This window comes from Dermacentor variabilis, chromosome 1 (assembly GCF_050947875.1).
Source record: "Dermacentor variabilis isolate Ectoservices chromosome 1, ASM5094787v1, whole genome shotgun sequence".
In the NCBI taxonomy this organism is placed as follows: domain Eukaryota; kingdom Metazoa; phylum Arthropoda; class Arachnida; order Ixodida; family Ixodidae; genus Dermacentor; species Dermacentor variabilis.
Genome location: NC_134568.1, coordinates 39,694,919 through 39,836,247, shown reverse-complemented (window position 1 = coordinate 39,836,247; position 141,329 = coordinate 39,694,919). Strand labels below are relative to the sequence as shown.

Below are 141,329 nucleotides of genomic sequence, written 5' to 3'. Positions count from 1 at the left end.
AACGGCCTTTACCTGCCCGCGACCGTTCTCCCCATTAACCAATTCGGCAATAGCGGACCCGCGCTATGTACGCGCAAACTCGCCCTCGTGTAGCGTGCGGGTTTTGAGTGTCTTTGGTACTCCTGCCTTCGCGCTGCTGTCGTTTCGGTCTTTATTTTGTCGTCTTTTTCTTTTATCTCCTCCGAAACCACTCGGGCGCTCCGCCTTGCTCACCCAGCATTCGTGAGGCAAGCTTGCCTATAAGTATGGCGTGAAACTGACTTAAGCTGAAAAAGCTATCGGGAAATTTTACGCTGACAGTCGGCATAGGTTTAGCACACTTATGTCTACTACAAAATGGTATTCTATCCAAGATTTTTTATATAAACGAAGCTAAATTTTGTGTTGATAATGCCCACTACAGAGAAGTAAGTGCACATAAGTGTATGACGATCACCGTGCTACGGATTCCATGCCTCAGTATCGTTCCGAACGCTCAGATGCAACAACAACATCAGTGCAACAGCGCATACGACACGTGCAATGTGTTTGTAAGGGCATTGCGTATACGTTTGCACCGAGCAAAGAACCAAGCTTCACATGTCGTTTACTCATTGTTCTTAATTATGTAACGGCTTTTAGACTAGACAGCCCAGACAACGCCTATAGACTACTGATGCCCACTGAGTGCAAGCGAACGTGAGACCAAACGCGTACAAGTCAAAAGAATGAAGAAAAAAAAAATTCAACGTCGTTGGGAACACAACCGTATGTAGTACTTCCAGCCAGCCAGCTAGCCAGCCAATCCAGCCAGCCAGCCAGTCTATGCGCTTCCTCTTAACAGGCCGCATGAAATGGCTTCGGCGGCCTCAACTATGCTGCGCCATGGCCTCCTAAAAAGCCAGCTGCTGTAAACGTGGCCCTTGCTCGTGTCCACTCATCGGGCCTATTAAGCGTAGTCGTGCGTGACTCACGATCAGAGGAAGCGAGAGCCCGGCGCTGCTGCCGTGGTGTAATTCGATAGGAACGTTTCAATTATTCCATTAACAGAGTCGTTCTTCATGGGCTAGATGCGCTCTCGTAAGGTCGCATACGAGCTTCTACCGACTCTGCGCTGGTGTAAAGGTGCGTGTCGTTGTGAAAGTATCGTAACACGTTCTTCGACTTCTACGAAGGTGCCGCAGACAGTACGTTTCGTGCAGTTCACAGTTGATCTGTGGAGGCTTTTTGTATTCTTGTATCTAACGATGTAATCAGTACGCTTTTCCAGGCAACGGCTCACTTCTGCAGAACCTCTCTTGACGTAGGAGTTGTTCGAGTAAAACGCACAATATTTCGTGTGTAAAAAGAACACCTGTTTCAAAAAGGTCTCCGTAAGTATGACTTATACACTAGAAATAAGTCTGTATTTAAAATATGCGGGAAGTGAAACAAAATAAGGAAACCTAGGGTCCAAAGAAAGAAAGCTACCAAAAATAGCGAATAAAACATACACGCACAAACAACAGTGAAAAAAAAAATAAACAGGTGTGCCAAAGGGCAGCATGCAGCCAACAACTCGTAATCATGCATACATTCCGCACGCAAAACGTGCACGCCATCACGCTTGCAATCAAAAACCGCTGGTGGCGAACAGAAGAAAGAAAAGAAAAACCGAAGAAACGATAGAGAACGATCGCGAAAGCGGCACCCACGCGCGTGACACGTAAAACAAAGCCCGACGCCCAGAGCGCGTTCGGACCCTGGTCCACGGAGCGTTGCGCGCGAGCCGCCCACTTTCAGTGCCGCTCGAGGGACCGCCAAGAGAGCGGCGGGCAGACCCCCCCTCCCACCCCTCGTCCGCGGCCCTCGAAATCACTGAGCGGCGGCCGTAAGTCATGTGGCACGTGGGCACGTTTACCAGCTGACTCCGTGGCGTTGGTGCACGCGCGGCGCGCACGCACGGACACGGTCGTGCACGCACCTGAAGTGGCCCCTCGACCGACCCCCCGTGCGACCCCCGCAGCGGGCAAGGGCCGCGCACGCGCTGACTGACGGAAACGAGAAAACAAATAAAACGCAACGAGCAACGGGGGAAGCCACCGGGCTTTGTTTCGTCCTTCTGCTTTCACTCTTGCACCGTTATCTTCCTGTTGTTGCTTTTTGTCTGGTGTCTGCCTCAGTACGGTGCACAGAAAAAGAAAAAAAGGGGGGGGGGCGGTGGTGGCAGGCGCGCTGCTGCCGTGAACGTTGTCCTTTTTTGGGCAGAACGTACGTAGCACGTTCCGAATGGCCGCCGGTTCCACTTGAGTAGTTCGCAAGCCGAACCGGTGGTAGCACCGGTGGCTGCAGAAACACTGCAACCCCCCCCCCCCCCCCCCCGACAACACCCCCCTCTACACGGCCGCGTGCTCGAGTGAGTCTCGGCAGGCCGCCGCCACCGCCCTGCTCTCCGTCTGTCGCGCGCGCCGATCGAGTTGGTTTTTCCCGTTGTTTGGCTCTTGACCTGCAGCGACTGCCGCCCTTCCGGTACGGATTGTGGCGGGGGCTCGTTTCGCCGCCTCCCTCCCGTGGCTCATCTTCATCTCGCACATCACCGCAGCGGAGGGTCGGTAGCGTCCGCGCTGCCTTTTCCTGGTGGCTGGCGCGGTACCATCGCACGCATTCTGGTTCGGCCCTCGAGCTCCCGGAGCTGGTAACGACCATAGACCGAGACACGGCTGAGGTCACTGCACGCTTCCTGGTGCGCTGCCCTTTACTCCTTGACCGCACTGGGAAGATGTGGCACTTCTGCTGTTTCTCTGCAGCGCGGCTCATTTTTCGGACAGCTGCTTCTTTGCTCCTGCCCCCCTCCCCCTTTTTTTGGCTCATGTTTTTCAGGATACTTGATCGCGCTTGCATAAAATGGCGCAAATGGAGACGTCCTCAACGCCACAGCTTCTCCTTTGATGTCTGTTGAAACATAACTCGGATTTGTGCGTGCGTGCGTGTGTGTGTGTTTGTGTGCGCAACCCGCTGTGGTGGCGTAATGGTTTGACGTTGCACTACTAAGCCCGAAGGTGTGGGATCCAATACCGGCCGCGGCGGCTGCAGTTCGATGTGGGCGAAATGCAAAAAACGCCCGTGTGCCGAGCATTTGGGGAACGTTAAAGAATTCCTGGGGGGGGGGGGGGGGGGATTCATTAAAGTGCCCCACGGCGTGCCTCATAATCATATCATGGTTTTGGCACGTAACACAGCACAATTTTTAATGCATTGGTGGGTGCGTGCGTATGTGTGCGTGTACGTGCATGCGCGAGTACAACGAGTGATTAGATAATTAGATTAGATAATCGAACACATTCTCTGTCGCTATGGGGTTACTTCTTATCTCTGACACCGTTCTTGCGAATTCCCCAGCGATCCATGTTAGAAGGAGGTACGTTTCGTGGAGCTCACTTTGACAATCGCTGCTGGCACAATTGTTTCTTTGCGGCCAGGCCTGGTAGTGGCCCGCATTGCTTTTGTTCCAGAAACAACAATAACAACAGTAGCAGTAGCGATCTGCAATACCGGGTTTCGTGAAGCCGCGGTGAACTTGACGCGCACCATGCCAGTTTCTTTCTTTCGTATAACGTGTGAGCATTAGCAGCTCATAGTTTCAGCTCTGCTGCTGCAGCCGTCATCTCGGCAAAATCTGAAGAAACCAAATTACAAACTTCATGTGTGACCACATCGACGGGTGCAGAACTTGTGGCACTCCGTGCTGCACTTGATTTCATTAATCAGGAATCACCGCAACAATGGAAGGTCCGTAGTGATTCCAAGGCAGCCCTTCAGTGCATACAAAGCCCAACGCACCACGGCCCCAATGAACAACTGGCGTCAGAAATTCGACACATATATCATCGCAGCCATGACAAGGGACACAACATAATCTTTTAATGGGTTCCAGGACATTGTAACATCAGCGGCAATGACCATGCCGACGAAACCAGCCGATCTGCACATGAAAGTGATCAACGTGTCTTGATTCCGCTTTCGCGAACAGACGCTGCGGCTGGGCTACGATTGACGTCCCGTGAATGTACTTTGCCGCTGTGGGACTCGAACGTTTTCACCATGTGTCGTTTGCGTTTGTTGTCTACGGACATACGGATACACCTACCGCATGGATTACCACGACCTGAACAGACCATGCTGTACCGTCTGTGGCTAGGCGTTGCATTTACGAACGCATATATTTCCTTATTGGAAGGGCCAACAGCCCCACGTGCGGCACATGCAACAGCGACGAGACGCTCGTACATATTATCTGTGTCTGCCCGCGATATAGAGCCCAGAGACAAGTGATGTGCAGAGTACTGGACCAGTTGGACATTCGTCCACTATCAGAACTCAAAGCTTCAGGTCAGTGCTCCCAAAGAACATCCGCGCTGAAAGCCTTACTCGCGTTATTAAGGTTCCTGCGGTCTACGGGGCTTCACGACAGACTTTAAGAACGGCGCCCCCTACCGCTCTATAGCGTAGGCGGTTTGCTCGTGCTCGTCTCTCTTTCTCTCTTTCTCCCCTTTCCACAATGTTTGTCTTTTTATCCCCCTTAACCCTTCCCGCTGTGCAGGGTAGCTAAATGGAACTACCTCTGGTTAACTTCCCTGCCTTTCTATGCATCCTTTTCTCTCTCTCTCTCTCTCTCTCTCTCTCTCTCTCAGATGTGATTGGAAGCAATATGACTGGCAGCAATCTGAATGGTTGAAATGAACTTAGGTTGTTAGCAGTGCATGTGAAACGAAGAAGCGCCCGGTATTTCTTGTGTCACATCAACTTAGACCAAATTACATAGACGAGCGTCGCCTGTGCCCACCCCTTTCAACGTTCCGACTAGGCACTGACCTCAACGAGCAGTGGTGCCTTCTGCGTGTGTCAGTTTTGCCTGTCACTGCACTCATCTGGAGTAGGCCGCTAGATGTATACCGATAGCCCTATTGCCCCAGTTTTCATAGAACAACTCCTTTCTCCATTTCTTAAAACGTGCGCTGTTCTCAAAATTTCCACTTAGTGGATATTCCTCGAGCACACGTCGCCTTCAATTCTGTAATTGATATAAGTGCAATAAATGTTTAATTATTAGTGTATTTATGGTAATATTTTTAGTAGATGGCGCAGCGATACGCTTCTTGTGAGCTCTATCGCGCGTCGGCACTACCACGCTGTGGGGCATTGGATAAAGGAAGAGACGACAGGAAGAGACGACAGGACCAAACTAAAACCAGATCTATTCGGGCTACGTCAGGAGGTGCCAGAAGTGCCGGCTATCACCAGCGCGAGCGCACGCAGGTCGAGCCTGCGCGTCTCTGCCGCTACTACAATGGCGATGCTTTGACCATGGTGCAGCGGCTACAATGTAGAAATTTTGATGCCCGCCATCGCTGAGGATTTTGATCAGCAGAAAATATGTGTGTCTTTAACCTCCTGTTATAAATGAAAAGAAACTTCTCTTCCCCCCTTCCCCCCCCCCCCCCCTCACAATCGTTTCTGAAGCGCGCCGCACATAGTGTGGTATCGGAGATGTTGCGGCCTCTCGTCGTCTTTGCCGGGCCAGCTGACACCTCGTCTCCGATATAAACAATGGACCTGCTCTTCCTGCTATTTGCTGAAAAGGCGGAGGCAACGGCAGGTGGCATGCACCGCCAAACACCTGATCCCGGGAAGAGGCGTGGAACACCTGATTCCGATTAGCTCGCGAGTCCTCCTGGCACAACACACGGCGCACAATGAAACACAAGTCGAGAGGCAAAGCAAACTTCCCTGAGAAGTCTGAGCGAGATAACATTCTCAGCACTCGTAGGAAAACCACAGCATGAGCATTTTGTTATCAAAGCCATCAGCCGTCATCCCCTCTCATCGATAGAGGCGACGAAAAAGACATGAAAGGAGCCCAGGCACTTCAAAGGAAAAGGTGTTCAAACAAACCAATGACAGATGAATCCTTCGAACATAGACGCGCTGAGGGGTCAGGAAGGTTGGCTTCGACGATATATTGTGCACATACCCCCGTCAGTGGAAGATGGGTTTGAGCACTCAACCTTTGTTTACTACAATGCTGTCGTAAAAGTGGCTGCTGCTGCGCCATTGCTACTACGACGATTATGCTGCGTCGTCGCTAGTTCGAAAATACATATATGTCGGCACGGCGGTAATGCTCCACTCAGCTCATTCGCATATCTGAATTCGAAAAGGGCAACTGTCCCTGACTGTTCTCGTATACGGCGTTGCTGTTATCTTTATGCGATCATTAAACCAGAAGAAATGTTATTAGATGTTTCGCGCTGACTGTGGCTATTCCTAGTACCGGTCAGTTGCGTTTGTTTAAGTAACTGTCCTCGAATGCCGCTTTGCACGGGATAATGATTCTTCTCTTTTTCGCTCCGTCATAAAATTGAAGAAAGAAATCAAATTTACAGAGAGCCACCGCCACAACTATACGCTATGTCTCATGAGATTTGCGTCAGTAGTGTATAAAGGGAAAATTTACTGTCAAATAGGACCCAGTGACATGCCATGATCTCGCTTCCCCTGTTGTCGTGAACATCAATTTTGATCTCTTTGATGTGTTCGAACAGCTATCCTTGTCGTTAGCGGCACTGAAATTGCCGTTTTGGCAAAATCATAGAAGCCTCGTCGCAGTGCCAATTCAGGCTGCTTGTGCAATCGCGCTGCATCCCTAGTGCTAACTCACTTCGAGGTCCCCCCCCCCCCCCCCGTACGGTGTCTTGTAGCCATATAATTGAGGACGTAATATCACACAATATTAGTGAAATTTTATAATTTCAAAGCTCGTTATACAGAAACTCTGCTCGATGATATTCCTAATTTCGCATAATTTGCATTCGCCGATGTCTGTCTTATTTTGTCTTTGTTTTTCGGCACTTATACGCAAGTGTCTCCATATAGGTAAGCACTATAAAAGAAGAACACAGACATTTTACAACCTTCTCATATTATGCAATAACTTTATATAGCTTTATGTATACGGTGCCCTCCTGATAGGTTGGCCCAAATGGCACGTGTTTCCTTTTGTCTGTTCTCTCTACTTTAGGTTCCTAGTGAACAATGTATACAGTCAATCAGCCCAACTTATGTGTTTACGCTGTGTGCAGCACGTGTGGTAGCAGCCATCTGTCGCTCCTTCCAAATAATATTTTCCACGGGAACTTACGTGACAAAATTAAAAGCTGGGACAGTCAACCAGAGCAAACAGACGGATACGTCGATTGCGATGCTCCTGTCCACAGAAGACGCATCAAAGAAGCCCTTTGTGCTGAAAGGTGCACTTCTAAACTGGAAAGAGGCGGGAAACCTGTGTGATATCTAACCAAATACTGGTTACAAAAATTGAAGGACCCATAGGAGCTTGTTTTTATGTACGCATGGAGCCCATAAAAAGGGCCTACAGCGAACACTGCCCCCTTGGACTTCTCAACAAAATCTCTGGAGCGTTGTCAGGTGCGCGGCTTCTCACGTGAGCTTACATTCACTGCTTGCACGTGTCCGCGTCCGGCTCAAGATAGCAGTTACCATCCGTCCTCAAGCCGTCGGACGCCGAATGTGCAATCACTTTCTTGGACGCAACTCGGCTGCTATGCAACAACAACGGGACCTCGATATCTCAGCGCTGACGGCTGTACTTGTAACAGTAGGCAGAGCAGCGTACAAGCTTTCCATACCTTGTGAAAAGTATGCTGACATAAACACGGGATGTCAATGTTCCAAGCCCCATGCGTTGCCGCAGTATCCGTATTTTTGCGGGGAACTGTTATTGTATATATATGCGGTCGCAGAGGCCCGCTTGATACGCCTGCGCGAAACTATTGACCGAAATTCGGCGACAAAGCTGTTGTAGTCAGCGCAATTAAATTTAATGTTGTACTTTGCGCGAGCCACGGGTGACTTGTGGGAATAGGTGGAGGCATATGCGTGTCCTAAGAATTATCAAATTTGCGTCATGAGATCTTCGGAGCCCTACGGAAACTTCGACATTTAACCATCTCAGAACTGTCGGACGCATTCGGGCTCAAGTTGGTAAAAATAAAGGGTCTTATAGAAATAAGATATTGTTCTGTACGTCGTGTCTACATATTTCGTGTATCTTTCTTACTTTCGTTAAAAGGAAAGAAAAAACAGTATTGAACATACTGGAGAAGTTGCGATTGCGCAGGCACTTTGAGAATTTAATAGAATATTAATTAAATTTGCACTATTTTGGTGTCTAAATACTTGCCGGCTGACTAAAGCGTTTGCAGCGTAAACTACGAGGAGCACCAAAATAAAATCACGCACGAACAAAATTGGCACTGCTGAAATTTAAAAAAAATATATTATATTGCTGTACAGTGAAGGCGTTGTATAAATAAGTACGCTGTTGCAGCCTCTAATAATATGCTTCAAGAAGCAGCTGAATTTTAGAATTGTTGATGTAAGCGAACGGCTAAACATAGTTGCATGGAGCTTTTCACTTGAAGGCCCTCTTTCTTTAGACAACAACACCGTAGAATTGAGCGAAAACGTTAGCGGATAAACTAGTGAGAGTGGACCAGCGCTGGGCTATTGGCAAAAGACTTGAACCATACATAAGTGGTACTATACAGCGATGTACACAGCAGTGCTTCTTTAGTTCTGTACAGTGGACCGAGCTCTAGTGGAGCTTTCTATTTGGACCTTCAATCCGTATTAGTACAAGAAAGATTCCTTAGCTAAACTTGAAAACCTGTGCTGTGTATACCGTATTTGTTCTAAATATATTTATGCTCTTTAGGCATTTATTGAACCCTACGTCACTACAGCTTCATCTTTTTTTTTTTTACTTTAGGACGTTATTTATTTAGTTTCGCTTTAAGACAGAGACAAATACAGCGGCCGATTTACTTTCTGCCTCGATTTATCCACAGCAGCCAATTTATTGCTGAAGAGAACAAAAGCGATTAGCGTACATCTCTATAGTGTGCGAAGCAAGAATTACCAGCTCGCCTATGCAGCATCTCTTTACGTTCAGAAGTGTTTGTTACAGAGCGTTACTTGAAAACGATCGTGCTTTCAAGGCCGTGGGCGCCAGTGCTACAACTGTGCCTCCGTGCACTCCGCAGAAGCGATGAGGAGATTGGTCGATGAAAAACACGTTTTCTTGCCACTTTTTGTTGCTGCGGTGGCTCTAAGTTTGGGAAAAGGGAAAAGGGTGGTTAACAGTTGTTTTCCCCCGATATATCGACGACCCTTAGTGGGTAACACTGAGAGGCGTTGGTGGTGTCTCTGAACATGGAGGCGTACTCGTAGCCCTGAATCCGGGCGCCGACTGCAGTAGAGATGCTGGGTTTAGGAGCGCAAGCCAATGAGCGATTGCCCGAGTTCAATGGCAGCTGCTGGAGGGGGGGGGGTCGCATTGGACAGGCCCACTTGTGCAGCGAGGTAGGCCTGATGCGTCGCTCAAGTCTGGTGAGTGCGTGAGGTCTGGAGAAAAAAATTTTCCACAGAAACCGGAAACGCGTCTTTGGCTGGATAACGCGAAGGAGCACTGACATTCTTTTTGAAGTTCCAGAAGCACTACTAAATGCTTCTCGCACGTAAGAGGATGTCACTCTGCAAGAAGTTCTGCGAACACTTAGGAGATATTTCAGAAACATATGGGATATATGGGAAACTTAGTCTTGCAAGAGCGCGAGAAAGGGGCTGACATTAGGGGAACACACAAGATGGGCGCTGTGTCGTGTGTTTCCTTAGTGTTGGTCCCTTTTCGCGCTGTTTGCAATAGTATGTAGTCATACCAACAAGCCGGACTAACCACAATTTTCAAGCGAAGGTTAGCGTCCGCCTGAAAGAAGAGACACGCAAAGAAAAAAAAAAAACCCATACGGCTTACCCGAGAAAAAAAGATCTTCCCAGTTGAAGAAAAATTCGTCCCTTTCGGGGATTGTACCTGTCACCACCGCCTTTCCAGGCCAGTCACTCCATTAAGTGAACAGACCGCGAGGCTAGGGATGATTACGTGCCAGTAACTCTCCCTTTCGTCAAACTACTTCCGCCTTGCGGCTATTCGTCGCAGTTGCTATACATGGCGATGCGTTGCTGAACACTAGGTTTCAGGCTCAATTACCCACCGATGGGGGCGAAATGAAATAAAAAAGAAAACAATTCTTATGTACCTTGCTTAAGGTGCACATCAAAGAACGCCAGATAGTTAATATTAATTCGGACCCATTCACTACGGCGTCCGTCAAACACTACCCATTTTTTCTTTTTTCTTTTTCTTTTTGCCGCTATTCGGAAAACTTATAAACTGTGTTCTGCATCTCCGAGTTCCCGAGTAATTTGTCCTCACCTTGGAATGTGCTACCCTGCTTGCTAGCTCACTCCGTAACTGACCTTCGCGGCTTTGTAGTCATGGCTACGACCGAATTCCCTTTACTTTATCTTAACGACTGCGATTGATCGACTGCTTGACAACTGCAGTACTAATCGACTTCACTTAAAGTAGCAGAACCTCCTTAAACTCCGCCTTCATCGGAATGAGGTCGCCGTTGCCAGGATCAGATCTCTCATGAATTTCGCCTCTCGTTACAGTCAGGATTCTCTCAGCGTGGATAAATAAATCAAGGAACGTTTTCTCAGGTATACGAATGACGAAGTCGTCGTACACGACAATGATGAACGTGAGGCGAATGTAACGGGGGAAAGCTTAAAATAGAAAGAGGCACGTCTTAGTATAAAGTTGTCGGTTCTTGTATGAAAGACCGGGGTACCTCAACCGTGATTTCGCTGGTTGCAGCCACTCAGGAGGTGACGACGAGCTTCAAGAACAAATCAGGGTGTATTGTGCGCGCGAAATAGTTACGGGTCGCCGTTACAGGAACGCACAAACTAAACAGAACCAACTAAACTGAAGTGAGCAGAACAAACTGCTACATGGTATAAAAAGTTTGGCGTGCAGGCACGCACACCAGAAAACGAAATGGACAACACAAACGCCGCTTCCTCTTATCGGCACGCCTCACTTTTACTGACATGAATCCCTACCAACTAGCTGAACTTTTTGCCTTTCCAAACAAACTGCTAATTTTAGAAGTCAACTTCACGATGACCTCTCTCTGCTAGCATGCTATTTCTTCGAAGTCTGAAGTGTTGTGGAATGCATAGCAAGTGTTTAATCGTGCATCAAATTTTGGGTTGAGTCATTAGTGGAAACGGCGAATAATAGAAGTACAAGTTCTGTATTTTCGTTGGCGCACCTTTGCTTGAACGTATATATATATATATATATATGCAATCAAATGTGTACTTCCTAGGCACGTGAAAAAATATATCGGCATCGTTAGATGGTGTTTAGACAGAGACACTTGGCGGCGACCGCATCTCTTATAGCTGCCTCACGCGTAAAGGACTTGCGAAGTCCATTTCAACTAACGCTCTTTGCCAAATTGACTTAACATAACCCACCCCTGGCTAAGGTCCCTGCTTAAAAAAAAAGAAAAGAAAACTGAAAGTTGCTCAGCTGAAAGTTACCCACCACACTGAAAGTTAACCCACCTCATATTTTCACTGGGTTGTTTTTCTCAATAGAGGAAGCATGTCAAAATTCTCTCGCTTACTAGAATTATATCTTCAGTTTCGTCATCGGTAGGGCAGAATTGACCACCTCATGTCTAAATTAAAACATTTGTTCTTGGCAATGCCTCTGGGTAGAACCTTATAGGACCCCTATTATTCTGCCTACAGAATAATAATTTACTTCACATTCCCCTATCCCCCATCCCCAGTGCAGGGTAGCAAACCGGAGACTCCTATCTGGTTAACCTCCCTGCCTTTCCTCTTCATTCTTTCTCTCTCTCTACTTCACATTCATAGTTGCGTAAGATACATAATTGCATACAGATGGCACGACAATGTTTTTTGCAGAACAAGATCTGCATGACCTATTTAACGCCGATGAAGTACTTGATAAATTGTTAACGCGACTTCACGGTAACGCGATCGTGATAAATTGATCTAACACAAATGCTATTATCTCGAGGCTAAAAAAAAAAGAAGGAAAAATAATCTCGACACTTGGAAACTCACGTGTGCGGACAGTACCGTCAATCAAATATCTTGGTGCTTGTGTTTAGGAACAGATGTCACGGAATGCGCATATGCATATTCTTCGTGAAATATCCTCGGTTTCAGGCGTAGTACGTAAATTACGATTTGACTGACCCAAGGCTCTTTTCAGCTTCTCATATATAGTAGCTTGCTTCTGTCTGACATAAATTACTGTCATTTAGCTTTCGGCGCGACGACAATTTCTAATGTCTGCAAGCCTCGCCCAATCCATAGAGCTCAATCCTATTCGTCATGTTGCGGATGTTTCACATGACCAGTCAAACAAGGCCGCTATTTGAAGAAATGGATCGGCTTGCGCTTCCAGACTCTCAAAAACCAATATTATATTAGGCGTTAGAAATCTATATGCGTACCAATAACTTATTAGGTAAAAACTTGTATGCCAATTTAGGGCGAAAGTTCGTCATACGCGTCTCTGCCAACTGTGGAACGTTCCGCGTAGACGATCAAATTATAGTGATCACCTATTGTTTTACCTACCACACCATCGCTTAAATCAGGATCTGTTGTTGTAAACTCTATTGTCCTTGCCTTCATTTATACTAATTCCAATAAGCACCCATTTATGTCTCGTGAACACTGACATCTGTTTACCGCTAATTTTACCGGTAACGATAATTAGAAACTTCATTAGTGAATTTTGTTAATTACTCGATTAGGCATTTAAAATTTTTTTTGCAAGTAACATTCGCCTCCTTGAGTTGGCCAGCTCATGTACTAGACTGGTGCTGCCACAGACAAGTCTGAAGAAATTGTTTAAAAGTTCGCTGAAACACCGTTATGTATAGCAGAGTACATGGATGCTTTCATATCTGGTTCGCAATACATTGATTACGATATTTCCTCCTCTAATGTCTACCATTTTATTTTACGGAACACCCATCCCTAAGCACCATTATCTAATCTTTATTGTGCATTGTCGACATGCACAAGTATTACTATGTGCTCTTGCAGTTACTGTGCACGTTGCCATGCAGTTGCCATGTAGCCTCGTGGACCCTGTCAAGCCGTTAGGTGGCTTTTTGTTGGCGACCTTGTTACCAATGTATTTTTTGGTGTTGAGACAAACTCTGAAGGCTAGTCAAACTATTCATCTTGTCGCATTTCTCAGTGGCAAGCCCTGGTACGTCTCAGGGGAATGGATGTTACACGTGCATCGTGCGCTGTTGTCCTCCTGAGGCATGGTACACCTGCGCTGGGAAACACTTGCATGACAAACATTCATACAATTCAGGGCGCCCAAACTCAAGCACTCCGGACTTGCCATGGACTCCCGATGCGTGCGTCCGCAGCGGTAACCGCCGACTGGCTGATCAAAACGTGCACTTCAACACGTCAGACGCCTGGCTGGGCTGCAGTCGCACTATCTGGCTAGCCTGCCTACAGTGAGGCCATGCACTAGGTACGTAAAGCTCATTGCACAGCACCGTGCCTACTTGCCATTATGTTTTAGCCTGCTAGAAGACCGCCTTTGCTTTAGTTGTATGTGCACCAACCTAAGGTACACCTCACTCTCCTGGCATCAGAAGAAAGTTGTAGTGCCTTTAGCATTGTTGAAGCAATTTCAATATGTGATCCACAACGCCCCACTTCGTGTTTATACTGACGGTGCTCTTAAGTCTATATATCGATTCGGCAGGCGCAGTTCTCATTACAGCGAAGTCAATTGAAATCAGGGTCAAGTCTTCCTGTTTGATGAGTTCTACAATGGCGGCACTTTCTGCACATGAAGTGGCACATGAAGTTTTGTTGGACGAAAGGAGGCAAGATTTTCGCGAAGAAGAATGAAACATAGTCTCTTGTTCGAATTAGTAAACAATCAGACCTTGAAAACATTGCTTAGCCAACATGCGTTTTCCTTTCAGTGAACTACCAGACTGCAGTGCAATTAAAACAGAATTTCTATGCAGTTCTGATAATGCTTTCCCCGTTGTGAGCGTTAATATTTGAAGTCTGCGTAAATACTGGGACGAATTTAAATTTCTGGCTGAATCGGCAGCTGCCTTTGCAGACGTTTTTGTAATAACAGAAATCAATGTTTCCGAGGCTTGCCTTGATACGTTTACCTTGTAGGGCTTTTCCGCACATTTTGTTACACGAAGCGGGCCTCGCGGCGGAGGTATTACTCTCTTTTTAAACAACTGTGAAGTTTCTTCTGCTGATGCATCTTTTGTTCATGCCGAATTGATGATGGTCAAAGTTTGTAAGAGGCCATTTTCTGTGCATATATTATCGATTTATCGACCACGATTATGCAGCCTTTCACGGTTTCTTGTAGACATTGATGAAACTCTGCGTCAGCGGAGCTCAGTCGACCAACTCTACTTGATCAGAGACTTGAATATCAACATTTTATGCCCTGAAACAGTGACCGTTTGTGATTATTTATCTACGTTGTCCGCTTATGGTCTGGAATGTACAATTGGAGCTCCTACTAGAGCGGAATGAGTTAATAATAACCTAGTGCAATCTTGTTTTGATCACATCGCTGTTAGAGCTCCCAGCTGTTCATTTAGGTCATGTACCATTCTTCAAAGGTTGGCTGACCACTACTTTGTAACATGCCGTCTTTTATTACCGGACGCGTCTGAAACGCCATCAGTCGAAACTGCATCTGGGCAGCGAAGATGCCTTGTCCCTATTGTCAATCAATCCAATCTTGATAAGCTTATCCTTTCGTTTGACTGGGCATCCTTAACCAAAGAATATTCGTCGGGCAAAGTGTGTGAAAGGTTCTGTACGCAATTGAAAAAAAAATGAATTACATTGCACACGGCTGATAGCTAAGCTGATAAGAAAGGGTCACTGCTGGATGAACATGGAAATTCTTGCTTCCATTTCGTATCGAGACAGCTTGTGCAAACGCTGCAGAAGAAAACCCAGAAACCAAGCACTGCGATTAGAATACAAGTCGGCAAGAAATAGAGTTGTTGCTCTTCTGCGTGGCGCCAAACGCTGTCACTTTTCTCATTCAAAATTCCAACAATCTTCAAATAATGTAAGCAAAACTTGGTCTTTGGTAAATCATCCCAGGGGAGCGAGTTCCAGTAAGTGGTTGCTTTTCCGCAACCTCCCGCAGGAGTTGCTGATGCTTTCAACAGGCACTTTGTTAAAGCGTCCCAAAGAGCTGTCTCTCCATTCACAAACACTCGATCGTTAGGACAATCAGTATCTGCGTCAGCTTTTCTTCCGAGAATTTAGAGGGGTGATCTGGAAGAAATTATTTTCAGTTTCCGTCCTAACAAGCCCACTGGATATGATGGAATATATTTACACATCATCAGAAATAATTTCAATGCACTGTCAGATATTATACTGAGGGTATGATAATAAATAAATAAGTAAATAAATAAATAAATAAATAAATAAATAAATAAATAATTAAATAAATAAATACTGAATCGTTTTTTGGAAGGTGACGAAATTCCAGAATGCCTAAAAACTGAAGTTGTGTTACCACTACACAAATCAGGGAAGAAAGACAGTATTGAAAACTACCGGCCAATTTATACATGGCCGGTTATTGCTCAGGTCTTATAAAAATGTCTTTTCCACACTATGCTTTTTTTTTCTTAACAAATTTTCTATCCTGACTGATCGACAGTTTGGCTTTATTTGAGGGCATGGTAGTGTGGCACTGCTTGAGGAATTTTCAGATGAACTGTTCTCGGCATTCGATCCGAATCTTTTCACGTGTGCGATGTTCTTAGATGTAGCGAAAGCGTTTGACACCCTGAATCATCAAATCTTGTTAAGTAAACTGTATTTTGGGGGATTTCGTGTGCCTTCTTACAAGATTCTCGAAAATTACTTGAGGAACCGATTTCAGGTGGTCGCTACCGATGATAAGGGCGTTTTTAGGTCTAAGCTGTCACTGGGGGGGGGGGGGGGGGAAGCTGCAGTTCCGCAGGGATCCATTTCATAGCCATTGTTGTTTAATATCTTCGTCAACAACTTTCCTTTGGCAATTTCCAAATGTTCCGTGTTCCAGTATGCTGACGACACTGTGTTACTGGCGAAACATCTTTCTTACAAAATGTCCACTGAAATATTGCAAAATGACGTGTACAAGACAATGCTTTGGTTCACTAATAATGGAATTGTTGTTAATACCCAAAAGACACAACTTGTTTGTTTTCACTCTCTACTCAAGACTACTGTAATTAACATGCCTCTCTACTTGCATAAGTCGGACTGTGTTTCTTGTAAATGTGCACCTATTCCATACGTGGACTGTGTGAAATATCTCGGAGTCCCTTTCGGTAGTAACTTTTCGTGGCAACATTACTTATCACTTATTTGTTCTTAACTGAGGTCCGTAGCTTGGCTGTTGTTTAATATCAAAAGTATTGCACCTTTGTCTGTAAAAAAAAAACCATGATAGTACAAACACTGGGTTACAGTGTGTTGAGATACGGCATTACAGTTTGCTTATAGAAACAGTTGTCGTTGAACATTTTTGGAATTCCACTTTCAAACAAGAAAGTGCCGCCACAAGAGAACTTACAAAACTTAGTTCCTCGTTCAGCCACAAGGTATGGTGCGGCCAGACGCTATGCATATGTGCCGGACATCTTTAACAAATTGCCTGACAAAACTTTTTAACGCGACATCGAAAAGCACGCTGAAAGAATTATTAAAGCAGATGTGTTGAAGTTGACCTCCAGAAAATTTTTGCATCACATTATTTACTTCTTCAACCTTTGTTTCAAGTAGATGAACCAAATGTTATCTTGTTCTATTCAATTTCTTTGTCATTTGTATTATTTCTTTATTCTACATGTCTCATTAATTTATGCATTATTTTCTTGCCATGTCTATCATATTCCTAGGCACGGTCCTACAAGCCAACTGAGGCTTAGACCGGCCTGTTTTTATTGTCTTGTATTTTTTGTGATGATAAACATTATTATTATTATTATTATTATTATTATTATTATTATTATTATTATTATTATTATTATTATTATTATTATTATTATTATTATTATTATTATTATTATTATTATTATTATTATTATTCAGATCCAGGTCCAATGTGAAGATGATACATTGCTTATTTCTAAGCACATGCAATCAGAAGCAGCTGTCGCTTTAATTCAAAGCGAAATAAAAAGTGTGATGAACTGGTTTCGAAAAAACCGTATAAAAGTCAGTGCTCGGAAAACTCCATTAGTATTTTTCAGAAATCCGTCTAAGGCTTTTGTGTTTGTGCCCCAGTACGATATTCGGATAGTGTCAACTACTTTGGAGTATACTTTGGGACTGACTTATCTTGGAATATTCAAATGGCTCGAATTTGTGCGCGATCACGTAATGTTGCATGTCTTTTACCGTATAAGGAGCTATGCCACCTATCAACATCAAAAAAGTGATAGTGCATGCTTTATGTTACTCGCATATAAGGTACGGCATTTGCTGTTTTTTTTTATTGCAGAGGATCTTGGAAACATAAAATTGACAGGCTATTAAAAAGCATACTAAAAAATGTTGCATGTAGCCAAAACACGCATAACTTATTTCGAGACTTAGAAATGCCCGATTTTGAGTCTTTGTTTCGTTCGACAATTGTGATGCGTTATTTCTGGAGCAATGCTTCCCGAGAAGCTGTCCATAAAAGTTATGCTTTGCGTAGACATCCCAGATATGTAGTTCCTCGGACAAGAACTCGTTATGGAAAAGGACAAAGAAGGTACTACATCCCCCACCTGTTTAATAACCTTCCCAGTGCTGTACTGGATCAGACAAATTTGTCGGGATTAAAAAAGGCCCTTAAGGCAATGACAGAAAAGTTTTCACATGCATAAAGTCTATTTTGTTGTAGTGTGATCGTTGCCAAGATGAATGTAAGACTGTTATTTGCGCTGTTTTCATTATTTTTTTTCTCGATAGGTTTAACTTTGTTTACACATTGTGCCATGTTTACTCAGTTTTAATGGTTGTTGTGTGCTACGTGTTTTCATTTGAACATTAAGTGTTGTTTACTGGGTATGTTTACCTGAGGAACCTGTGACACGTTTTTTATTTAATTTTGTTAGTTTGACATTTGGTTTGTCTGTAATAAGGTTAAATAATGCATTGCCCTGACTGCCAGGTTTCTGCCATACAAGCGCACAGAAGGCTTCGGCAGACCTAGCAAAATTATATGTAGAAATTTATTATTATTATTATTATTATTATTATTATTATTATTATTATTATTATTATTATTATTATTATTATTATTATTATTATTATTATTATAAAACATTCTTAAAAACGTTGCGTACAATTCCCCAATAGGAACATCTGCAAACATCTTCCGTGAACTTGGGCTACCAAACTTCCATTCATTACTTATAGAAACAGTTGTAGTTAAACATTTCTGGAATTCCGCTTTCAAACAAAAACGTGCCGCCGCAAGGGAGCTTAGAAAACATGTCCGTTACGTAGTTCCGCATTCAGCCACAAGGTATGGCACGGCCAGACGCTGTGCTTATGTGCCTGACATATTTAACAAATTACCAGAAGAGATATTTAACGCGACATCAAAAAGAACGCTCAAACACATCTTAAAGCAGCTAGAGTAAAATTACCCGCTTGTACATTGTTTTTTTTTTTGCATCGCAATATTTACCTCTTCAATTTTGTTATATGTAGATAACTAAATGTTATCTTGTTCTTCTTAATGTTTTGCCTTTCATTTTTTTTTTCATGCATCTCATCAATTCTTGTACATCTTTTTGCCTTGTCTGTCATATTCATTGGCACGGTCCTACAAGCCAACTAAGGCTTAGACCGGCCTGCTTGTGTTGTTTTGTATATTGTGTGGCAATAAACATTATTATTATTATTATTATTATTATTATTATTATTATTATTATTATTATTATTATTATTATTATTATTATTATTATTATTATTATTATTATTATTATTATTATTATGTGAATGTGTCCTGTGGCGACTTAATTGTGCCCTTCATAAGCCCGATGAATATCATCCCCCGCTTCATATTTCATTACAATTCGTGATACCTAGTACCAAGAGATTAAAGAATACAGCACCACCTCGGTCTCTTAATTTCTCAACCAGACATTACGTGGGTCTTAACCAGTGCCTTAATAATGTGGATTGGTCTTCAGTAGTCGAACTAAGAGATGTTAATGACCAGTCACGGCATTCACGAATATTATTCACGATCGAATGAAGAAGTTTTACCACTAAAAGATACTAAAGGCTCTAAATTTCCCCACTGGTTTTCTGTTGAACTGAAAACAACTTTGAAGCTAAAAAGACCGTGCTCACCGGAAGGCACAGCGTACAAATCAGGAACACCGGCATATAGATTTTAAAAGGTGCAGGGTACTATCTAAACGTCTTCACAAGCGTGATCATTCTCTCTGCAGAGCACATCTGGAAGCTAGCACTTCTAAAAATTCAAAGTCCTTTGGGAGACACGTTAGTGAACAGTCATCCAACCATACGAAACAAGATATCTCCTTGCTTAGTGGTGACGGCCAACCTGTCCCAGATGTCGCGGGCACGTCCGCCCTACACTTCGGGTCTGTGTACGGCGAAGGGCACGGTGACGAAGTGAGTGAGCGTTCCAATCGCCCTTCCCTGGAATCAAGTCTATTCGTCTCAGAGGAACTTGTCTTTAAGAGCATCAAACGTTTCAAGCCGTCTTTTTCGTGTAGTCCTGATGACATTCCACCTGCTTTCATTAAGACGTACGGCTTCGTGCTTGTTCCAATGCTTACTTGTATTTCTAATTCTGCTTTAAAGACGAACACATTCCCAAAGGCTTGGAAAACAGCTCGGGTTGTTAATTCCCGTCTTTAAGTCATGGGTAAAAACTGCTCGAAGTAACTACAGCCCTATTTGTCTCCTATGCGCAGCATCTAAATTATTCGAGTCAACTGTGCACTCAGTAATTTTATCTTCTATTGAAAATAATATCATTCCTCAGCAGCATGGATTCATACCTGGACGCTCCACGACTACCAACCTCGTTAGCTTCAATCATTGATGCATGCTTCTCAGGCAGTCTATAATTAAGGAAAGTTTGCTTGATGTCATTTATTTTGACCTCAGTAAGGCGGTTGACGTCGTAGGCTACAAAATACTCCTTCAAAAATTGACACAACTTGATCTGCACCACTCTGTCACAGCGCTGATAAGACGCTGTGACAGAGTGGTGCCTACGTTACCTACTCTCACTTGCTACGCGACCGCTACTGCTACGTTAGCGTAAATGGTCAGTCGTCAGAACTTTATGCGGTTACAAGTGGAGTTCCTCAACGTTCGGTCCTGGGCCCTCTTCTTTTCTCGTTGTTCATTAACGACGTTTCGGCAGTCATTCAAAACTCTTCAATTTTGTTACAAGCTGATGGCGCGAAACTTTTCAAAGTGGTAAAAAATTTTAGTGATTCCGCCGCTCTTCCGAAGGACATCGCAAATTTTGCGTCATGGTGCGCTGAAAACATGTTGGTCATAAACGCATCAAAAGCGAAACTTGTAAGCTTCACGCGGAAGACTAACAGGACTTTTTCCCCATAGCGTTAAAGACGTCCTCCTGCCCTGCGGACCCTGCGCGCCTTTTAGCCTTCATATTGTTGTGACCCTCTATCTACAGTACAGGCGACTTATAACGCGAATTCAGAGTGCTTGGATATCTGCATGCCTAATTTTAATATTTTCCTGAAAGGAGTTGCAGAGGAATTTGAATAACTGAACGAAGAATCTCACCTATTGTGTGTTCCGTCAATCTGTAATCCTTTTTTATGTTTCGCCACTATTGCTTTGTATTCTCTTCGTGTACACATTTCATACTCTGTTAAAACCTGTTCTCGCGAAATTATTGTTCTTTTTTTATGTATGCGCGCGTGTGCGTGTGTGTTTGCATTGTTCTTCCCGTGCATTGTTTTGCCCAGTGCGCCAGCACCAAGACCCTCGGGGTTGTTCCTGGACACTTTATTACACATCTTTTATTATTATTATTATTATTATTATTATTATTATTATTATAAGACAACTCGCCGTATTAGTTATTCTACATAAATTTTGGTAATTGCGCATTGTGGTGACGAAGCGCGATGAGCCACTGTGTTTAATAAATGTCGCTCACCACCGGCCTATCTTGCTTCCACTCCTTCTAGTGGCACGCGCCGTCCGCGCAGGCCCGATGCCTGCGAAGCGCCAGCCATAAATCTTCGCGCACACAGAGCGGCCTTCCGTGTGCCAAGATTTCGCGCACTCTTTCGGGAAACGAAAGCCCGCTCGACGACCTATACCGGACGGGGTCGGGAGAGCTTAGCGTTTAGCGAACGCCACGAGGACCCCATGCCCCCGCGTTCGACTACGGGCCCGATAATGGCACTGCCGAGCGTGGGGAGCGAGGCTGGGCAAACACGGCCGTGAGGCCTCGCGCACGCGTTCGGCGGCTTTAGCGCGCTCTTTTCGGGCAACCCGGCTTTTTCAGGCTATCGCCGCGCTGACGCGTCGCCGAACCGCACGCTGTCTGTATAGCGGTCGCCGGGAGAAGCCAGCGGTGGAGCCGCGGTCTCGCGCACCAGATATTTGCGCTCGTATATTAAGCACCGCGGCGCTGCTGACGCTGCAGGCGCGCCCCGCGCAGTCGTGAGAAGGCACGATCGCTATGTCACCGCCTTGATGAGCGAGCGCCGTGATTAATAATGCGCCCAGCCCCAGTGGCGAGTGAAGCGAAACCGGCGAAGGTTGGCGCTGCGTGGCTGTGCCGGTTATGGAACCTTTGAACCTGTACGGGATCGGGGAGAGGGCGAGCACGAGTGAGCGGGGTACAGTGATGGCTGTGTACGAGGCAACCTCGATGCGCGCGGCTGTGCGCTTTATAATGACTTGGCGCCTTGCTTTTCTTGTGAGCTCTAAAGTAGGTTCGCGTGGTATAAAATGAGTGAACATACAAGCTGTACGGCCTGCTCCTTGCGGAGGATGTTCGAGGTTGCGTACTTGCGATGGGACGTTTCTTTCTGAATGCCCCCCTCCCCTCAAATTTCTTTGTTTCTTGTGTCTTTTATTTTGCCTGTCTGTGGGATTTCAACTGATAGGCTAAAAAAATTAAATCACCAATGATCTGTTTCAAATTTCCAGCTTGCACCTACGTTAACGAAGCAGAAATTTCACTTACAAAAGTTGACGCAGTCGTGGGTTGAATAAAAACTATCCGTATTATCTATACACTAGACTAATTCGCAAATCTTCGGCAGCGTTTCGGGTAACTGCAAATAGTACAGCGCGTAACTATAGCGGTATGCAACTGTATTCTGCATTCTATCAACTTATTGGTGTATTTTACGAAGACATAAATACTGCGAGCGGAAGGCGGCGGCTTGAAGAAATGAAAGCTCGCGAATTTCCACTCTCGCGTGGTAGCGGCCGGTCTGTATACAGCGAGCGTCTGCCGCGACATCGGGTGCAGCGGTAGATGGAGACGACGGCCGGGAGACCACCGGCCAAACAATTTTGTACTTCGTTCCTTCCGAGCATTGAACGTGACCGCTCTTGGGCGACGACTCCTGTTCTCCCGGCACAGCGTGCGGGCGATCACGAGCGCAATAAGCAGGCCTCGGTGCGCAGCACCCGAACATCTCAAATCTCCCTGCGTGAGTCAATACGCCCTGCTTGCCGTCAGCGCGAATGCGTTCGGACGCGGGAGGATCAATGACGCTAATGAAAGGAGCTGGCCCGCGCTCTCGGGGGCAGCAACCCGGGCCGTAAAAGGGGCGCCGCTCCTCCCGTCCTAATGGGGACAGTGGTGCAGCGCGCCCTGATTAGGGGCTCTATTAATAAATACCAGGCGTGGTCCCCTCCCCCCCCCCTCCCCTCCTCGAGCGGCGCATGCGTGGCAACGGTCCGCCGGTCAGCCTCGGGATAGCTCCCTAATAGGCTGTAATCGGCCCACTGTTTTCCTAATGTGGCAGATGGCACGGCCACCCATGCCACATCCGCTCCGTGGCCAGTGGACCTTCCCGTCGCGCGCGCGCCGTCGCCCCGGTCGAGCGGCCGGTGGCCGCGTGTGACACGCGCTCGTGTCTTTGGGCAGCGAACGCATGCTTTCTCCCATAGGATGCCACGTTATACGCTGCCACTGCGCCTCACTCGCGTGCGGAATTTCTGCACCAACAACGTCCGTCGATTGCGGTGTGCACCGCCCCCCCCCCTCCCCGCTACTGCACCTCGATGGCTGAGGTCATATTGAATAGGCCAGCAAATTCATTTCCATGCCGGTAAAGAAATGGTGCACTGGCTTGCTAATGCGTATAGCTACATAGACCAAAAGAACCACTTCTTGCTCGGTGCTGTGTATGTCGCTGGTTTCATCGACGTGCCAAATGAGTGTCTTCCCGCAGCGATGCCTCTCCCTAACAATTCATTTACGTGATTTATTTTTACTATTATTATTATTATTATTATTATTATTATTATTATTATTATTATTATTATTAGTAGTAGTAGTAGTAGTAGTAGTAGTAGTAGTAGTAGTAGTAGTAGTAGTAGTAGTAGTAGTAGTAGTAGGATGAGGAGGAGGAGGAGGACTTTTATTTTTTTGCAAAAGCGCAGGCTAGGTTCGTCCCTTCGTCCCATTGTCACGTGTTTTCTGCGAATACGAAAACGCCCGCCCGAAACAAGCAGAACATAATTTCTTGCCGGCCATGCTATAGACTACATCTGCGTGCCAATGTTATAATGCCACTTCAGTTTTAAAAAGTTGTGGCTTTTTTTTACACCTGACTAAGAAGTGTGGGTGACGTGGCTCAATTTATAATTGTTTTACTTATTTAATGCGTTTGTTTGCGCACGTGTCCGTGTCGCATAGGAGCAATGCTTGCCGTGGCTGCTATCAAAGACACACACGCTCAGACACAAACACAAAAAAGAAAGACAAGCAAAAAGAAACGCTACATATTAATTCTGTTACCGCTAGGGCAAAAAGTTACCTGCAGTGCTAATGCGAATACGCGTAAATTGCCTCGAGCGGCCATTCGCGCGGCAATATTGCGTGCATTTGCGGGCTTCTTTCACGCTCGGAAAAACACTCTTATGTAGCACTTATTGAGCAACAGAAAGCTGTATCGGGAGTTTTTGATGTCGCTCTAGAATTTTCTCATTGACACTTTTCATCTAATTATTATACTTGAGAATTTTTTTAATTAATTCAGACCAATTATCCAATTAGGCAGAATGCAATAAATAATTTGAGTATCTCCAAGCGACGGCAAACAACGTTACGTTGGTTCTGTCCTACGTGGCGTTCGCATATTTTTAAACACTGGCTAAAGTTACCTGGCACACCCTGTATATAAAACGCCCACGTATATTCCCCGTGGGAGTGACTAAAGGTGTCATGGGTCTAGTTCGTGGTTTAAAAGATAGCCAGTCGGTGTTTCTGTCGCGAATTTCTTGGCAATGTTAGAGTACTACTTGTCTTGCACGGTGGTATTATTTGAAGACCAGCTGTTTGTTCAGAAAAAAAGAATTTGCATTGGTTCCTGCGTGGCTCCTGTGCTATGTAATATCTTTCTTGCGCAGATGGACAGGTCACTGGCGGATACTTTTGACGAAGCCAAAGTGCTGAAATCTTTTAGATATGTTGACGATTTTTTAATTATTTTAAAGAAAAAGGTTTCCTCATCTTACCCACAAATAGTGGAAGAAGCTTTATCTGGTTTTAAACTACTTGGAAAAGTGTTTAAGGCTAGTAGCGCCGCTCAGGACGAGCAAAAAAGGAAAGAGATAGGGGTAATCAAAGGGAGCGGAAAACAGGGTTAATCAAAGGGAGCAATACCTTACTACAATACAATACCCTACCTCTTTCCTTTTTTGCTCGTCCTGAGCGGCGCTACTAGCCTTAAACAGTTATGACATACCAACTCGCCCAAACTGCCACGCTTTTGACCTTCATTACTTGGAAAAGGTTTGAACTTCACCCATGAGCTTGCCCAAGGCAACAGATTGCAGTTTTTAGACATTGACATCACCCTTAAAGACCAAAGCTTTTGCTAGATGTGTCGCCCTCGCGCACAAAAAGAACTAATGCCCTATGGTTCCTCCCATTAAAAGACAGTAAAACGCGCCATTGCTCAGATGTGCCTGGAAGCGTCGCTGAAGAAATCTTGTTGCCATAAGGCAGAGGAAAGCTTTCAGACCCAGATTCGGAAGTTCGAAAAAGCAGGCGTTCCAACCTCGGTCTTAACCGGAGTAGCTGAAGCCTTGCTGCGAAAATTGAAGAAAGAAAGTAGAAAAAAGGGCGACCAAGATTAGGTCACCAAAAGCAAAAGCAGACCGGTTGTCATCCTGTACACCATTATGGTAGCGCACAATTTGAAGCATGTGGCGACAAAATATAAGGTTCCCGTGTTTTTTTTCCGCCCCAAAGAAACTGGCTGGCTTGTGCGTTAAAACTGATCCAAACAAGGTAAACAAAACTGAATGTAAAAAGAGACATGCAGCTCCGCTTGTTAAATGCGCCGTGGGAGTCGTATATCAAATACCCCTCACATGCGGAAAGAAGTACATAGGACAAACCGGCCGCTGTATTAACGACCGATTAGCGGAACATAATCGGGATTTACAAAATGGCACTGGTTCTCATCTGCCGCATCATTGTAAAGCTTGCGCAGAAGAAAGGAAGATTAAGTGTGTGGCAAGGCTGAAAGAAGCAATGGTTTTAAACAGAAGTAAGGACCAGACAGCCCGTGAACTGTTGGAGGCCTTCTATATTAAAAGAAACTGTAGCGATTGTGTTAGCGCCCCATCTATCTCCATTTATAAGAAGGAAACTGCCTTTTTAGATACACGGGCATGAGATACGTGTGCGCCTCACCTATCTTTTATCTTCTTTTTTGTAAAAACCCTCGCGCCCATGTGTGGTTCTTGCTACCCATCTTCATTTGTCCTTATATTCATTCGCATACGCGGTGAATAAACAGTTGGAAGTTGCGCCTGTCCCGTCTCGCTTGCTATGTGTTGTCTTTTTCGGCTCTACAACACTCGTCTGGAAACATGCACCAACTAGCCCCCCAACAAGTATTACGTAGTCAGACAAAATTGGAATGTGCCTGCTCCTAAAAGAAACACAGGAACATTTCGCAATATCAAACACATTTCCAAAATCGCAAACAAAACAATGATAAGGTGCACCGCGATGCTGACGCGAACAGTGCACATTCCGAGTACAGTGGGCGTTCCTCCATCGGCGATGCGTAGGGTTCGTGATGCGGCAGGTGTGAGGACTTTGGTTAGGCGACGGCGCAATCGGGCACTCGTCACAGATAGCTGCGCAACAGCGTCGAGCAACGCCGGAATGTTTACGCCGTCGGCTATAACGTCGATCAAGGTCTGTCTGGTCGCTAAAGTCAGCAGAAGAGTTTTTAGATCGAGTCGTCAGTGCAGCATCACCATCGGGAGCTGCAGCAGTTAGTGTTCCGGGAAAGAGCTCGGAGGTTCGTTGGAGGCAGCGAGTGACGAGCTGGTGGTGAACAGGACTGGCAATGGCGGAATGACGGTGAGGGACTGTTCCATGTAGCAGTAGTGTCGGCGTTAGGCGGTTGCTGGTCAAATGGAGGCTGGAAACGGCGTGGGCTCAGTCCGGAGCGGTAGTAACCATGGGTCAGTCGTAATCCGGAACGGCAGTAACCAAAATTTCACGGGGCAGAATTGGTGAAGCGTAGGTGTATTTACAAGATAGCTACAAACTGTAGCAACGCTGCATACACAAGGGCTGTCTGAACCAGCCGACGCTCTCCTCGCCAAATCGTCCTTTTTGTTCATAGTCACATCATGCCCGACTGCTCCGTAACAATATATTTTCTACGCCATGTCAGACCGGCAACGCATTAAGAAATGATTGCCAAAATCATAACCTTTTAGGAGTCTTGGCTGTTAACATTATAGTTTTCTGCTACGAATACTAGTGGGAAATGTAGTGCTGTATTCGTTCGACAACCGTTAAGAGTTTTGGGTAATACAAGGATTTTGCTACGATTTGGCATGGATCATTTAGCCTCTGCATTGCAGATCAGTTTGTTGTCCTTTCTGGTTTAATTTTATTGCGTGTTAACCCGACAACGCTTCTTCGGAGCAGTTAATGGTTTTACGTTCCAGACTAATTAATTTTATTACGGTATATCAAGTGCATATATAAATCATGACACTTTAGAATATCCGTGTCGCTATGTCAAGATGGTGTCTGGTAAGTAATACTCACCGTGTGTATCATTTTTAGTTTTAGTATTCTATACTGTTATCTTGGTCTCAACGATCTGAAAACTGTCAAATTCTAGAAATCGGAGGCTAAGTGAGAGTGATTATTGTCATAAAACATACTTTCGATGATAACTGAGCTTCGTGAGTATCAGCAAAAGTATGCAAAAGGTAATTAAAGAGCCAGAAGGACGAAGTTTAGACAAGTCGGTATATTGAGCTCTTTTTGCACAGGCTGGCTGATCAGCTTAACACGGTAGCGCATGCAGACACTAGCGCCTAATTTCTCTCTTGTGGTTCGAGAATGAAACCTTGACTTATAGCAAATTCCAACGGCAGATTCGGAGCAATTCCGGAGCAACATTTCCTGCTCTTTTAGGAGCGAGATTGTTCCATCGGTGGATCGGGAACACCAAATGAGTGGTTCATTGGCAGATTGAGAGCATTCGCGGAGGCAAGATCACTCCGCGGAGCAATCAATACTGCTCTGCCTAAATAGGCGGAGTAGACCAGAAGTCTCTACCGAAGTGTTTCCTGTTTCTTCCAAGCATGTATGTCTCTAGGCCTCTGTTTACGCCAACAAACAGATACAATGGCCGCCGCTATATCGAGCCGTGCACTTTTGCTTGCACTGCTTGAGAGCGACAGCTCTCAATGTGTCTGTTCAAGTTGGAACAGTGTAGGGATGAATCTGATCGCGACGCTGAAGCCACCGCTTAAGAGCAAGCCTCCGAAATCATGTGTTGCCTTCCTGCCAAGAGACCAAAAGTAATCGGCTACGTCGAGAACGTCGTTCGCTGCTACTCGCTGGGCAGCTGTACGCGATTTGTAAGGATATGGTGGTTTAAGGAAAGTGGACTGTAAGTACTAGCATGACATATGATACAAGTCACCCGCCATAATGTCAGGATAGCACGACAAACGAGAACCAAACATTACTCACCGCGACTGGCGTGACTGGCCCTGCTCACCATTGACGATATCAGACGACTAACTTGCGGTGTCGGTTGTGTTATATCCATCTCCAGGAGGGTCGTAGAAACGAAGATTGTTGCGATGCAGACTTGTAGGTCACAACTATTACAACCATAGCGTAACTGCAGCGGCTGAAGCGTAACCTTGGTGACAAGCGACCAGGAAAAATAGCTCCGACTATGGTACACTCTAAGAAGAAAAGGAGGAAATGGGGTATTGAGGTTACTCCTTTTGGGGAGCAACTGATCTGCCACAACCATTCCTCCCTTTAGGGGGTAAGTGCGAGGGGATGAACTGTTACTCCCCATGCCGTTACTCCTCTGAGGACTAACAGTTGCTCTTTTCCGATGCTCCTCAAGGGAGTAACGGCCATTATTTCCGATGCTCCGGAAAGGTGGAATTAATGAAATTAGGCATTTATACGCTAATAAAAAAGATCACTGAGCTGAAAAAAAGCAAAAAAAAACGTGCCCGAAAGTAGGATTCGAACTCACGTCCTCGGGCTCACAAGTCAGCTACTCTAACCACTGCACCACGGCAGATTCGTTGACCGGGGTAGGAAATTGAGACAGGTTAAGCATCGGCACGCAGGTGCGGCAATGTACAAGCGATTCGGCATTTTGTGTGTATCCTGTGTGGGGAGAGTGTAACGTTGGGTGTACTTGCAACAATAAGCGAGTGCGAAAAGAAATCTACCCGAGTATTCTTAGGGGGCCTAAAACTGAGGCACTACGCGATGTAAACGTGTAGCGAGCTCAAAAAGGGCACATAAGACGACAGAGACGGACAATTGCTTTGTCGCTTAGTGTGTCCCGTTTGAGCTACACATCGCTTCAGTTGAGTTCGTAATCTCCTTGGAACGGAATGAACTTAGGTACTATTGACCAGCAAAATCTAGCAGTGTATCAATGACTTGCGCGTTTAATGTGTATCGCTCACTCATGGTGCGCGCATTAAGGGCATGGCTCTTCACATTCCAACTTTATATTTCACGCAATTTTCTCACGAAGAGGCAAAGTGCTGCTTTGTATGTCGTTCAATAAACAGTGCACGAACTTCGAACTATTCACGATTTATAGACAATACAGTTTTTGCCGCATCACTCCACGACGCGGACGGAAACAGCGGAGCACATGGGGAGTAACTGTTGCCGTTCGTCCTCCCGTTGCTCTCTTTCCGACCAGAGACTAAACACTTACTCTCCAAAATTTGCACACGGCACGCACATCCATGCAGTTACTCCCTTGAGGGACGAAAGCGCCCTTTTTAGGACTAACTGCCCAGTTACTCCCGTTTTCCCCGGAATACTTCTTAGAGTGTAGCTCCACCATAGCTCCACCGGCACGTAAAAAAAGCATCATTATCATCATCATCAATCACCATCTCGAAGTCAGACGCCCTCTTGACAAAAACTGGACCCGCGCATGCCTTAGAGGCCCGATTGCGGCAGTAGAGCTCTGAGGGACTATATGCTACAATGTTTGGGTCTATTAAGCGGTGACAATGAAAAGATTAATGTTGGCATGGATTTCCAGGTTTACTTAGGTGCTTGCACGGAGTATTAAGATCAACCTGACTTTGCAGTGTTACTTTCGGCTATTAACGGTAGGTGGTGCTGAAAACTTTCTGAGGCTTAGAATGCTAAATATAATAGGATTCTTTTTACCGTGTTTCCTGTCACAGCGTACGCAGTGACAGAAAACATTTCTTTGTACATTGACGGGAAGCATTTTTTTTTTTTTTTTTGCTGACCGTTGATTCAGCCCCGTCGGAAACGGGACATTATTAGATCAGTAGACACGGCACTTCTGTGACGTGGGCATCAGCGGGGCTCAGTCGCTATGGTATTCTGCTGCTGAGCACGAGGTCGCGGGTTTGATTCTCGGCTTCGGCGGCAGCGTTGCGATGCGCGCGGTATGCGAAAAATTTCGTGTAATTACGGTTAGGTGCACTTTAAAGAACCCTAGCTTGTCGAAATCAATGCGCAACCCTGCACTACGGCTCTCTCATAGCCCGTGTAGTGCTTTGCACCGTCAAACCTCGTAATTGTGCCACGGTCCTTGATTTCATTTACGAAGACGCTCTATCCCAAATACATGCCGACGACCCCCCGCCCCCCTTTTCCTCTCTCCCCGGTGCAAGTGCTATTAGAAAATCGTCCCATCCTCATCACTAGTCGGCACACACTGTAATGAAGGTACTTTTGCGTTTCTTGAGGACGACTTGCCACAGCGAACGCCTTTGTTTTGGCTGCGTGACGCCGTCCGCACATATTTACCGCGTTTTCCTGTCCTTTCTCTAAGCTTTCTTTCCTTGTTCCCCTCCCCCAGCGCAGGATAGCCAACCAGACCCTTTTCTCGTTAGCTGTTCTCTCTTGCTGTTCTCTCTCTAGATCTCATATTATGATTTAATGTGACTATTCGGATGTTGCCCGACTTTTAATATATTTCTGTGTTTCACATGCGAAACGGAGTAGCGGCCAACAAATCAACATTCAGTCACGTGAATACATATATATATATATATATATATATATATATATATATATATAAAGCATGGTATATGCACTTTTATTTATGACCCATGACACGAGTTTGGTTGCATATTTCTCGAAGAAAGCAGAACGTTCACCCTGCGTATTCAAAAACTTCCCACTGAAAAGCTTCAAGCAGAAGGTGGACAGGAAAAAGACGCACCCTGCGCTGTCTTCCTACATCGCTGACCTGTTATATAGAAACTAAACATCCGTATAGCTGGACTCCAACAGCGTTTCGCGTCGCCACCCGCAGAGGTTGCATACGCGGCTGCGCACCAGCGAAGCGAAGTCCCGGGGCAGATGAAACACGGGTCCCATCGCATTTTCTGTATCTGTCTCGCGGCAAGCGAACAGCAGTTTGCGGGATGCGCGAAGTATAAGCCGCATCTGAGGGGGTTAAGGGAGGGTGATTTCCACGAGGGTAGGGAGGCTGCCACAGGAAAGCCCGCAAAGGAGGAGGAGGAGGAGGACGTCAAGAGCGACGGCGACGATGGTCCGCGCGTGCAAGCGTTTCGACAGCGGCGTCGCTTCTCCCCCAGCTGTGTGCTGTGGTGCGTTCCGCGGCAGCCACTAGATAGGAGGCGGCGAGGGGGAGGGGGAAGGGGACGACGCCCAGGGCGGGCTGAGAGCGCTCGGGCGGCGGGCGTTCCCGGAGGAGCAGGCCCGCGCGCGCGCGCGCGACCGCGTGGCCAGCGGCAGTGTAGCCGTGATTAGGCAGCGGCTAGGATGCCCCGGTCCTTTCTGGTGCGCCGCTGCGGCAGCTACGCGCGCTGGCGGGCTGCCGTCCGGGCGCTCGCGTCCTCCGACGAGACGCTCAGCCAGCTGCGGCCGCCCAGCCAGCACGGTGAGTCGGCGGGTCCTGCGTCAGCACGCTTCTCCGCGACGGTGGCACGTGCACTAGCGCGTTGCATGCACGCGCCGGACGCTTGTTCCCGCCTCTTCTTTTGCCAGATGCGCGGAGCAGGAGGCTGCGACGGGTTTCTCATCGACGGCGGTGTCTAGACGCTCGTCGCCGAGAAATCTCAGTCGCCGAACTGTGTCGGTCGCTCCCCGAGATGGTGTTCAGTATTGACCAGGTTGGCACGCGCCAGTCAGTATCGCCCGACCTGTGCAGGATGACTCTAACGACACTCTAGACGACGGGCGTTTCGCCCGACTGCCCGTGGAGTCATCTATTTCTCTATGGGATGTGAACATTGGGCTACACGGCTGGTATATTGCGAAGACCGCTTGTTCACTGATTACACGAATTTTTATTCACGACATTGATGTGCAGCCGTGGTCAGTACCTCGCATGTAGCGACGTAAGCGAATCGTGGTTCCGATTATTACCCCTACATTGCTGGGAGGTAGCAATATTGTGAATATATATCCGGTGCGACGTATACAGGAAATATGCTGCTATATGGGAAGCTAGTACTCCCATCGTTAAAGGTTTGGAATTCTTACATTTTTGCTTCCAGTTATTATTTCTTCCCACACCACAGCACGATTTTCTTGTAATTCTGGTAAATTACTCTAAGAAGACTCTTTTCGATTATTGCTTGCCGTGCTTTTTTAACGAAAGAGAGAACTGGAACGTAAATATATGTTTAAGCTTTGGCCTTACTGTATATGTAGCAGTGGTTACAAGTTACTGCCTCAGACCTGCGACAATCGCGTGGTGAGAGAGTAACAAAGGTTAGTATCAATGGCGTGAATTCGATGTTACCAACTGCACACAGCTATTAATAATACGTTTTTGATAATTACGTGTGTCGTTTCTTATTATTCAGTGTCATCGAAGAGAGGAAGACCTGCCCTAAAATTGAGGACGGTGGGAGGTGCTGTGGCAGCAATCAACAATGGTGGGGTTCTTTTAATGGTCAACCAGTGCGATGACAAAATTTGAATACATCGATGATTATCCAAGTTCGGCAAGCAAGCAGGAAAGAGCAGTCTTTCGATGCAATTGGTGTCATCCTCGAGGCGACTGAATATGATAGGCTGCTGTAAAAATGATATCAATAATAATTGAAAAATGTATGTCGAAACGGCTATTTTGTTAACGCCTACTAGCACCTTAATCTGACGATGATTTTGTGCTGCCTGTGGACACGGTGGCTTTTGCGAGCAGTTAGTAGGTTGATCTATTGTGGCCATCAACAACCTCGGTCACGCAGCGGGTGTACCACCCTCTAAAATGTTTATCCAAAGACGCTTGCTGATTTATATACAACAGTGTGCTTTGAGCACACCACTCTCGATACTTGCCCAACAGCCCTACCTGTCGACTAGAACTGTCGCTTTTTTCCGTCTTGTTTACTAGAGCGCGAATCAGAAAGTCTTTGCCCACCCCTTTCTATTTTTAGCCAAATTACGGCTGTAAATTAGAAGTCGACATATCCATTCCTAGTGGTCTTCCTTTCTTGGACCAGCCACCTGGCCTTATCTGCCAGTAGCTCCGCGGCACGGCGCTGCTGTCAGGTGTTGAAGATGGTGGTTGAGATTCACTCGTCCACGGCGTACGAGCAACGAAATGTGATTCGTTTACAGTGGACCAAGGGATGAACTCCCATTTAAATCTACAGGGAAATGCAGCCCATGTATGGGGGAAGGTGTCTCGCTTTGATAAGTGTTGGGCGGTGGTGTTGTGAGTTCACAAAAGGCTGTGCAGCCAAGAAATGATTCCGACGGTGGTTCCACAGTCAGCCGGACGAATTCTGCCACAGGGGCATCTCAAATTTAGTGCTGCGATGGGACAAATGGGGGCTGAACCGGTGAGGGGGACTCTGTGGTAGAAAAGTGAAAGGTAGGCAGAATAGTACGTAGATTTGTAACCACCTGTATGTTCCTTATTTCGGCTATTAAAAATAGGAGCAAATACTTTCTGATTCGCCCTCGTACATGCTTCAACTAACAAACTGTATATGAACATGGTTTAGCGTTCGTTCCAGATAGCACCTGCAACGCACTGCAGTTTGCGCGCTTGCATATTGATTCAAACTGTGTGCAAATACATTGCAAATATTTGTTTTATTTCTATTTGCCTTTAGTTGTGCAATTTCTTGCATATAGCTAAGAGAGAACAAATAGCAGGCATTACTCACGTCGCCAATGTTTGTCACACGCAGATTTAATTATGAAATACAGTTAAACACCACAAATAAGGAGCGGGCAGTATTCTTGGGCTGGAAATTAGCGCAGCCGACGCGGAGTCCGATTTGACGCTGAAGACGATACGGATATACGAACAGCTTGCGAAACATCGTTCAGCTTAATTGCATCGAACACTCCTTCCTAGACAACTTTTCGTGGGGAGGATTTTAGCTGAATCTGTTCTTGTATAGAACCTTGACTTCATCACGCCGAATGGCTATAAAAATTTTCAGAAGAAACTCTGAGAACCAGACCGCATTTTTGCACTTTTTACCGGCGACCAATGGCTTCTGCCTCCTGTCCGCGATTCAGAACTTCGTCAGAACGAATGACGTTATCGAATGCACCAAGCTAATACATCAGCATAAGATGCAGACCTAACAGCGGAGCGCTCATCGCAACTGTACACAGGCTGGGTTTACACTCTTAAGAATCGCAAATAGTCTATAAGGTGTAACTTTCTCCCGTGACAATGATCGTCATTAATCTCGTTCGCTTTCCCTTTGTCACTGAGCGCTGCCTGACCCCTGCCAGGAGTCATGTACGTTAAAGCACATCATATTGGCGGAAAATTAGCCCACGGACAGAATTCACAGGAGATGAGACAAAATGACTCCCTAAAGAGTGCGCAGGTTTCAAAACGATACTCGCGCATGCTAGATTCGGAAGCGTCCGCGGCGAGGTGAGAGCGCTGGATTTCTCGTCCTGCAAGGCGTTACTCGGGCGCAGAACATTTCACACCGGTGCTCCTCTATTCTGCCGCCGCCGCGAAACTGTCAATGTGGGAGAGAGTGCGCGAAAGCCTTGGGAACAGAAAGGACCTTCGCGCTTTGATCCGTTATCCGTTCCCGTGCGAACATCGCTCACTGTGCTATAAACGCCACCAAAAATATCAGTGTAACACATGCAGCATTTTGCATGACGGTGGCGAACATGTTCTATGAAGAGCGACTGTCGTCGCTGACGGCGAACGGCAGCGGTAGCGCAAAAAAGAATAAATTTGGAGCGTTGTGTGTTGAGCCTTAGAGTGACGTGGTAAGCTCAATTACGCGTTTACCATTGGTTTCTAGGATGCAGCACAGATTCGAGATAGCAGTGATAAGTTCCGTAACAGGTTCGATCGGTAACTAAAGTATTTAGTTAATCTTTTAATTGGCACACCGCTCTTTAGATGTACAAATATAATAAAACGAAAACATGTCATTCTCAATGAGAAGCAATCGCTACGTCTGCTTGTCTGATATTCAATAATATTGCAACATAATCCCTGACCGGCGCTAGGACCTGTCGCTTACATTTTTTTAACATTAGGTTTTTTGCACGTTCCGATTTTATTGAAAGCATGTACGCAAAGAAACGAGTGCCAAAATAAAATGCTCAGAACTCTGCTGGGCTGGAGCGGCGACAAATTTTGAGCTGGCGCCTTCAGATGGAGCTGCATAGAAGTGACACCAGTACGTGCGCCGGCGGAACTTGTACAAAACGCTTATTGCGCGCGCGACGGCATTCTTGCAGCGACGTGAAGTATAGTGTGAACACAAAGGTAAAGACGTGAACTCTCGCATCCTTAGCACAACTAACAAACTCAGTGGCACGTAGCTCAGCCTGCATTGGTAAATACGCAAATTGCGGCGCTCTTGTTTCTGATTTCGCCAACAGTAGTCGTCGGGCACGTTGAAAAGGTAGAGAGCCACTAGTAGTTTTAAATATTGACGTGATAGGAGATGTGGGCGCGCAAATATGGTATGTATATCTTCTTCGCCATGAACTCCCTATACAGAGGGCGTTCAGCTATCATGCGCAATGCTATAAAAGAAAACACGGATCATTCCATGGGCAAATAAGACCATGTACAGCATGCTCGCAGTCCTGCTCTAACAACTCCATTAAAATTTGAGCCGCTGACAATCATTTAGTTATTAAAAGTAATTAGCCAACCTATTAACTCTTCTTCTTACTATCGAAATGTCAATTTGGGGGTTGTAGAGCATGGCACGGGGGTAAAATGAGATGTATGAAGCGACGTACCCACGTCGCGTGTTTATCTTTCCGGCAAAGAGACAAAGCCCATGATATATGAAAAATGCCTTCATGGGATATGCACCCGCGCGCCCGGGATAGCAGCGCTGTCAAACATTCTCAGTGAGGAAGCAAGTTCATCATCGGTAAGTGGGTCGAGCTTGGACGACAAGAGTAGGCGTGTTCTTTCCGCGATGCGCCAATAGCAGCCGACATTTAGTGCATATCAACATCAAGAAAACGCGCTGAGCTGAGTGGCGAGGTGCTATATAGGCGCCCCCACTAGGCCCCCACTACAGGCCTTAACTGTTTCAAATAAAGGAAAATGCGAAGCAAGCATTGGTGAAACCGTCGTGGTAAATCATCCACAAGTAATAATCACAACCATGGTGAATCGTCCTCGTAAGGATTGGAACACGCGGTCGGATATCTTTGTTTTATGCGCGGCTTTCACAGTGTCGAGATAAACCTTGTTTGGCATTGTGCAGACGAGAGAACCACTGATCCCATACTGCAGTGGACAAGTGCAGCCGCAAAACAGGCTCTCGAGTGAAATCATTTTCCGGGCGCGCTTTCCTGAAGGGGCGGACGTAATGCTAAAATCGCTTTCTGATTCGTGGACAACTTTATTTGCTGTAAATCTTCCAAGCGACCAGAACCGCCGGCCAGCGCATTACCCGACGCACTAAAACTCGCACCATCCGTGTGGAGAGAACTGTGTACCGTTTGCGAGGCGCCATTACACGCTGATGCTCTGAACATCGCTTGCTTCGTGAGGAGCAACCGCGTACATTCCGCGCTAAGAGTAACGCTTCGAGTCATATATTCCAAGTAGACTGCCTGTAAGCAAGCCACTGTGCAAGAGGTCACCGAGAGGGAAAATTATTGTAACAGAAACGGCGCGGCACAGCACCAAGTTCTCGCTCTATATAGAACTTCCTGGGGAACAAACGTTCTTTAGAATTGCACGCTCTTTTTTCTAGAATGTTCTTTTAAGTCCTGCGCTCACTATACGCCGAATAAATGCAGAAAGGGGGGTAAACAAGGAGGTTTGTCCAGAAATGACCCTGAAAAAAAAAAAAGAAGAGATAAGTGGGGTATAAACAGGGGCTCCCTAATAAAGGAGTAAAAGCATTCCCTCTGATCGTTGAGTGCGATGAAACCTGCACTATGTCGCGTGCATTAGTGACAAAGGGTAGGACGAAACACAGCCCACCATCCACAGTATACTTTTTTGATTTGATTTGGGACTTGTGTGCTGCATAGTAAAGCTCCCTTCCGGATTACAAAAAAAAAAAAAAAGTCTGCAGGGAATTTTTGATATCAATTCAACCGGACGTGCTGCGTGCAGCTGATGTATTGCTGTCTCCACCACTTCAAGAATATTATAGGCTTATATGCTCAAAATTAAAACGAAAAAGTGGAGCATATATATGACAAAGACAAGAACAAAATTATTCTTGCGCTAGCTGTTTTGCGAGGACACGTGAAATGTTCGTTTCAGGCTATTCTTTTGGAAGAGAGAAAGTTCGTCCACTTTTTGACGCTCGTCCCGAAAATTAGCGTGGCACGCACATAAATATATTCATCTGCTTCGTAATTCAGCTGCACAGCGGCGCAGTAAAGGTTGCGCTGCGTGCAGGGAAGACAACGTTGTATGCACGTTTATGGCTGCGAGTTCTAAAACTACACATACACGCAATGATGTTGAAAAAGTAAAGACACAGATGGGAACACAGACGAACCATCTTTTTTTATGTGCATTTTTTTCGTTCATTTGCTTCATGTTTCTCGTTTTCCCGATACGCTACGCATGCGCGTGTGGCGCCACCGCTCTGGGAATCTCTGTTCGCGGGAGCTTAACGTTTGCGCAAATCAGCGCTTGGTAAAGAATGAGAAGCGCTGGGCTCGCTTGGAACGGAGAGCCAAGCGGTGTGACCCCCACCACGGCCTGTCGGGCATGCTGCAGTCTCTGCTACAGCGCGTGTTGCAAGACCAGCGCCCGAGACCACCTGTTCCGTGTCGGCAGATGTCATTACATACGCTGGTGCCGAGTTACAGCTGGAAAGAGGCACCGTAAGAACGAGCTCTCCGATGCGCTACGCGTGAGTTTGCACAGAGCGCCTGTGCACGCAAACTTCTTTTTAAGCTTCATCACTGCAGCACCGTGCCAGTAAAATGGCTGAGACGCGTGAAGCGACGCAGAGGCGTGGAACCGTGTGAGGCATAGCGCGAGGTCTATTTGTACATTAGGGTGAGAGAGAGAGAGAGAGAGAGATACAAAAGGGTAGGAAAGACAGGGAGGTTAGCCAGTGTAAGTACCGGCTGGCTACCCTGTGCTGGGGAAAGGGATAAAGGGAACAAAAGGAGAAGTAAGAAGAAAAAGAAACTGAAAAAAATTCACGCAGTAACGCGGTGATATGCACTTCAAAGACGCTCGCACAATTCACAAGCCCTTAAAAGCTTCAGCAAAGCCCTTAAGGCCTTGAGTGCAGAAACCCGTCTGGACCAGTGTCCTAGAACTTTTTCTTCTGTGAAGGGGCGATTGTCCAGTTTTTTTCGAGCGTGGTCACGAGCATTTTTCTTGGCCCATTCTAACAGGGACAGTCACAGCGGAGGTGCGCGATCGTCTCCTCGCAGCCCCAGGTGTCGCAAGCAGGGCTGACGGCCATTCCAATGCGGAAGGAATAGGCGTTCTTGAATGCCTCGCCGAGCCACAGGCGGCACAGAAGTGTTGCTTCCGCTCGTGGCAACCCTGGTGGAAGGCGGTGTTGCAAATGTGGATCCAATCTGTGGAGACGTGCGTTGGTGAATTCACTGGTGTTCCACAGAGTCTGCGTGAGCTCGCGCGCGAGGGTGCGAAGACTTGTGGCTGCATCTGTTCTTGACCGTGGTATTCGTATAATATGGGCACCATCGTAGGCCGATCGGGAAGCGTCATCCGCACTGTGATTTCCCGAAATTCCGCAGTGACCCGGTATCCACTGGTATATGATGTTGTGCCCCATGTCGATTGCGCGATGCTGGAGTAGTCAGATGTCTGCGACTAACTGCACATTAGGTCTGTGGTTGAAAGGGGACATTGTGCATTAGACTTTATGCTTGAGAAGGAGCAATGCTGCTGCTTAGTTGGCGCCGTCTTTCACGAACCCGACTGTGAGGGCAGGCTGTGATAATGTAAAACACGATAAAGCAAATAGAAAAGAGAGAGAAAAAAAGAAGTGTGTAAGCTATCAGCATAACTTAAAACGCGAGAAAGTCGTACACGACTATTGATTGTTCTGTTGCGTTTCCAGGTTCGACCACGTTTGCAATCATGGCTTAATTAGGACTCTAAAAGGCATGTCTAGGAATAGGCCATGCATGCTCAGAAACCGCCTATACGGAGTGATTACACGATTACGCGCGTAAAGATGGCAAGGAGTTCTCCCACGTGCGCGCAAGAGTGCAGACCATGCATCAAAACCCTTACAAAGGCCGCTAACTGATGATTAGATCGCGGCCAGTTTTTCACAATGCTTCACGAGAAAATGTTAAAACAGGAAGTTTGAGGGGAGAACGAATGCTGCGTTGTCCTAAGATGCGCGCACAGCAACGAAGAACATGATAGAAAAAGAAAGTATGCCGATAAAACGCACATGCTGGAGTCTATGTGAAGCGAAGCTTTGGTCAAGGCGGTGTGTGCAAAATGATGTACAACTAACGGCGATGGCTGCAATTGTGTTTACCTTCCAACCAACACAGCGCGCAACCTCCCGCAACGTTTAATTTTATGCCCTACAGTGCTGCGAAGTTATTCCGAAATGAAAACACCGAATGAGGCAGATGCAAAGCGTGGGACGTCTATATAACGATGTCACGAGGACGAATGCAAATGTATGATACTTGTCAAGGAAAGACTGGGGATAACACGTGTGCACAAGGAATTGCAACATGTCCCTTGCTCCATTATTGTATTCGGTACCTCTTGTGTGGCGGTGGCACAAATCCATTCTGAAGGATTGGCCAAAAATAAGAACGCACCTAGTCGCACATGCATACCGAATGGCTAAATAAAAGAAAACCGAGTAAATAAAAATATCCGTAGAATATAATGCGCTATATTCCTGAAAGGTGTGGGTATATTTGAGAGATACCTGTGAGCCGACATTCTATGTTCTTGTATATGCATTACCGTATTTACTCGGCTGTAACGCGAGTTTTTTTCATAACTTTCGTTGCTTGGACTCGACGCTCGCGTTACATTTGCATAACGGCAAAATTGATCATTTTAAAGCAAATAAATCTCGCGGCTTTTATCGTTATGTTGGCAGCCTGTATGTCCCGATCCAATGTTTAAACAAGTCTATCGAAGTCAAAACTTGGTTTTTGTTCGAATCGACGCCATTTTTGCTGTGCTTGGGTCTGGTGTTACGGTTACAGTGCTGCAGCAACCTTTGGCCTTTCGGGCTTCGACTCCGTTTATTCGTGACATTATGGCAACGTAGGGCATCCGGTGTGACGCCCTCTTCGAGAGACGAGCAATTTTGGCGGCCGAGAGGGCGGGAAACGCCGCTGTGACTCGGCGGCTCGACGTCAACGATTCAACGATTCGCGGATGGCAAGACCGACTGAAGGCCCTCTTTAAACCCGAGGCCGGCCGGAAGGGCCCTGTGGTCCTCGTAGTGACCTGGTAGTGTCTCCGAATCAAATGGTTTCGCGGCCTCTTATATAGTACTTAATATCAAACAAGCTCGGAGATGATGTGATTCTCGGGCGATCACTTTCAGCGATAGTTTCGCTTTCGTGAGGCTTGGCTCGTCCCGGCGCCGATACCCTCAAAGTTTATGGCTGACAGCACTCTTGGCACTCATAGCGAGCTTGCACAGCGCCGGAAACTCTTTTCGGGGACGCTTTCGGTGACGAGTCACGTGAAATTTCGCGAAAGCGATCCTATCTCTGGAAAGGATCACCCAAGAGAACTTGTTTGCTAATTGTGATTTCTTGAATAAAGGTTTCATTTCTTCTTACTTTCATGTCGCGTTACATTCGCGGTTTTACTTTTTCTATTTCGCTTGATTGGAAAGTTGATCCTCCCATTACAATCGTGGTCGCGTTACATTCGAGTAAATGCCATAATTTATTTTATTACTGTAGAATATAGGATTGCCTACTCGTACCATTTTGTCGGGCAGCCGGCACTTGCTTTCGGCGCCCTTATATTAACCTTCATAGATATAGTCACACATATTTCCGCCGAGATTTCCGCAGGGGTATGCTAGAATCAGCAAGATACATACGAAGCTCGGCGCCATTGAGGTGCCAGCCTACATTTCTGCCCCTGATGACACGTGCAAAGATGTAATAAGAAACATCGACCCTACATTTGACGAAGGAGCCCTTAGGAGGATGATTCTGAACCCAAGAAACCCTACGGCATTGGAAGTCAGAAGAATTAAGAACACACAAGTAGTTGTTACACTGTTCGACGGCATGCGAGTGCCCAACACGGTCATGTGTGGAGCCGCCCTCGTTCCATGCTTTCTGTACAACCGCAGATGGATGTATGCTACGCGTGTGGCCACGTGGATCACCGAGCCGACGTGTGCCCCAGTAGCGAAGAGGAAAAGCAGAAGTGCCACGGCTGTGGGAAAATGAAGTAATCAGAGTCACAAGAGGAGGAACACCAATGCACACCCAAATGTGAAGCATGCGGCGGCCCCCATATCACCGGGGATAGGGCATGCAGACAACGCTACCAGATCCTATATATCGTTAGGCGTCGGCGTCGAAGGCGACGACAAATGTTGCGAAAAGCACAGATGGCCAGCGGCGATGACATCAGCATCTCCTACGCACAGAGCTCGGCGACACCTGCGGCAGCATATGATGACTGCTCCCTGCAAGCCCGCTCACAATCGAGGGGGCGCTGTCGCTCCAGGAGGCGAACCGGCTCAGGGAAAGGCTAGAAATCCAGCGCATCCAGATCGAGATCCCGGTCCCGGTCTCGCTCCCAGCCCGCGAAACGGGCCACGTGGGCCGACAAAGTTAAGGGCTCCGGCACAACACCGTCGATGAGAAGGAAGACTACGACGGCCAAAAGAACAAGTGGTGAGGCACAGTCAGAGCAAATGAATGATCCCGGAATCCAATCACTTGAGGCGGAAAATCAACACCTTAGGCGCGAACTTGCAGAGCTTAAAGAAGCCTTAAATAGCATTAGAGGGCAAGTCTCGAACCGCGATGAGGATAAAATTAAAGATCTGGGCCCACTTGCTGGCAAATTCAAGCGTAAAGCTCCCAACCCAGAACCGGTGAGCAAGACAGAAGAGGAGGATGAGATGGCTGAGCTGAGCGAAGCCATAGCTACCGCCGCCGATCCTCCTGCCAAAATAAACAGCAGAGGCAAGCTAGCTGCCATAGAAAAAGCCCTAGGACGCATGATGGAAATGCTCTCCGGGATCGATACGAGATTAACTCAACTAGAGACCCAAGGTCGAAGCCAAAGGCAGGCATACGGTGTCGACAGTGCAGAATAAGGCAAACCCGAATCCCGAAAGTGGGGCTAAAGGGCTAATTCATCATACTCGGTAGGCAAAATGGCGAACGCAAATAGCAACAATCTGAAAATCTGGCAGTGGAACTGCGCAAGTTTCCAGAGGCGCAATGCCCCATTGGGACAGTTTAGCAGGTCTATTGCGGACAAGCCGCAAGTTATATTGTTACAGGAAACGCTATGTACAGCTGAAATTTCCCTCTCGGGGTACCGCATGGTAGCATACAGGAGAGAAAAGGGCAGAGGTATCGCTACCCTAATCAGAAAGAACATCTCGTTCGTTGAGCACGAGGTCCGCGCGTACAAAGCGGGCCTCGAGGCCCAGTTAATAGAGATCGTACCCAACAGAACAATCAATTCTAAAATTTTCATTCTAAACGTGTACAGCGCACCATCGGTCAGGAAAAGAGACTTTAAAACATTACTAGGCACCACGTCTAGGGCGGCGAGAAGCGGGCCTCTCGTTGTTGCGGGTGACTTTAACGCACCCAATACGCAATGGGGGTACAGTTACAAAAGTGCAAAAGGGACGAACTTGGCCTTCAACGCTGCAGAGCTCGGCTTAATACTCGTCACAGACCCAAGGCTCCCCACCAGATCTGGTAATTCGGTCAGTCGAGATACGACTCCCGATCTCACCTTCCTCCGAGGTATCGAGGGCACGTGAGACAACCTCCAGAAGGGGCTAGGCAGTGATCATTACATACCGGAAATTCTGTTACGTGTCAAACCCAGACCGCCCGCGAGATATGAGTATGTGGAATGGGACCTTTTTCGAAAAATAAAAATGAAGCAGTCCCGCCAGACGAAACGTATGCAGATCTACTAGATAATCTGAACATGGCGGTTAAAGGAGCAACCAAAGAAATCATTACGGATGTTGAAGTTGCTAAAATGGACTCGAGACTTGCTCACCTTCTGGAGGTCAAACACGCCCTCTCAGCCACGTGGAAGACCCAATAGCTTAATCGTAGACTCAGATCGAAAATCGCGCTTCTTAACAAGGAGGTTGAAACCTATTCGGCCCAGCTCGCCCGGCAGCAATGGGATGAGACGTGTACAGAAACGGACGGGCGTATGCGAAGAGGTAGCAAATGAAGCTTACTGAAAAGTCTCCTCAACGATAAACAGTCTAAGGACACCCTTAGCCTTGCAACGGAGAGGCTCATTAAGAAGCAAACCGCAATCGGTCTCACCGACAGGGAATTAGCCAACAACTTAGCACGTAGTTATCTCCCCCTCGCCAAAGACGCGGATCGCCCCGTAGAGCGTGTGAACTACATGGGATACTCGGCACCTGATCTAGACGAACCTTTCCCTGTGTCAGAGATCAGACACGTTCTCTTCAATCTAAATGGCAGATCAGCCCCGGGACCTGATGGAATCACGAACAAACTCCTCAGGAACCTAGACGATAGGGCACTCGAGATAGTCACGGCCAAAATAAATGAAGTTTGGAAAAGTGGACAGGTCCCGATAGACTGGCGTACCGCAAAAGTGGTACTCATACCCAAACCAGGAAAACCTCCACATAAAAATAATCTGCGGCCTATTTCCCTTACATCATGCATCGCCAAGGTTGCGGAGCACGCGATAGATAATAGGATCACTGAACATATTGAAAACAAGGAACTCTTTAGACACAACCTAATCGGCTTTAGACAGGCGTTGTCCACACAGGACGCTATGCTTTTGCTTAAGAATGCAATCTTTGATAACCCTACTCGAGACGTGAGAGGGATCCTCGCACTGGACCTCTCCAAGGCCTTCGACAGGGTCGCGCATAAACACATCCTGACAGAGATTTCGTCTCTCAACCTGGGCCAGCGGTTTCATGATTACACCAGATCTTTCCTCGCGGATCGCAAGGCACACCTCCGACTAGGCATGGTCACGGGAGGACCCTAAGAACTAGGCACCTGCGGCACCCCGCAGGGCTCGGTCCTCTCCCCACTCGTATTTAATATAGCCATGAACAAACTCTCCACTCGCCTCGCTGCAATACCGAACGTGGGTCACGCCATTTATGCGGACGATATTACGATCTGGGCGCCGGGCGGATCGCTAGCCATGCTCGAAAACTCGTTACAAAGTGCGTTGGAGGCTACCGAAGATTTTCTTTCAAACACGGGCCTTGTACTCTCCCTCGCTTAATCAGAGCTACTGTTATACCGCCAGTCCAGACAGGGGGTCAGAAATCTTGCGCCTCTGGAAACTCTGCTGATAGGAATTTGAGCTAAAGATGGGCATCCCATACCGAGGAAAGACTCGGTCAAGATACTAGGTCTCCTCATTGATGCCAAGGGCTGTAACTCGACGGCCCTCAACAGGCTCACTGGACAGGCTAGTAATGTCCTAAGACTTGTAGCCCGCGTCTCAAAATCGAAGAGGCGGTCTTAAAGAGGATAATTTGCTCAGAGCTTATCAGGCATTTTTCCTGAGTCATGCCATCTACATCGCGCTGTACCTTAATTGGGGTAAAGCGGAAAAGGCCAAGCTCGACTCCCTAATCAGAACCGGCCTCAAGCGCGTGCTCGGCCTTCCGCAGTCCACAAGCACTGAGAAGCTGCTGGCGCTAGAACTCCATAACACCATCGATGAGCTAATAGAAGCTCACACAGCGGCTCAGATAATGCGACTTTCATCCACTAAGCCAGGGATTAAGATTTTAGAAGAAGCAGGAATCCAATCCAGACATGAACCTGCGACCAAAGTTAGCTTGACCCGGGAAACCAGACCTCGCATCATGGTTGACCCCGTCTCGTGAAACATCCACTCCGTGCATAACCAGGGTAGAAGATTCGCGAGAGCCAAGTCAGTCCTTAAAAAGATCAATCAGCAGAAACTAGATGTCCTCTTTGTCGATGCTGCCAGATATGACAGTGGGGATAAGTTCGCTGTCTCGGTGGTAGACGCGGGGGGCAACCTGGTCAATGCAGCCTCTGTTTATACTAAGTTTACCCATGTGACGGAGGAAGCGGCGATCGCTCTGGCTTTTCACAGCTCAAAAGTTCCCGCTATCGTCTTCTCGGACTCGCGCACAGCGGTCAGATCCTTCTCGTCCGCCCTCGTATCTGAACAGGCGTACAGTATTCTGATTAAAGCACTTCAAAGGACTAGGGAGAGTACCGAAGGAGGATACCGAATCTCGTGGTTCCCAGCCCATCTAGATAGCTCAATTAACCCGCTTGGATGTAATCCTAACGAGCAGGCCCACCGGAGAGCGCGCGATTTCACGCACCGCGCTGTCGCCGGTAGCCAGGCTTGGAACGAGGTCAACATCCACAAAGATCCATTATGTACATTTCACGAAATTGTTTCCCATTATCGACTAGGCAGGAGGACATTTCCACCCCCTCACCCCAAATTGAACGAACCTCAGGCTACCACACTAAGACTCCTGCAGACCCGTTCGTATCCCACTCCTCGGTCCCTTAACAAGATAAATCCTGAACACTCACAGTCGTGCCCCAAATGTGGTCATGACTCATGCTCCTTTGACCACATGCTCTGGCTGTGCCCAGCCCTTAACGCCTCTACACTCATCACGAAAGAACAATGGCAGGGATCTCTCAAGAGCAGCAATCTCCACTTTCAACTCCAGGCTGTCCAGAGGGCCCACGACATTGCGGCGGGACTTCATCTCCCGGTTCTATCGTGGGCGGAGCCACCGACTTGATCTTCGGGAGCCTTCGGTTTTGGCTCCCCGAGGTCTCAGTCCCTCAGGACTCAAATAAATTTCTTGTCATGTCATGTCATGCCGACCGACCAAGCAGCAGACAGCCGCAGCGACAGTAGCCACACCAAACCCATGAAAGCAGGCAAAGAAAGGGTGTCTTCAAAAGAAAGTCTCACATTCGTAGATTTAGAGTTACAGTCAAGGACGAATTCTGGCGATGTGACTAGTGTGGTTCACTGTTAAAGCCTGCAACAGTGACGAAAACGCCGCAATAAAAAATAATTGGAATAGTGACACGTGCGCTTGTTTGTCTTTATCGGGCGACATGTTTCACCGCCGAACAAATGTTATCGCACAGCGCAGGACACGCCTGCATGTGTTGGAAGTTTCTGGAACGTTATCGATGCTTCCATCCGCTGTCTGTGACCGAACCTTGTGTGATCTGATTGCATGTGTGCGCGACGCGAATAATGTAGAACTTTGTGGAAAGCACGCGGGTCCCAGCGATTACTCTGGAACATTCGACGACTGATGCATAAAAGCCGACGCGCTTGACCCGCTGATCAGATTTTCGACGATCGCCGAGTGTATTCGCCGTTACCGTTGTTCTTTGAGTGTAGCCTGCTTTTGAGGGCACAAGTTCGCCCAATAAAACGCTAGTTTCATTATTCACAGTTCTGCTGCCTTCTTCACTGTCACTACCACGTGACAATATAATTGTTTCATCACACTGGCCAAGTGTACTACTGTGTGAGCGTAAAGTATACCCTTTTTTATTTCTTTTTATTGCCCGCTCTGAGAACTCTGCAAGTGCCAGGCTTTTCAAGATTATACTTATTGACAACGCTCGCTCCTTCCTACGCACCTGTGCAGTGTAATGAAATATCTTTAGTGATCACTTCCAGCTGCAGAGCTAGCAAAGTGAAAAACGCAATTTGGCGTGTTACCTTTAACAGTGGACCTCACTGTAAGTGTTTGGCGCCTGGTGAGACGCCTAACTTGCCTTGTCGATACTCTACCTAGCGGTATCTTACAGTAGACACATCGAAATAGGCTTAGACTACAATACCGATGCAGCGTAGCCTTGAGTGTTGTTGAAGAAAATGAAAATACTGAGCGTTGAATCAATAATAGCGGTCAAGTGTACATGACCCTTCCTGCTAAACTTGTGGCTGAGATCAGGTGAAATTTCGCACACAGGTATAACGTTTTAGTTAGCTTTAGTTTAATAGCACGCATTCGAACATCACTGAACCCCTACCCCCTTCTTCAGTTTTGTCCGAATTAAATCCGAAGTGAGTGTCCTCTGCGGCGACGCCATTAAGGACATGTCGATTCCTCTGCAACGGAACGATGGCGCCATTTCGCCACGGCTGCAATAAACACCGGGTTTTCACTGTATAGGGACAGATGCCGCTACCGTTATGCTGTAGCAGAATCAAAAATATTCTATTGGCGACCACACCCTGGTATTTTAGGCATTGCTCCTGCGGTCATCCGTCGAACTGCGCCGCAATGCACCGGCGTAGGTCAGTGGGCAGCGTTTTTAAAAATGGTATTTCAAAAGACCACCCCAATTTCAAGAACTTTCAATTCGCAATGTCAAGAGGGTACGCCCTTCTAATGAAAGGCGTGCTTACAACACTTAATACTAACTTTCCCGGTGCGTTATAGCAGTGTTTTGTTGCTGACCGAAACACTGTTATAACACAGCAAGGGCGTTACAACTAAGTGTCATAAAGGCGCATGTTAATAAAAGGATTACCCTGTCGACGTTCCAAACTGAAAGTTATTGAAATTCGGGATCCCTTCTGAAATATAATCTCTTTAAAAATGCTGCAATTGTTTTATGTTGGTGCACTGCGATGACCTTCGACATAGCCGAAGGGGCAATGTCCGAAATTTCTGACCGTGTGCCGCTGACGACACGCACTTCGGATTTACTGTAGACGAAACTGCTCAGTAATGGTCGGAAACGCCGTATTGAAGAAAATTTGCGTTGTCAGCCATTCCAATACGGAAGGTTACTCCTAGCCGTAGCCGACAAAGCGAGCCATGTAGCCTTGCATTGGCGGAATCATGGTGGGATGCGAAAGTGGAGCGAGGAGTCCAAGGGGTGCAGTTGGTTGTTTTGAAAACTTCGCGTGTTCCGCTCGGAGAGCGTGAAGTCTCGTGCCAGTAGGCAAAGTACTCTAGCTGCATCTGACCGTAACAGCGGTATCGATTTCTGGGTGCTTAGCTTCAAAAGCTGACCGAGCAGTGCTATCAGCGTGCTCGTTAGGCATGATGCCGCAGTGACTTCGAAAGCGCTGAAATGTAATGGGGCGCCGTTTCTCGCTAAACTTATCACTTAGGGCTCCTGATTTCAAACGTAGTTGTTCATGTGGTCTGCGCCGCAGGGCTGACAGCAAAGACTGTATCGGTGCCTTCAAATCGCTGAATACGGATTATCTTCATAGTTCCTCTTGGCTGACGAGACCAACTGTAGCGGCTAGTGAGTGAGCCTACTGGTGCAGCAGGTAATCTGCTTGCCCATTTTTTTGTCTGATGTTTTGTGGTGAGGAAACGTGAGTAACATTAACAGTTACCAACGAATTCTATAAATTTGGATCGCTAACGCTTGCCAATCATTGCTCATTTGAGAACGGTATGAGACGAAATATCTTACTCTAACAGGCAGAAATGTAGCGACTTATATGTTATGACGCACGAGAGACAATACGCTCGCACAGCGTGAGCATCTGTACACGCGACGATAATCGCTTGGGAACGTCGCCAGCAATTTATGTGTGACAGCTCTTTTCCCCGATCTCTACCCACAAGGTGTTTTGCTCTCCCGGCTCTATATCTATAGGTGAAACGCGTGTTGAGAAGCGCCTATACGCAATATGCCAGCTGTGCTCTCTCGTGCTCTCCATTACTCTTTTCGTCGTGCTCTCGTTCGAGTTTTCTTTTTTTTTCTCCATCTAACCTCGCTACACAGCGAGCTTGTGTCGTGTCATAAACGCAAAGCGCTACATCACACACTGCGCCTCACTAACACTGTAAAGATGGTCGCGTATTGAAAATCAGCGCGTTCCCGAAACGCACTCACTTGTTCGAACAACTCAATTGTGATGGAAGAAAACGTTAAGTTCATCATCAACGTGACCGTGAAACAAACCGTATGCTACTGTCTGAAGCAAGTTAAATCAGAATAATTTCAAATTTCTGACTTCTTATTTTTTTTTTGCTTCTCTCTCTTTTCGCAGTGATTACGCCAGGACACAGGTTCCCGGACTTCAAGTGGTCGACTCCTCAGAGTGAGGAAGGTCAGTGCGTCAAAGTAATAAAATATGTAGCGACAACGCTCTGCAAGATGGCTCTTTATAGTTACGTTTACAAATCAATGACGTTATCAAATTTTCGCTAAAGCTTTAGGCAAATGAACTGGAAACAGGGAGACTTTTGACATGAACAGTGCAAATACCTGCCGCAGTACATCCGTGGATACGGTATCCCTTGCAGAGAAAAAGGTTCGATTCCTGGTAACGGCGCACATGGTATCTTTCTAGGAAGGAAATGAAAAAATAAACTAAGCAAAAGACAACAGTGTGCTTGGATTTTGTTGTAACTGAACATATCCCAAGGTAGTTGCAATTACTCCGGAACTCTTGATCCTTTATATTACATCTCTCATAGGCCACGTAAGGCCTTTTTCTGTTTCTTTCGGGCCTTTCTCACCTTTTGGAAGGACGACGACGAAGTTTTTGTGCTCGGTTGCTGGTTTTTTTTTGGTGCTGCAGTTTCTTTCTATTTATATGCTTTTCGTGCATCAGTAACAGGCAACGACGTTTGCGCTGAACCCTCAAGACTCCTACCCTGCTGGGAGTAGGAGTCTCCCCGCAGAGCTTGCCATGGAAAATGTGGTCTTAGACTCGTCTGGCGGTCAGCATAGACCGCCCGTGGCTCGAAAGCGGCTCAGTTCGGCAGTAGAATCTGACGCTGCTGATTCTGAGCCTTCTGACTAAAGATAAGAAGATTCGGATGCTTTCATACCTGTCAAGCATCGCCGTCCAAGACAGACGTTTCCGGCATCGTCCTCAAGTGAAGCGACTATCATACACAGCAGCATCTAGACTACGGCAGTAGCTTTCATGCCCGTCAACGCGATGGCAAACCTGAGTGCTATCTCCCGACAGAAACTTAATGGTTTCTTCTTCAAACTTACCCCTGTACTAATCCAAGAGGTTCGCATGAACCCCTGGAAAAATGTCAATGCCGTTGACACAACTGATGATAAGATGGTGCAAACTGGTTTGTCTGAAATCTGTGGGGTCCACGCGCGACCCTACATACCACAGGGTACAAATATAGCAGCTGGTGTCGTATCTGATGTCGACTTGGACCTCAAAGACGATGTTTTTAAGAGCATGATCGTTTGCACGCCACCATGCAAAATAATTAACGTTCGAAGCCTGGGCTCGTCAAAGTGTATGAAGATACTTTTTGCCTCTGGAAAGCTGCCTAGTCATGTAAAGGCTGGACTTATGCGCTATCCTTTACGACCTTTCGTACCATGGCCTTTGCAATGTCATAAGTGTTTTAAGATTGGTGATGTTCAGGGCTTTTGCACTAGAGATCTGGTCTATGCCAAATGCGGTGGGAATCACCATGTAGATTCCCGTGAAAGTCAGGCATATCGGTGCCTTAACTGCAATGGTTAACATTTGGCAACGGATAAAGGATGTCCCTCATTTAAGAATGAACTAAAGGCACTAAAAGAGACAGCCAAAAAGAAGGCAGCAGGAGATGAAAGCTTCCGTCGACGTAGTGCTGCTCCAGCGACTGGAAAAGCAGCGCGTTCAAAGAATGACAAAGACAACGCGTCTGAAAGTAGGGGGGGGGGGGTGGACCTTCTGCCTCTCAGACTCATCATGGCAAGCGCTGCCATCGAAATCGTCAGAACAAGTCTCTACAAAGACTTCGACCACAGTGGAAAGCACTCTAAACACAGTATCTAAACCGGTCTCAGCCAACGATGATGTGCAACTTGTCAATCTTCTGAAGATGCTTGTCAACGTCATCAGATCTCTAATCGCCGGTCGTCAGACACCAGCAGCGTCAGCTGCAGAGCAAATTTTGGAGGCCCTCGTTCCAGTCCTCGACGGCCTTCACTGGACGTTTTACCGGAAACAATTTTAACAGTTGTCAGCAGCCTCGCGCCTTTGTGCTGCAATTGAATGTCAGGTCGATGCGATCGCGGCACGCTGATCTAGTTCTTCGACTCATCGCTATGAAGACTCCATCAGACGTTATAGCGCCTCAGGAAACTAACGTACGGAAATACGAATATCGATTGCCAGGCTTCGCGGGTGCCCACAGTAACACTCGATGCGCGGAACCAGCTTGTGGCTCTTTCCAGTGTGTGGACGCGGCGCATACGCTCAATGCTTCAAAAGCATCGGTGTACGTGCGTGATGACTTGGATTTCGCGGTTCTTGACACAGACGGCATCGGTGACGATGAGTTTGAGTGTGCAGATGTTACTGTGAGCCTCAGAGGTGTGCCTACAGCGGTGTCAAGCATATACAACAGGCCTACACGTTCTTCGGATACCTCACTGCTTAGTGTCTCGGTGTGGTGCATCGTTTGTGTTATGCGGAGATTTTAATGCCCACCATCCACGATGGTGTAGCCGTCCCCAAGACAATTGTGGGGCTGAGATCACCTACCCATTTGGTTAACACCAACACACTGCGGGCCGCCAGACTGCTGTGCATACAGTGACAAACTCGGACAAGTTCCTGTCAGCTGATCTCAGAGGCACCATCTCAAGACAGCCTGTTCAAACTGATGAGTGAGTGTTTATGAGAAGCTACAGTACAACGACGATAGATCCGATACTCCGTCGTCGACTGGCTAGTCCCCAAAAGTTATAGCGGAGGCATTTGCAGACATTTTTGTCTCTCCTGCATCCAGTGACACAACAAATGGCGACCTTCCTTCTTTGACAAGTCACAGTACCATAACCCCTTCCTGCGGTCCTGCCTACTAGATGGATGAGGCAGATTTCACTCTTGAGGAGCTGCGACACACGCTGAGCCTCTCCAAACGCCGCAAAGCTCCAGGTGAAGATGGTGGGACGTATCAAGCATTGCGGAACTTTGGTAAGAGTTTTCATGACCGTATATTGGACGAGTATAATGAAGTATGGATAACCAGTGTAATCCTTGCTGAATGGAAATCGTCCATGGTGATACCAGTTTCAAAGCCCGGGCGCCCTGAAAGACACCTCGCCCTACCGGCCAATATCCCTAACTTCAAATGTCATCAAGGTAATGGAGCGAATGGTCTTGTTTCGCTTAGATGTCAGGCTAGAGGAGCTGCATTTTTTCCCTGATGTCATGAGTGTCTTTCGTCTGGACAGCGTATCCAGACGGACAGCGTATCCAGACGTATGATACGCTGTCCAGAGCCGTTCGGCTCTGGACAGCGTATCAGACCTGGTTTCAGCACTCCAATTTGCTAAAGGAAACAAGCATTCCGCCTACATAATCTTCCTAGACATACAGCAAGCTTTTGATTCAGTTCCGCATAAGGCGATTATTTTCGCTTTTGCAACCGGGGGAATATCGGGTCGTCTGCTCCAATTTGTGCATAATTTTCTATCGGACCGCCGGATGAAAGTGCGCATCAGAGGAATAACTAGTGAATACCGAAATGTGAAGTGCGGTGTCCCACAGGGCAGCGTTTTAACGCCGCTTTTGTTTAACACCGTACTCGCCGCGCTTCCATGTCGTTTCCCTCGGGACAGTGACTTCCCTTTGAGCATAGCTGTCTACGCAAATTACATTGCTCTGTGGATAAGCGGCCCTTCGCACCTTGGTCCGCGGCTTCGTGCAAGCTTGCAAAGAGCTCTAAACGCTTCTTCGGAGTACTTGGGTGAAGTTGGCCTGCTCATATCACCTGTTAAGTCGGCTGCAGTAGCATATCACCCTAAACAACGCGCTCGTCGAACAATGAGCTGACTGTACCTTGACGAAATGCCTATATACTGGGTGCGACAACACCGTTATTTGGGGTTAATTGTGGATGCTCGCACCTGTTGGCGTCCTGCCGTTAAATTTGTATGACGCAAATAGCATTCCCTCTTAAGTATGTGGCCGCCTCGACTGCTAGAGGTGCTGGCTGCGACCAAACAACGGCTCTCCAGGTGTACCAGTCATCTGTACTCTCAGGCATGATGTATGCCTTACCAGTCCTGAATATACCACCTAGTTTGATGGCCCAAGTGGAACGAGATCATCGCGTTTCCTTTCGCCTAATGCTTGGATTACCTCATGAGGCGCAATCTGTTGCATTACTGACTGAAGCGCATCAGTTACCACTGAGGCTTCAAGCAGAGGAGAGAGCTCTGTATCATATTGAGCCTCTGCATCGCACATCGAATGGTCAATCGCTCCTTGATCGTCTCATTGACCGCCCGTTAACTCGCATGGGAAAAATGACGGCATTATTTATGAATACCACTGACATTTCTGAACATGCTGGTTAAGTTACGCCTCCACTTCCAAAAGATATTACGAAACACATATTCCCCATTCACCTCACAATCCCTGATATACACAAAAAGTCTGATATGCCTGTTTCGGCAACACTCTAATTGGCTCAGTCTCACTTGTTCGAGAAGTTTCCAGATTATCTTCAAGTTTTCACAGATGCATCTGTACACAACGACGGTCAAGGCGCCTCTGCAGCTTTTTTCTGCCCTTCGACTCAAGTACGGCGTATCTTTCAAATACCTCATCCAACTTCGTCAACAACCGCGGATCTAGCAGCAATTAATGTTACACTGAAATGCGTGCAAGAGGAGTTAACTACATCGAAGATTGCCATCTTTACGGACTCCCGCGCTGCCCTTAACAGGTTACAACGCAGTAAGATTGATTGCCCAGTTGTGCGCAGCATTACTCTGCAAGCAAAATTTCATCGCGTGGGGTATCGCTCGTTGCTCAATGGATACCTTCACGCGTAGGAATCGCCGGAAATGAAGAAGCTGATCGGCTCGCTTCAAGTTGCGCTCATAATAACTGTGACTGCCCAGAAATATTGTGCAAGCTTGATGACGCTCGTCTGCTGATTCGTCGCCACCTACTTAAGCAGCATCCAGACCAGCGCGTGGCAAATGGAACGTTCCCGGCCCGTGTTCGCGGTCGAGGCTTGCCTCGCCGTGCTAGAGCTCTAATACTCAAGCTGAGGGTTGGCTGCGTGAACGTGCACGAACGTTATACAGACAAGGACTTTTGGCCAGTCCATCGTGTAAGTCTCGTGGCTGCTGCGAGACTCTTCAGCACCTTATACTTGAGTGTCCCGCTTTCAGTGCGCATGTCGTGCGCATGTCGTGCGCATGTTTCAGTGCGGATGTCGCTAGTGAGAGACTATCATCTCCTTGGCCTGCGCTGTACGGCACTCGACGAATGTTTGTGCCCCAGTGATTGTGCGTCTAAACGTGAACAGGCTCATCGCGCTATACTTACTTTTCTAGAGTTAACTAACTTAGGTTCACGTTTGTAGCGTCGAAACTATTCTATTCAACATTCTGTAGTAGCGTGACCTTCAGTGGCCGGCCCTACTGTGTGTGATCTGTACTGTACGTTCTACTTTATTCTTTAAATTTGTACTGTTGCTCTTCCTTTCCTCTTTCCTCCCCTCCTTCCTATCTTCCATTTCTGTGTTGCTGTCACCTCCCTTCTGAAGACTAGGCAGGCGTTGTGCCCCTTCCGGTGGCAGTTGCCAACCTGCTCCTCGCTTTCCCTTTCCTGTTAATTGTATATAAGTGCTCAAAACAAATAATAATAATAATAATAATAATAATAATAATAATAATAATAATAATAATAATAATAATAATAATAATAATAATAAAATAAGCCAAAATCAATTTTTGCTAACTAAGAATGGTGTAATACATTCAGTGTATTTTAGGTCTAACTAAAAACTTCAAACATCCACATAGTCATACTTGAAGGGTAACACGTGGGACGCATCCCCAAACATAGAACGCGTGTCTCTGGATCCCGAACAACCAACACGGACATGGACAAATTATGTTTGGTGGCGGATTGTCAGTGGTGTCAAGAATGTGCCTGGCACCAACTACCAAAGAGACTGCTCTAACATTATGGGAGCGAGTAGCCAATCGTTGAAAACATATCGACGCTGGTAAGAAAGCACGCATACCAATTAATTCTTTGTCGCTCTTACAGGGCACGTCTTGCATGCATACTTGGACCGACATAGTGACACGATCACGGTCATGAAGCAAGGATTAAACACAGGCAAAGGCCCATTGAAGCCAGTAATTCTAACAGAAGGTCTTGTCAAGAAACCAATAGGACTAGAAGAGGCCGTCGTAGCCAAAAGGGGTAGTCGCACATTCGTGTATGCGTGTGAAGACCAAAGGACTGTATGTATAGGCAGAGGGTATCAGACAGAGGGCAATAAGTAAGCTCCAAGTAGAATTAGCGGCGCTCTATGGAACTTTTTGTCTGTATCGTTCTTGCCAGAATTAGTAGCGGGCTGAAGTGCAGGGTCGGCGTCGCATGGTTGGGGACACGTTATTCGTTATTAGGTGCTGCCGTGTGTTCCAAACGAGCCCAGAAAGAGGAAAGGCAACATGGTCAGGCAAGAAATGAAAATGAAGTTGTTAAGGCTGTTTTAAATGCGTGCTGAAACACTATACTTCAAGCGCTCTGGCATCTTAACGGCAGTCATCCTTTGACATTTTAGGTCATTGCAAGACGAAAGCCATAGCAGTCTTTAAACTGATTGGTTTAGCTAGTTTCAAGGTTACTATGATGATTTCAAAGATTATACCTACGCCAATTACAGATAATGGCATTGACAGAAAAACAATTCCGGCAGACCCCATCTCACTATGACGGTCGACGTTAATACATTAGCCTTATGACGAAATGTTGCACAGCAGCGTATTGCCCCCGCCGAAACGCGTCATGTATGAGCCTCGCACTGCAGCGGGGCTCCTCTTTCGAGCTTACCTCTGGACACGCTGCGCCATCTAGCGATGCGCGCGAGAAGTGCGCGCCAAATTTATCTCCTTTTGCGTGACCTCAGAGATTGCCTCGGTGGCGCGCCGGTGCATGTGAGCCGTGTATTGCAGCTGGGACCCTCTCTTGGGCATCTGTCTGGACACGCTGCGCCATTTAACAGGGCGCCCGCCAAGCCGCGCGAAGTCCCCCTCCTTTTGTGTGGCTTCCGAGATGCGCGGGGCACCTGTATGTGATGACGCTTAGATTTGTTTCATCGCTGCTCGCGGGCATCCGTGGCGCAGCGCTAACGCACCGAGTTGTCGTGCTTGAGTAACCCACGTGATGCGGGTTTGATTCCGCCCAAGACCCTATCAGCTTCAAAGGGCTTTCTTCTTCTTTTTAGAAGGGTGGAAGGAGGCTAGACAAACCCAAAGTGACTTAAGTAGGCTAAGAATGTTATTCTCATTAAAATGTAACTGTAAATCAGCAGATATTAGGATAAAGCTCGCTCTGCGGCCTCGCTCATTGCGAGAATCTAAATGCGGTTGTCCCACGTCAACACCTGATAACACATTTACCATACCACCGTGACTGTACGGTAAAGCGAACGAAAAAAAACACATGATTACAGTGCCTGAAATACCGATACGTAATAACGAATAATCAGTTTTGATGTTCTATGACCGAATGCCGGGAATTTGTATGAGGGACGTGTACTGGGAGGCTCCGGATTAATTTTCAACATCTTGGAATATTTATCGCCCCCTTAAATCAAAATCTAGAATTGTTTTTTTTTATTATAACTTGAAGTAGCGCGAATAAGACGAGGATAGGAACCGAGAACAAACACTACTCGATGAGCGCGTCTTTTTTTAATTCTCCTTTCATCAAAATATGGCCGCCGCTGTAGCAAATTCTAGGCGCGACATTGTGCCCATCCGAAATAGCAATAGCTAGCTATATGAAATTTGCACTCATGCACAATAGGCAGCTAATCGCAACGCATGTTAGAGAGCTTTAACTTGTCCTTAAACATCTCGCCATTTACCATCGACGGCCGTAGCGAAACTGGTAGCGACATCTTATTACGTTTTGTGCAACTATACCAAGCACTTGAATAACTTCTTTTGTATTGCCTGAGCGTTATTGTCAAAGGCAAACCATAACGGTACTGCATGTTAGCTATTTTGTCGCTAGGACGATTTCTGTGCCCTCTGATAACACTATATGTGTCACAGGATGGCGCTACGAGCGTTGTAACTACCGTACACATCTCTGGTGACACGGTATTCCGCAAATGGTAATACGTTCACGCATAAGCTATAACTCTCCCTTCTTAACAGATCTACTGCGATCACAAGTCGGAAGTAAAGCTGCCTGGGGTGGTGCTTGCGTCCATTTCACTCAGCACAAGCACCTCAGAGAGCAAGGCCGCCGCGATAATGTAGCTGTTGCGCCAATTAATGTATAGCATAAAATTCATTTAAACGTTTGGCTATGCAGGATGCATATAAGAATTCGGCCTCATTAGTTTATTTGTGCGGTACCTAGCTTTTGTGTGTTCCGCCAAAACGGAATGTGTGACGCCACACGCACTGACGGGTCGTCAACAACAATTACTCATTCACAGAAATTTCGAGAAGTCCAAGCGTTACTCCACCTTGCAATGAATCCAGTGGAAGCGTGCCTAACGTGCTCACGGACTACTCCATTCAGACTCTTCTTGGTTTGAAGACGGAAACGACAAGGTACGGAAGCGTAAGATTTTGAACATCCTTCTTTCCTTGTATGTTTTTTTTTTCGAGCTGCTGACCGTTGTTTATGTGAGTCGTCTCGATGTCACGTCAAGCATTTGGATCCGCATACATAGCGCGTAGGAGCCCGTGGTTGCGCAGAGACATCGTATTCAGTACCGTATAAGTAGGAAGAAAAAAAAAATTGACACGTGGGTTGGTGGGTGGCTGGCGGTAGTCAGGTAACCTAATATGGCATTAGAGAAAATGAAAGCCTACATCGACCTAGATTTGGTAAATTTATCATTGCAAATATAATTTTCATTAAATTTGTTGCGAAGCGTCGTCTAATATGGTCAAGCCACCGTTACTGAATTCAGCGCCCTACAGGTGGCACTACTGATGTAAGCGGGACATCAAGAATTTCATCGTACTGTCGGGTGTCTCGGCATATATTTATTTTGCCATGAAAAACTACCAAGAAGCTGCTAGCTTAAATACTCGCACAGTTTCAAATGCAATACAGAGTTTTAGCTTGCCCACGAGCTATATTACCGCTCGCGGAATAAGAGGGACGCGGAGCACAGGTGGCGCCATGTCGAGCCGGTCAAGTGAATTAACACAGGCGAAACTAAAATTTAGATGAACGAACTCTACTTAGTTTTTGCTTTAAAAATATCACCAGCGACAGTCGATGGCGCATTGAGACTTTTTATAACGACAAGGACGCCCATGCAACACAAGAATGGTCATAACACATTCTGGTTGGGGAAAGATTCGCGAAATGGCGCTACCTCTCCATCTGCGTTTCCAGCATTCCATAAACGGGAATGGTGTACGAACAAGCTAGAACTCTTTGTTGTAACTCTTCCTTATTCTTAAGCGCTTACATAGCACCATGCACTCGCTCTCGAAATCGTATCATGTAGAGCTGCAGTGTGGTGACCTAACATCGCCACTCCCATTTCGTTTATGCGTCATTTCTGACTAATCAAGCCTCCACTCACAGTATCTTTGTTCTTTTTAGCATTGTAGAAATGTGACATACATGCTAATTTAGCTTTACCTAATATTTATCTTTAGTATGCATTTAGGGTGGCCGCGTGCTTAAAGATGGGGATGGATGTAGTATAAGGGTAAGTGTCACACAGGCCCTGTACAAGTGATTCCTGGACGTTGAGTGTGCGCGCCGCATGTTTATGATGCTGGCTTTAGTGACATCAGGTGGTCCTGCTGTACTATACGTACAGAACGCAATTAACCTTGCGAAGTAAACGACAAAACGCTACTTACGGGCGTCTTAAGATAGGCAGTTTGCGGTGACGTAGGTTATAAACAAATTCTGAATCATGCCCTTTTTGCAACTCCTTGACTGAAAACAAGCGCACGTGCCGCAGAAGATTGACGCGCGTACCTTCATTTGCTATTAACATTATTCACCTGCTTCACTCTATATTACTATCGTAAGCAAAAGTTTCCAGCCTATCCTGGTGTTCAGCACTGGGCGAATGAATGAATGAATGAATGAATGAATGAATGAATGAATGAATGAATGAATGAATGAATGAATGAATGAATGTTTATCGAACAAGGATGACACTTTCGCCTAATTGTTGGGAATGGGGACAGTAGAAAAAGGGTGGATTTGTCAGTGGTACCGACCCTTCTTTAGAACTAGACGCGGTAGATGACCTCCGTCTCCCTCGCTAAAACCCCTGGAACGCTTCTTTAATGGTGCAGCATGTAGAGACATATAGGTACATCACAATATGTGTTCGGTACAAACTGATCTGCTGCGGCAACGTGTTTCCTGGAAATATGTTAACGTGGAACAGACTTGCACGCAACAAATTCATGTAATTAATTACTTGTAATCAGTTACATTTTCTTGTAGGTGATCCAGTATTGTGCGCGGTAATGTTCACTGTAATTCAGTTATTCTATAACTAATTACACGTAACTAGTTATTTTATTGATAAGCTATAACGAAGTACGAAATTTTGAGTATTTGGCCATAAGTATAACGCGTGTGGCTTGTCAGGGTTGGGGGCTCAATCCCATCGCTCGTAATCAGTTGTCAAGATTGGAGTCGGGCATGAATTAGAAGGTAGCTAGCCAATGCCATCGTGCAACTTAACCACGCTGAGGACGTTGTTGAAGGGAAGGACTGCTTCTCATCGAGAACGAGGAATATGGGTTTATTTACAGTATCTACATCAGGATGTTGCAGTTCATCAGTCTAGCATGACTGCGAGAGAACGTGCCCTGAGCAACCGCACAACAGCGGTTTATAAACACTCGGTCCTCCCTCGATCCCAAGGTGAGGGAAACGTTCGACCCGGAGACGAGCCGCCTCTTCGCGAGGGATTACACACACACGCACGCACGCACGCACGCACGCACGCACACACGCACACACACGCACGCACACGCACACGCACGCACACGCACACACGCACACACACACACACACACACGCACGCACGCACACACGCACGCACACACGCACGCACACACGCACGCACACACGCACGCACGCACACGCCCGCACAGGTTCACGGTTCCCCCCCCCCGCCCGAGGGCACAGGGCCTTCGCAGAACTCCGAGCTGACCCCCCTCAGCGCGGCCGCCGTGGTGTCTATTGTCTTGCTTCTTGAACAGTGCGTGGGAAGGGGTCTCCGTAGACGTTCCCGCGGCAACTCATTGCTCATAGCAGATCAGGTCCGCGGATGGATGGATGGATAAAACTTTATTGAATCTATTTGAATGTGGTTGGGCTCCTAGACGTCCGGGAGCCCCCTGGCCGACATCTCTAGGCAAGCGCGGTCCACCAGCCAGAGCTGGTCATCCGAGCAAGTGGCCCGAAGAGCGGCCTCCCACGAGGAAAAGGAAGGGTTGGGAATAGGCTCTACCGCCATGGGCGTGGGGCAGCTCCACAGACAGTGGAAAAGATCTGCCCGGGGCGCTCGGCAGGTGGTACATTGTGGATTATGGAGACCAGGGTGAAATAAATGTGCCAGATAGGGAGAAATAAATGCTTTGGTCTGGATCTGGCGCAGATTGAACTCTGATGAGCGGTAAGGGAATGGTGAGGGGGAGGTAAATCTCGTCTGCCATCCCTGTGGCGGGTTCAGGCACAAAGCCTGCTTCGTCAAACTTGGCTCCAGCGACGGAGAGTCGAGGACGCGCGTATTGTTCTCCACAAACAGTCGACTTAGTGAGGCCGTGGCTAGAGGTTTGCGGTGGCATTCCAAGAAAAGCTTGCCGCCGCTGTCGCAACTGGCTGGCAAAACTTGCACGTTGCCACCTCGGCAGGCCATTCCTAACAGCTAAAACTTGCATGTCAGCGGGCCGTTCTTAACAGGCTGTGCCATGCAGCAGCCTCGCGGTTGCATATGTTCAGGCAGGCAAGTCCCGGAGCTCAGAATTTGTTTCCCCATCTTGATGGCAGGTGACGCGGCCTGCATTGCCGGTACCACATTTATATTTTCCCGTTTTACTTAAAGTCTGTCACTTCCGACGCCTCTCAGTGTTATTACTGCGCAGAGGACACAGACGCGAGCATGGCGTAGTCACGATCTGGATCGCATGGTGTTCGCACGTTACAACAGCGCCGTTCCCTTGAACACGTACACGGAGAGAGTTTTCAATGTCGCTGCTCATGTTTCCAAAAAGAAAAAAAAAGCGCGAATGAGGATGGCCGACAAAATGTTTCAAGAACTGTTAGAGACTTTTATCAACGGGTGCAGGGCTACATAAAATGCACTAAAGGTGGCCAGGCCAACTCGGTCTATTTCGTGTACTTGTGCCATATTAATGCTCTGGGTAGAGAGAAAGAGGGGGATATAAGGAAGGGGCAGCGATGTTAACCAGTCAAGAGTCCGGTTGGCTACCCTACGCTGGAGGAAGGGATAAGGGGAAGAAAAAGAGAGAGGGTAGAGAGGTGTGTGTGGGGGGGGGGGGGGGCTTAGAGACGTGAACGGACAGCGCTACAGAGTCTAGCAAAGGCGCTCGAACAAACCAGACGTTTTCAAATAGCGCAAAAGTTCCTTCAGTGTCTTTTGAGCCGATGATCGACTAGGGCGGTGTTCTAGTATTCTTTGTTCCTTCAGAGCACGATCATCAAGTTTCCTGAATGCCTTGGACGTAGATTGCCTTTGTGCTTCAAACGTTCTGGATAGGGTAACGTAAAAATATTGGATTACTTTCTATTAATTGTTTAGTTACTTTTGTGGAACAATAATTGATCAGATATGAGCCAATCGTGATCTTGGACGTATTATTAGCAATGGCCGCTGGCCAATGGCATATAGCGCTTACGAACCAACAGGTTTGTGAATTCTGCCCCAGATCCGTTTAAATGATCACAGGTACGGTATTCTGGGGCCCTATAACGTAAAACTATATCAATATGTTTTATTCCAATCTCCTGACGTCAAATTTACGTAACCACGGCCGCGAGCATCGGGCGGTAACCCGCAGTGTTGTTTGACAAGCCCAATAAAACGCGCTTCTTGTTTATAGGATGTCACTTTCTTTTGCTTTCAAAGCGAATAGCATTACGTACATTGAGCAGTTTTCCTTAGCTAATTGGCTGAGATGAGGCGAAGAGCACGCTCAAATGGAGAGAGTTTAGATGGGGCCGAGCCAGCAGAGTGAAAGTAGATAACCGGACGAGGAGGGTGGTGCCGGCGTCTGCGATTGTTCCGCTTCCCCTTACTTAGCTTGCGGTGACTGGACGAAAACCGCGGCGGCGGGCAACGGATGGTTAAAAATGCCACTAAAACGGATCTTCAGAAAATTATAATTGGCACAGCAATGTCTTGTACGTGCCGAAAGGTCTCGATAACGTTATACTGCTACGTTAAATCTCCTATTATGCGCAAATAAATTCATGCTCCTCGACAGCTACGAGTAGCCATTGCCACAGCGATCGGCGGGCAGCCATCTTCTATTCCTTTCGTAACAGTGCAGTCTACGATTATTCAGAAAGATTTTCACTTTTGTTTCGGCATATTAATGCGTCTTTAACGCGTACACGTCCCTTTGACGCGATGTGTTTTCGCGGTTTTGTGACGTCGTGCGACAGAAAGGTAAAGTGAGCGCAGCCCGAAAAAGTGTGACCAATAGCAACTGGTTAGACGTCGCCTTTTTCGCCATTGGCGAAAAAAGGCGTTGAATCAGAAATTATTATTTTTTTTTCATTCCGTCTAATTATGCGTAATCAGTGTGCACATATCCTATCAGAGAGGGTATTTTCACGGTTTTCGTGACGTCGCGTGACCGACAGAGGCAGTGGGTATAGTGGCTCGAAAAGTTTTTGACCAATCGTGGAGCGCCGGTTGCAGAAGGGGAATATAAATATTTGGAACAGCTTTACCTTATATCGCCCCTGGTCTAACAGCGTGTATGATTTCTTTTATGCTGGAAATCTTGTTGTAGGCGAACTTACTCTTACTGAATACTGCATAATTTAGACGCGAATGTATTTTCGCGTCTCATTCGTTCACACCTTTCCAGCTCCTCGCGAAGCGTGCCCACCTGCAACGAAAGGTTCCACTCGCCTGAGTCGCTTCCGCCGGTTCGGAGTGCGCTGCTGTTGTCAGCTGGCTATGATCCTGTATCGAGGCGACTTTGCACGGCGGCGTCTGCACCGGCTGCTGCGTGCGAGCCTCGGGGGAAGGTGCACCGCGCGGGACCCAGCCGCATCTTCGAGTGCAAGCAGTGCGGCAAGACGTTCAAGCGCTCCTCGACGCTGTCCACGCACCTGCTCATCCACTCGGACACGCGGCCCTACCCGTGCGAGTACTGCGGCAAGCGCTTCCACCAGAAGTCGGACATGAAGAAGCACACGTACATACACACCGGTGAGTGGTGCTGATGTGCGGCGGCTGTGACGCACTCTGCCGTCGCTGAAGCTGCATGTACCGGCTCACGAGCGGCCGTGTAACGCAGCTACAACTTCGCGCCATTGGCGCATCTGAGAATCTTGGGTCGGATTCTCAAAGATTTTCGTTCCTAATACATGTTTCTCATTAGCAGGCCCACGTTTGCTTGTGCTATCCTCGCCGCGACGCCTCCTCGCCGAAGCAAACTGCATTGTAAGAAACTGTTCGTTCATCGAATCTTGATAGAACATACATAACAACAAAAAGAAAAAAGGTTGAGAAAGGAGGAGCGAAAACTTAGATGCAAACGAGGAGGGAGCATCCGGTTTGTTACTTCTGTTTTATTTTCTTTCCTTACCCGTCTGGCTTAGTACTTGCAAAATGCATTATGGCAAGGGAGCGGGGGGGGGGGGGGGGAGGTGTAAGGGGTAATACAGGTACAGAAGAAGAGAACGCGGCGAAATAACGATAAATATGAGTGGAGGGAAAGAGGACTTCGCTATGGCTTTTTTAGCACTTAGCCTCTGCAGCTTCATTAGGTTCTGCATAAGGTGTCTGCTGAAATAACTATTTCTGAACAGAAACAAGAAAGGGGCTGACAGATGGAATAGCACACTGTGGTATAAAGTTCGTAAACAAGGATAAGGTGCCTCAGAAAGGCTGGCCAACGTTTCGATAGGAGGACCTATCTTCGTCAAGGCGAGGCCGACGAGGCCGACGAGGCCGACGAGGCCGCCTTTGACGAAGATAGGTCCTCCTATCGAAACGTTGGCCAGCCTTTCTGAGGCACCTTATCCCTGTTTACGAACTTTATGCCACAGTATTTCTGACTAGATAACTAAGTACTGCGCTGCAGCGGCGTCTGCTAATATATATTGTCGCAGTACAACGCGGACAGAAGACAGGGAGACGTTCAAGAACAACAGGACAACCTGTTCAAAACTAAACAGAGCAGAGACACGTCTTCTTTTTCATCATCCAATCTCACTCTGACCCACTAGTCGGAGTCCGTTACTGCTCCCATCGTCGTCGTCGTCTGCATAGAATACACGCGTCAATATATATATAGCGCAGCACTTGAAGTAGTTTTGTATGCATTAAAAACAATAGATTTATCAATCTACGTGTATACGGTATAGTGAAACTCCAAAATATGTTTGAAATAAATAAATAAATAAATAAATAAATAAATAAATAAATAAATAAATAATACTCTTCTACCCGCTTCTCTCTTCCGATAGCTACTGTACGGAGCTTTCTATACTTCTTTCCCTATTTCCAGAGACAGAGCTGAGATAGGAAGGGAGGGAGGTTAACTAGAAGAGAAGTTTCTGGTTTGTTGCCCTATATTGAAGAATGGATAAGGGGGAAAGAAAGATGGAAAGAACAGTGGAGACAGAAAGCAAACGCGCGAAAACGAAATACAGGGAGTGGGGAACGCCTGGCAGAATGAAATCCTCTCTAATAGGCCGCTCGAACATAAAGACTTCGATGTTGCCTTCACCGACTTCTGGCGCGACGATGGTACAGATTGGTATTCTAGGATCGTCAGCGAAGACTACTACCCAACCCCTACATATAATAAAGGTATTTTATCTCTCTCTATCTCTACTCCGAATGCGGCCGGTCGTTAAGATCATTACGGGTCAACACGCTCGCGAGCAACAGCCTGTGCTGCGCCGCTGCGACGACAGTGGCCAAGAACATGTTCGATAGTTTCCTCGCTGCCGCAGTGGTCTCAAACAGCACTATCTTCCATTCCGATGCGGAAAGCAAAGGATTTAGTGAAAGCGATCCTAAGGCGCAGTTGGTAAATTACTGTTGTCTGGCATCGGTATAATCCAGATGGAGGACGAAGGCTAAGAGAAGGGTCCGGTTGATGCAGATTTGTGGGCTGTAAACTGGTGTGTTCCACTAGAATTGTGCGGCATCATTCGCAACCACTCGGAGTTTGACTGTAGCGTCTGTTTTCGACAGCAGCATAGGTTCCTGCGCGGCATCTTTATGAGCAGATCGAGCAGCTTCATCAGCGCGTTCGTTGCCCATTACGCCACAGTGACTTCGGAGCCACTGGAACGTGACGCCGTGTCCTTGTTCTATGAGGTGATGAAGGCGCGCTTAAGTTTCTGCAACTATTTTATTTGTTCATAGGGTTCGCAGCGTATTGTGGAATGCAAATAAGGCGAAGCTGTTACTACAAACAGTCAATTTTTGGGGTGGTTCCTCACGAATCACAGGAAGTTAGCTACGAAGTGCAGCAAGCTCTGTGGCTATGTTGTCCCGTGGCATGTCTTCACTTTTGCTGGCGATCTTGGCAGAAAAATATCACTGATCCCGCACACCCGTATTCGGTGGTTGAACCATCAGTGTGCAGATAGGTGTGGCCGTTGTACGAGACCAAGAGCAGAGATAGAGGGCCTTCGTCCGCAAGCCGAACTTGCAGCCGAGCCAGACACGAAGGGGGCAACACTCCCTGGATCTTGCAGCCTAGAGTCTCGCCATTAACGGCGCTCCTCGTTGCTGGCAGGAGATGGCGCAATCGCTGCGTCTCGTGCTTAGTGTGCGTTCGAAGGTCCCACAAGCTGCACCAGCCACTTACTCAACTATTGCCCTCACATCGCTCAGTTTGCTAGAAAGTCGTTCGGAAGTTCGATCCTCAGTCGAAAAAGCTCCCTCGACGTGGTACACCTCGATTTATTTTCGAGAAACTCCTCTGAGTGATGCAGTTCGAATCGTGGGATTTCTTGAGGCACCGTTAACGAATGAAGTTGGCGCCATTGAGCGAGCGCTGAGCGTATCGCGCCACCTGCCGCACAGAAGCGGAAGCTGCGGCTTCATTTCTCGCAGAAACCTTGCCGAGTCCCGACAGGCGGCGTCCTCTGAACATCACGGGGCGGGCGAGGAGGCGCGCATAGAGACACCTGGAGGCGGAGAAATACCCCGATCAGGCCCCGTTCGCTCGGCGAGGCGCATCGTGAGCGCATTGTGGGAGCCCCACGCAGGAAATGAGGCCGAACTAAGAAAAGATGAAAGGCTGACGAGTTAGCACGTTTTCATGCTGGCAGGTTCAGTGCTAAATGTGACGGAAAGACGAACAGAAAAGGAAAGATACCACCAGCGGTGGCGGCTGATGAGAATAGCCACCATTTGCGACACCGTGACTCACGATTTAGGTGATAGGGTGAAAAATACTTATGCGTCGATTCGAAGCTACACTGCGTAAAATATTAGCCGATGACATTGCTCCTATTACAAGGCGATCTTAGAAGAAAAATAAAATCGCAACGTTCCCAGAACATAAATTTAGCTACTTTATAGAATATACGTATAATAATTGAAGGTAAACAAATGCACAAACTGCAGTAGAGAACGTATTATGCAGAATAGCGTCAGAAAGAACGCGACAAGGAAAAGAATAGGGCACAAGTTCACCCTGTATCTTCCCGGCACTGTTTTACATACTGCATCCGGTAAGTGCACTCCACCTATGGAAATTGGTCCCATAGATGAGATTTTTGTCGAAGCTGCATTTTGTGAATGTGCACGCACACACATTCTATGCTGCCCACGCTTTTATTTTTATTTGAGTGAATGTAGGGCGCGTGCAAGTATTCATGAAGCCCCCTCACCCAATATATATATATATATGTATATATAAATGCGCCTCGAAATCTCACCGGTTACAATTCGTTAATTGCAATATGTGCCATAAGTGATTCGATGACGACTTAAATAGGAAATATTTGATCATTAGTAAAATATGCATTTCGATTTCTCGTGCCAGTAAATTATGCGTTTTTACGTGCCAAAACCACGATCTGATTATGAGGCACGCCGTAGTGGGGGACTCCGGAAATTTGGACCACCTGGGGTTCTTTAACGTGCACCTAAATCTAAGTGCACGGGTGTTTTCTCATTTCTTCCCCATCGAAGTACGGCCGCCATGGCCGGGATTCGACCCCACGACCTCGTGCTTAGCAGCTAAATACCCTAGCGCCTAAGCAACCACGGCGGTCATTCTCGTGCAAGTAATGCCTGCCTCTTCCAGTAATCCAGCTCAAGGACTAGAATGGGGCTATTTGCCAAGGGCGATTTCTGAAATAAATTTTTGGTAGTCTTCGGACAAGTGTCCCGTATAGGTATTAAAGCCTGTCAATGCATGAGAAGTGAGGTGTTCTCGTACACTTAAAATTATTTAAATAGACAGTAAAACTTATGATAATTTTAATATTTTTGTTAATAAAGAGGAAGGGCTATAAAGTGGAAGAAACTACAACTTTGCCGCCGGAGGGAGCCCTAACCCACCACAACCTCTGCATGACGCTTACGATGCCTTACCTTTTCAGCCATTGCAACGGCTAACCTCCCCCCCCCCCCAGCTCGACAGTTGATGATGTACTTGCATCAACACATTTGCAACTTAGTCCTGGAAGTGTTAGCAGGCGCCACTTAGGGCCATGGCAGCTGATGCGAAACACCATATTGCAACTGAGGTGTCACGCAGCACGTTATCTTACGGGCAGGCAATTGGCCAATAAAACCTCGCGTGATACCGCACCTCAGCAAGGATTCCAGAGCCGGGACTCTCGTTATGCGTTGAGTAAAAAGGAATCAAGGAGTACCAGGGACTCTATGTTTACCAAGCATACGAAAGCCAACGAAAGCATTGCGCGCGGGTTCCCTCTCCCACCGCGGCGACCGACTCCCAGTTTCCTTCATTTTCATTTGACTTTTTTCAGCGTTACAAATATTTTGTGTTATCGGCAAATGGTAACCGTCGACTAAATTACCTTACAGCTTACCTCGATTCATTGTTTATCTGGTTCTTCTATATGGTTGTTTTATAAGAACCATTTGTAACCTGAGTGTATACACTGCGGTTGTTTTCTTTTTATGCAATTCTACTTCTATAGCTCGAACGCTCAAAGCGGCTAACACAATAAATGCAAGTGCACAATTGGCTAATTAGCAAATTCTCAGCAATTAAGTGCTTAACCAATCACAGTACTGCGCCATAATAAAATTTACGAAATGTAGCGGCTGAATTTGCAAGGCACGTCCACTTGCAGCGCTTTCTGCGGATGACATCAGTTAAGAGACGTGCGTCGTTAACATGTGGTAAAATTAACTGTTTTTTACTTAATTCTAATACGACACTTCTTTTTATGAATTGCAGCAGATAAATAAATGCAACATCAATGCATTTAGTCGCACACATTTGGAACGAATATCTCGAAACGGGCGTCACCTTCAAAAATTCGTTCCAGGCGAATAATGCGCCATGCGAACTTGCCGACTGCAATTTGTGAATTACAGAATATGTTGAAGCAGAGTAGTTACTTAAAAACTCAAGTATCAGACATTTCCCAAATTAGCCTATTGTGTATTTCGATTTCTCGTGCAGATAAAAAATGTTGACGGTCACTTTTACCATACGCTAAAGAGGATGAAGGCGAAAGCCGGCGTGGCCCACGAGACATTCATTACATCACTTGACATTTTCATTCGAATGCGCACATACTCCCGACTACTTTCGTTCTCCCACTAAAGGTCGTGGGTTCGAGTGCCTTTATTAACTGTGTCTTAATTTAGTTCGCCCTAATCAACACAAATGTCGCGGGTTCGGGTGTCCTAATTAACTATATCATAATTAATTGCGCCTTAATTAACACCAAAGCTAGTGGGTTCGACTCTTCACCTTCACAATGTGAATTGGAATCCAAATTGGGGATATGCCAGGTTCTGCCATAACTACAAGTCACCAAAGGTCGAGGATTCGAGTGTGTTAACTCTAGCTTAATTAACAGTCTCTTAATTAACTTGGCTTTCACACCACAGGTCATGCTGACTCTTCTTTTGCTTCGCCTCGGCTTCACGCTTTCTTATATCGAAATTGACGGCTTAATTCGCCTTAATTAACACCAAAGGTCGTGAATTCGACTGCCACCAAAGGCCGTGGGTTCGACTCCCGATGAATTTTGGTGCCGTGAACTTTGGTGCCAGAACGACGGACATCAGATTTTTCGACCCATGAGCCACCTGGGATTTTTGACTTAATAATCACTGCCTCTTCGTTAAATCCAGCCCAAGGAGCAGAATTATGCTATGTGCCACGGGACATAAAAAAAAAGAGAAAAGATTCTGTTCAGTCTAAACAAACGCAAACCCACACTTGGGTGCGTGCACGTGCACGTAAAGTAAGGTAGCCATGATGAGAGTTCATACATACTCCTTTCAAAAACCGCACAGCTGTGTCGGCGTGGGGCAATGAAGTCTTCAGGATGCCTGGAATTGTGATAGAGCGACTTGTGCACCCAAAGCCTTTGTGGGTGCACAGCAAACATGAGCTGGCAAGGCGTCGGTGGGTCATAATTGCGGTTCGTAGTAATTGCGTTTGGGGTACCAATGGAATCAGAGTCTGGCTATGTTGTGCCCTTCTTTATAAACTCAACTCGTTCGCCGAGCGATCGGGGCTAAGCTCCGCCTTCACTGGTTCTGCGTCACGATGCGACGTCACATCGTCCACTTCCGGTTGTTTTGGAGCCCGCCCTCGCCCGCGCGAGACGTCTCCGTTAGCGGCTTGGCCGTCAACCCTAAGCGAGAGCTATCGAAGCAGCGCGCATTGCGAGCATTCTGTCGTAGCGCCGAACGTGTCTGGTATTCCGGTAATCACACATTAGCCGAACGTTTCGACGGAGCGGTGGAGGCATAAACTCAATCTGATGAAGGAACTTTAGCGTAGATGTACGTCAGCTGCCTCATCGGTCTCCATGGTCCAGCCACCCGTTGGCTCAGAGCTTAACCAGCCAAAGAAAGAGCTAATATTGCTCTAACCAAGTGTAAAACATTTTAAACGTTTACAAAACAACGTGTTAACGATTACACTCCTGCGAAAAATTTACACCGACAGCAAAGAAAAATATATTTTGTTACTGCTACTGTGTGTGGTTGAGCTCTATGCCACCAAGTGGCTGCACCGCGCAGACCACTCACATTTGCGCTTCTGTTCATCCCCTGAAACGACACGCAAGGGGACACGGCCAGGCCCTGTCCCCTTGCGCTTGCGTTTACCCTAATACCGGACGCAACGTTACTAGACTAGCTTCAGTTTTCAAACTCGGTGCCGTTGCGCGGAACCGCCACGTGCCCGCGCCTTCGTGGCGCTGCAGTCGCGCCCAGCTTCACTTCCTCACTAGCCGGTTACTCTGGCGGGCCGGACTAAGCACGCGGTGCAGCATTGGTGTATTCTGTGGTTCGTTGTTGACGGCAAGCTTTAGCAAGCATGTCATCCGCGAAACTATAGCCTTCGCCGAGTTTGTTAAGAATATCAGCAGACGATGCCGATGTGCTGCGCACATGGCTGCATAGGCGGCTATCGGAACGATGTCGACAGTTCGGCGCGCCACTTTTTCTGTGCTCCCAGCAATGCGACGCTTCCACGCCGAGCGATTCCTCTTGCCGACTGGGAACTCCTTGCGAAATCCACGGCACGCCCTCGAGCCACTGCTCCCGCGTTCGTCGTCGTCTTCCACAGTTGGCTGCGTTGCCGCTCATCATTTCAGATTGCAATTTCACTTCTCTTCTGTCGTCGTAATGGGGAGGCCGCGTTTACGGGGATAGGAGCGATTGCTTAAGGGATTATGAGCCACTCATTGTCTTACGTAGCTGACAAATTTAATTTTGAAGAAATTTAATTTCGAGGAATCACAAGCGGCAAATGGCGGGCGAAGGCTGCTAACCACACCGCCGAGCAGACTCGAGACATCGAACGCAAGCGACAACGGCGGACTGCGGGCATACCGTCAGGGACGTCGTTCTCTCCGTCGCAGCCGATTGTGTGTGTAACGTCATATTTGAGAAATACTTTAATGAAGCCTCGGGATTAACCCAGTAATAAACACAGGCGCCACACGTTTCAGCTTCGATGGTTAAGCATCTTCACGGAGTGGAAGAGTCGACGATTTTTTCCTTTTTTTTTTCTTGTGGCTTGTGTGTTCAAAGACTGACCTCATCTTTCTTCTTGTAGCGCTTCTTTGGCGTGGTGAGGAGCTTCGGTGGGGATGAAGAGCATCCTACAATCACGCACTTTGGCCAGATCTTTCAAGCTCCTGAGCCTAAACTGCGCGAAACGTTAAGACGACAGGAAGAAACACGATATTTAGAAACGCAGCTTCTGCGCTTCGCTCTATGCGTTTCTTCCTTTCGTGCAGTTCACCCTTCTCTCAGTATGAACCAACTGGCCCAATAAATCTTATTGCTGTAGGTGGATACCGCTATCTCATGGTATCACTAATTCGGACAAGCGAGAAGGCCAGCGAAAGTGAAACAGGCACAAACTGCCCGTATGCATGAGCTCAAGGCTGTGGCGAGGCGTCTGCAGTGGAGCTCGATGGAACGGCGCTGCCATCTGGGGCTGTTACAGAAGTGGCGACAGGGGCTGTAAGCGTGCGGGCGGAGAGTTTTACAACTGAAGCTACTTTAGTAACGTTGTATCGGACGCGCGAAACGCTATTGCGTTAGTAATCTTCCGGTGTAAAGTGACGGCCGCAATCGCGCAAATCCTGGCGTCGATCGGATAGCGGCAGTCCGATGCGCTGCAGCCAGTCCGCTCGTCTACTGGCTTGCAAAGGGACACGATGTCGCAGCTTGGCATATTGCCAGTCGCTACGTTTGCAGTCCGCAACGCAACAAAGCCGAATCATAGGGCTCGCGAAAAGACAGACCGAAACTGACGGCGGAGCTCTCGTCAAAGACGGAGCACGTTGTAACACAAGCAGACGACACTTCCTGTGTGCCGGAAGTGCTTAAGTGTGCTGAAAAATTGTTCTTGTGCATTCTCTTTATGTTACTTTTTTATAAGAACAAATTAACTAGCATTCCAACTATTACGAACATCATTTGTTTACCATAAAGTTGGAAAAGTTATCGATCACGCGCCCTGGTCAGCCAATCGGATAGCTCGCCCCACTGACGTCATATGGGTGATTTCCGTCATATGGGTAGGGGCGGCTTAAAATTGCGCCGAGCAGTGCGCTGCGATCGGCAGCGATGTGCATTTTTAAAACGTTATAATGAATTACACGCTTTACGCCGAGCACTTAGATGTGTCAATTAATGATCAGAAGGACCTACCCTAACGACTCAGTACGTTTGTAGAAAATCGTGAAAATTGTTTTAGGGTCCCTTTAAATACCGCTGTGCAAGTTAAGGTGCACAAAATGAAAAAAAGAAGGGACGAAGACCATTAGACTACAGTTTTGTGTGAAGTTGCGGTAGCTATACACTGGCTATCGATGGCAAAAATAGAGCAGACCCGATGTGTAAAATTTCGGCCCGTACATCTTCAAGTGTGTAGATCCGACAGCAAGCTGCAACCTTATCGTGCACTAATATAATTTGTCTGGTAAAGTCGTTGTTGTGCGATACGAGCGCCACGAGTCTGCCGAGCGTGCAGATACCTCTGAGTTCTGTGCACATGAGCACCGTACACATACCTGAGCGCGCGAGCACTGGAACCATTTTTGTGACGAAAAAAGTTAAGAAAAGCTCGATGCATTGTAATTCTTATAAGCCTTCTGCTAAGAGTATACCTGCATCGGCGCTCGCCTGGTGACTGTCGTTTCTTTTCGTATTTTGTCAGCGACCTGTCACCGACTGAGCGGATATGCAGCTCACGTTGGTTTTTATACTGTCGTCATCATTAGCCGTATGTTTAGGGCTAATGAAGCCGGTACATAAGCACCCAGTCTCGTCGCGTTGACATCGACAAACTGCTGTGGTAAACCTTTCAAACAATATTTTGCCTACGCTCAAGTTTGAAAACAATCCTACGAGGCGGCAACGTTGATGCGTACCACATTTGGGCAGTAGGACAGTGATCAGCCACTCCTCTTGCAAGGTGGCGAGATTAATAGTCGAAGCAGTAAAGATAGATGAACTAAATGACGCATTTGTAAGCATGGCGTCCCTGACGCTGACTGAAAAAAGGTAAAATATTTCTTCGCGCGTGTGTTTAGAGGAATAAACAGTTCTGATTAAGCGGCCAACATGGGCACGTGATTGTTGCACTTGTTCCCTTATTTTCGTTTATTATGTGTATGCTATATATGTCGTACACTTGCGAAAATAAAGGCAGTTGTAAGTCAACGCCTGTGTGCGTTGCCTTCTCGTCCCGTCCTGGTTGGTTCGCGCTGTTATTCGTTCCCTACGGACGAACTTGAAGGGCAGTTCTGTGTTTCTTTGCCACAGAGCTGCCCTCCAAGTAAATAATTGCAGTCGCTTCTTTGTTGTTGTTGGTCTCACACTACGGTTGTTGGTAGTTTTAGAAGAAAAAGAGAGTTTGTTTCCTGCGCATGCGTACCGTAGCTGACTCTCCTATACTTCGGTACTCGTTAATTTTCTTAAACTCTGTAATAACTCTCGCAGCTGCTTCAGCAAACGAAGGCGAGAACGCATCCACTCCGAGAAACAGTAAATTCTACACCCAGACCTGGCATTGTGCAGCCGATTGTCACAAACCTTGTCTTAACCTGCAGATCGTTGCAATTGCTCACAGTATTGCTCGTCCACTTCTCGCAGGCGAAAAACCTCACAAGTGCAAGGTGTGCGGCAAGGCATTCAGCCAGTCGTCGAACCTGATCACCCACAGTCGCAAACACACGGGCTTCAAGCCGTTCGCCTGTGAAGTCTGCGGCCGGGCCTTCCAGAGGAAAGTGGACTTGCGCAGGCACAACGAAACGCAACACACCAGAACTTGATTGCCGATCGCTGACCACGTAAAGGGCCTCATTGTGGAGGGACCATGAGGCGATCTCGACTGTCGCTTACTCTAGTCTTCTGAAAGTGAATCGGTGACCAGCTTTTTTTGTTCGCATATTGTATAGTTCAATATCTCCTTTACCACGTGGCTTGTACCTTTTATCAGGCTTACTTCGAAAGAGATGGTAAGCGCACGCTCGAGCTCAGTCAATGTGCAGAGCACGCCATTAAACGTCGAATGAAATAAAACAGTTTTCTTTCAGCGCGAATTAGAGTGCGGGTCTTCGTTCTTTTCCCCAGCCTATAGTCGCGAATTCTCCTGGCTTCGAGTTTTCTTGTGCTGGTAAGTCACAACGATCGCTGCACGTCTGCAGTAGGTGTCCGAAAAAGGTTTATCTACGCTGTCAGTGAGCATATTCTAACGCTTCACGCGAGGCTTATTTCTCTCTGGCGGCGTGCGAAACAACGTACACAACGAATAGCGTATCCCGTGTTGAACAGAGCGTGGCACGATTGATGCCTGTAACGAAGGGGTGATAAACCATATACGAATAAAAAATTGCGCAGACCACAACAACAGAACACCATGAAGTGAGAATGGGATCTAAACCGTCGAGATGACCAATACACACCCGTGCTTGAACGCGTCTATTCCGCTTCCGTTACCGTGCTATACCAAAATTACGAATACAAGCGCGAGGCCTCCATCCTCGGTAAACCAACAATAAACCTCGCACGGCTACGTCACATCTCAGTTTCCATATCTGCGTGCTAGGAAACCACACTTCCAGCAAAGAGCATACGCGGGGCACCTTTTAAAGCTAAGTTTTCATTGCGAACGCTCCAGAACACTACAGACCATGGCTGTTGCCGCTGATGCTACCGCCTTGCCCAATAACTTGCACCAGGAAAGCCCTTAATCGGCGCATGTGTAGCTGGCTCTGCTCTCTGTGGAGTTACGCAGAGAAACCACAAACGGTATCTAGATATCCTCTCGTCAGCAAATATATGCTTCTTCAAGAGCATAATTCGTTTATTATAGAAAGGCTTCATATGCTTTCTTTCTCGGGGTTTGGGGCATCTGCTCAGTCCATTTTTCGCCCACTGAAGTGGGCAAACCCTGGACAACGGCGTAACAGTGTGGGCTGATCCAGGAAACAGTGTAAGGCGCGTTCACGTTGTGGGGGTCACCGCGCATAGCCAGCTTGCCCCGGCAGGCACGTAATCACTATGCGGCAAAATGCTGTGGACAATACGAACAGTTGTATAGCATATTGGGTGTTATTTTCATTTTTGGCTGCACCAAACTTTAAAAAAAAAAAACGTCTGTGGCAAATAGCACAGTTTCAAGCCTAGATCTAAATTACTCGACGTGGCCGCCATCACTTTCACGATACATATAAGTCCTCGGTTGAATAGGTAACATAATTATGCTAACTAGCTTTTTAATGAATTAGTTTAGGGTACATATTTCAATTCACTATTTCAATATTTCATATTTCAATTTTTTTTTCTACTGCTGCGCGCACTACATCGTGTTACGAGAAGGAGATGCCACTTAACGGCTTTGTAGAAGGTTATGTCAACTGAAACGCAACACCAAGCCGATACGCAGCGCGTCCTCCAAGAAGTCGGTGAGCCGACTTCTACCTTAGGCTATAGCTGCGAGTTATAAATAAACCATACTCTTCGAGAAAAACTCACTACTCATCGGCAAAACCTTCACCGCAGGTATCGAACCAGTGCTTACACACATTTTGAAAGTTGTAGAAACTGCACTCCATGTCACCCGCTAGCGAAAGAATGACACTGAGCCTATGCTTATACGATATTTTAATTTGATTCTAAAGTTCATCTCTAAATTCCGTCCTGACGTTTGTTTACGTCTTGTAGCAATAAAGCTAGGTATGATTATGGATGGAAAATTTCAGGTAATTTTGAATGGCCTTAAAAATAATTTCTTCCTTTTTTTTTTAGAGAGAAATATTGTAAATAAGCTAGGTTTGACACTGTCCGCTACATATATTTGTAGCAAGGTGATTGTGTGCTCTATACAGGTAAAAAATAAGAACCGACTGTCAGTATCTCTTATTTGTTTGGCTAGATATACAAGATTAAGTGGATCTGCTGTAGCCATCGTGACGTCAAAACATAAATCTTGTAGAAATACGTTGAAGAGGTTTCAAAACGCAAACAAGTAAAACAACAAGCTACCGCAATACCAATTATGTGTCTCTATCACGGCCTGCTCTTGAAGACTTATTGGCCCTGTCTGGGCTAGACTTTCTTTAATTTGTCATTTGTTATTGATCGGCACTGGAAATTTCGGCCAATTTTCCTGGTCCTCAAGCCCTCTCCCTAAAAAATGAAATTCTTTTTTTCGCTACATTTCACTTTTTTTTTCCCATAATGCGAATGTCTAGGCATCAATGATGACTCTGTTCATAATATATCGAAGGGAGAATTGCGCGCGCGTCTTCTGGCTGCTCTCGCATGTGGAGCATTTGCATTCTGATGTCGTGATGCCCCTACGAAACAAAACTGGTTCATGAAAAAAGGCAGTATATCCAACAAGTTGGAGTCTACATATTGCGAAGCTTCGTGTGAGCGTATAAAGAGTCGAAACAAAACTCTGAACCTCTCTTCCTTATCTCGACTGCTGACCGGTTGATGCTTCCATCCACTTTAAATCCAAGCACTTGTGGAAGGTGCACATTCCCTACGGGTATCACTGGTTGAATCCCTTCGCATTCCATAAGGATGTATTGAGTAATCTCCGCATATTTGTTGCAGCATACAATTGCCTCATCTTGTTGTGAATACAATCAATACTTCTATTTGGGCGAGTTGGTTCACCTTGAAACATACGGGTAACAGCGCAAACAGACGGCCACAAGAAGGGAGACGCGTTCACACAAGCGGTGACTAACAACTGGTTTTAAAAGCCCAGTTTTAATAATCAGTAAGCCGTCTTTTGGCTGCAGGGTTCCCCGTCTCGGTCTTGACTGCCGTTTCAGAAACACCTCCTTCAAAAATTGATGCGTGGATCGGGAAGTACAACGGCTGAGGATCAACGGAAGGCACCTAAGCCTAAGGTGGTCCCTTACATCCATAAACTTTCTCACATTCATAAGAAGGTGGCGAGTAAGCACGGCATGCCAATTTGTTTCTCTGCCCCAAATAAGCTGGGAAAGTTGTTTCCATGCATCTGCAACGCCAGAAAACGTGGATTCCAGAAGAACCACCACCGGCGGTTTGTTAAATGTTCCACTGGAGTGGTGGCATTCCTATGTCACTGGCATTGCCATGTCATGTGGGATGTTTTACGTCGGCGAAACTGGTCGTTGTGTCAATGACCGTTTAGGGGAACACACTCAAAAACTGAAAAAACTAGACGATAAATACGCACATTTAGTTGCGCACGTTAGCAAGTGTACGGATTGTGCGGCCCGGTTGAAAGAGCGTCACGTCGATTCTAGGAAAGAGCAGTGACAAGACCGCGCGCATCAGTTTCGAACCCTACCACATTAGAAAACTAGGTAGCAAGCGCTTTATTTATTTATTTATTTATTTATTTATTTATTTATTTATTTATTTATTTATTTACCCTCAGGGCCTTTCGGCATTAGAGAAGAGAGTGGATTATACAACCAATAAGGAAGAAATATATTACGAGGTTATACACTATATTTGCTAATTACATAATGTTAGCTGAAAGTATGATAAATACAATAATAGAACATGACATATAAAAGTAACATTAAAAAGAAAACACCAACAGTAGTTCGTACAAATGTTTGCTATTATACAGTGTTAGCTAGTGTTTTTCGAAAATTATCATTGTTATTAATGGAAACAATATCAGAGGGAAGTTCATTCTGATCTCTTGATGTACGTGGCAAAAAATGAGTGTAACTAATATGTCGTGTTAGATGCACCAATTACATCTTTATGCTGATGATCAGTACGGTGAGATAAGTAATATGGTCGTGACATGAATTTCGGATGAAGGGTAGGATGGTGGTACAGCTTATGAAAAAATGAAAGGCGGGAACTTCTTCGACGTGTTGCTAGCAGTTGATGACCCAGATTCTATTTCATTGAAGATACGCTCGCAGCATGGTTGCAATTCCAAAGAATAAAACGAATGGCGTTGTTTTCGATTAGTGCAAGGGACTGTATTAGGTTTTCATGAAAGGGGTCCCATGTAGCTGCAGCATATTCTAATTTTGGCCGTAACAGGGTTCTATAAAGTAGCAATATTAAAGGAGAGGGAGTACGAGAAGGGCTACGGCGTATGTTCCCAGCAAGCGGTCGGCTTGGTTAATTATATATCCGACGTGATGATTCCAGGTTAATTTAGATGTTATATGCAGGCCTAAGTACTTATATGAACTTGTCGATTCTAAAGCAAAGTTATTCAAGTAGTACACAGACAGGTTATCGTTAGATTGGGATACTCTCATAAATTCACACTTGTTAATGTTGAGTTCCGTTCGCCATCATCATCATCATCATCATCATCATCATCAGCAGCAGCAGCAGCAGCAGCCTGGTTACGCCCACTGCAGGGCAAAGGCCTCTCCCATACTTCTCCAACAACCCCGGTCATGTACTTATTGTGGCCATGCCATGCCTGCAAACTTCTTAATCTCATCCGCCCACCTAACTTTCTGCCGCCCCCTGCTACGCTTCCCTTCCCTTGGGATCCAGTCCGTAACCCTTAATGACCATCGGTTATCTTCCCTCCTCATTACATGTCCTGCCCATGCCCATTTCTTTTTCTTGATTTCAACTAAGATGTCATTAACTCGCGTTTGTTCCCTCACCCAATCTGCTCTTTTCTTATCCCTTAACGTTAAACCTATCATTCTTCTTTCCATAGCTCGTTGCGTCGTCCTCAATTTGAGTAGAACCCTTTTCGTAAGCCTCCAGGTTTCTGCCCCGTAGGTGAGTACTGGTAAGACACAGCTGTCATCCACTTTTCTCTTGAGGGATAATCGCAGCCTGCTGTTCATGATCTGAGAATGCCTGCCAAACGCACCCCAGCCCATTCTTATTCTTCATCCTTATTCTTATTCTTATTCGCCACAATTTGCACCAATTGCTAACGTTATTAAGATCGGCCTAAAGCAGGGTGATGTCGTGTTCCTTAGTCATTTCTCTGAATATTAAACAGTTGTCTGCAAATAAGTGTACGCCAGAAGTTATTGCTGAAGGTAAGTCATTAATAAATATAGATAAGAAATAATCAAGGTCCTAGGGCGAAGCCTTGTGGCACACCGGACTGAACGTCGCTGTAAGGTGAGCCATGACCATTAGCTGTTACAAACGGGGAACGGTTAACGAGAAATGACTCAATCCATTTTAGAACATAATGATCGAGGTTTAATTTGGTTAAGTTACAAAGTAAAAGTTTATGACACAATTTGTCGAAGACTTTTGAAAAATCTAAAAAGATGCAATTGACAAGAGAAGAACGGTCAAGCATTTGGTGTAGTTCGTGAGTAAATGTTAATAATCGTGATTCACATGAGAATGATTTTCGAAAACCATGCTGTGATGGCGAAAAAGATGAATTAGACTCAGGAAAATCCGCAAAGTTAGTACAAATAATATGTTCTAGTCGTTTGCAGGAGGTACTGGTTAATGATATCGGGCGATAATTTATAGGCGATGTTTTGCAGCCAGATTTATGCAAAAGAATAAGTTTTCCTATTTTCCATTCTGACGGAGCAGTAGATGTGTTGAGTGATTGTTGAAATATTTTAGTTATACAATGGAACTATAAGAGCAGGTGTTTTTCAGAAATTTAGCACTGGTGTTATCAAAGCCGGGTGACGAATGTATCTTCAATGAATCTATTAGTCGAATAATCCCATGAACTTCAACAGTGACTGGAGGCATAGTTAAAGAGTTATAGTCATTCAAGACAGGTAGTTCAATTTCAGTAGTGCACGAGAAATTCCTTCCGTTGCTCTCTTTGATGCTGAATTTGATTTTATGGATGCGCCTGTCGGGGTGGGGGGGTTCTGAATGCGAAGAAAAAGAAAATAATTGCGTTTTGTTGCGCATGCTTGGCTGTATTGCGCTTGCGTTGTTGACACGTGATCACCCTTCACGTGTTTCCCCCCTTCATTTCCCTTGCTTCATTCTGGCATATATATTCTTGCCAATAAAACCAGTTGTTAGCCAGCGCTTGTGCGTGCGTGTCTCCCTTCTTGTGGTCGTCTGTGGTCGTCGCTGTACCCATATGTGGTAGTGAATATTTTCTGCGGTATGTTTTTGTCCCTAAGCAACCAACTCGAGCCTCAACTATCAAGGCACGGTGCAGAATTTCCCTGCTAATTTCTTTCTTCCCATTCTTGTAATTTCCTATTTTTTTTATTCGAATATCCTAAAGGCCGAAACGGGCATTGCGTAGAGGTCTTAAAATAGATCAAAGATAGTTTCAGCACATGCCTTCAGACAGATAATGCATGCTAAAGGTAACGAGAATAAGAAAACAAGCAAAAAATTCTCGACGTCTTTTTTTTATTATTTGCATAGAATTCGCTGTCCGTGTTGCTCTCACTTTCTTTATGATGACTCCTGGTTGTACATTTACACTTTCAATTACCCTGCATAAGGTTGCCAACTGTCTTGACCTATTCCTCCATTATGTGGCCGCGTTTTTCAGGTACAGATACTTGCGTACTTTAGCCACCCATTTATTTCCATCTGTGTTCCCGAGTCTATCTTCAAAACTAATTTTGATCTGCGCTTCTATGACTTCAAAACAGGCCCAACCCATGTTACCCTGCATAGCCTCATTTGTGGTTTTACCGTGGTTAACTCCAAACCCCGACAAGATATCCGATTTTAACAATAGAATGGCCCATGCGAACGTTAGCAATCGCATCATTACTCCTTTCCAGATTCCACGGACCGCCTCATATCTATTGTGGCCACAAAGTGATCTATGTCTCTTAATTGCCGCATTCCGCTTCCCCTTTATTTTCAGATTATCTTGGTGGGTACGTGAGTAAACCTTTCCTTCGTTTATTTATACACAGAGGTATTTATATTCCTTGACTATATGGGTATGACTTGCTTCTGAATTGAGACATGTAATTATTCGTCTCTTCATTAAAGATCACAATTTCGGATTTCTGTCTGCTAAACTTAAGGCCTAGATTTGTCACCGCGTTGTGACAGATATTAGCAAGTGTCTGTAAATCTCTTTCATTGTCCGCTATTAGCACTATGTCGTCCGCATACATCCGTCCGGGGACCTTCTGTTGCACCATTTGTCCATGACGCATAAATTATCATAGAATAAATTAAACCTTAGTACACTTTTTTCCAGTCGTTTTTCTATATCCTGAACATAAAGCGTGAATACAATCAATATAGAGGACATTCTTGCTCGAGTCTTTGGTACGCTCGCACTTCAGTCCTTGGTAACTTACACCACTTCATTACATTTTCGACCTTATTTCCAACACAACTTTTACTCGGTTTTCTCTATATGCATCCCTCAGCAACTCCACAATATCGTCATCTAAGCCTTCGTGCTTAAGGATATCCCATAAAAAATCCCCGTAGTAGTTGTAGGCTCCTTTACTATCTAGAAATGCTATAGACGTGCAAGCTACGACATATCCCAGGTCGCATATGAGTATTTCCGGCCCGTTTCCACTCGTGACAACAACGTCATCCAACCAGACACCATTGCTCGTAGTAACGTATCCATCAACGACATCAACATTAGCGAGGAACGTGTGTTGAACTTAACATTGAAACACGATATTAAGAAGTCTGCTGGGCCAGATGGCATTCCAAACTTGTTTTTGGTACGGCACTCATTATGGACCTGTCGCTACCTCACTCTTATATTTCGCAAGTCCCTGGCATCCTCTAAAGTATCCTGATCCTGGAAAATGACTCAAGTTCTTCCTTTATTTAAGATCGGTGACAAACACGTTTTATCTAATTATAGACCAATTTCTATAACCTCTCACTCGTGTAAAATGTAAGAGCACATTATTTACAAACACATTATGGGATACCTTGAGTCACATAATTTACTAACTAATGTGCAGCATGGCTTCAGACGCGGGTTCAGCCCATTAACACAGCTAAGTGAATTTACACGTGACATTTGTATTAACCTCGACACGGGCAACGAAATTGACGCAGTTTTCATTGGCTTTTCAAAGGCATTTGATACAGTGATTCACTCGATATTGATGTATAAACTTGACGCCATCCTTAATAATCCCCGCCTTCTCAGCTGGATTTCTAGTTTTCTTTCCAATCGATCTCAATTTGTGTCCTTTAACAGAGCTAATTCCAGGCTGACAGAGGTGCCCTCAGGAGTGCCACAAGGTTCCGTGCTGGGTCCGTTGCTTTTCTTGATCTTTATAAATGATTTTCCTTGTCACATAACTTCAAATATACGTTTGTATGCTCATGATTGTGTATTATATCATACAATTTCCTGCTTTCATGACCATTTACAGCTTCAAAAATCATTTTCTAATTTTAGCTCTTGGTGCGCTACCTGGCAAATGACAGTTAACATCCGTAAAACAGTTGTTATGACTTTCACAAATAAAACGACGCCTTCCGCTTTTACTTACAAAGTTAATAATACTCCAATTCAGAGCGTTAGTGAATACAAATACCTTGGTCTTGTTTTCACACCCAGTATGTCTTGGTCGAAGCACATCCGCTTCATATGCCGTAGGTACGATAGGAATTTTTCACCTTATATAGCACTTTCATCCCTAGTCTTACATCCGCTCTCAGATCGCCGACGCACGGAATCACTGAAGTTTTTGCATTGCATTATTAACTCCTCTTGCCGTATATCTTCAGATAACTACCTAACTCGTGCAAAACCATCTAATACTAGAAGTCACCATCGCCTAAACATCGCACCTTATTTTGCCCGTACAGGCACTTTTAAATACAGTTTATTTCCCTGTGTAATCGAATACTAGAATTCTTTGCCTGCTCCTACTCGTTCTCTACCTTTAAGCTTATTCTTAGCGGCCATTGAATAGTTTCGGTTTGTATTGATTTGTACTGTTTGTATTGCCTGTATTACTTATTATTTGTCATTGCTCTGCCTTTCACGCCCACTCCTGCAATAGCCCGATCGGGCTGCAGTATCTACAAATAAATAAATAAAATAAAATAAATAAAGGTCTATTCTGAGCTACTGAAATCTCTATGGACTGAGTTAGTACGAACATATTATCCTCTAAGCGTCTGCCTGGTCTGAAACCATTCTGAATTTACACCCCCCCCCCCCGGACTTCATTTCTCTCCACCACCTTGTACAGTTCTAATTTTAAGCCTTGCATTGCCTGTCTGTATATCCCCGACGCTACCATAACTGGCCTGTACGAGCTCGCCTTCTCCTTATCACCTTTGCCTTTGTATATGAGGTATAAGGATGCGTGGAGGCGAGCGCTATCTGGTGGTGACGCAAGAAACCCAGCGGTGGTGACATCGGGCGCGCGCGTCCTCCGCTGGGATTGGTTGGCCTATTCGGCTAGGGAACAGCCACACCACGGCACCCACGGTCACGAAAACCCGGCGAAGTTCGCAAAGCTTCGCTTTTCAAAGTATACTACTAGATTATTTAGACCGCTGTGATGCTTGCTAGTGTTTTTACTAGTGTTTATATTGCTTGGACATCAAGTTCACAGACAGCAAGAAATGTTATTCATTATAGTAAATTCGTGGTCTAGTTGGTGCTATACTTTGCACAAAGAGGAGCACATACATATATGGGGTGCGTAAAAGAAGCAGAAAACTTGACATGAAATACGCCCACCTGCAACTTAGCTTCTTTTTTTTTCCTTTGTTCTTTTCTTTCCCGCTGTCAGCGCATGCGTAATAGTGCTCGTGGTGGAATGGTTATCCGATAAACTTCATGTTGCAAGTGAGCGCCTTTCCTGTCAACTTCTCTGCTGCCTTTGCATACTACTTTAGCACTCCCCTTTGCACAGGAAGAAAAAAAAACTAAAGAAAGCAATGTAAGATGTCATGCTAAGCAAAGCTTCCCATTAACAAATAAACACGTAGTGGTTGACTGTATTAAACCTATGTAGCAGCGATATAAGCAATGCCGACAAATAGAACTAAATATTGCAATTGTGGGCTGCGCCATACCCTCAATAAGCCGTTCGTCCATAACGCACTAAGGCACACATTTCCAGTTACAGGCCAATAAAGGAGTCACATTTAAGCCCGTTGTATTGGGAGACGCCGATCGATTACTTAACCATCTTGAAATTAACCGGAATTAACCATGTGAGCGTTCTGCTGATTAGCGGGTGCATGAAAGAAGTGCATGAGATATTCGGACGTAAGTATATGCATTGCCTGTCACTGACTGAACACTAAAACCGCAGTTTACACATAAAGTACGGCATGAATAAAACCACAACAGTGCGTTGTATTTCCCATTCTTTTCTTCAGTTGACGCAGACTGGATGTTAAACCCTGCGCTTCACAAAGGTCAGCGGACTGCCTCATTCGGTTTGAATTAAACATTTAACTACAAGAAAGACAGAGAGGGCGGGCAACTAAACGTATTTATTTCTTTCCATCATCTTTTTAAATGCAGTAGTTTGAACTTAAGCATGCCAGAACATTTAATGACGAGTCGACATCACTCCTCTAACATCATTGCCAACATGGTCGCCAAAAAAAGATTGTGTTGTCTGATATTTGCTACATATTTGCCGCAATGAAGCAACGGATTGTTTTCTTATTCACAAAGTTTTCGCCCATTTATAAATCTTAGTGTACATCACTGCACTCTGTACTCACCGGCGTAACTTGCCTATGCCGCGTGACGACGCTATGCAGGCCGTCGCTGTACGGCCACATCCGGTTAAATGCGCTCTATTGGGGCTCGCGTTTTTTATTGGCTAGGCTAAGAATTTCTAAGAAAGCACTCAAGTAAAAACTTCAGGAGCTGATTATCTTGTCTAGATGTTCCTTCATCGACTTAGGAAATTTTGCGTCTGCGCAAGTTCTACTTACCGCTAGGGCGCTTTCCTACGAAGGGGAAACACGTGCAAGCACAGAGACAGGTATAACACAAATTCAAAAATGTTTTTCTTGCTTAAAACAAAAGGTAATTTGATAAAAGTTTCTCAGTTTGTACAAAATGAATGTTTCTAATAAATACACTATTTAGCGTGTTTGTACCCAGACCATCTCAATGCTAAATTTACGACTAAACATGGGCTAAAACTAACTTTTTTTTGCAATTTTGTCCCCAGCTGTACAGGCCATTTTACGTTATATTCATCCCAAATTATTTATCACTTACAGTAAAACTTACTGGCAATTAGTTACTATGAAATATAACCTTTCGGTAAAAATTATGTTTCTGTAAAGAAATTGCGAATATGCACCAAATTTTGCATATTTAGTGACGCATAAAAAACTCACGGAAACGTTAAGATCGATGACACCTTTTTTAAATGAAAAGCCTATGTTTATTCTCAACGGAAAATCGTGTGCTCGCCTAATTTAAGAAGAGAAAAATTTTTACAATGCATTTTACGACTCATACTTTCCAGCTTTCTAAAAAACTTCACATGTTCCTAGCGGTGCTGAAAAAATTTTTTTCGCAGAAATGTTTTGCAGAAAGCTACTTGCTTTAAATGGATCGTCCTCAATTTTTTTTCAAAGAAATCGCTGATGGCCCAGCGCCAAGGTTGCGACAGTTGGCGTGGAATGACCCATATATATATATATATATATATATATATATATATATAATGTGCGTACAAAATTATTCGTTTAGTAACGTATTTATGGTGTTTCAACGTCTTTTTGTCTCGTTTTGCCCCTTCAAATGCACAAATTTTAAAAAATCCCACCCACTAAACCACAACACTTTAAGAACTAATCTTTTAGCAAAATGTAGCTAGTGGTACAGAGCAACAATATAAATACTTCCGTTGCTGAACTGACGCGGGTGAACCTTCATGCACGGCTCCGAAAATTTGAGCGAGCAGAATTTCACCCCTTTTTGGCGGGTCACGACCCCACTGACAACAACCATGCATTGTTCCCCGCACAAACTCTTCGAACCAATGCTTCGAACAATCGCGAACTCTTTTATCAAAAGGAATGGACAAGTACCACCACCTATCGATAAAGTAAAGAACCATAAAGAAGTGCTTTTTAGTTTTAGGTATAGATGGCCGCAAAGCCAAAAAATAAATAAAAAATTAGGGGGTTTTACGTGCCAAAACCACTTTCTGGTTATGAGGCACGCTGTAGGGGCGGACTCCGGAAATTTGGGCCGCCTGGGGTACTTTAACATACCCCTAAATTTAAGTACACGGGTGTATTCGCATTTCGCCCCCATCGAAATGCGGCCGCCATGGCCGGGAAGCCAAAATGTCGTGTTTTGCCCTGTGACTCATGTTGCCCCGCCTTACCCTAATCTTGGAAAAACAAGACTTATTTGCTTTACACTAACAGCAACCGCGTGTTCCCTCACTAAACTTATGAAAGATAGATGAAGAAACTAGATTCAGTCATGTTGGTAATAGTTAATCCATTAGGGCCCAGCGTACTTCTAAACGTACAGTACCATTTCCACTTGCAAATTATTAAAGGCAAAACACACAGTGTTCCTTGGTCCGCCATTTTGCTAAGAAAGGTCCTGTGAAGACGACCGCGTCCTAGTTCTTTGTCAGCTGCATGATGTGTTTGATCTATTCATCGCCAAACTTGGAAAAGTGGCGAACATAGCCGGTGCTGCTGGATGCAGCATCTTTATTTTTTGTGAAGCATAGCATACACTTCTCGGAGCTGAAGTTTTCTGGGTAAGTTTTAGAAAAGGAGGGTGTAAACGATGAACGTATGGCATTCCGTATACAATACATATTTATACCTTCGGAAGAAAATGAATGCAGATGTACGTTGTGAAGCACACTTGGCCTTTGTGTATGCTAGAGGGGTGTGCTGCTTGATCTCGAAGCACACACCGTGTTTTTTTTTTTACCTGTATTTCTTCAAAATATTTTTGCTGCCAAAAAGAAGTTCAGCGACTGTTGCAGGACAGACATGTATCTAGAATTACATCAACATTGATATTATTCCTCCTAGCTCTTTTCTTGCTGCCGACAAAGATGACGATGCTCCTGTTGGACTGCAAAATTTTAAGAATGTATTTTTTTACTGCCTGGTTATGCTCCATTTACAGTGGCTAATGCGTATTTCTCGAACGGAGTCAAGTGCATAGGTGACGTGAACTCGCTGCTTCTGCAGAAGTCTTTAATTCTCATTATACTTCTTGGGGACTTAAAACGAATGCTTTTGGAAAGAGGTTGCGGAATTGGATGCATGACAACAATTTTCAATGACAATTCAGGTCGGATTGCTTTTCTACGTGGGCGATTCTCTTCTTCATTACATCTGACTTTCTCTTCTGCTAATATGTCTATTTCATCTTGGGACACCTTTGACAATGGAACAAGTAGCGATCACTTACCCATTACTTTTGAAATTTTGCTTTCATGTCAGGCTCCTATTGTATGGCAAAGACGGCTCATGAATCATAAAACTTATAAATCTCCTATAAATGCAGGTTTATCATCGCTGACCCCTTGTGATGAGCAACGAAAAGCTGACTCTCTGGTATCGCTTTTAAATTTTGCTTTTCAGCCCGCTGGGTTTGCGGTTATCTCTGGCAGCTCGCCGTCAATCTCATCTTGGTGGAATGAAGCTTGTACACGGGATTATAGGCGAAGAAAAGCAGCTTGGAAAAGTCCTCAACATAATCATTCACCGAAAAATTGGATGGACTACAAATTCTATGCAGCTGTGTTCAAAAGAACTGTGGCGATAGCTGAAGTAGAGCAAAAAAATTCGCTACATTCAGCTTTGTCGAATACCAGAAAGAAGATCGTCACTTTTTAGGTTTTTACGAAACAAAAGATCTGTTCAACAGTCCGTATGGTCCCACTCCGCTGCTTTATCCCCCTAAGAAGCGGCGGATTGACTAAATGAGATCGCGAAAGGGCTTGAAGCACACGTTTCTTCACACTGTCCCACACCTAGGAGGTTTAAAAGTTCGGCATATGGGTTTGTAAAAGTTTCTATGTCAGAATTATCCGACGTCATCTTAACTACACTTCAATCGGCTTCTGGACCAGACCGTATCACAACTGCTTTGATTAAATTATTGTTTAACTCTTTCAGAAATGAACTCATGAATATAGTTAACTGTTCCCCACAATATACACGGTTCCCTACTTCTAGGAAAATTGCAGAAAATCGTGCTTTTAATGGAAAATCAAAACCTCGGATATATCTCGGACAACATTCGGCCAATTGCCGTTACTTCGAGTCTACTCAAACTTGTAGAAGAAGTAATCCATATCCGGCTCAATGACTTCACTTCTTCTCAGGGTATTCTGAGCTTGAGACAAATAGGATTTAGGCCTCAATGTTCCATATGGTCAGCTCACGTTTATTTAGAAAGGCGCATTCAACTCGCAGGACTATTAAGAGATGTATCAGCATTGTGAGCTTTAGATATCGCAAAAGCATATGACCGTGTCGAACATGGAATTTTAGTTTCTAGATTAGTAAGATGTGCTGTTCCAGTCTATCTAGTGGCCTGGATATAAGAGTTCCTTTCCTTTAGGGTAGAGAATTCTTTTGTGTCAAGGATGAGGTGACATAGGGTACCTATAAACAGACAAGAGGCGTACCAGAGGGATCAGTTCTTTCACCACTTTTGTTTAATATATTCTTATCTTCTACCCAAGTTCATCAGGATGTGCAACTCTATCTCTATGCTGATGACTTTGCATTTTTCTCCTTATCACGGGATATCAATACGTTATACCAAATTTGCAATCATATTTGTCTGAACTTGAGTCCTGGCTGGACGGACTGTCTTTTTCGCTTAACGTCAAGAAATGCTCGTTACTTGTGTTTCCATTGTCAAATCCCGTTTTTATTTCTCTTAAATGGCGAAATGAACTGATACCTCAAGTTGCAGCTTTGAAGTACTTAGGGTTAACTTATGATGGTAAGCTAAACTGGCAGCAAGAAATCGAATCAAATGCTAGAAAAGGCGAACGTGCAAGGGCATTGTTGCGCTGGTTCAGTGATAAAAACACAGGGATGCGTAGTGCTACGTTGCTTATGATCTATAAACTCTACGTCCGCCACATTCTAGAATTTGGCTGTGTTCTTTAAGGATGTGCAGCATGCAAACTGCGACCTTTAATATTACTAGAAAGGCAAGCGCTACGCCTGTGCCTTGGGCTACCAAGTTTCGTGGCTAACAATGTACTTTATCTTATAAGTATTCCGCTTGAATCCAGATTTAAGCAACTTAATGTCCTGCCCTTCCTTAAGCTTTATGATGCATACCCCTCCCATTTGCAACCTGTTTTCGTGAATTTTCCCGAATTATTTTTCATAACAGGTTGGTGGCGTTACCAACAGCGACAAGTCTTTCTTATTCAGGGGCTGTTATCGAAACTTCAAGTTCATCTTCCGAACCTGATTTCTCCAAAATAAAATTCGTTCAAGGTAAAACTGATCTTTTATTATATTTTTCAAAACAGGCAAAACTTCTTCCTGCGCGCATACTTGAAGGTCTCCTTCAAGATCATCTGAATCAATTTCCGTCCACTTGATAATTTCAACGGACGTATCACAAAATTTAGAGAAGGTCGGTGTAATTGTGCATCTTTTCAATTCAGCTTAACTGGTCTCTTGCTCTCCGTCTCGCCGATTACACTCCAATATTCCTTGCTGAATTCCTGGCAATAATTCTCGCCATCCGAAAATTGGGTCCACAGATGTAATGTAATAGTGGGTACAGACACGCTTTTGGTCTGTACACATTTAACTTCCACTAATCGGTGACAGCTGCTTAGTGCATTTTCGACTCTTGTCTGAAGTGCGCTTTGTCTGGGTCCCCGGACATTGTGGAATTTTTTAAAATAAATCAGCTGACTCGCTCACATCATCACCGCGAAATGGTCCGGTCTTAAATGTTCTTCCTGATTTCTCTTTTATAACAGGAGCTAGATTCAAACGCTTTTTATTGTTGACTTGTAATTAATCATCCAGCCTTACCACAGATGATTTTCAACATCTAAAATTTCAGTGGAACACGAGCAAATGCGTTGCGCGCCAATGCGAGCTGACGTTAGCAAATTTCCGCTGTCGAGTTCCCCGCCGAAATTTTTACCTTCGTAAATCTGGTTTATCCTTAACTAACCTCGGCTATTTTTGTAACGAACTATAAGCTACTGACCATTTCTTTCTTTCTAGCTGCCGCTTCTCCTCCTTTCTCAAAATGTTCCTCATATTGCAAAATAGTAAACTAGGTTTAGCTCTTACAACACAAAACATTTTGTATTTTGGTGCCTGTCAATTAGGTACAAGTCATGGTTCGATTATGAGTGCTCTGCACAAGTTCATTGAAGCATCCAGAAGGTTACGCTGCTAGCAGGGGCGTAGCCAGGAGGGGGGGCTTATAGGGCATCAGTCGCCCCCCCCCCCCCGAAATGTTTTCGTGCTGCCATGCGCTGCCGACCAAAACAACTCCCGGCGCCGGAAATCAAGCTCGATTTTGTCTAGAATGGCCTTTTTACGCTCAAAAAGACATTTTAGCGCGAACATTGCGAAATCTGGCTGGATTTCGCGGCAACGCCCGTGCACCGGGAGTCGCATATCGTAAGGTCAAGGAGCTCCATCCGAGCACAAAGTTTCAAAGGCGTTTGGATGGCGAGCGGGCTCACCGCGGCATCTCGTGGGGGCCGCGGAATCTAAGGAGCGCTTGGATTTCAATTCTGAAACTTTATGAGTATAAAGTTCTCATAACCTTTTGACGCCGAAGGTGCATTGACATTTCCAAAGTCGTGCTTTAGATTTTCAATTCCTGAACATTGTGGGTTTAATGCTGTTATAAACATTTGACGCCAAAGGTGCCTTGACTTTTCTAAAGTCGTACATCGGACCATACAACAAGACAAGCCAAATCAACACACTATCAGCCAAGTTGACAAAGCACGCAGCGAGGTCCGATGAGACAAAGCGTTGTGATGGTTCATTTGTGCCGTCATGTCGCAGAAAAGAATATCAACTTTTTTTTTCACCTGCGCCAAAGCATCCATGTCACGACACTAAAGCCAGCAAAGGTAACTACATTCTTAATTATTTTTCTAATTGTGTTTTTATTCGCGAGGACACATTGAGCCTCTCTTCATTTATTTATTTATTTTTTTTTGTTCTCGCTACCCACGGGCTGTCGAACCAGCGGAGCGCATGCTTTTTTTCTCATGCTGCATCGACCACAGCGCGGCGCACTTCGATGCCTGTTCGTTTTTCTTTGGCCGAGTCGATTTTCGCCTGGCAGAGTTTTGGACGCTTTCTGGCTAGCAAACGAGAAAAAGAAACAATGCATGGTTGCTCGCCGCCATCACTGCGGGGACTCGACGGATTGCAGCGCGTTCGCTTGAGCGCAACTTCTCCGGAAAATTTTGTCTCGCCGGTGTAGGATACCGAACAGTATACGCATGGTTCTCTGTGGACCAAGCGTCTCACGTCTTCTTCGCTGTTCTTCCGGTAGCCACACTAGGTGCCCAAAGTAGGCATTCTATTGTAACCAACATGCTTTCCTTTGCGTTATTTCATTTCGGCGCCCAACGCCCCACAAAAAAAAAAAAAGAAAAAGAAAACACACTGTTGTGGCGCAGCGAATTGTCGCATGGTGAAAGTTCGATTTTCTTACTTCTTCTTTTGCGGAAAATAACGTGCCACGGGACGCTTAAGTTGCCGGATACTCCTATTATATTATTACGATAGCAGCTATATGGAGACTGCAGCCGAATTCCTGCCGTCGCCCTCATGTTCCGTATAAAGTCCAAGGGCGATAACATCGTGACCGCGCGCCGCATGCTGTATGTGCGAGTGAAAGCGTAAGGAAGGGTGGGGCGGCACGGGTGAGCCGATGATGGTGGCTCAGTCTTCTGTGCACAAGGGAGAAATGTGGGGAAGAAGCGCGCCGCCTTCCGTCGCGCGCGATACATCGGGGGAGTAGAGGGAGGGGTGGCTTTGATCTGTGAATCTGTGGTTGCGCAACGTGTTCATTTTCCTTGTTTGAAGCATCATATATAGTGACTTTTTCTTAGATACGTAGAATTATTGAAGACTTATACGTATATTTAAATATCTTGTTGCGAGGTTTTGTGTATATGTGGAGTGAACTTCGTTTCCAGTGACACTTTTTTGCCCTTTTTCAAGCTGTATCTTCACATTTGTATATTCCACTGTATCATCGCATTTCCTATGTACGTAGGCGAGTCAAATGAAAGTGAACCAACACACCCCGCGCAAAATTGGTTCGGTTCGTTATCTGCGAGGCATGCGCGTAGCACACAGGCGTCTCTCATTTGCAGAAAGTGACACGCAGGTGTGAGGATCAAGGTTCTTTAATGCTCTCATACACTGGGCTGAACATGGCTTTGCGACATAATGCACACTCCAAAAGTTGAACAGCGTGGTGTCGTGAGGTTTTTGACAGATGAAGATGTTTCCCAAAAAGAAATTAGTCGCCGTATGGCTGCCGTGTACGTTGCACATTGCATTTCATTGGTCACTGTGAAGCGTTGGAGCAAACGGCTCAAAGAAAGACGTGAAAGTACCGGGCCAAAGTCATCGTGCAATCACCCCAACACAATTGCAAAGGCTGATTAGACAAGACCGGAGGATAAGCATCCATGAATTGGCAGGGCGTGTGAACATCAATAACGGTTCTGGGCACTCAAGAATTCATGAACATTTCGGTTATCGGCTCTTGTGTGCGCAATGGACGCCCAAGAACTTGAACCACCGCCAGAAGATAGAGAGATTCGGCGCTGCCTTGACTCATCTAATCCGGTATCACGATGAGGGTGACAACTTTTTGGCTGCAATTGGGACCGGGGAAGAATCATGGTGCCACTACTACAAGCCTGAAACACGACGGCAAATCTTACAGTGGAAACATTTGAATTCACCACCCCCAAGGAAAGCAAAGGCAGTCATTTCTGCCGGAGAGGTGTTGTTGACTTTTTTTTTCGATCGTCAGGGGCCATTATTGATCAAATTCGCTAAACCTGGAGAGACTATCAATCGTTTCCGATATTGTGAAACGTCGGATCGGCTGCGTGTCGCAATCAAGAACGAGCGACGTAGAAAATTGAGGAATGGGGTCATCTTGCTCCACGACAATGCCCGTCGCCACGTCACTGATGTGGTTAATACAAAAATGGCAAAGTTCAAGTGGGAAACGCTGCAACATCCGCCATACAGCTCCTTTGCGCCTTCCACATTTTGGAGCATTTGAAAAAACAGCTCAAGGGAACCAGATTCGTGGCAGACGATGCTGCGAAACAGTCAGTTACAGACTTTTTGAAGCAGCATCCCAAGGATCCTATGAGACGGGAATCACGCGACTCGTTAGTCAGTGGGACAAATGTCTAAATGCTCCTGGAGACTACTTTTAAATGACTTACCCCCTTTGTCATATATTCGCATTGGCTCACTTTCATTTCACTCGCCCTCGTCTATGTTGCAGAACTCCTGCTTTTTATATGTGCTCTTTGTTCGAATTATAATTTCGGAGCAATTACTCACAATACACGACCGGTGACAGCTGCTCCTGTGCAATACATTGTAACAAAGGACCTCGTCGTTGAGATTTTTCCGAGAGAGAGAGAGAGAGAGACGCAAATGAGAGAAAGGCAGGGAGGCTAACAAAGTTTTATTAAAATATTTGTCCACAACTTGTTCATTTCATGGCCTTTACATTTTTCATATCAGCGGCATGCACTGCTTTGCTGGTTTCAAACTGATAGGGTTCTAAGGTTCGTGTGATATTTGCTTTACTTACTAAATATACAGAAAACACGGAAGCGTTGATGTCAGTTATTTCGGGCACAATTTTGAGACATACAAGTACATTCTTTTATAAAAAAATACATATTTGACTTGTCTTGACAGTGGCGTAGCGTTCTAGAATTCGTTTGATTTGGCAATGGCAACGCAGTTATTATTAATGTTTGATGTATTCGATCCCTCGATAATTTCTATAACCGCTAAACAAAATGCTAAATGCTTTAGTTTTGAATGCCTTTATTCATCTCCAATTATCGCGTCTATATCTGCGTCAATAATATGTTTTGGTCTAGCGCGCCCCTGAAAGCAACAGCAAAGCCCATCCTTGTTACTTGATGAAGTCATGTTACACACTTGATAAGTAAAACATCTGCATAACAAACAATATTTCTCACTAAAATTGTAATGTTGCTACCAGAAGGTTATGCAGACTTGCGTAAGATTTCGTTTGACTCTTCGCTGCAAGCCTTTTTGTTTTTGGAAACTCCTAGACATAGCATATACATTTCGCGTCCTACATTAGGTTTCGCTCCCATAAAGGACTAGCGTACTTTATAAAGTACACTATCGTAGCGTTTCAAAGAATAAAGCGCCACTTACAAAACTTTCACTATGCATTTACAGTGTGAAAAGATCGTCTGACACGAAAAATCAACAAAACGTAACTGGTAGATTTTTTCTTGGGCCTTATAGTGGGTTAACAGCAAAATGTATCGCTCAAATATTCAATCCCCCTCCCCTTTTTTTTTTTTCATCTATGGCACTTGTCGTACGCGTGCCGTTATTCTGACAGCCTAACTGCGGCAACATTTACCCGATATCTCACACAACCATAATAATAATGCGCACTCGAATCAACGACTTGGAACAAGATGCAAGCCGAACAGCCGCTGCGTCGTCTGACATCGAACATTAGCCTAGCCACCGCGGCGATGCGGCAAGCACACACTTCGCGTTGTCGTTTAGGGACCACCGAGAACGGGGCAACGTATGCCGTCCTCAATGCCGTTCTTCTATGAGGAAATCTCACCGCCGCTGTCGCGCTTCGCCCTCCAACGAGCGAGGAAGTTTACGTCTGAGGGCTGCGTGTCGCTGCCGGCGCCGCACGAAAGCCTCAATCGACGATCGTGTCGCTCGCGCGTAGGTCAGTGGCGTGTGTTTGCGCAGCTACTTATTCAGGGCACGCTCTGTTGTGTTCGCACAGATTAGAATGGGGCCTGCAGTTCGTTCGACAAGCGACTGGAGCAAGAGTTGTTGACAGAATGCACGAGTTACTATAGTTGTAAGCTGATAGCTATATTAAGAACAATGCGGCAGGCCTTTCAGAGAGCTGTTCTGGCCTATAGTGTAAGCAAAATTTGGTAAAATAAACAGGACACCGAGGAACGAAAGCGGAAGAGCACAGGTGGAAGAAAAAAATTGCTCCCAACGTGATGAGTAAAACACTATATATATATATAATGAGGTGTTTTGAAAGCGAACACTTCCAAAACCTTTTTTTTTTTTCAATTGCTTATGGCAGTTAGTGCGATTCTGGTTCAGCCTACGCGAAGAGGAGGACATTACTTCCTCCCACCCCCCCCAAAAAAAAGCTGAGATCCATAATGCACTAATTACCGAACATTCAAGAATTACGTTTTTAACTAATTACCTTATGCCACATATTGCAATTTACAAATTCTAGCGGGTGAGACTGCAAGGGACATCCAATTGAAAAGAATTGTGTAGTTGATAATATATATATATATATATATATATATATATATATATATATATATAAATATACATATATATATATGTATTAAATTATATATATAAACTTTAATGATACGGTAGAGACGTTAACCTGACATCCTACTCCAGGTGCTGAGTGGGAATTAAGGCACAGACAGCGATTACATAAACACACAAATAGCCCATGCACTTACTGACACACACATACTAGGCAATCAAGCCACTGTGCCCTTGGTATTGAAGTCGCTCAAGATAACTAGCACCTTGTCATTGTCCTTGTTACGGGACGCTTGCTGCGACATAATGGAGAGTGCTCGCAACACGGAACTTCTTTATTATGTTCCGCATGGTAGGTGATTCGAGTGCAAACGCCAAGTGTCTCCTTTCTTTATCTCTTGCAGACAATGGCAGTGGAGACAGTGGCTGTGTACAGCTGCTGCTGGATGCTTCTACGACCATCGTGGGTCCAACCTATAGGGCTGCATAATGCGAGCGCCATCGGTTACCGACTGCGTACATTACGCTTCTTGCGCACATATCCACGGAGCGCACGCTGGACTGTATTCCCTGACAAATAAGCGCGTGAGGCGCGCGCATTAGTTATGCCGCGGTACTGAGCCGTTCTGGCATCGATTATTTCACACCACTCGTTCCCGACCGCATTTGCCGATACAGCATTCTTATAGCTTGATTGCTATACCTTCCAGGCAAGGTTCGAGAGAAGCATGGTGAATACCAGACTTAACGCCTCATCGTTGTCTTATACAGGTATTTCAGGGACACGAAATTCATAAAGATTCTCTTTTTCTTTTTGCGACATAATGCAGCGCTTTTTTTTTTTTTAAATTATATTATGGGATTTTACGTGCCAAAACCACTTTCTGATTATGAGGCACGCCGTAGTGGAGGACTCCGGAAACTTTAACCACCTGGGGTTCTTTAACGTGGACCTAAATCTAAGCACACGGGTGTTTTCGCATATCGCCCCCATCGAAATGCGGCGGCCGTGGCCGGGATTCGATCCCACGACCTCGTGCTCAGCAGCCCAACACCATAGCCACGCAACCACGGCGGGTGCTTGTTGTTCTTTTTTTTTAGTTTCACTCAGGAATGCAAATAGAAAAAAAAAATACAGACGTGAAAGATCAGAACATTCATCCGAATTGCTGTTGAATAGAAGAGAAAATAATGACCACAGCAAGCAGCTTGTGATTTGGTATAAATACGAGATAGATTTGGTTAAAAGGAGATAGAGGTAGACATTTAGCTTTGCTTGATCGATAACGATGTAGGTATAAAGGCTGGCAGGTGGTTTAAATAATGATGTTAGGCGCTCTCGCGTACTCAATTTCACTTTTTAGCGGGAGAAAGACCCATCAACACTATTTCTTTTTTTTTTCTCATAACTACGAATACCGTTTTGGTATGCAGTGTATAAGTTAAGAGGGACGCAAATCGAATGCTCATGTGATTGTGCGATAAAGGCCTATTAGGCTTAAGTGTGCTTAATGGACAAAGATATACACACCATTCGTTATGTCAGCAACGCAAGTTGAGGTTTCAAGGAATGTACAGAGCCTGTCATTATTTTTGACTATTTGTATATTTATGCGATTTCACGTAAAGACACCCTATCTGACTGAAGCGCGGGCTACATGGAGCCAATTGTCACGGCGAACGCGGCGCGGCGAACAGGGGCGCGGCGGCAAGACGTCGAAGATGCGTTGCATAGCAATACATGAAGTGAACAGCGGGCGGACGCCGCCGCGAGTTCACAGTGTTGGCGCCAGTGTTATCAGACTTAGCATACGCGTTCTGGTAAACGATGAAACAAGTATAAGCGCTTTTTAAGGTGGCATATACCGCTTTTATAACTGAAAAATACACCAACACTAGCGCAGACACCAACGAAGACGAGAAAAGGCCGCGCACGAAAGACCAGCATGCCTAGCGATCGGAACTGGCGCCTCCCGATTGGCTGTCGCCCGCCGCTGCGCGCTCGACGCTTCCGTCGGCCCGACGAAAATATTTGGACAGACAGGAAGGCGGCGGCCGTCAAATTTTTGGACGCCGGCCGTCGGGCGGTCGCCGCCCAAGAAAGTTCATCGCTCGGACGCCGGTTATTCGCTCCATGTATTCCGGGCTTGAAGCGTGACTTAGTAAGTATTGGTCGGTAGTTCAAGGCTTTCTACACCGTTAGCAGAGGATGCAAAGTTTCAAACTTTTATTGAACAACTTTTCGGCCTGCCAGCCATGTCCGGCGTCCAGACATTAGTGTTTTGGCGGGCTGGACCTGTCGATATACTGAAAAATAATTTTTTTCGCATAGGAAGAGCAGACTGGAAACTGCGAAGGGTTCGCAAATAAATTTATATAGCACTAAAGAAATTCGATTATTTTTTTATATAGACCAGAAGATATACCGGCTTGACTCCTAGACTAAAAGCTGCTAACAAACAGCTTGGTGGAACCAGCGAGAGGGCTGCAAGGTAACACGTGGCAGGTAAATTGATCCCAGAGGTTAAAAGAACTTCACTCACGATTGATTCTTTGAGCAGGCCCCGATAGAAAGCATAGACCCTTCAGCAGCAGCGGCGAGACGGACCGCTTCATCCACGCCGTATGGTAAAGCTTCAGTTTACACCGCCGCACTACATGAACTCCTAGGAAGAGTTCACGTACTACGTCACGCCATCGGTCAAAAGGATCTTCCACATCCCCTGCCAAAGCACGATTGGTAGTGCAACGCATGCGCAATGCGCAGGTTGTAGATGCGGCTGCCGCCGGCGCAAGTAGTTTTTTTTTTTTTTCGTCCACTTTCATTTCCCTTTAGCTTGGCATGGTCTCCACTTCAATTAAAACGCAAATAATTTCTCCTATGCTTACATTGATTTCATCATCTGCTGGCTTCATTTACTGAGGCTATATATATATAGAACATAAATGCCCCAGAAAGTAGATGGGAGAACGGCCGCGGTAGCTCAAGTGGCAAAAGCATCGCACGCGTATTGCGAATACGTGGGTTCGTATCTCCCGCGCGGCCAGTCGTTTTAGAGCGCAGCTCTTTGGCGTCCGTTCCTGGGTTTCGCGTCGTCGTCGGCGTTGTCGTCGGCCTCGTAACCAGCTCCGCCCCCCTTTCATCCCCCCAGCGCTAGCAGCGACCGACTGATACCGCTGGATGCCGCTGACGCCGCTAGAGAGTCAAGATAACGTGACTGCATAGAACACCGTCGCCGCCATGCAGAAAGAGGAGGAAAGGGTCCCCCCCCCCCTGTTCTTGTGTGGCGGATAGGGTGCTCTTCAGTTGCCGACGCGCCGGTTATTTCACGTAGGCCCCGGCACGTCGACGAATACGTGACCACCTTCCCACGGCTAGACCTGGTTCTTAGCGCTGCGGAAGCGAGGGTATCATATTGTTTGTGTCGGCATCGGCGGCGTTGTCCCTGAAACCAACTCCGCAGCTGGGGTTGACTCACTATCGGCGTCAGCGGCATCAGTCAGTCGCTGCTATCTCTTCCCTCCTCCCTTTATCGTGTTGTCCGCTTGCTGCGCGCGCTTCTGCCCCCATCGTTTGCCGCTGGGTGTACACGCCGCCCCCCTCCCCCCTCTTCCTGCGAGTCTCCGGTTGTCAAAGCGCCGGCTCGAACTTAATTCCTTTCTTCGCTCCTCCTTGTTTGGATCCCACCGATGGCATCGGTTGTTGGGAACTCGGCGCTGACGCCCGTGGTTGTACCTGGGTCGCAAGCCCCAAGGGTAGCGTTGGCCTGGCGGCCTGGGGTACAACTGGAAGCATCCGAAGGTCCCGGCAAAGCATGAGTCGACTGGTAACAACAAAAGAACTTGTTTATTTTAACATCGCAAAGAGTTGGCGGTCAGGTTGACCGAAGTAGAGAGACGGGAGAGCACTTTACTCAACAGAAGAAATCGGAGCCCTCCTTTTGGCGTCCGGGGGCAGCTGTTTTTATACTCTCGCAGTTGAGGGCAAGAAGGAACCCCTCAATAGACGAGCACGTGATTGTACAATGGGCTAAGGTGACGCACACTGCCGCCGGTCGGGCACAAAGACTGGAAGGAGAGGGTGACCCCTGCTGTCGCACCGCCTGGTTCGGGCACAATGACTGGAAGGAGAGGGTGACCCCTGCTGTCGCATCGCCTGGTTCGGGCACAATGGCACATACACTCACACACGCACATGAAGACACGTGGCATCGGAACATGCCTGGAAACGCCTGGAAACGCCTGGCGGGGAGCGTTGCGGCGACGCCGAACGGGCCAAAATGTCTGCCGCCCCGCCGCAGTCGCGCCGGCAAAACCGCGTGTCGCAGGCGAAACGCAACAGACCGCCCCGCCGGGGGAAGGAGATCCCGATGGACAGGGGACTGCATCCGCTGTCCGGAGGGATGTCGCTCGATGATGCTCATAACCGAAGTCGGGCGTCCCTCGACGTTTCTTGAGCGCAGCGCACAGAGAAGGCCTCGTTCTCTCGTTCAGGTTCGCACGGGACACTGCAAAGTGACTTCGGGAGAGTTCACATTTTTGTTCTCGTTCCCGGCAAGCGTTAGAACTACGCTGAAACTCAACCGCTCAGTCAGCAAGCACGGCACAACCCTCACTAAGCCCTGCCAGGCTCTTTCCCCTTTTTATACCACTGCCTAGTTCCTTACAGTAGTCTAGCATCACTCAGAACGCGCCCACAAATTGGAAAATTGCACTAGAAAGCATATCATCACTTTGAAACACTAAACAAAAGCAATATGTTAAAAAAAATCCTGCCTCAGGAAGAAAAACATCAGTAACCAACAATTTTGAGGCTGATTCCTACGTTAGGGGCTTCGACTTAAGCCATCGGCGTTACCGTTGAGACTCCCCTTTTTGTAACGCACCTCAAAGGAATATTGTTGTAAAGCGAGGCTCCAGCGCAGGAGGCGGCCATTTTTGGGAGAGATGGTCTGCAGCCATTGGAGAGGGCAGTGATCCGTCTCAATGATAAACCTCGAGCCGGCTAGATAGCATGACAATTTCTGAACGGCCCACACGAGACATGCACACTCTTTCTCGGTGGCGCTATACGCCTGCTCACGACTGGTCAGCTTACGACTAGCATACAGGACGGGGTGTTCTACTTTTCCCTTTTCCCGTTGGCACAGTACAACGCCCATGCCTCGCTCACTAGCATCGCACTGAACAATGAACCCTTTTGTATAGTCTGGCGATCGTAGCACAGGCTGGTTTGTTAGGGCACTCTTTAGGGCGCTAAAAGCTCTTTCCTTTGTCTCGTCCCAGACGACTGTTTGAGGCTCTGTCTTTCTTAGAGCATCCGTCAGGGGAGCCGTGATATCAGAGTACCTAGGGATGTACCTCTGATAGTAGCCGGCGACACCTAAGAACGACCGAATATCGGTCTTCGTGCGCGGTTGCGGAAAGTCTCGCACAGCGGCCACCTTTATTTCAGAGGGGCGGCGACGACCCTGACCAATCACGTGACCGAGGTAGACAACCTCGGCCTGTGCTAACTGGCACTTAGGAGCCTTTACTGTCAAGCCCGCTTCGCGCAGGCGGGTTAGCACTGCCCGCAAGTGTGCCATATGCTCAGACCAGGATGCGGAGAATATCGCTACGTCGTCTAGATACGGTAAAGCGAATTCTTGCTGTCCCCGCAACACTTTATCCATGAGGCTTGAAAAACAGTATGGCGCGTTCTTCAAACCAAAACTCAACACTTTAGGACGGAATGTTCCCATTGGTGAAATGAACGCCGCATACCTACTAGCCTCTTCTGTAAGTGGAACCTGCCAATAACCCCTGACAAGATCTAGGGTGGAAATAAACTGAGCGCTACTAACTTTCTCAAGGCGCTCCTCGATGTTAGGGATCGGATAAATTTGATCCTTAGTGATGGAATTAAGCCTGCGGTAGTCGACGCAAGGACGAGGTTCCTTGCCCGGTACCTCAACTAAAATCAAAGGGGAGGTATAATCACTCTCACCTGCCTCAATAACACCGAGCTGTAGCATTTTCTTTACCTCAGCCTCCATAATATCGCTCTGGCGGGGTGACACCCGATACGCCTTGGATCGTACTGGCTCTGGGGAGGTAAGTTCTATATCATGAGTAAGTACAGAAGTCCTACCAGGCCTCTCAGAGAACAGACCTTGAAACTCTTGTAAGAGCTGGTGTAGTTCGGTTTTCTGCTCGGGCGACAGCGGTGCTTTACTGATAAGGTCACTAATGACTTGACCGGTGTCTTCCCTGTTCGTCACTGAGCCTAGTCCCGGAAGCTCGACCGGAAGCTCTTCAGGAACGTTTACCATCATGCACACCACTGCTTCCCTTTGTCTATAAGGTTTGAGCAGATTACAGTGGTAAACTTGCTGTGCTTTCCGCTTTCCTGGCAGACTTACCACGTAGTTAACGTCCGACAGTTTCTGAACAATTCGTGCTGGGCCCTCCCACTGCACGTCTAGTTTGTTGTTTAGCGATGTGCGCAATATCATGACCTCATCGCCCACCTCAAAACGACGGGCCCTGGCGGTCCGATCATAATAAACCTTGGCCCTCTGCTGGGCCTTTGCCATTGCTTCACCTGACAACTCCTGTGCCCTTCTTAAGCGTTCGAGGAGCTTAAGCACGTATTCCACCACGACTGGGTCGTCGCCCCTGCCTTCCCACGATTCTCGAAGCATGCGAAGCGGAGACCGAAGCGAGCGACCGTACACCAGCTCAGCTGGCGAAAACCCCGTAGCTGCATGCGGCGCGGTCCTTAATGCAAACATCACCCCAGGCAGACACAGCTCCCAGTCAGTTCGATGTTCAAAACACAACGCTCTCAACACGCGCTTCATGACGGAGTGGAGCTTCTCAACGGAATTCGACTGTGGGTGGTACACTGAGCTGTGTAGCAGCTTTACCCCACACCTTTCGAGAAAAGTTGTCGTCAAAGCGCTAGTAAACACTGTGCCCTGATCTGATTGGATTTCCGCAGGAAAACCAACTCGCGCAAATATGGACAGTAGTGCATTGACTATCTCAACTGAGCTGAGTTCTTTAAGCGGCACTGCTTCAGGGAACTTTGTCGCTGGGCAGATCACAGTCAAAATGTGTCTGTACCCCGTGGCTGTTACCGGCAGAGGTCCCACTGTATCAATAACGAGCCGTCTAAAAGGCTCCGTAATGATAGGTACCAATTTCAACGGCGCCCTCGATTTGTCCCCTGGTTTGCCCACCCGCTGACAGGTGTCACATGACCTCACGAAGTGGTCTGCGTCCCGAAAACACCCTGGCCAATAGTACTCTTGCAAGAGACGGTCCTTAGTTTTCTTAACTCCTAGGTGTCCGGACCACGAACCCCCGTGTGACAAGCGCAACAGATCCTGACGATAGCATTGAGGCACGATCAGCTGATCGAACTCCACTCCTCTGCGGTCTAGATACTTCCGGTACAGGACTCCACCTCTTTCCACAAAACGCGCAGTTTTCCTGGCGATACCTTCTTTGACATTGCAGCGTATGTTTTCTAGGCTACCATCCTTCTTTTGCTCGGCTATCAAAGCCGACCGGCTGACTTTTAGCAACCTATCAAGTCCGTCTGACGTAGGCGCGATGAGCAAATCAGTAGATAGCTCTTCTAACTTTCCCGTGTCGGGCGTTTCCTCTCCAGTATCTGGCGCCTTTAACGTTACAGACTCAAGTTTATTCAGTTCGGGCGTGCTCTGAATATCAGCTTGCTGCGCCTCTGACCCTTTTTCGTTGTTTGATAACGTCGGCCCCGCAACTACCGCCTTTGCAGCGAGCTCCCGAACCTTCGATCTGGTTAAGGCCTGAACACTAGCTTCACCAAACAAAAGCCCCTTCTCGCGCAGGAGGTGATCGGACCTGTTTGAAAATAGGTACGGGTACTGGGGGGGCAGCATAGATGACACTGCCGCCTCCGTCTCAAGCGCTCCGAAAGGTCCTTCAATAAGCACCTTTGCTACTGGCAGACACACGCTATGAGCTTCCACGGCTTGCTTGATCCATGCGCACTCCCCCGTGAACATATCGGGTTCTACGTAGGAGGGGTGAACTACATCCATCGTAGCTGCGGAATCGCGAAGCACTCGGCACTCTTTCCCGTTCACGAGGAGGTCTCGCATGTAAGGCTCGAGAAGCTTCATGTTCTCGTCAGTGCTGCCTATTGAAAAAAACACAACTTTTGGTGTTGTTTCCGGACACTGCGCCGAAAAGTGACCCGGCTTCTGGCACGTATAACAAACGCGCGTTTGCCTCATCTCGAACCGCTTTCTGCGTTCGGCTTCGGCTGCCGCCGTCTCCTTAGGTTCCGTCGCACTGCTTCCACTCGCATCCGCACTACGCGTGTTCCCCTTTGCTATCATGGGTGTGAACTTCGGCCTCTCAAACTTCGAGCCAAATTCACCCTTTTGACCGTCCTTAGCTCTGCGAGCCCGACGCGTCACAAACTCCTCGGCTAGCTCAGCGGCTTTAGCCACCGTACAAACGTCTGGCCTATCCAAGACCCAGTATCGCACGTTCTCCGGTAACCGACTATAAAACTGTTCTAGCCCGAAGCACTGCAGAACTTTATCGTGGTCACCAAACGCTTTCTCTTCTTTGAGCCACTCCTGCATGTTTGACATAAGCCTATACGCAAACTCTGTATATGACTCACTTCTGCCTTTCTCATTTTCCCGAAACTTCCGACGGAACGCCTCCGCAGACAGCCGGTACTTTTTTAGAAGACTCGATTTCACTGTGTCGAAATCCTCTGCCTCCTCTCTATCCAAGCGAGCGACTACGTCGGCCGCCTCGCCGGGTAACAAAGTGAGCAAGCGCTGTGGCCACGTTTCCCGAGAGAACCCCTGCTTCTCGCACGTTCGCTCAAAGTTAACCAGGAACAAACCAATGTCCTCTCCAAGCTTAAACGGCCGCATCAGGTCAGTCATTTTGAACAATACGCGTTCTCCTGCACCGTGTGCCTGACTTCCATTACGAGCGCGTTCCATCTCTATTTCGAGACGCTTCATTTCCAATGCGTGTTGACGGTCACGCTCTTCTTTTTTCTCTTGTTGCTCTCGCTCTTTCTGTTCTTTACTTTCGCGCTCTTCTTTTTCTTTTTGCTCTTTAGGTTCGCGCTCCTGTCTTTTTGCAGTCTCCCTCTCTTCAATGGTCTCAAGGCATTCCGACAGCTCGTCATCCTCAGCTTCTAACTCAAGAATAGCCTTTAGCAGTTCAGGTTTTCTTAGTTTGTCTGAGACATCCAGACCCAACTCTCTTGCAAGCTCCAACAATTTCGGTTTGCGCAACGACTTCAAATCCATGGCTGCTCTGAATGCTGCTTTCTCTACTGCTTACTATTGTCTTGCCGCAAACTAACCCGGCAGCAACGACAACCACAATTACCAGCTCTGTTTCTGACACTAACAAAAGCCTGGCAAAGCTCAGAAGAAGAAAGTCCCGCACTCACCAAACCTCGCAGCCAAGAGTTCCGCGCAGTCGTTCCGCTGCAGGCAACCAGTCATCACACAGGGCTCGTTGCACTGCTCCCGGATCGTCGATGAGCTGCTCAGCATACAGTCAACTGCATCTCTTCGCTGCTGGCCTCCGTTGTCGCGATCTCACCGCTGGCAGACAGTTGTTTGGATCCCACCGATGGCATCGGTTGTTGGGAACTCGGCGCTGACGCCCGTGGTTGTACCTGGGTCGCAAGCCCCAAGGGTAGCGTTGGCCTGGCGGCCTGGGGTACAACTGGAAGCATCCGAAGGTCCCGGCAAAGCATGAGTCGACTGGTAACAACAAAAGAACTTGTTTATTTTAACATCGCAAAGAGTTGGCGGTCAGGTTGACCGAAGTAGAGAGACGGGAGAGCACTTTACTCAACAGAAGAAATCGGAGCCCTCCTTTTGGCGTCCGGGGGCAGCTGTTTTTATACTCTCGCAGTTGAGGGCAAGAAGGAACCCCTCAATAGACGAGCACGTGATTGTACAATGGGCTAAGGTGACGCACACTGCCGCCGGTCGGGCACAAAGACTGGAAGGAGAGGGTGACCCCTGCTGTCGCACCGCCTGGTTCGGGCACAATGACTGGAAGGAGAGGGTGACCCCTGCTGTCGCATCGCCTGGTTCGGGCACAATGGCACATACACTCACACACGCACATGAAGACACGTGGCATCGGAACATGCCTGGAAACGCCTGGAAACGCCTGGCGGGGAGCGTTGCGGCGACGCCGAACGGGCCAAAATGTCTGCCGCCCCGCCGCAGTCGCGCCGGCAAAACCGCGTGTCGCAGGCGAAACGCAACATCCTCCAATGCAACCCCTGTGCGGTGGCAATCAGAGAGCCAGATCGGTGGCGGCGGATCTGTATATGTGCACCGCCCGAGCCGAAAATGCCGCTGCCGTTCGCCCTGTGCGGTGGCAATCAGAGAGCCAGATCGGTGGCGGCGGATCTGTATATGTGCACCGCCCGAGCCGAAATTGGCGCTGCCGTTCGCCACTGCGAAATTATCTGCCAGTTCTTTCTGAGCCATGAGCGAGACGACCGATGGAAGTCCTCCGTCTGCTGCTGCTGCTGCTGCTGCTGCTAAACGAGCTGCCAGAGCAGAGGCCCAGCGCCGTCGCCGTCAGAATCCAGAGGTGCGTGCCGCCGAAGCAGAAGCTTACCTAGTGGAGTGTTTGTTAAAGGAATACGTGTGAAAAATAAAAAAAAAAATCTGTGATAGCGCATACATGTGTTGCTCGATTTCTTTGCCTCAATCTATCGAAAAGGTGAAACAGCTTATTTGCTGCGCTCAAATTTCGCATTAGGAAGTAACGTAATCGTCGGTAATTTTTTTTCTTCCACATCATTTTCGATTTATTTATCATTTCTTTAATTCAGTTAGGAAGTACAAGTACGTTTCCCTATGTTGTCCTTGGTGTCTTTGTTGGCTTCTTACAATGGTTAAAATATACTTTGGTTAAAAAACACCTTAGTCCACGTTGCTCTAATTTGTACCAGCCCTATTCTAGTCAATCGACCTAAATGTACATCAATCCACTTTAATCCGCCTTAATGTACTTTAATTCACCTTCATTCACTACTTCACCGTAGCAGATTTCGCAGTGCGGGCCGCAGCAGGTCCAGCGCCGGGAACGTGATGTCATCACTTGGTCACGTGAGTTTCGGTACCATCGGATGATAACGCCGGACGCCGGATTTGTCACTTCATGGGGTATATGAGGTTTTCGCCTTGAAGAAGGATGAAACAGGAAACTCTGACGAATTTGTGAGTTTTGGAATGCAGGGCACCAACTCGTACGAAACACTCAACGAATGCTTCAGCTTTTTCTTTTCTTTCTTCTTCCTTTTTCTTTTTTTTTCAAAGCCAACAGCTTTCCTTGCCTCTTTCGCCCGTTCTCGTTGTTGGCGGTCGGTGCTTGGCCTTGCGATAAGGTGGCGCGGAAAGGGGCACGTGCGTTGCAGGGTGTTTTCGTCGTCGAACACCAACTTCGTTCGCTCGTTCGCGTGGGCTATTTGCTTACATTGAATATCATCGTCGATGATTTCTCGACATTTTTTCACTCTCTTCTATCATCCGTAGAGGTTCATTGGAAATTAGCTGACAGACTATAAAGTTAACACAGCAAATAAGGGTCCCGCGTTTCCCACTGGCTGCTGCCTTATTCACCACTCGCGCCATTACACTGACACAAAAACGCTGGGCACACAATTTCAAAGCACAAAAACGGCCTATGCGATGCGCACAGAACTGGTTGCGCCATCTCGCGGAGCGCAATGGATGCTCATCTGAACTGTCGCCTCTGCATTTTAAATGGAGAGGGCGCTCCCTTACAGCCGCGCAGCGCCAGGCGCAGGACACTCCATCGCAGGGGGCGCAGGTACCACCAATGCGTACGACCGCCAGATCGAAGCGGGATTTTTGTACTGCCTTGCGACTCCAGCTCTTCGAAAACGAATTCCGACTGGTACAGTGGGCGTTTAGCCAAACTGCGATGTGCAGTTTCAGTCGTTCCACCGCATCAAACGAACGACAAGAATACGCTGGGCTGGTATACATTTGTCAATACATTTCTTTGAGCACACGTTAGCCACAAAAAACGGAATGTATAAAGGAGGTGGGCGAATATATTTAAGTTTCGGATACGAATCGAATATTAAAAACTAACTATTCGTATTCATAAAGAGAAGGCTATCTTATACTTTCGAGTGCTCGAAACTAATAAAATATTTCGCGACAACCGACTGTTAAAATCTTATTACTGTTCTCCATCAGCTAAACAAAGTATGGCAAATTATCAATATGGAAACAACGACAAAAGGCCTCGAAGGTATGCAGAAACAATATGAATAATACTAGTTTCGTTTCGGTTTCACGTTGGAAGCCTACATGACAACCTCCGAGACTTGCTTGTGGTCTGTCATTACAGATTTTGGTAGTCTGGGGTACTATAGCGCAAAGCTATTACAAACTTTTCTATTCAATTGCGCAATCAGTCCTCCACAAATGGCCGAGACCTTTCCGGGCCACCGGCTACTTGGCTTATCGGTCACGCGACATCAGAAACACCACAAAAACTTCTGATCTGCTATGACGTGTGCGTACTGATTATGCATGATTAGATTAGATTTCTTCGCGCTTTTAGCCATCAGCTCGCCGCTATTGCCAAGTGTTTTCAGGCTGCGCCCACTTTGCCTGTCTGTCACGCGAAGTCACAAAACTGCGAGAACTCACGACGTCAAAGTGACGTGTACGCACTGATATGCCGAATAAAACGGCTTTTTTTTTTCTTTTTTGTGCAGTCGGAGACTGCCTCGTTCCGAAATGAATAGAGAATGACTGTCCACCCATCGCTACGGCACTGGCTACTCGGAGCTGCCGGAGAAAATGCACTTATTTTGCGTGTAATACAAATTTTTACGTGGCTGTATAGCGTTGTCGAGCCCTCTCGGCAGGTGCACGAAATCGCTTTGCCAACTTTTCTTCGCTGAGGATCCGTTTTTGGTGGCAGGCATTTTTGTCATTCCGTTGCACGCCGCCGCGATTTTCTACCAGCCACTCAAATCCATATACGCAAGGAGAACCGGGCACTTGCGGACGCCAGCATTGCCCTCCTCATCCGGTTATCTACTTTCACTGCGCTAGCCCGGCCCCACCGAAATGCTCTCCACTTCTGCGTGCGCCTCGCCCCTTGTCAGCCAATCAGAAAAGAAAAATCTGTGAAGAGGCAGGCAATGCTATTCTATTGGAAATCTAACAAAACAGACCTCCTACAAGCGAGTCGAGTACTTCATTGGCCTCTTCAAACAATGGTGCGGGTCGCCGCCTGTCCCCTCCCGATGCTTGGGTCGGCGTTTACATAAATTTGACGCCAGGATATTGTAATAAAAACAGATTGGATTAGTGTTACGTCATAGGGCCCCTGGTCATGTAGCATTTTTACCTTTTACGCTACGGCCAGTGATGTTTTCCTTGTAATGGGCCATTTTAACGTGTTTACGACACACAAGTCTTTCAGCAGCTTTTTCTTTTTTCGGCAATCATATTTTTGGCGTTTTTGTAAAGCTCCATCTCATGCAGCAGCCGTTCATTGTTGGAAAGCTTGTTTGTAACCAAGTGATAAAGTTGTTTAGGGACGATTCATGCATATCTTAATGGCAATTAGTGATCTCGTGTTTAAAACCGATTCCTCGGCCCTGTATTTTTTGAACTTATCAGCGCAGGCGTGGCACCTAAACAGAGAGAAATAAATATACCTGCTGTAACTACGTATGTGTCTGTGCTTACTTCGATGCTTACTATTCGTATTCGATTCATATTCAAAAAATTTGATATTCGCCTATCGCTAACATGTAACCTATAGTACCATGGCGCGACGTCTGTTAACTTAACTCGAATGGCATGCAATCGCCACTTCATTGCCCGCACGTGATCTCTAGTCATTCGAAGTTGGCATAATAATTACAGGGGCAGTGTGAGAAGGAAAGACCACTTGCGCGATTGTGACGCGTAACCCATGCGAAATAGCACTTCCCCTTCCTCTCCGCATTAAAAAAAAAACATTCAAAAGGAAAAACAAACAGCAAAACTTAGTGCCCATCCAATCTGTGAAGAAGGATCATCAGCGAAACAGTAAATGTGATGTGGGCCCCTTAATGGCGAACTGCACCTCCGCCGCAGGTCAGCCCGGCATTGATTGCACTATCTTCGGTTTTGTTTTGTTTTGTTTTATTTTCTACACGCGGACACGATAGGGGGGAAAGTAGACCTTAACAGCTTGGCTGTACAAAGTCGGGTAGCAAGAATACGTCGGCGCAACCTTAGTCGCTTTTTTAGGTATGAACTTGGTTTAAATGCCACTGACTGGGCACTGTGGTGTTACTGCGAGAAACTGCAGGGCCGGGATAACGTAACGGTTGTATTCTAATGCTATTCCTTTGCGCGCTGCATCAGCGGTCCGCGGGGCGCTCCGTCCACGTTATCACCGCGATCGGCGGTCGTAAACAGTGGCTGATAAGAAACGGTGTAGAATCTATTGCAAGGGATCCTTAAGTTATACACAGGGTCGTTGGTTTTCAGGTAACACCCGATGACTCCTAATTTTTGCCCACCGAACAAGTTCACGAAAAAATGGGTTAAACCCGATTTCTTAGAGGATAGTAATAAATAGAAGTCTGACGGATAGTAATAAATACAAGTCTTGCAAACCTAATGAACGCTGCCCACCTTGTGTGTGGAAGTAGTCAATGTTGTAACGGTAACGAAGAACGCCGCAAGTGAAACAACAGGAAGAGAAGGACAAGCAGTAGGATAGAGTAGTAGTGGGTCAGCCAAATATTTGGTTTTTGGAATGGCTGAGATTTGCGTGTGTTATGTGCCGCTTGGAACCCGCTCAAAGCCCCCGCTAGATTCCCGTTACAATATATGCCCCATATTGATGTTATTTGTATACAAATATGTCGTATGCCTCAGTTTCGCTTAACACTCAAGCGAAAACCGGCATAACCGGTGTTTCGGCGACCACTTTCAATTTTCTTTAATTGCCTGTCGCGGATAGCCCAATTCTAGTCCATCAGCTGGGATACTCTAGAGGCTGACATTACTGGCAAGAAAAAAAAAATCAAATGCAAAGTAGGCCTAATTAAGAAAAATATATCTAAATATCTTAACTAGTTACCTTATGGCGCATAATGCAATTTACAAATTCTAGCCGGGATTTTCGCCAGGCGGATCCACTTGGAACGAATTCTCAGGATGGCGCCAGTTTTGAGTTATTTCCTGAACTTTGCGGATAAATGCAATAGCGTTCCAGTTACTTTTGTGCTTCAATGCATAAAAACGACGCTTTAAGAAAGGAAGTGGAACGACAGTGTATTGTTACCGCAAGTTTGACGGCATATCTCGTAAATGGTGTCATCCACGCAATTTTTTTCAAGTGGATAGCCCTTGCAGTTTCACAGCTAGAATTTTAGATGGCAATATGTGCCATACGGTAATTAGTTAATAACTTAATTAGTCAACCTTTGTTGCTTAGTTGATTATGCATTTCAATTTTTTGTGCAAGTAATCTTCGCCTGTTCGAGTAGACCAGCTCATTGACTAAAATTATGCTGTCTGTCACAGGCAATTGTTAAGCATTTTTTGAAAGTGTTGGCCGAAACACCCTTATTATTATTATTTGTTTTGAACACACACACACACATATATATATATATATGTATGTATATATATATATATATATATGTATATATATATATGTATGTATATATATATATATATGTATGTATATATATATATATATATATATATATATATATATATATATATATATATATATATATATATATATATATATAATACATTTAATGCCTGTCGGCCTTGAGTGAACGAAAGCTTGTTGCTTTTTTAGCAGATGCGTTTACACGATTACGACCGTGGCGCATAGCACCGCATGTCGCATACGTGTAAACGACGGTAATGCGCCAGAAAGCATACGCACAGCTGACGTTGCCGCACATTGCGAACGGTAGCTGTGACAGAGATTTTCAGATCACGGTGCCCAAGCGTTGGGAGATGAAAACCGCAGACCGTACAGAACAACGCAGAGTGAGCACAAAAGACCGCAAAGCACCCACAACGGAGTGTTCGTCGCCCGACATTTGAGTGCGGCTTAATTGGGTGCCGTATTCTAAATTTCTCTACTGAGAGGACGCTTACCCAGCCAGCATACGTTCACAGAACGGCGCCTGATTGGGCTAGATAATATTCATTTGGTTTCATAGCGAGAACGTATAGCGATGATGATGATGATGTGTGGTGTTTTATGGCGCAAGGGCCAGGTATGACCAAAGAGCGCCATGTCTGTGGTAATGAGTTTGCGGTGTAATTATGATTACTATGAAGTTGGTGTGACGTGGCTGTAAATGGGCCTTAAAATATACGCTCTAAAGTGCGTGAAATCTGTATAATAAAATTATGGCGATGACGTATGACTTGTACTATGAAAATTTAGATGCATTTAAAAAGGATGATACGATAGGTAAAATATATCTGATTATAGGAAATGCCAGAGCACTACTGCCTCCTTAAAGCCCTTACAACACACAAGAGCCTGGAGGCATGTGCTATGCAGAACAATTATCGCAGTGACATCCTCTCGCGAGAGGAGGCGCTACGAATTCTTGGGACTAATAACATGTAAGACTACATCTCTAAGAAAACCTAGCACTGTGCCTGTATTAAAAAGCGGTTCTGGACCAAGAAGCATTGCAGGATGAAGAGGAATGTGCTGTCGGTATGCTAATGAAAAATGTCTCTTTCTCTCAGATTCGGCTTCCCGACACTCCAGGAGGACGTGGAGTACGGTCAGCCTCTCCCCGCATCTACCACAGGTTGGAGGCTCACTTCCGGTGAGTAGAAAATTATGGGTCCCAAACGTGTGTCCTATTCTGAGACGACAGAATAGGACATCTGTTCGGCGCGATATTGTAGTAGAGGGCCAGAATCCTAACTGTGGTTTTATCAGGTGGAGCTTATTATCCGTTTCCGCGTCCCACATGCGTTGCCAGTGGTCTCGCAATCTCCTTCGCAAGAAAGGCCTCAGATCTGTGACAGGCACAGCAGCGGTAGGGTTAACAGCTTGCAATGTGATTGACGTGGCCATCTCGTCCGCCAGAACGTTACCTTCGATTCCCCTATGGCCAGGGACCCAGCATATTATGATATTCCGGTTAGATGAGTACGCTTTGCACAAGATCGAATATAGTTCATTAAACACGGGATTTTTATGTTTGCTGAGTGACATTAAGGCTTTCACGACGCTTAGAGAGTCAGTATAGATCGCTGCTTTTGGAAGTTTTGATTTTCTTATATGCTTCACGGCAGACAGTAATGCGTAGGCCTCGGCCGTAAATATACTTGTTTCCGGGTGCAGTACATCGGATTCTGAGAAGGATGGGCCGACGGCAGCATACGACACCCCGGCATTAGACTTCGAAGCGTCTGTGTAGAACTCTGCGCAGGAGTGCTTGTGCTGGAGTTCTAGGAAATGAGTTCGTATTTCGATCTCTGGTGCGTGTTTTGTTATTTCGGAAAAGGATATGTCACATTCTATGACCTGCCGCTCCCAAGGCGGTAACAACTTGGTTGGATGCATTAGGCGAAGCTCGAGGAGTGGGACATGTATCTCATCACTAAGCTCCCTCACTCGAAGCGAGAAAGGCTTTCTTACAGAGGGACGATTATGGAATAGTGTAGGGCAGGTCATATCGTTAACAGTGTTAAAACATGGATGTTGGTGATTGGAGTGTATATTCAGGAAATATGTAAGGCTGATGTAAGTTCTCTGTAGATGGAGCGACCATTCATTTGATTCCGCGTATAAGCTTTCAATCGGGCTTGTTCTGAAAGCACCAGTAGCTAAGCGGATACCTAGATGGTGGATAGGATCTAGGATCTTTAGTGCGCTCGGAGCGGCAGAGTTATACACGATGGCACCATAGTCCAATCGTGATCGAATTAGGCTCTTATAAAGATTCATCAGACACTTCCTGTCGCTACCCCATGTTGAGTGGGATAGAATTTTAAGTAAGTTCATTGTCCTTAGACATTTTTCTTTAAGATATTTAATGTGCTGTATGAACGTAAGCTTGGAGTCTAGTATAATACCTTAAAATTTGTGTTCTTTGTTTATAGGTATTTGATGTCCACACAGTTGAACACAAGGATCTGGAACCAGGCCTCTCCTAGTAAAAAGAACATAAGAGCTTTTGTGGGGGTTGATCTTAAATCCCTTTTCGTCTGCCCACTTGGAAACCTTGTTCAAGCCCTGCTGTATCTGTCTCTCGCATACTGTGAGGTTGCAGGATTTAAAGCCTATTTGTATATCGTCGACGTATACGGAATAAAAAATGGCCGGTGGCAGTGAAGCACGTAGTGTGTTCATCTTAACAATAAAGATAGTGCAGCTGAGCACGCCTCCCTGGGGTACACCAGTTTCCTGCGTAAAAGGACGTGACAGTGCATTACCGACTTTTACTCGGAAGGTACGGTTGGACAAATAGCTCTCTATTAGGACGAGCATATTGCCACGGATGCCAATTCCCGACAGGTCTCTCAAGATTCCGTAGCGCCACGTGGTGTCGTACGCCTTCTCCATATCGAGGAATACGGATAGGAAATATTGTTTATGTAGAAAGGCGTCGCGAATGCTTCCCTCAATGCGCACAAGGTGATCGGTTGTGGACCGCCCTTGTCTAAAGCCACACTGGAAGGGATCGAGCATATTGTTGAGTTCAAGAAAATGTACAAGTCTGCGGTTAACCATTTTTTCAAAAAGCTTACAAAGACAATTTGTAAGAGCTATCGGGCGGTAACTTGCCGCCAAGGAAGGGTCTTTACCCTGCTTAAGAACAGGGACCACAATTGCTTCTTTCCATGTGGATGGGAGGTATCCCGCAGCCCAAATAGTGTTGAAAAGTGTGAGAAGTGTAAGTTGTGTGTCAGTATGTAAGTTTCTGATCATGTCATACATGACTCGGTCAGGTCCCGGTGCAGTGATTTTGCATGTGTTCAATGCAGCTCTCAACTCGGCAATAGAGAAAGGCTGGTTATACGGTTCATTCTGTCTGGATTTTCGTAAGATTGGCTTACGTTCTTCTATTTCTTTAAGTTTAAGAAAGGATTGGGAATAGTTGATTGAGCTTGACACGCGCTCAAAGTGCTCCCCAAGTGAGTCTACCTGAGCTTGCAGGGTATCGCCTTCTGTGTTTAGCAAAGGGAGTGAATACGTTTGCCGCCCTCTTATTCTAATAACCCTGTTCCAGACTTTGGCCTCATCTGTATACGAGTTGATACCTGATAAAAACTTCTGCCAACTCTCTCTTCTGGCCTGTCGGCGGGTTCGCCTGCCTTGGGATTTTGCTTTTTTAAAATTGATAAGATTCTCCGCAGTGGGGGAGGCGCGTAGCAACCCCCTAGCTTTGTTTTGTTTCTTACGAGCGATCCTACAATCGTCGTTCCACCACGGAACACGCCGTTTACATGCCAAGCTATTTACTTGTGATATGCATTTATATGCGGCATCTATTATGAAGGCTGTGAAAAACTCCACTGCAGCATCAATTCCTAACGAAGACATGTCAGCCCATGAGATACTAGTTAAGTTTCGAAATTTCTCCCAGTCTGCTGTGTCAATCTTCCACCTGGGAGCCTGTGGTGGGTATTCGTTTTCTTTAAGTGTTCTTAATAGAATAGGGAAGTGGTCGCTTCCGTAAGGATTGTTCGTAACTTCCCATTCGAGTTCAGGCAGTATGGACGGGGAAACTATACTAAGGTCTATTAAAGAAAAGGTTCTGTTTGCTAGAGAATAATATGTGGGTGCCTTCTTATTCAGCAGACACGCACCAGAAGAGAAAAGGAACTGTTCGACAAGACGACCTCGCGCGTCTACACGAGAGTCGCCCCACAGGCAGTTATGCGCATTGAAATGCCCAAGAACAACATAAGGTTCTGGCAATTCATCTATGAAGGACTGAAATTCATGTTTGCTTAGTTTGTAGTGTGGGGGTATATAAAGCGAGCAAATGGTGACGAGTTTATTTAGGAGAACAGCTCGAACCGCCACTGCCTCAAGGGCTGTTCGTAGCTGTAAACGTTGACAGGCTACGCTTTCTTGAATTATAATTGCAACACCGCCCGATGATGCGACAGCACCATCGCGATCTTTCCGAAAAGTAACATATTGTCGAAGAAAGTTTGTGTGTTTTGATTTTAAGTGTGTTTCCTGTAAACACAGCACTTTTGGATTGTGTTTATGGATAAGTTCTTGCACATCATCGAGATTCCTAAGAAGACCTCTGACATTCCATTGAATGATTTGTGTATCCATATTTAAAGAAAAATTGGTGCTGTGTTTACAGAAACAGCGGTGATGCCTTAGGTTACAGAGCTCTTTCGAGGCCCTGTAACGGGGGTTCTACCCTTTCTGGAGCGTTCGAGCGAGTCGCGGCGCTCCTTAGGCGTTTGGTGCGCCTTGACGACAGGTGTAGTGTCCATTGCCTCCTGTGAGACGCCGGACAAGCGCTCTTGCGAGCGCGAGGTTTTCCGAGAGAGTCCTGCCCCGGAAGGCAAGACCCCTGCGCCCACCAGCCCGGAGGTCGATGGGGCTCCCTGAGGGATTTGGCTGCGCTGGCCATTGCCAGCGCTGGAAGGGGCCTCGGAAGTTGGGGCAGCCTCGGCTGCGCCCACCTTCGGGGTCGATGGTCCCCTCTGCTGTGTTGACGGAGCAGCGCTAGCTGCAACCGCCGCGGGGGCAGATGGCGTAACTGCCGACTCACTGCCTGTGGGTCGGACAGCCGCCGGAGGCCGTTGTGACGCTGCCCCTTTACGCGCCACATCGGCAAAGCTGCTCTTAGACAGGTATGACACCCGCCTACGTGCCTCTTTGAAAGATATGTTTTCTTTGACTTTGATTGTCACAACATCCTTTTCTCTTTTCCACGACGGGCAGGACCGCGAGTATGCGGCATGCTCGCCATCACAGTTGACACAATGTGGAGTGTTCTGGCATGTTTCGGAGGAATGTTCATTGTCACTGCACTTGGCACATGTCAGCCGGCCTCGACAGTTCTGTGAACTGTGGCCGAACCTTTGGCACTTGAAGCATCTAAAAGGATTGGGCACGTATGGCCTAACACGAAGTTTGATATAACCGGCTTCGATGGACTCGGGGAGGACACTTAAAGCGAAAGTGAGTATCAGGTGTTTCGTCTTGATCTCTTTACCATCTCGCCTCATCTTAATTCGCTTAACATTTATGACATTCTGTTCGCTGAAGCCCTCCAAGAGTTCAGCTTCAGTGAGCTCTAGCATGTCATCGTCCGAGACAACGCCGCGGGTGGTGTTCATGGTACGGTGCGGAGTTACTGTTATTTGGGTCTCCCCAAATGAGACAAGTTTCGGCAGTTTCTCGTACTGCTTCTTATCGTGGAGCTCCAAGAGAAGATCACCACTTGTCATTCTCGACGCTTTATATCCTGTTCCAAAAACTTCAGTTAAAGACTTCGAAACAAGGAACGGTGAAATGTTACGCACTAGTTTGTCTGGGTTTTCTGAGGGAATCACATGATATCTAGGAAAGTTCTGGAGTTGTCGTCCGAAAAACTGAAAGAGATCTTCGGTGCGCCCTCGTTTGTGAGGGCGATCATGGAGTTTAGGAAAAGCGTTTTCCATAAGTACAATAGATTTTTCGGCCGCGATGCCGACCACCCACCATGGAGCCCAACAGGGGGACTTGACAGGAGTTCCTACTAGAGAAACCCTGCCAACGTCAGCCGTACATCGCTGCTATAACCAAATACAGCATAACCAAGGCTGGCTAGCTACAGAAGGTTAACCCTTGCCGCCGAGAAACTAGGAAGTGAGGAGAAGTGATGAGAGGACAGGAAAGATGAAAAAGGCGAGAGAAAAAGACGAAGATTGGAGAGGAGGACAGGAAAAGGCGACTGCCGATGTCCCCCGGGTGGGTCAGTCCGGGGGTGCCGTCTACGTGAAGCAGAGGCCAAAGAGGTGTGTTGCCTCCGCCGGGGGGCCTTAAAGGTCCGAACACCCGGCATCGGCTCAACCCCCAGGATCCCCTTTTCCCCTGACACGGCTAAGCCGCGCACGGCTACACGCGGGAGGGTCCAACCCTCGTGTGCTCGGGTACGTGGTGTCGCAACACACCAAACGCCTGCTGACGCAGACGCCCCTGCGGGGAACGTATAGCGATAACCAGCAAAGCAGGACGACAGTAGGCAAGGACGAAAGATTTGAGAGTTTTACAGAATGGATAGGGACATGTTGAAAAATGCGCATGATAATGTGCATCAACAATGGCTTAGAACCATCAGACGTCTCTCGAAACATGCCCGTGTGCACTACTATTTGTATCATTTTCCTTTGCGGAAAAACAGGACGAAAACAAAGTAAAGAAGTGATACATGTCTCTATTTATCGTTTTTGTAGAAATAATGAGCACCAACAACGATTTGCATAATGAGTTGGTCACATGATTTGTGAGCACCTCTGCTTGTCATTACATGTTCCTATGAGTGATTTCGCATGTTTAAATAGAACATTTGTATGAAAGATCAAACTTTTGAAATTTACCACAAGAATCTCAAACTTTGGGCTGCCAGGAAACGAGGAGCCTGATTTCTGCTCAGTTTTCTTCTACGACAATACCACCCAATTGTACCTCACAAATTGTAAAAAAATATAAAGCTCGAGAACGAAGGACCCTCATTATAGAGGACCTGCCGTATACATTCGCGCACGATATTAAAGCTGTACATTTTAACTCGACGCCTATCATAGCAGAAAAATGTTTGAAAGGCCCGATGCAATCCAAATGGTTAAGAGCGAGCGATGACCACACCTATTACGGGTTGGTACAGTTCAAAGCGCCGCTTTCGGCGCTGGTTTTCTCTTCGTACAAGAACACAAACTGGCGGCGCCTGGAGCAGCGAAACAGCGCCCGAATTCGCACTTTTAAGCGAGGCCACGTCGCGAGCGCGCCTCGACGGCACACCACCACCACCACCACGAGCGGCCGAATCGGAATACCAGCGCTGGCTCGCCAGGTGTTGAGAGGGCATCACCGCGACGCCAAGACCCCTCGCTATCGCTCTCGTAAGCCGGCGCGCGGTCCGTCTCTCTCTCTCTCTCTCTCTCTCTCTCTCTCTCTCTCTCTCTCTCTCTCTCTCTCTCTCTCACCCCCACTAGGCTTAGCTGCTACGCGCGCCTGTCGGCCATGGTGGCCCCTGCTGCTTCCTTGGCCTCTCGTCGCGCAACACGTCGGTGGCATGTGGCGTTGGCACTGCAGGCTGCTTCTGCTGCCAGAGCCGCTATTTTGTAGCGATGCCTTATGCCTTATTCTATGCTATTCTCATCATCCACCACACACGGCCGTCTGATCCTGTTGATAATGTGGGCAGACCGTCGCTCTGACCACTGGCCAAGCGCAAAAAGCGTGAAAAACCATAGAATCGGAAAAGGCATCGCTACAAAATACCGGCCCTGCTTGCTGCCACGAGCAGCACGTACCGCTATGGTACATCACTCGCGGCGCAAGAACTCAGCGTCGTTCAAATGGACATTAATTGTTTCGAATTCACGACTCATGAGAAGTGCCTGGGTCTGCTCGGATATTTTTTTTTCTTTCTTGCAGTGTACAGCTGTTGAAGGTGCATTACACGGATCTGGGCCTCTCTGCGTGTGCGTAACCAATATCACTGCTTCCGAAATAAGCTCAGTGTAGCGCCAGCAGGAAAGCGGCAGGATAGAAGGATATTAGATTTCAGGCGCATGATGCCAGCAAAATTCCTTTCCCCGTCCCTTCACTCCCCTATTTTGTTGTTTTGCGCTCGAGGATGCTTGGAAGATATTAAAAAAAAGCACCCCGAACTCAAAGCGACAAAGGCGTATCTATGACATAGCATACTGGGATACTGAGCCTTTAGCGCTGCGCATATGATCGCGCAGGACCGAATAATCTTTGTACAAGATTGCACATAATTGGACATGAGCGAACAGAATAACCGACTATAAGAGTACAAGGGAGAGAGACAGAGAGATAGTTCATAAAACAGATATCTTCCTATGTCAGCGTTAACGACAAGCTTCGTTGTTTTTCGTTGTGTTTTTTGTTTCTTTTTCCCCTTTTTATGTAGTTATCGTAATAGTGTCGCAAAGTTACAGAAAACAACTGTTGAGGCTTAATCACGATGGTCACCGCCCTGCATCGTCTTTGGAACTTTTTCACTAGCGCGACAAGCACGAATTGGACATCTGGATTGAAAACCCTGAGCGTCATAAACAGAAATCACCTATGCTCTTGAGCATACCTTTCCGTTTGCTTTTGCAGTAAAGGCATCAGATGTGCTCATTTGTGACTTTCTGTAGGGATAATGGCGGGATTCGAATGAGGTAAACGGTAAAAATGATACGCCTCAATAATGGGCAACGGCGTCAGATAAATGTCTTAAACATGACAAAAAAGCAGCTGAAGTATTGCTGAATGTCAACTGAAAATTTTTGCCAAATTAATAGTGGCGGAGTGTAGTGGAATGTGTGTGTGCATTGGAAATTTTGCCAATATTTTCAGAAATTTAAGGACAGGCTTGTAAATAGCTTTGGATTCTACTCTAGCTGCGTTTACTTAACGGTCAGGAACGCTTATTTAATTGAAGCTTGCTTGCTTTGTCAACGAAATCTCAGGTAAGCAGCACTGGACTGTGATTTTACATGACACATATTTGCCAACTAACAGTCGAAGTTAAACACGCACAAAATAACTGTGAAGTATACGGCACACACACACATACACACACACACAAAAGGGTGAGGGGGAGAAGAAACAACTCAGAGATTACACACAGAGGAGATATCGAGAAAGTGAACTTCAAACGGGACTGCTCAGTAGTCTGTAATAATATCCAGATTCGAAAAGTCACCGACGTCTGATTTCTTGGCATTACCTTAGACCACAAGCTATTCTGGCGCCGCGCTGTCGACCACGTTGTGGCGTCATCGCCACAGAGGCTTCATGTGCTCAAGCGAGTCGATGGCATACGCTGGGGCAACCACCCGACGTCGATGCTACGGCCACATAGAGCGTTAGTTACAAGTTGGATCCTATACCAGCTACCTCTGATGTCACCCTCAGATACTTAATACGAGCGGTTACATAGAAGCCACACACAGAAAAGGTCTTCTGCTGTGCCTGGGACTCCCTCAGCCGGCATCGAAGAAAAAAGTGCTCTACGAAGCTAAGTTACGCGCTCTGCGACTTGAGACTTCCCAGACACTCACGACCCCTCTGCTATACTTGAGTGAGTGTTCGAGCCGGAAAATCCCGCTTAAGAAGTGTAGGTAACATGCCGCACTCATACTTTTATGCAGCACTGAACTCGCTTCGAGTGTTAGGATTGCGCTGCTTGGGACAGAGGGAAAAGGTAGACTTACTCTGCTAGATTTGAGTATATCGCATGCAACTTATGTCCACCACGACTGTTGTCAAAGAGCTGCATTCCAGCTCCAAAAGCCAAGTCACTAGTTTTGGAACATTTGGACACGAAGTACAGGAATCACCTCCAAATATGCACAGACTGCTCGGTCAAAGTAGACGAAGAGCGCTGCGCAGTTGTAGTCTATATTTCCTCTCTGAGATATGCGTGGTCGGGCCGTCTGGACTGTACATCTTCGTTGACAGTTGGAGAAGGCGTGGCAATACCTGCTGCTCTGCGTAAACTAAAGCCATTGCCTCCACAGAATGTGGTTCGCCTTACGGGCTCAAAGGCCGCGTTGCAAGAACGCTACCGTAGTCTACCGTCCATCAAGTTCCCACACAAATCACTATCTCTCATGAAAGAACTCGGCAACAGAGTAGGTTACTTTGGGTTACACCACACGTGCGCTGCCAAGATATTTCGCTGAGTGGAAGCCTCACTACTATATCGAATGACACGATCTGCTAGTACACCAGCATGGTTATTTAAGACGGGGCGTATCAATTCCCGGAACTGTACGACATGCGAGTGGAGTTCTTTTAGATCAAGTACAGGCTGTCCAGTTGGCCACGATATTGCGGTTAGCTTAAACCTTACTGCCCGGACGTGGGAGCTGCCTGCGTAAACCCAAGGGTTGATCTCCAGGACCTGAATAAAGTTCATCATACCATACCATCTCCCTCGTAATGTCGATGTTACAAGCACTTCACAAAGTGAACCGTACAGGGCGTACATTCACTGGAATGACGCATATGCAACGTACAGAACAGCGTACGTTTCAAAAGTGAACAAGCTCAAAACAAGCATCTATCATTAGTAGCAATGACAAGCAAGCAAAAATGCAATGACTCCTACCCCCGTAAGTAATAGCTCATGCCCATGTAAGCAAGCGAAAAATGCAATGGCTCATACCTCCGTAAGCCAGATGCTACACTCAGCAAAGTGAAGCGAACAATGCATACATTTATTTAAATCACCCATACAACGCACAGAACAGCATACGTTTCAAGAAAGAACAAGCTCGAAACAAGCATCCCAACATTGCATACCCCCCTCAGCAGTTGTAGTTGTGGTTTTCCCAGAGCTTCGCTGAACATCGATTTTCGCAGTGCCGGGATGGCGAGTCAATATCTTCAGATTTTTTAGAGCGTCGCTACAAAATTACGTTTTCGCAAAACGTGATTTTGCCATCATCCTCTGCTGCGATGGTTGGTGTCTGGTGAGGTTGGCATTCCAAAATTGTTTTTGCTGATGATTCCATGAGATCGAAGTGAGGTATACCTCCAGCTACGAACGATCATCTCTGTACACTGTAGCGAGGACAGCCACGTAGAACGTGTTAAAAGGGTCTCTGCAAATGGAAGACGCCTGCCAGTACAGTGAACGCTTTCTAGTGGCGAGAGCCACACTTTGTCCGGAAGTTCAAGACTGAACGGGAACGGGCTAATGAGTATGAACCTGTTTGCAAATTCTGTACTTGGTTCAGAGAAGTTTTAAGTACCAAGTCTCACGTCTGTTAGACGCCGGTTACCCGTTGCATGTATTGACTGTCGGGGCAGACAGCATTCTAAAGAAAAGTAAGAACTAAATTTGCAATGCCACTGACCAGGTGACGCAAGTAAAAAAAAAGGCAAAGTAGTCGTCTTTCCCTATCTACATAAGATTAGTCACAATCTGAAAAAGATCGGGAAACGTGTCGGTGTAGATATAGGGTTCTCTGCTCCTTTGAAGCTGTCTAGTTAGTGCGTGAAAGTAAACGCGAATACGCGCAAGCCACGTGGGTGCAACAAGACCCACCGAAAACCGCTTGTTCCTTGTGTTGAAGGGGTGGTTTACTGCATGCCGTTGGACTGTGGCGAAGAGTATGGGGGACAGACGGGCAGCAGCATCAACGAGTGATTACGTGAGCACAGGTAAACCGTTGAAAAACTAGCCCCATCAGGCCACCTTGCCACACATTGCACACGCAAGCCTCTGTTTTATCGCACTCAATCTCTGACCAGACACCCTGACCAGCTCACTAGAGAAATAGGAGAAGCTGCAGAGATGAGGAATAGGGATCGTGTTAGTTGCGCGTCAGTCTCCTCATCGGGGAAAGAAATGTTGTTTTTGTCGCGTTAGCCGCCTGTGCCAGTTGATCTTGCTGGTTTGATTTATGTGTGTCTGCCTTATCCCTTTTGTGCGGTGATATATATATATATATATATATATATATATATATATATATATATATATATATATATATATATATATATATTGTGACGAAGAAGGTCGGCAGGCTGAAAAGCCCCGTTGCCATCGCGTGGCTCGTACCCAGTTCGTTCGCTGGCTGCGCCCTACCTGCTGGTGCTGAGTTTCTCGCTGCTGCTCTACGAGCCGAATAAACCCCCCTTTACAATTGGTGGAGGGGCCGTGGTACAACCAGAATTCTGGAACTTCGTAATCGGACACTGCAGCCCGTCTTCATAATGCCGGAAGAAGGACCACCACAACCACAATCCGCTGCCCCAATGACTACCGTGGTCTGCCCCGGCCCGTTGCGTCAACGCGACCCACCCATCTTCAGTGGTACCGAAGGCCATGACGTAGAAGACTGGCTCGCTGACTACGACCGGGTGAGCATCCACAACCACTGGCACGACACCAAAAAACTTAATTACGTGTCGTTTTATTTGAGCGGTGTCGCCAGCGTGTGGCACCGCAACCACGAACGTGATCTGACGACGTGGACGGCCTTCAAGACTAACGTGACAGTGGTATTTGGGCGCACCGCGGTTCGCAAGCTTCGCGCCGAGCAACGTTTGCGTGGCCGTGCGCGACAGTGCGGGGAGACATTCACAAGTTATATAGAAGAGGTTGTCGACCTCTGCAACCGCGTTGACGTCGCAATGGCTGATGCCGAGAAGATACGCCATATCTTAAAAGGCATTGAAGACGACGCCTTCCAGATGCTGTTGGCGAAAAATCCCTCGACAGTCTCTGAACTCGTCTGTCTCTGTCAAAGCTTCGACGAACTGCGAAAACAACGCGTAGCCACCCGCCAATCTACACCTCAGGCCACTTCAATGTCGAGCTTCGCTGCTGCCCCGGATAACCCTTCGCTGATGCTACAAATCAAGGAGTTCGTCCGTGAAGAGGTGGCTCGTCAGCTTTCCTTGATTCAACTTGCACACGGCCAGCCGTGTACTCCGTTGGTGCCCGCTCTCCAATCTGTCATCAAGGAGCAGGTAGCCGACCACATTCCACCTTCTCTCCAGCAGGCTCCGGTTGCCGCTCCTCTGACGTACGCCGAAGTCGCTTCGAGGCCTGCCCCACAGACCTACGGTCCCCTTCGCCCGCCTTTGCGCCCGCCCGTATCCGCTCCAGTCCGGCCACGGGTGCAGTATGCACGATATAAGATCATTGGCGCACGGAAGACAATCGCCCGATTTTTTATTGTGGCCGTGCTGGACACGTAGGCCGTCACTGTCGCCTCCTTACACCGAAGGTCCCCAACAATGTGCGTCCATATGCGCCACGTTTCCAACAACGCCGCAACTATTCGGACATCTTTGAATCTCCTCCTGTCGTCGACACCGCATTCTCCGCCGCTCGCCGTTCACCTTCTCGCCGCCGCTCGCTTTCCCCCATGCACCGGCGGCGGAGCCCTTTGCACCAGGAAAACTAAATATCGCAGTTCAGGAGGCGAAAACTGCGGTGCCAGCGAAATGTATAAGGCCTCACACTTCCCCGAAGAACGTTATTGAACTGGCAATAGAAGGAATATTGACGCTAGCACTTGTCGACACCGGCGCTGCACTTTCATCGATAGATGCCCGTATTTGCCGCAAGATTGGAAATGTGACGACGCCGCTTTCTGGACTGTATCTTCGAACTGCCAACGCGCAGCACGCCGAGCCATCCGGCGCCTGCACTGCTCGTGTCGTAATTCAGGAGGTCCTCTATATCATAGAATTCATCATGTTGCCATCATGTTCAGACGACGTCATATTAGGTTGTAACTTTCTCTCCACACATCATGCGATCAATGACTGCGCCCGCGCTGAAATCGAGCTGTTTCAGTTTTCGACCGATATTATCACTGACCATAAGGACCATTGTCGCAAAATCGCTGTTTCAGAAGACACCGCTATACCTGCCTGGTCTTCCACTCTTGTCAGTATCTCTTGCGAATCTGTAGATGAGGGCACAGTGCTGTTCGCTCTATCCGAACTCTTAGTTCGCCGCCGTTCACTACCACTGCCGTTCGCCGTCCTCGAGTTCAAAGCTGGCGCCTCTCTCATGTGCGTCTCAAACCCATCGGCTGAACCAATTACTTTACGCCGCCGTGAAAGCCTTGGCAGAGCAGAGCCACTGACTTCATCTTCAATATTTGACACGATGGACGACTCCATTTATCTTGCTGCTCTCCAGGCATCGCTTCCTCAGTCACTACCGCGTTCTTTTACGCCAGCTATTGCCTGTGACCTTACGACGACGCAGCGCGACGAACTTCTTCGCTTGCTCCAAGGCTTCTCGTCGTCTTTTGACTGCCAGGCAACATCACTCGGCCGCCCACCGACTGTTTCGGACACTATCGACACTGGGAGCCATGCACCAATTCGACAGCGTCCCTACCGAGTATCGCGACTGAAAGATGCGTTATCAATGACCAGGTGAACGATATGCTCAATCGCGGTGTCATCCAACCTTCTAGTAGTCCTTGGGCATCACCAGTCGTCCTAGTTAAAAAGAAAGACGGCACCATACGATTTTGCGTCGATTATCGAAGGCTTAACAAGATTACCCGAAAGGATGTATATCCGTTGCCACGTATTGACGATGCACTTGACTGTTTGCAAGGTGCGGAGTTTTTTTCCTCCTTAGATCTCCGCTCTGGCTACTGGCAGGTGCCCATGGCTGACGCTGACTGTTCGAAAACCGCGTTTGTAACTCCAGACGGCTTGTACGAATTCACTGTAATGCCGTTCGGTCTTTGCAATGCGCCCGCCACCTTCGAACGCACGATGGACGGCATCCTACGCGGCCTGAAGTGGCATACTTGCCTCTGCTACCTCGACGACGTTGTCGTCTTTTCCCCTGATTTTCCGACCCATCTTCGGCGTTTACAACAAGTTTTGACCTGTCTCCGGAGTGCTGGTCTCCAGCTTAACTTAAAAAAGTGCCGATTTGCAGCTCGAAAACTGACTATATTAGGCCACGTTGTCTCCAAAGAAGGCATTCTTCCTGATCCTGCTAAACTTCGCGCCGTATCCGCATTTCTGAAGCCCGCTAGCTTGAAAGCACTACGCAGCTTCATTGGCCTATGCTCTTATTTTCGACGTTTCGTTCGCAATTTCGCTACTGTGATCGCACCACTAAATCAACTTCTCCAAGACGACAATGAACTTTCTGCTTGGTCGGAAGCCTCTGATGATGCCTTTACGACTCTTCGTCACCTACTCACGTCTCCGCCAATCTTGCGCCATTTTGACCCAAGCGCACCTACAGAACTTCACACTGACGCCAGTGGTGTCGGCCTTGGTGCCGTGCTCGCACAACGCAAGAACACCAATACCGAATACGTAGTCGCCTATGCCAGTCGTGCCCTCACGAAACCTGAGACCAGTTATTCGGTAACAGAAAAAGAGTGCCTGGCTATCGTATGGGCTCTTCAAAAATTTCCTCCATATCTCTACGGTCGACGCTTTGACATGGTGACGGATCATCAAGCTCTTTGCTGGTTGTCCAACCTAAAAGACCCATCGGGCCGGCTCGCTCGGTGGGCCCTCCGAATCCAGGAATATGATATCCGTGTCGTCTATCGCTCTGGACGCAAACACTCTGACGCCGATGCCCTCTCGCGCTCCCCGGTTACTTCATACAACAGCACTTCTACCGACAGACATGACATCTCACCACTTGACATCCTGGACATGGCATCGGGCAACGAAAAGACCCATGGATCGTCAAAATATTCGACTTTTTGTCAAATCCTCCGGCAACTACGGCACCTCGAGCGTTACGCCGACAGGCGCAGCATTTCACAATCCGCGACGGACATTTATACCTCCGCAACTACCACACTGACGGCCGCAAATGGCTCTTAGTAGTGCCTCGCCACCTACGACAAGAGGTCTGCTCCGCTTTTCATTCTCACTCGCAGTGTGGTCACGGCGGAGTGTCAAAAACGTACACACGGCTTCGCCTACTATATTATTGGCGAGGGATGTACACCTTCGTCCACAAATACGTACGCTCCTGCATTGCCTGCCAGCGACGCAAATGTGTCCCGCATCTCTCCGCCGCACCTCTCCAACCACTTCCCTGCACAGCTCAGCCATTTGACTGTGTCGGCATTGATATATAAGGGCCTCTTTCATCTACTAGCGCTGGCAACCGATGGATTGTTGTCACCGTAGATCATTTGACACAGTATGCTGAAACCACCGCCTTGCCTGCCGCATCAGCAAAAGACATCGCCTCGTTCATTCTAAACAACTTCGTTCTCCGCCATGGCCCACCTCGTGAACTGTTGAGCGATCGGGGCCGCGTATTCCTCTCGGATGTCCTGCAGTCACTCCTATCTGAATGCCAAATTATTCACCGCACTACTACTGCTTATCATCCACAGACCAATGGCTTAACAGAACGATTCAACAGAACTCTTGGTGACATGCTATCAATGTATGTTGCATCTGACCACTCCAACTGGGACCTTGTACTTCCGTTCGTAACTTACGCATATAACACTGCCTCTCAAGCCACTACCGGATTCTCACCATTCTCTCTGCTTTACGGCCGCCATCCCTCCAGCACCATTGATACGGTTCTCCCGTACCGGCCGGACCCTGCTGAATGCTCACCTGTTTCTGCGGTTGCTCAGCACGCCGAGAAATGCCCACAACTAGCCCGTTCTTTGACGTCTGCTCAACAGTGCCGCCAAAAAGAACGCCTTGACCTCAATCCTCCCCCTCACCCCTTCTCCGTCGACTCACTCTTGTGGCTTTGGGTCCCGCCTGTTGCTGCTCCTAGCCTTTCGTCCAAGCTCCTCCCGAAGTACCACGGGCCCTACCGCGTGGTTGCACAAACATCACCAGTGAACTACGTGGTTGAACACGTATCGCCATCTCCCGATCTGCGTCGTCGGGGGCTACCTGCTGAGTTTGTCGCTGCTGCTCTACGAGCCGAATAAACCCCGTTTACAAGAAATATATATATATATATATATATATATATATATATATATATATATATATATATATATATATATATATATATATATATATATATATTGTAAACGGGGTTTATTCGGATCGTAGAGCAGCAGCGACAAACTCAGCACCAGCAGGTAAGGCGCAGCCAGCGAACGAACTGGGTACGAGCCACGCGATGGCAACGGGGCTTTTCAGCCTGCCGATCTTCTTCGTCACAATCACCCCCGGAATTGAAGAGTAGCCATCCTGGCGACCTAGGAAGAGGTGGGCGGATCGTAATACTGCTTCAGCATATATATATATATATATATATATATATATATATCTGCTCTCGTGCAATAAACACTCAGTAGTTAGTTAGCGCTGTGTCACGTCTTTTTCTTTCCTCGTACATGTGCTTCGGCGCTATTGTGTAAATAATGTCATACCCACCAGAGCCCACCAGCCTCTCCTTTTGAACACTCGTTACAATTTGCTGAGAGATGTTAGTTACAGGCATCCCAGCCTTCTAACGTATGGTGCTGACGTATGCGCTCATCCACGCAGTTACCAGTCTGCTCAGCGTAGGCTTTGCCGCAAGAGAGTAGGATTTGGTAAACGACGCCAACGGTACACGGAACAGAAGGATTTCTGCGTTTTACAGAGCGAGCGGCTGTGGTTTTCCATATGCTTTTCGCCCTCTCGCGGCGCAAGCCTTTTGAACTAATTGGCCAGCAGGAAACAAAAGAAAAACCATGTCTACATTCAAACCTTTTTTCCCGCAATTTTCTTGAAACAATGAGACAAGCCACCGACGTTCGGCGTGACCGTAAGTTTGTTTGGCTTTTATCATTATTATTATTGAATGTGTGTGCAAGAGAGGTTGGCATCATTGGGGATGCCCGCTGCTCCTTCTCTCTTAGTCAAACAGTACTTATAAATTGGCCGGCTAAAAGAAACAAACGAGAAAAAAGAAAGGCAGGGACCTTGCTAACAAGGATAGGCCGGCTAACACAGACACAATGAAGAGATACAGATTCAACATAAGTTGTAAATAAAGGCACCAAAACGCTAATGCGGAGTTCACATAATATTCAAATTGGCGGGTGGTACTTCGCAACACAGGATTTGCACAGGAGTTTATGTCATTTAGGAATATATTGTTGCTAAGTTCATCTGTATGCACCGAAGGGTGGAATTTTATATTTTTCAGAAGTCTCTCAAACGCTCACACTATGTCCGGGTACCGGCGAATCGTGCGAGACAGCAGCCAGCAGTCGAAAAAAAGAAAGACAGGGCGGGAGGGGGGACGGGGGGAGGCAGAAGCAAATGAAAGCTTTGCTTTAAAGCTGTTCGATTTAAAAAAAAAAGAAACCTTAATGCTGCGAGCACGGTCGACGATCGTCAGTGGTGTCCCACTGCTCAAATCCCATTTAGTATTGAAACAGGTTCCATCGTGCATTTTATAGAACGGTCGGTGATACTCGGGCAGACTCAATAATGGACAACTACACCATCCATGCCACGCTGACAAGCCGATTACACAGGCCTGTCAACACAGGTCTATCGATTTGTCGACAACGTTCACGAAGTCTTCGGTGCAGTAAGCGTGCCTTGCGAAAAAGCTATATCAAAGTTACAGAGTGCACTGGCAAAAAGCAAATCATCAACCCACTAATGGCAAGATATTTCCTCAATTTGGTTCAGCGCAGCACACGCAACTTCTACATCATACTCGGACGCGACCTTTCTCAAGCGATGAGAAATCCGGGGTAACAAGGAAGTGCTGTCTCGCCCAGTGGATCTTGATTTCCAGATGACAGGGGCAACTAAGTTACTTTCGTACATTTCTGCTTGCCTGCTAGACGGAAAGAAATTGGCTCATGTGGAAGCGTGCAAGAGCGCGCACCTATCACAGGTTATCTTTGTTTCGCCTTTTGTACACATCTATAGCATTAAATTTTCAGTTGTAAGGAGCACATGTGTCAATATTTGTGTTAACATTTTCTAGTACCACCATGAGCACAAGCAATACAACCTCCACTTATACATATTTCACAAATCCTTTCCAACAAGTCCAGAGACCCGCCACGGCAAATGAGGAGACATGTGAGCCACACATTTACGAGTAGAAGTGTTTATTATGTTTCGCTGCTTCGGAATAACGTGAAGGTGGTCGTTTTGTTTCTGTTGTTATGGTGGGAGAGATGGGGGAGAATAATGGAGCGGGAAAGTAATTCCACGAAAGCCGTGCTCAGGTAAGCAGCACCTCCGCGAAAGATGACTGCCATTCGTAGCATGTATACCGTGCTGCTAAGTGTTGAGCACTTCTAAAAAAAAAAAAAAAGATGAAGGAAACGACCATCAATGTTTAGCGCTACGCACAAAGAGACAGCAATAAAACGAGTACCCTTTCTTGAACCTTAACAACGTCCACACTCTTTCGTGACACAACACTTCACACAGACAACACAGTCATCTACGGTCCGCTGGCAAATTGTTTTCCTGCAGCAGCAGTTAACCGCTAGAAACTGGGTTTCCATTGTGCATCCCGACAACGAGTGTTGTCATCGACGTTATTGTGTTGTCCTCAGATCATATATCTTTAACCTCAGCTTCCCAATCACCATAGGGCAAAGAATACTCCATCCACCGCTACCACTACATTGCTCGCGCTGCGAGCAATTCAGGTGCCATCGAACTAGCATATACGGGATGTCCTAGCCATCAAGCACGAAGCTTTAAAGAAGGCCGATCATTGTACACGAATAGAACGAGTGCATGCTTTTCGAAGTGCAGCTGAGAAACTGCCCAGTGAATTTTTGACATTCAATTCCTTAATCGGAGCAACTAGCTGAATGTCTAATTATTCTAGTTTTCAGGATGTCGATTAGGGAGTTTATACAGCCGTAAGATCCCTCATAATTAGATGTTTTCAACAAGGTTCACATCGCATGTTTACTTTTTACGGCGAATATAGAAAGCCTGCAAAATATAACAAATAGCCCTGTGTCTACGTGCCACGCGCATGGGATAGCAGCGCAATAAAACAGTAGAAGTGGAAAACCGAACTGTTCATCGGTTACTGGGTCGAGTGGCGACGATAACAGCCCGCGCGTGCTCTCCCTACGAAGCCGCCAACATATCCCGGCGATTATTGTGTGCCAACACCAAGGAAACGCGCTGCCCTCAGCGGCAAGCCTGAGAGAAAGAGAGAGAGAGGGGGGGAGAGTGAAGTAGGAATGGCAGGGAGTTTAACGTTCTCTAGAGGGTGTAGGTTTAACCAAGGTCTCGCCCGGTTGGCAACCCTACGCTTGTGGAAGGAGGAAAGAAAGATAAGAAGCAAAAAAGAGTCATTGTGTGCGCACCGACAGATGAATGTTCACTCACGATGAATGCACGCTCACTAGCTCTGATCTAATCCGGCTGTCTACAAAAAGCTCACTAGCGCTTCGGCGGCCTTGGGAATCAAAGCTCTAATAAGCTTTTTTAAGACAGCCGGACTAGATATACGCTTGTGAGTGAAGAAGGTTGCGAGCATAGCTGAGATGAACAGCTCGCTTTCCTGCTGGGACAGTTTGACGGCGCTCCTAGCTCGCGCACGCGAGTGCGCAGTAACTTGGTACTACAACAACATGGTATTACAACAATTAAGAAATTGGCTGATTGTTTTTAGTAGCCAGTTGGATGTCAGGGACTCAAATTAATGGCTGGCTTCTGAACAAGTCTTTAAGCAATACGCACTTGGTCTTATTCGCGTAGAATAACCACCTTTTCAAAAATCTTTGTGCATGACACCTGGGACATCCCGCATATAGGACAGCATTTTGATACCCGCATTCGTACCTGTGAGTGCGCGTCTGTTATGCGCAATCAGGCAAAAAATCACGATGCAATACCTGCATAATATGCTATAGTGGGCTCATAAGTCTCTCTCCCCACGCAGCGTTTAAGAGATGTGTACCTAGCCTATGATTGGTAACGCCTGTCAGACTCATTTCAGGGCGTTGTGTCGGGAGTCGTGCGGCCCGCCGCTGTAGCGTACGTGGGATGGCTCACAGGCAGCGGGCTTGTGTCCTGTTCCTCGTCCCTGTCGGCGTCGTCTTGTATATCCTTGTCGCGCTGCGCTTCTGAACGCTGACAGATTTTCTTGAAAGGAGGCCCTCGGGCGGCGCAATTGCCGGTACGTCTTGCAAGACTAGATCCGCCTGTAGCTAACATTCTCCTTCTCCTCCTCTTTCTCTAATGAACACAGACCTGCTAATATAACTGCACATCGACGGTTCCATAATATAGGTGAAACACTTTATTTGTTGCAACACACCAGGGGCCGAGTTCACAAATCTTTTCGTTCGTAAGTGCTTTTAGGCATTGGCCGGCCGCTTTCGTTAATAACATGTGCAGCACTAGGATTCCTGAAATTTTCTGCCCGAACAATTACAGCATAAGACGTTTGTGTGAATACGCGCCCAGGTGTTACATATCACGAGGGCCAAACAGCGAAATGAGCTTTTACAACAAAACGTCGCGTAACACCGCAACTGGGATTCGATGGCATGTCAATACAGGAATTTTCATTTGGGAGGCGCAGTGGCTAAACACTGTAGCATTTGCGTAATAGTAGCGCTTGTTATTTAGTTCAAGATTTTCGGCTCCCCACAGACTCTGTGAGCTGATACGCGCGTATGTATTTCGGCGGTTATAAGAGGCGATACTGTAGCAGCCGAAAATCACGTTGTGTTCATCGCGTGTAAGTTGTTCTTGATAAGATGGCAGTGTATTACGGTGCGCAATTATTCGTTCTCCGCAGTGCAAAAGGGGCGCACTTGGCAATGATGACTGAGCCCAAAGCATGGCCTCAATAGATGCAACGCCAAGAATAACGCGGTCGGTGGAAAACAGTGCCAGAAGCATCGATGGGTTCACAATGACGAAACGAACAAGAAATGAAAAATTCTGTTAGCGAGTAAGTCCGATGTTTAGCAGTCTTTTTTTTAGAAGGTTGCATGTGTCCTTATTGCTGGCAGGCAAGCAAGGTAGTGAGAGGGAAGTCGAGTCAGGTTGTGTGCTCTCAGTGCATCCGCAGTGATGTAGGCTGTGACGGGAGAACCACGGGCAAAAATGGCCACTGTCGCGATTAGCGATGCACTTGTTCGGTTACTAAATAGACAGATTCTGAGGGCTTGGGCCTTCTGAGGGCACTCCTAATTCTGCGGATATTTGTCGTGCGAATAATTCCTATTACAGGCAAGCCGTACCGCATGAAACCCAAAAATATGTTGCTGTATATAATTCCAGCACTTACTGTACTCAGACGTCCCAGGAATTCCCGCAAAGAAACGTGAGAAGGTCCACAATAGCGGCAAATCGCTTTGTCAAGTAAGATAAGTCTCAGTCGTTGATGACGCCAAAAATTGGCGCGTTCTTCTGTAGGGTATCTATTTGCCTATGAACCCGTGAAGTGAGCGATGTCGTCGATTTGCCAGTAAAAGCACCGAGTGAGCACACCAACAAATAATGGGAATCACACACCCAACAAATAACGGGAATTGACTTTCAATTATGCAGACTCCACAGAAGGAGAGAGAGAGGAAGGCTAACCCTGTTGCTCCGTCGGCCGGATACAGGAAGCGAACTGTGCGACATGTGGAGCCAGTCGCGCGCGTGGACCGCGACATATCGTGAAAATAGTCTGCGTTTTCTTTGATTAAACAAGGAGGGGAATGCTCCTTGGTTGGTATCAATTTTCACAGATAACACGCACGAACGCGTGCCTAATTTTTCTTTCTGTTCAGTCATATTAGCGTCTGCGGCCGTCTACTGAGACGCCCAGCCCCATCAGTGCATTACTTTGTGGTGCAAGTATCTTTCTCATGTCCATCTTGTCGGCAACGTAGTTAACGATAGAATGTGTCCAATCACTGAGCTCTTAATGCAACGCAAACGGTTGTTTGTCCCCCCCCCCTCCTTTTGGTATCAGTGTCACGTTCATTTCTTCCAAATCAGCCACGCCTCGTAGCCGCGCCTCCTTCATATGTGTCTTAGTTGAGATTACCTTCAAAATTTGCTGCTTTCTTTTTTTTTGGCTCTTAGTGCGATGGACGTGAGAAAAAAAAAAGAAAAAGAAACACCAGGTTTTAAACTGATGAACGGGGTGGGTGGGTGGGTGAAGGAACCGTTCTTTATTTATTTCTTCGTGAGTGGCAATAATGGTCTAAATTAATGCGATTGAGGTACAGAATCATGTGGAGGGGAGTGATGTTCAAAATCTAGCTAATTCTCTCAGCAATAATTCTTTCCCGGTTACGACTCTGCTAACTTAGAATTTTAAAAGGTTCTAGTGTCGCTAGTTCATTATATTTGCTTTTTCAGAAATCTCTGGATATGGTATGTATACACATGCCTAACGAATGGACGATAGAGAATCTGGTTAGGTAACAAGAACTAGCCTGCTGATTACTGTCCGTTTCCATAACCAGTACAAGTCACACGCTCTAGAATATGTAAGTTTTGGTCGTGCGGTCACTTTTTTGGTAGAATATATACGCTATATACTCTGTTACCTACATAAACTGAGGTTGTGATTTGTCGCGGAAGCAGTGTCCAGGTTTTGAACTAGTCCACATAGAGGGAGAATTTTGCTATGACATAGACGATTACATTGAGATCTGTTCAATGAGCTAAAAAGACAGATTAGCAGACTTCAGCGATTCCTGCAACTTTGAACTCATTCCCTGCGAAAGCAGCGAGCTGTCACACGAGGTCAAACATATATCGTCTCACTCGCTCACAGCAGACGCCGCCATTGTTGCTTTTTGTGACTTCGAAACGCGGCTCACATCCACAAGGGGGGCTGATGTAATAATCACACACAGGTAGAAAGAACGACAAAAATAACAATAAGAACGAAAACGTCATGTCACAACGTCGTTTTCACCAGAACAGCTTCCTTGGGACGCACGCACAACATCGTCTTTGAGCGCTTACGGTATTGCTTCTGCGACCTCCGAAATACATGATTAGCCGTTACCACTCTCAGATGCTCCCTATCATACTGAAACCGGCGCAAGTTTGAAAGTTTCAAAAGCTGCGCGACAGCGCAGTCGTTAGCGCATCCAGGTCCCAACAGCCAGGTCCACGTACAGGTCCCAAGACAACACATGCCATATATGCCGAACGCGTCATATCGAGCACTCTTACAGTGGATCTGTCAGAAGCTCACTAGGTTTCTCTTGACGTTCGCATCTAGCTGGAGGAGAGAGAGCTGAGAGAGAGTGAAAGCAGAGCAAAATGCATCGCGCAGCACAGTGACGCGGCGATGATGGGTGGAGCCTAGTGCGGGAGAAAGAGCGTCGCGGCGGTGACACAGGTGGTGTGGCATCATTGCTCGCCGATAAAAATCCGCGGGCTCGCATCGGCGGATTTCAAGAAGCTACCAGGTACACGGCGTTGGCGCTAGCATGCCTCAGTACTAAGGAGCGGCGGTGCAGCGTCTGGCACACGACACCGACGCACATGGCGTCTCAACAAATGGCTTCTGTTGCGGCGGCCGCCTAAAATGGCGTGCCGTCCCAACTGAAACCCCCCACAGAGGAAGGCGGCATGGATTTTTCAAGAAGTCTTAGCTTCCCCCAGCTCCGCAAGACTCTGGTATTTGCGATAGCAGAGATACGCATAATTTTTCGCAGAAAATAAGCGAAACGTTTTCCCCAGAAATATTGTATTGAATATACGATTGAGGAGGGTCCTCTAAGAGTGGACGACCTTTTACCCCGCACTTATTCTCACCTATTATCCAATGTAGAACAGCATTCTGGAACCAATTCCGGCCAACTTAAGTTATACCACAAGAAAGAGAGTATTATATCCTTGGGGGCTAATTTATGCTGTTGTCCTTCGCGTGACCTGCCTCACTTGCTTTGCGAGCTCTCCAGAGCTCAGTAGGCCGCTGCGAAGGAACAACGGGCGTCGCTTACACGACACCACTGCCACTATGATGTCACGCCAGGCCATGATTGATTCCCTCTTGGCGACGCGAGTCTTGCGGAAGAGCAATGGGCTCAGCGTATAGCCTCTCGCGCCCAGGCCGGGATTTCTTCCTTAACTTGCTGCTCCGAAATCAGCTTGAAGGTCTTGACCTGTTCCCGTACATAGGGCTTTTCTTTTGCCGCTTTGTTTTATGCCCACGCGTTATGACCTGGGAAGCGCCCAGCTGTTGAGCGGAATCGACGCGGTGTGGCGCTCGGATGGCGCGCGCTTCTCGGGCGCAGAGTTTCGGAAGTAAGGCAGGCCCGACCCGTGGGCCTTTTGTTGATTCTCTCGAGGGCGCCTTCGCTGTCGGGGAGACAAACTATGCGTATAATTGATTGCAGCGTTTCGGTAGTTCTGGAAGCTTCTTCTCTCAAATAACTGGCGGCGCGCCGCGAATGGCTATGGATGCCCGCCTGCTCCAGCCGCGAAATGCGGCGATCGCAGGCATCGAGTAGAAGGGGGCTCAAGAAGGCGCAGGCGGTTCTTCCCGGCTCGGGCTGCAGAAACTTTGCCTCTGGATGCCCCTTCTTTTCTCCGTGACCAGCGGTCGTTTATCAGTTTGGCAGCACTCCGCTTAATGACCGTCCGCGAGCTCAGTGAACGCCGGAACAAGGCTCCGCTGCGGTGCTAAAAAAAAAAAAAATGCCCCGGGAATGCTGACGAAGAAGACATAAAAGTTCGTCAGCGCGAAAGGAGTAGGAGCATAACCTCTGAAGGAGGCCTCGTCTCCTCACAGCTGCCTGCTGTGTGCGAAGCTTAGCTGAAAGAAGAAAAAAAAAAAGTCAATCGGTGAATTTCATACGTTCAGAGGTAGACAATGCAGTACTGATGTTTACGTGTAAATTAAGGCTCGTAATACAACGTGACTGAGACCGCCGTAGCTTCTGAACCTACCTATGGGGAAAAATGTCTCAACAAAAATAATTCCATAACCTTAAATTACGAATGAAATATCTCTATGTTGGTCAGGCTACTTTGGCACTTTTCTGCGTGAAACGAGTTCTTTTTTTCTAAAATGGTGTTTAATATTTACTGCGTGTGATGTTTTTTACATACAAGACAAACAGAGACATGCATTTGCCCCGCCTTTTGTGACGTGAGGCAAAAAGATTTCACAGGCTGTAAAGCTTACCGCCCTGTAATACGATGCAAACAAAGTGACACAAGGAAGGAAGGAAGGAAAAAGTGGAGAAGGAAGGCAGGGAGGTTAACCAGTTTTGCCTAACCGGTTTGCTACCCTACACATGGGAGCGGGATGGGGGGGATGAAAGAAGGGGAGAAGAGATAGAGGGCACATAGCACGGCACACACATCGTTGGTTACAGTCTGTCACTCTTGTGCGGTACATGACATCACTGTCACAGCCGCTTGTCCAAGCCCGTATCCTTCATAAACCGAAGTAGTCCCTTCGTCGCCTTCAGCTGCGATGACTTCAGTCGGCGATATCTGAAAATGGTTGCAACTGACAATGGTCTATTGTCAAGGTGCGCTAGAACGGACGCCATGGACTGTCTCTGAACGTGATATTCAGGACAGTCGCACAGAATGTGTTCCAGCGTCTCCTCGCAAAGACAGGCATTGCAGAGAGCGTTGTCGGCCATTCCAATGCGAAACGAGTAAGATTTCGTGAAGGCCACCCCTAGCCATAAGCGATAAAGCAGGGTGGCCTCACTTCGGCGGAGTCCGGTTGGCATACATAGATGCATCAAGGAGGGCAGGTCGTGTTGATGATTGCTGCGGTTGGCCTGGCTGCTGGGTGTGCACCATAGAGAGAGCGTGATCTCCCGTGCAAGCACTTGAAGTCTGCTGGCTGCGTCGGACCGTGAAAGTGGTATGGCCTCTTCCTGTGTGTCTTCAAGAGCTGTCCGAGCGGCTTTATCGGCGTCTTCATTTCCGATGACGCCGCTGTGACTTGGCAGCCACTGAAACGTCACGTGATGTCCTTTCTCATGTGATGTATGAAGTAGGCATCTAATATCGAATACGAGCTGTTCGAATGGCCCGCGACGCATAGCTGATAGTACAGATTGTAGGGCTGCCTTTGAGTCGCTGAAAATTGACCATTGTCGAGGTGGTTCCCGATTGACAAAACAAAGTGCAGCTCGAAGAGCAGCTAGTTCCGCAGATGTAGAAGTCGTTGGGTGGTCAGTCCTAAAGCTGATGGTAATACCGCTTTCTGGGACGACTACCGCACCGGACGAACACTGGATGTTTGTGGAACCGTCAGTATAAATATGTGCACGGTCTGCGTACCGCTCGTGCAGAAGAAGCAGAGACAGTTGTTTCAGCACAGGCGACGACAGCTCAGACTTTTTCCCGATTCCTGGCACGTTGAGATGGACTGTGGGGCTGACAAGGCACCAAGGGGGCATCGATGGTTTAGATGCAGCGGTGAAGCCCGAGGGAAGTTTGTCGTTGTACTTGACAATAGTTTTTGAGAATGATGCTTTGTGCCTGTCTGAAGGTAGTGTTGCAAGGTGGTGATAGGGGGCTCGTGCCAAATGTCTGATATGTGTTCTCAGGGTTTCCACCGTGATGTGAGTCTGCATTGGATGGTCCCGAGCAATCGCAATAGTTGCCTCAGTTGACGTGCATCTCGGCAAACCAAGACAAACTCTGAGTGCTTGAGCTTGCGCTGCTTGCAGAACACGAATATTTGTCTTGCAGGTGTTGTTCAGTACAGGTAGACTGTATCTTAAAAAACCGAGAAAGAGAGCTCTGTAGAGTCTCAGCATTGCGTCTACTGACATCCCCCACGTCTTTCCTGTCAGGTATTTAAACAACTGGGAGGTTGCTGTTAGGCGTCGTTTCATGTAAGCTACGTGCGGGCTCCAACAGAGGTCTCGGTCGATAATTACGCCAAGAAACCTGTAGGTTCTGACATAGGAAATGGTCCGCCCATTGATTGAGATGACATAAGGCCGCATTGGTTTGCGAGTAAACGCCACTAGGGCGCATTTTTCTGGCGATATGCTGAGACCTTGTTCACACAAGTAGCTCGCTGTCAAAGTAGCCGCTCTCTGAAGCCGTGCACGTATCTGAGGACGTGTGACTGCCGAAGTCCAGAGACAGATGTCGTCTGCGTATACTGAAATTTTGGTGGTAGTTGGCAAGTGGTCAGCAAGCCCAATAAGAGCGAGGTTGAAGAGCGTCGGGCTGAGAGCACCGCCTTGAGGAACGCCCTTGCTGGTATAGCGTCGCGTAGTTGGCCCATCGTCAGTTAATACATAGAATGATCTTGCAGATAGGTAACTTGCAATCCATAAAAATACTCGGCCACCTAAGCCAACCGTCACAAGAGCGTCGAGAATAGCCTCATGTAATACGTTATCGTATGCCCCTTTCACATCTAGGAATAAAGCTGCAGATAAACGTTTACGGGACCTTTCGTGCTGGACATATGAAACGATATCAACGACATTGTCGATGGAAGAGCGGTCACGTCGGAAGCCAGCCATGGAACTCGGATAAATCTTGTAGTGTTCAAGGTACCATTCCAGGCGGCCAAGGATCATCCGTTCCATTATCTTTCCTACACAGCTGGCCAACGCTATCGGGCGGTAAGAGGTGAGCTCTAGCGGGGATTTGCCCTGCTTCAAGATTGGCACCAGGCGGCTGACTTTCCATTCGTCAGGAACATTTCCCTCCTGCCATGAGGTGTTGTAGAGACTCAATAGTGCTATCCGTGCGGATTCTCCGAGATAGCACAAGGCTCGGTATGATATACCATCTGGACCCGGAGATGATGAGCGTCTGCAGAGAGCTAGTGCCGCCTCGAGCTCCTCCATTGTAAAAGGAAGGTCCATGCGGCAATCTCGGGAATGGGGGACATCATCTCGGGCTGGAGGATCTGGACGTGTCGCTTGGTCTGCCATTCGCGCACAAAAGTCTTCTGCGACAGCGATGTCTTGCCGCCCTTGGAAAAGCGCGAGTGCCTTGAATGGAAAACGCTGTTCCGGAAGGCAACGCAGACCTTGCACCGTTTTCCATATGTGAGACAGCGGCTTGCGGGGGTCGAGTGTTTGGCAAAACGTTGCCCAACGTTCCGACGCTAATCTATTCATTCGACGCTGAATCTTCTTTTGTAACCTCCTGGCTGCCCGAAGGTCATGGATTGATCTTGTACGCCGATATCGACGTTCCGCCCGGCGACGAAGTGCGCGAAGTCGCTCTAATTCTATGTCGAAGTCGTTTCGCGTGTGAGATATCGTCAGTATGCGAGTGGCGTTCCGCAGCGTATTTTTAATTGTTTGTTCTAACCCAGAGGGTAGGCCCTCGCTGCAGGCATCTTCCATATCAGATTTGAA

At 46.8% G+C, this 141,329-nt stretch overlaps 1 protein-coding gene across 1 annotated transcript; it reads left to right on the top strand.

Moving 5' to 3' along the window:
- The first annotated feature begins 31,499 nt into the window (after positions 1 to 31,499).
- Positions 31,500 to 74,867, top strand: LOC142570938 (uncharacterized). The gene is made up of 5 exons (XM_075679241.1): positions 31,500 to 31,667; positions 49,446 to 49,505; positions 57,856 to 57,973; positions 63,479 to 63,825; positions 74,425 to 74,867. Exons 1-5 carry the CDS (start codon positions 31,550 to 31,552, stop codon positions 74,601 to 74,603), a joined length of 822 nt encoding a protein of 273 aa, XP_075535356.1. The 5' UTR covers positions 31,500 to 31,549; the 3' UTR covers positions 74,604 to 74,867.
- Positions 74,868 to 141,329: the final 66,462 nt, after the last annotated feature.

Bases quoted from the DNA above. Each gene is read 5' to 3' on its own strand.
- LOC142570938 (XM_075679241.1), top strand. From the start codon at position 31,550: ATGCCCCGGTCCTTTCTGGTGCGCCGCTGCGGCAGCTACGCGCGCTGG. The intron at 57,974-63,478 runs GTACGGAAGCGT...ACACCTTTCCAG, and splicing joins TTGAAGACGGAAACGACAAG to CTCCTCGCGAAGCGTGCCCA. The intron at 63,826-74,424 runs GTGAGTGGTGCT...CACTTCTCGCAG, and splicing joins GCACACGTACATACACACCG to GCGAAAAACCTCACAAGTGC.